The sequence below is a fragment of the Lonchura striata genome, chromosome W (genome assembly GCF_050655825.1).
Source record: "Lonchura striata isolate lonStrDom1 chromosome W, ASM5065582v1, whole genome shotgun sequence".
In the NCBI taxonomy this organism is placed as follows: domain Eukaryota; kingdom Metazoa; phylum Chordata; class Aves; order Passeriformes; family Estrildidae; genus Lonchura; species Lonchura striata.
Genome location: NC_140743.1, coordinates 19520227 through 19664405, shown reverse-complemented (window position 1 = coordinate 19664405; position 144179 = coordinate 19520227). Strand labels below are relative to the sequence as shown.

General features: G+C 45.4%; 1 protein-coding gene, 1 long non-coding RNA gene and 3 pseudogenes across 2 annotated transcripts; 4 read left to right on the top strand and 1 right to left on the bottom strand.

Annotated features, from left to right (window-relative positions):
• Window positions 1-6908: 6908 nt before the first annotated feature.
• Window positions 6909-10105, top strand: LOC146763144 (uncharacterized; annotated as a pseudogene).
• A 9532-nt stretch (window positions 10106-19637) lies between these two features.
• LOC146763143 (uncharacterized) lies at window positions 19638-23870 on the top strand (annotated as a pseudogene).
• A 35609-nt stretch (window positions 23871-59479) lies between these two features.
• On the top strand, window positions 59480-119461 carry LOC146763140 (sorting nexin-18-like). The gene is made up of 2 exons (XM_085571256.1): window positions 59480-61034; window positions 119208-119461. The coding sequence occupies exons 1-2, from the start codon at window positions 59480-59482 to the stop codon at window positions 119459-119461; spliced, it is 1809 nt and encodes a 602-aa protein (XP_085427382.1).
• Window positions 100169-101455, bottom strand: LOC146763142 (uncharacterized). Its single transcript, XR_014952655.1, has 2 exons — window positions 101241-101455; window positions 100169-100955 (listed from the first exon to the last, which is right to left on the bottom strand). It is a non-coding gene; the product is annotated as an uncharacterized LOC146763142 (long non-coding RNA).
• On the top strand, window positions 101974-113757 carry LOC146763141 (uncharacterized; annotated as a pseudogene).
• Window positions 119462-144179: the final 24718 nt, after the last annotated feature.

The following is a 144179-nucleotide window of genomic DNA, read 5'->3' as shown; positions in this document are numbered from 1 at the left end:
CCATTCCCAGTTGCATCTACAAGTGTCCCCCCAACAAGCTGATGACTACTCCAGGAACCAGCAAGACATCTCCTATCCCTATTCCGGTCTCCCCCCTAATTACTATATCTTCAATGAGAGGGATTTTAAACCTTTCTTCTTCTGCCCCTGTCACTTCCACTGTGTCACCACCCATATCACATCTCCCTGGAATCTCCACCCCACACGTTCTCTCTGTCCCAGAATCAGGTACAAATTCCAATACTTCCTCTTGGGGGGCCTACTTCCAAAGTTATCAAAGGCTCCAGACGGCATTCATCCCACAGTAAACAAGGTCCATGTCCTTCCCACTCCCTCACTGGGCACATCCCCTGAAACACCTTCACTCCCTGCTCTAGGTGAGAGCACCCCCCCCCTCTGCAGCAGAAACAGGCATCCTTAGTCCTCTCCTGGGACCCTGACCCCACTGGGGCTCTGTCTCCCTCTTGAACCCCTCCTATAGATACAGCAGGAGCTGGAATTGCCAAGGGAACAGAGGGCAAGGGCAGGTGTCAGCAGTGAAGCTGGAACCTATGAGGGGACAGAGGTAGGAGCAGAAGTCAGCAGTAAATCCAAAATCAACAAAGAGACAGAGGTAGGAGCAGGAGCAGTTGGCTCAAGAGGAGTCACTGTGGGGACGGGACTGGTCATGCCCGGTACGGGCAAGGAGGGCTGAAGCTCCCATCACAGGCAGAAAAGCTGGTACAGGTAGGGAGACTGGAGCTCCTGGCATGAGCAGAGAAACTGGAGACAGGGAAAGGCAACATTTCCAGGGGGTCCCAACCTGTGGGAACTCAAAATGTCTCTCAGACATTTTTAGAGGTTCCAGGCCTTGGTCAGAAGCATTTTAGACCCTGGCAGACAGCTGAAAAACAGCTGTGATTTTGAGTTTGAGCCATGGAATGAATTACCAACTTTGGAGGTGGAACTAGCAGTCACAAAAGGTTAGATAGTATAGTAAAAGTAGTTACAAAGTAGAGGGGAAATTTTTTTAGTATTGTACAGGGGGGTTTTAACACATGTACAGGGGGGTTTTCACTTTGTACATGGGGGTCAGAAGTTTTAAGATGGAGGAAAGTGGGCTGATCCTGTTCTTCCTCCTTCTTTTTCCTTACCACCATGTTCTTGGTGATGTTGGCACTCACAGATTGGTTTAGAGTAGAAAAACACTTGGCAACGTAGGTAGTAGGTATTGGGGAATAATTGTAAACATGTTATACGTAATATATCATATAAAAGATAGCAGCAGCCCTGGGCGGGGAGAGAGATGAAGAAGACAGCAGATAGAGAAGATGTCAGGGTGTGTGTGTGCCTCTACCCAGGCCGCTGATCAAATAGCCACAGTCCAAGAACATAATCTGTTAGATAACTAGCAATAAACTGCCTTGAGACCGAACAGCTAAAGCCTGCGGAGTTTTTATTTAGAAGCACGGGTTGGAGGAGGAATTTCACCACCACATGAGATCCCAGAGCAAGGCCGGGGTTCTCACACCAACCCTTTTCTCTGGTTCCTTGCCCCATTTACTCAGGACCCTACCTCCTCATTCCTGGCGTCTGTGTCCCCGCTCCAATCCCTTCCCTTGACAGTTCAAACACTACCCACTCCTCACAGTACAAAAAATCCTTCCTCTCCAATAATACAATATAATCCACCTTCCTCCAGAAAATAAAGTTAACATTTAAATGAGCAGTCTATATTACATATACATTCATTCACACTCACTCACTTTTATTTCTTTAATATGTCTTGTGGAAGGGGCTAACAGCGGGCCTGTTAGCTAAAGAAGCTGAGAAGAAGCTGAGAAGCAAGAAGAAGCTGAGAAGCAGCTTTCTCCAAGGCTGTCACCAAGGATACCAAGAGAAGAGAGGAATTGAAGAAAGATAAGGAGAAAACTTTGCAGCTGAAGTATTTTTAGAAAGTTAGCTGAAGTCACTGTTACGTTTCACCAATGGTGTTATGTTGAATTATTGTAGCCAATAGTTAAGGCAGAAGAAGGATAAACAATTAGAAAGTGTATAAAAGGTCAGCCATCTTCGAGAATAAACAGTTGCCATCTGAAACTGCTTACTGTCTATACTTTGTGTCGCGACCACCTCAACAGCGACATCTGGTGAACCCCGACTGCTATTGCACCCTACCCTGAGGAACAGGGTTTGGTGATCACCAAGTGGAACATACTCGGTTTGGACACGTACGGGGTCCCAGCGACTGGCAACCGTGACTAACTAGGAGAGAGTGGGGGAGGAGGCGTTGGTGTACCTGAGAGTGGTGTGTGGAAGCCACAGGGAGGTCCGGACCTGAATTTCTCCTGTCAAGACACCTGGAAACATGTGAGCCACCAACCAGTAATAATGGGAAATAATTTATCTAAAGAGGAAGAGACTGTTTTGGCTACATGGAAAGTTTTGTTAAGAAATGAGGGAATTACTATTCAAGACTAAGCCCTTTGTAGTATGTTGCTGTGGGCTAAATCACAAGATTTTGGCACCAATCCTGGCACGGCATTTAGTGTTAAAGCATGGAAAAAAGTCAGGAATAGACTGTGGGAAGTCACCTGTGCGGGTGATAAAACTGTTGTTGATTTAGCTGTTACTTGGGGATCGCTTTTTGAGTCATTAAAGGCATGGAAAACAGAGCAAGAACAAGCAGAGCATGGCGCAGACAAAAATTCGGGCTTGATAACAGAGACTGACGGGGAGGATGAGTTAGATGGGGCCTCTGATGGAGAACTTGTTGAATCCATCTTTGAAGAAGGTGCAGGTGCCATGGAAGTTACCAGGCAGGCTACCAAAGCTTCCGGGAAAGCTGCCAGGGCTTCTAGGCCGACTGCCAAAGCTTCTGGGTTGTATGCCGAAGCTTCTGGGAAAGTTGCCAAGGCTTCTGGGAAAGCTGCCAAGGCTTCTGAGAAAGCTGCCAAAGCTTCTAGGTCGACTGCCAAAGTCTCTCCTTATCAGACTCCTAAACCTCTTTATCTCACACCTGCACAGCAGCTCGCTATGGTGCCTGTGTACACTACACCGCTGTGGCAGTTAGCTGAAATGTCTATAGCAGAAAGAGAAACCCAGCCATCTGCCCCCCCGTTTCCATCTTGCCTAGCCCATCTGTCTGCACCCCCGCTCCCCTCTGAACTTCATGAGCAATCTGCAAGGTCGTATCCTCCGTTGCCTGACACTGATAGTGAATCTAGTGAAGAGTCACCTGTGGTAATACCTGAGCTGGGGCAAAAAACTATTGACGTTCCATCTTCTGATATATCTAGCTCTACTGCCCCATTGACTTTGCCTCTATGTCAAGTAAGTGTGCTTCCTCGACAGCCTCAGCAGTTTTGGGACTTTGTTAGGAAGAAGGTGGCTGAAGAAAAGAATTGGGACATAATAGAAAGATTAGGTGCCCCGAAACTACCTCAGGAGCAGAGTGCTAATGCAAATGTTACTTCTGATAACCCTATGGCTTTTCCAGCCTTTAAAGCAGTTCCTGGAACAGGGCAGAATGATAGTCATCATGTCTTTGCCTGGAAGGTTGTGCAAGATCTTCAATCAAAAGTGGCTCAGTTTGGTATTAATTCCTCTGAGGTAATGCAACTGATATGTGTAATTAATGCAGACATGCTTGCACCTTATGATCTCATGCATCTTGCCACAATTTTATTCCAACCTGTGCAGTATGGTGTGTTTCAAGAAACCTGGAGACAAGGGGCTGAACGTACAGCTTTAACAAATATGCAGCTGCCTCAACAGGATCCTCGTCATGCTGTGGGTGTTGATGCCTTATTGGGTATTGGGCCTTTTGCCAACCCAGATTTACAGGCAAGGTGGGATCCTTCAATTTTGACACAGGCTCAGCAGATAGGCATGGCTGCTTTAATTAAGACCATGGAAATGGCAGCTCCAAAGCAGAGATACATTACAACAAGGATGAGAGAACCATTTTTGCAATTTGTGGAAAAGCTTGCTGCAGCTCTTGAAAAACAGGTAGAGGATGAATCTTTGCGACATAGATTGTGTATACAATTGGCCAAAGAAAATGCAAACTCAGATTGCAGAAAGATTATTGATACCTTACCTGGGGAACCCACATTGCCTGAAATGGTTACTGCTTGCTCAAAGGTTGGTTCAGTAGAGCATAAAATGGCAGCTCTTGCTGAAGTTCTAAGGCCTCCATCAAAATGCTATAATTGTGGGCGGCAAGGGCATGTACGGGCACAGTGCAATGCCCAGGAAATAACATCTAAGCCAAATGCAAGCAGCAATGTTACATGCAATCATTGTTCAAAAGTTGGCCACTATGCTAAACAATGTAGGAGTAAATATCATGCTAATGGTCAGCTGTTGCAGGGAAATGGGAAGAAGAATGCGAAGGGGCACATGGGGACACAAATACCCGGACAACAACAACAACGACAATTGAGGGCCTTCCCGGCACTGCAAAGCTACCCATTTGCGAACAGTACTCAGCAGCAACAAGTGGGTCCGCAGGGATTGATATACCCATCGCGGACACAGTAACTATTCTGACAAAAGAAATATGCAAAGTGCCCCTTGATGCTTATGGCCCAATAGGACAGGGATTGAGTGCATTTTTGATGGGGAGATCAAGTACTACACTTAAAGGTATTCATGTGCATTTAGGACTTATTGACGCTGATTATTTAGGACAGATTCATGCTATGGTATCAATTGATGACCCCCCTGTCACTATTCAGAAAGGAACTTGTATTGCTCAACTCATACCTTTTGTGAGTTCTGTTCTCAATACAGTGGACCGAAGTCGAGGTACAGGAAGTTTTGGATCAACAGGACTACCTCAAGTGTTCTGGACTGAGAAAGTGATGGAAAACCATCCAGAAAAAACATGCATCCTCACAGCCAGTGGATACCACCCAGGAACCATATCGGTAACAGGTTTGATTGACACCGGAGCAGATGTTACAATACTTTCGCAACTTTGTTGGCCTCAGTCGTGGCCTCTCACTCATGCAAGTTTTGGATTCATGGGGTTGGGTGGTGCTACAAGTGGCTTGTCAGCCATTGTAATTAATGTGAAGCATTCTGATGGCCAACAAGCTAACATCAGACCATATGTTGCCGAGGCTCCTCACAATTTGTGGGGATGAGATTGTTTATCTCAATGGGGTGTCAGGATTACGACGGATTTTTAATAGGACCCACTGTGATGCAGAGAGAATGTCCAGTCATAGCCTTGACATGGTTGACAGATAGACCTGTCTGAGTTGATCAATGGTCCCTTACTATTGAAAAGCTCACTGCCCTGCAAGAATTAGTCATGGAACAATTGCAAGCGAGACATATTGAAGAATCTTTTAGCCCCTGGAATACCCCTGTTTTTGTAATAAAAAAGAAATCGGGGAAATGGAGACTTCTACATGATTTATGACAGATAAATGCTGTAATGGCAACAATGGGAGCTTTACAACCAGGCCTCCCTACACCTGCAATGATTCCACAGGATTGGCAAATAGTTGTCATTGATCTGAAAGATTGTTTCTTTACTATTCCATTGGCTGAGCAAGATAAAGAAAATTTTGCATTTACTGTGCCTTCCACGAATCATGTTCAACCCAATAAAAGATATCAGTGGAAAGTACTCCCCCAAGCCATGAAAAACTCATCAACTATTTGTCAATGGTTCGTGGCACAGGCCTTGTCAAAAGTGGGGGAGCAATTGAATAACTGTTACTCTTATCACTATATGCATGATATCTTGTTGGCATCTAACAACAAACAACAGCTATCAGCTCTTAAAGAATGTGCTGTGACATATTTGAAAGCCTTTGGTCTGATTATTGCCCCAGAGAAAGTGCAGGAGCACATGCCTTGGAAATATCTAGGTATGTTAGTGACTAAAACTCAAGTTATGCCTCAACCTGTAAAATTGGATATTGATGTTAAAACTGTTACTGATGTACAGAAATTGGTTGGTGCAATAGGTTGGATTCGATCATATTTAGGCATAACTAATTATCAGATGCAGCCATTGTTTGATTTGCTATCAGGGATCACTTCCTCTACTGATGAGAGGCAATTGACTCCGGCAGCAAAGAGGACTTTAGAAGAAATTGAATTAGCTTTGGCACACAAATTTGTTAACATAATAGATACATCTGTTAATGTCCAAATGTTTATTTTGAAGGACCATGAAATACCATGTGGAATACTGTGTCAATGGAGTGATAATTGCGAAGACCAACTGCATATTTTGGAATGGATATTTTTATCTTTCAGATCTCGGAAAACAGCTCCAGGACTTGTTGGGGGATTGGTGGGGGCTATTACTCTTCAGGCCACCTATAGACGATTTCCCTGAAACAAAGAGTCAAGATTAGTCTGTCCTTGGCATGAGAGCTAGATGGTAAACAGAGTCTTAAAGGATATGCTTCCTGGTAAACAGAGTCATAATGGATATGCTTCCTGGTTAAGAACAAAGGCTATGGACATCTGGCTATGAGGTTATCAGATAAGGAAGGAAACTATATGGTATATTTAGCTTTAAGGTATGTAACCAATCACTGCATGCTTATGATGTAACTGCAAGGCAAGAAACCAATGAAAACAATGCTTATCACTTGGAGCTAAAAGTAGAAACTGTATAAAAGTAGAAGCTGAAAATGAATAAAGTGAGCTCTGGTTCCTATTCATAATGCATAATTGTCCGAGTCTCCATTCTTTTCCAGAATTCAGGCAGCAGCATTTTGATGAGCCCGACATGATCTCTGAGTGCGTTACGGAGAAGAGGACAAAGATATTCCCACGGCGGTTGCGACTGGGCATTCGAGAGTAACGCGTGTGTGGCGCCACAGATTGACCATTGAGTCGGCAGTTTGAAAAGCTGGACTTTGCACTTAAAGCTGGACTTTGTGCTTAGACGCGGGATGGGGAACACTGCATCAGCCGTGGAGAAGGCTACAATCTATGCGCTCCTTCGCTTGGTGCAAAGGGCGGGGGAGTCACTTAACCGCTCCTTGTTAACAGACTTATTATTCTGGGCAAAACGCCGTGGCTTATTGACTGAGCCTGCTCATGTCTTCCATGAAGACACCTGGAAGAAGGTGGGGGAAGAGTTGTGGGAAGCGGTTCAATCCGAGAGTAAGGAAGCAAAATCATTGGCTCCTATCTATTGACAAGTACAAATGTTAATAGAAAGGATGGGAGCTGAATCTGAGATAGAAGCAGTGTTACGGTCCATAATTGCTGCCACCGATGAACGTATTGTGGCATCAGGGGTAGTTTCTGCACCTGTAGAAAGAGGCCCTTATGATGATCTGTTTCCCCCATGGGACGGGAAAGAAGTGAAAGCCAGCTGATGCTGCACCCTCAGCTCCTCCTATGGAGGTTGACCCGGCTTCTGTACCCCTACCCGAAGATCAGCCAGGAGACCAGCTACATACTTTACTTAGGCAACAGGCTGAGATGATGACTGAACTATTGCAAGAAATGAAACTATTAGATAAAGATTCCAAAGCGGCTGATGTTAAGGATGCATACAAAAAAGCACATTCAGCTATAGTTGATGGGCTGCAGAATATCGAGCAACAACTGGCTTCTATCAAAACACCCACACTAACTCCTCAGTCACAAGCAAGGAAAGGAAAGAGACTGGGTGATAAATATGGTAAAGGAAGGACAATGGTAGATTGAAAGAGCTAACCAATTTCTTCAGTCTGAATTCAGTCCTGAAGGGCACTTGTCGCCTCAGCAATTAATGGATATTGCTGAATTTTGCCACAAAAATCATAGTGCTAAAGGATACCAAGAAGCTCAGGTTGAAGGACTGGCAGAGAGATTCAGTAAGTGGTTGAAGGGAGAGCAAGGACAGCAGGAAAGTAAAAACCATGAAGAAAAGAGAGATGATATACCTCGGGATCCAAGCTTTAACATGAATAAAAGATGGAAAGGAGTTATAACAAATGCTGAAATGACAGGGGACTTTACTGCGGCACCAGTTGTTAGAGACATAAATGGGGACTATTGGCAACCATTGGACTGGGCTTTTGTGGCTAGAATTCAGAAGGCTGCTATGGACTACGGAATCGATAATCATTTAGTAAGAAGACAGGTGGAAGCTGTGATAAAACATCAGGAACTGGTACCAGCTGACATTAAGACCTTATTTGAACTTCTTCTGGGACCAACCAGTTACATGTTGTTTCTGAATAAGTGGTAAGAATGCCTGGAAGCAAAGCAGATGGACAATATGCATTTGCCACAAGGTGATCCATTATGGTTTGCCACTATAGATCAGCTCATGGGACGAGGCCAGTATGTAGACCCTCAGCGACAAGCCGCTCTTGGGTCACGATTGCTTGCTCAGAGGAAAGCTGCAGCTTTAGAAGCTTTCGCTTTGTTACCTCAGGTTGGATGACCTAAACAACCATACTTGCAAATTCGTTAGAAGGATGATGAACCTTTTCTTGCTTTTGTTGATCACATAAAAGAGGGGGTTGAAGAAGCTCCGGATATACCATTCAATACGAAAGATATTTTAGTTAAGGAGAAAGCGGTCCAAAATGCCAATGCTAACTGTAGATGACTGTCATGGTTTGACACTGGCACAATGCCAGTGCCCCCATGAAAATGTAATCTCTCAGTTGAATGCTGTGAAACGCAATCGAGAACAGAGCAAAGCAGGCCCAAGCTTAATAACAGAAAAAAACTTTATTAAGCTACTACTGTAAAAGAAAGAAAGGAAGGGGAAAAAAACCACACACACAGATCAAAATGAAAACCTTGCAAAGCATTCCTCTTCCCACCACCCAACTCCAGCATACCACAGTGAGACACAATCTGGAGCCCAATCAGGTTCCCACCCCCCAGACAATCGATACTCAGCCCATCGAGGGAACAGGAGTCTCTCCTGTGACACAGACCCCCAAAGAAACACAGCTGCCACATCCTGTGTTTTCATGTCACGCATGGCACCGCCCAGAAAAAAAAGTTTGCCATGGTGACCCTTCTCCTTTCCATGCAAAGTGCTCTCACCACAAGTGCATGGATGGACAGACTGCTTTTAGGATTTTTCCTTTCAAGGATGCCCTGCCAAGAGGGGAGAAAACAACAGTTCAGTTTTTCATTCTTTTGGGACCACAGTCCCCCCCATTTTCCCGTTTTCCCCTGGGGCCGAGGGTCCAAGAACAGAGATCTTCTCTTCTCCTTCTTTGAGGACAGGGAGCACCACCACAAACCCCCTAACTTTTTCTCTGTTCGCTCCACTTCTGTTTTTTCCCAGCTGAAGCAGGTCTCTTAACTCACTGGCATCCTCCTAAAATACAGTCTCTCTCTTGGAGGAGAGGATTGGTTTAGTTTGTGGCCAACATGGAAATGTCCAGCCAAAAGCCACTCCTTTACCCCCTCCCATCTAGAATTTCTCCTTCTAACATCCCAGGGTCCAAGGTGTCCCTCTTCCTCTCTTTCAAACCGAGGAGGGGAAAAAAATTCACAAAGCTTTCATTTCTCAAGGAAGGGTTAAAAGTCCGAACTCCCAGGATGGCTCGATGCCCAGACTCCTGAGACTCCCAAGCAACTGGGCACCTTGCAGCTCCCCCCGCTCTTCTCCTTTCCCGTGGTGAACTGCTGACAGAACTTCAAATGTCTCTTTCTCTCTCCCTCTTGGGAGAGAAACTCTGGGGGGGGGGGGGGGGGAACGGAGACATCCTAGATTTCCTCCACCCTTCCATTTGCAGGGGCCAGCCCGTTTCCAGACCCTCCACCCTTCGGCCTACCTTAGTCAGGCCATGGGCCTTCCCCTCCCCCACCCAGCTTCTTGCCGGGCAGGGGAGAGTCCATACATGCCTCTTCATTAGCAGTAGCTCTCACTCAGGCACAAAAACAAGGAAAAGGGGATAAAGAAGGCCAGTGCTTTAATTGTGGGCAACCGGGACACATCCGAAAAAACTGTCCGGTAAAGGGACAAAAGACTCAAACATCACCTTTAGGTACAGTCAGTCCCTTTGCAGGAACTTGCCGAAAATGTGACAAGTTTGGACATAGAGCCAATGGATGTCGATCCAGATTCAAAAAGGATGGTACCCCTCTCGAAAGTTTTACTATGCAGGGAAATGGCAGGATCTGAGTGGGGAGCGCGGCGACAATAAACAACTCCCCAATGACCGTGGCTGCCTTGACGACCTTCAACCAGCCACTCGAGGAAGCGCAGGACTTGATTTGGTAACCACGGAAACAATAAAAATAGATGGCACAGGTGTCACCTTGGTGCCCTCAAGAACAAAACGGATGCCAGCGGGAAGACACATAAATATAGGTATGCTGTCTGGACAGGAACTGATTGGGATACTCAGATTTTTACAGAAGAAAGAGGTTCTGTCCATGTGTTAGAGCTGAAAGCAGTAGTAGTAGTTTTTGAATGCTTCTCTTCAATACCTCTGAATATTGTCACTGATTCAATGTATGCTGCATCCATCTTGCAGAGGATTGAAGATGCCTTTCTGGGAAAAACAACAAATATGACTATAAATTGTTTGATCATGAGGTTGTTGAACTGTATAAACCTCCGACAGTTTCCTTATTTTTCAACCCATATACATAGTCATTCTGATTCCCCAGGATTCCTAGCTACCGGGAATAGCATTATCGATTCTGCTGTTTCTGCCTCTGGCCTTACGCTGAACACCTGGGATCAGGCTGTTCGTTCTCATTCATTTTTCCATCAGTCCGCCCTCAGTCTACAAAAGGAATTTGATATCTCAAGAACAGAAGCTCGACAGATCATTGCTGCTTGCCCAGACTGTGTGTGATTGAATTCCTTACAAACTGTTGGGGCTAACCCTAGAGGTTTAGGGCCCCAGACTTTGTACCAGTCAGATGTTACTGTCGTTCCAGAATTTGGACATTTGAAACATGTCCACGTTACGACGGATACCTCAAGCAAGGCCATATGGGCCACTGCTCTGAGCAATTCCTCATCAAAAGCTATGTGCCGTCACTGGGTTGAAGCTTTCGCTGTTTTAGGGTTGCCTAAAAGAATAAAAACTGACAATGGGTCAAACTACACTAGCAACTATAGCCAGAAGTTCCTCCGTCATTGGGGCATAGAGCATGTGACTGGGGTGGCTTACAATAGCACTGGACAGGCTATTGTTGAACAAAAACACCAAGATCTTAAACATTTTATTTGACTTTTGAAAAAAGATGGGGAGATATCCCTCACACCTACTGAAGTTTTACATAAGGCACTATATGTTTTAAATTGGAAACTGTATGTACAAGCACCAGATACTGGACAATATGTGAGACCAAAAGACTTACACTTCAGCTCATCAAAGCCTCTATTAGAAGCGGAGGTCCTGGTACCAGCATGGAACCCTCAGCAGTCCACATGGGAGGGTCCAAAATGATTGTTAACATGGGGTCAGGGATATGCTTGTATCATTACAGACTCAAGAACGGTGTGGGTCCCAGCGAAGTGGGTGCGGCCTTGGCTCAAACATCCTGGTGCAGGCAATGTCACCACAGAGCAGACAAGAGACGAGGTGGCTGACGTGTCTTCGATAGATTAAAGCACTACTGGAACACTCGCTACAGCAGGATCTACCAGACATCCCCAGGCCTCACGCGATCCAGACAATAATCAATAGACTTTTAGACACAAAGATTAAGCAGACTTTGAATCCTGGGTGCGGGTGTCGCAACTGGGTTCTGGGTGAAATTCGATGCGGGGGTTGCGGGGGTATTTTTCAAAGTACATTTATAGGTAATTGTTTCTCAGGTTGCTCTGATTGCAGTGCTTTTTATAGATCAGGCTATTTATACATATTATGGAATTGGTCGCATAACCCAGACTTAACTTGAAATCAAGCATTACAGTTATTTGAATCCATAGACGAACGATGATTGGCCCAGCGAGTAGTTGATTTAACCAGATTAGAGCATTTGGCATATTTAGTTAAAAATAGTACAGCAACAAGAACAATTTATTTGAATCCTTGTAATCAGCATGGACAAGGCTCTGATTTTTAGCTTATCCCTTTTGTTGTATTTGGGGGCATGGGGAGAGGATGAGAATTTTTTGATTAATTGGGCAAAGAAAACAGGCAACCAAGCCTTTTGTCTTCATGCCTCCGCTGCCACTGACCCTTTTTGTACATGCCTTATAGGAGTCCCTGGGTTTGAGGAGAACCAGTTTCATGATTTCACCACGCAGAATTGTACCAAAGCAACCAACGGCAGTCACTGTATGGATCTATTAATAAATTCCATAAACAAGACCTTGCAGTGGGACCCTCAGGAGCTTAATCTCCTTGGCAGTAGACAAGCCAACAAAACAGGATGCATAAATTTTGGGCATTGGAATATATCTAATGAGAAACAAGTGTGGCTAACCCCTAAAAGAAGTCCCTTTTGGAATGCAACTTTTCAGTGTGGTGAGCAGCCATATGGGTGGCAGTCAGGTCAGAGCCCTATTAAGATAAAGAAACCATTGGCTTTACCTCAGAGTATTTACTTAATTTGTGGTGATCGTGCTTGGCAAGGGATCCCTCACAGTGTTTATGGTGGACCCTGCTATTTAGGTTCCTTTACCTTACTTACTCCAAACATAACTTTCCTTCAATCTCTGAATCATTTCCATCGCGAAAAGAGAAGCATTGATAACCTAAACCCTGACTGTCAGGACGAGGTAGAATTTTGGAGTGTCACTGCCCGATTTTTTGGATCCCTGATACCTGCCATTGGAACTGCAGAATCTCTAAAAGAAATACAACTATTAGCGTGTTGGACTGCCAAACAAGCTAATGTGACTACCATGATAATTAGTCAAATGGCCCAAGATATGAACAGTCTTAGATAGGCCGTCCTTCAAAATAGAGCCACCACTGATTTCCTTTTGCTAGCCCAAGGAAAGGGCTGTGAGGATTTCAATGGAATGTGTTGTTTTAATTTGTCAGATTACAGCGATTCTATTCATAAACAATTGCAATGGTTACAAGATCATACAAAAAATATTACCGTCAGACACAATCCTTTTGATGATTGGCTTATGTCTTGGGGCATTTCTGCATGGGTAAAAGAAATTATAAAAACGTGCTTGGTAGTTGTTTTAATAATCATAGTTGTATTGGTTATGGGACCATGTATCCTACAATGTTTGTCAGGACAGATACATAAAATGACAGATTCTGTCTTTGAAATAAGAGGGGGAGATGTTGGGGGATTGGTGGGGGCTATTACTCTTCAGGCCACCTATAGACGATTTCCCTGAAACAAAGAGTCAAGATTATTCTGTCCTTGGCATGAGAGCTAGATGGTAAACAGAGTCTTAAAGGATATGCTTCCTGGTAAACAGAGTCATAAAGGATATGCTTCCTGGTTAAGAACAAAGGCTATGGACATCTGGCTATGAGGTTATCAGATAAGGAAGGAAACTATATGGTATATTTAGCTTTAAGGTATGTAACCAATCACTGCATGCTTATGATGTAACCGCAAGGCAAGAAACCAATGAAAACAATGCTTATCGCTTGGAGCTAAGGGTAGAAACTGTATAAAAGTAGAAGCTGAAAATGAATAAAGTGAGCTCTGGTTCCTATTCATAATGAATAGTTGTCCGAGTCTCCATTCTTTTCCAGCATTCGGGCAGCGGCAAGGACTTTATGAGCTTTTTGCAGATATTATCATCAAAGGTCGCAGACGTTGTCATGAGATTCTGGGATACGACCCTGTGACCATTGTGATACCTGTAAAACAGTGGTATTTTGAATGGTGCTTTCAAAATAATCATGAGTTGCAATTTGCCTTATCTGGTTTTACAGGCCAAATAAAATACCATTTGCCTTCTCATCCTGTTTTAAAACTGACCAAGGAGATTCCTTTTGAAAGGAAGCAAATTTGTTCTCCTGTTCCAGTGGATGTATAACAGTTTTTACAGATGGATCAGGGAGAACTGGAAAAGCAGCTGTGGCCTGAAAAAAGGATGATCACTGGGAATATGAGACAATGATTCAACAAGGATCTCCTCAATTGGTTGAACTTTATGCTGTTCTATTGGCTTTTTCTTTATTTTCTGATTCTGTAAATGTAGTTACTGATTCCATTTATGTTGTTTAGTTAAACATCTAGTTCAAGCAGTGTTGTACAATGTTCAAGAGAAACCCTTATTTACCATGTTAGTGAAGTTATGGACAGTTATTTGGGCTCGAAAACATCCTTATTTTATTATACATATTTGTAGCCACACATCATTACCTGTTTTTTTTGTTGAAGGTAATACTTATGTAGATTCCCTAGTAGCTGCTGCTGCAATCAAAACTGTACCTAATATGTTGCAGCAGGCAGTTTTGTCTCATCAATTTTTTCATCAGAGTGCTCAAGCTTTACAGCAGCAATTTGTCTCCTGGTGAAACAAAATCAATCCTTTCTTCTTGCCCCGACTGTCACATGACTCATGTTTCTCAGTATTATGGTACCAACTGTAAGGGTTTATCTGCTTTAGAGGAATGGCAAACAGATGTGACAAAAATGCTGGAATTTGGTCGCTTTAAGCATGTTCATGTTACAGTAGATACCTTTTCTCATGTCATGGTTGCTTCAGCACTCACAGGAGAAAAATCTCGCAATGCTATTCGTAATTTTTATCATGCCTTTTCTATCCTAGGTTTTCCATGTAATATAAAAACAGATAATGGCCCAGCATATGCTTCGCAGAAAACGCAAGCATTCTTTCGTGCTTGGGGCATTGAGCATTCAACAGGTATTCCACATGTTCCCACGGGCCAAGCGATCATTGAAAGGGCTCATGTGTTACAGTGAGCTCATGGGCACTCTATTTCCCCTTCACCGGGACCCTGTGACTCTGATCAAGATATCCCCAGACCCCTCCTTCCTGCTGCAATGGGGTTGGCGGAGAGCCAGAGAAGCCCACCCTGTCCATAGTCTATATAGAACCTTGACATTTCCTGTTCGTTCTCTTTTTGCCCCGCTCTCCACTTCGACACCACAGAATAAAGATATCCGAACCAACATATACTGGGGTAAGAGCCTCTTTTGGAAATCTTTGCCATCTCCTGATATCCCTCCCCTTCACAGACTGCTTACCTCTGAGCTAGCCTAGGATATTTTGAGGGGCTGTGCAGGGTGGGGGGAACATCAGTTGGCGCCCAACGTGTGCTGCCTTAAGCCCACGAAGAAGCTGGAGGTACTATTTCATAGGACCTCGGTAGCTTTTTGGGACAGTCAACTGCCCTATTACTCTAGCTGCCTTTAAAGGCTTTGAGTGACAGGGAAAGGTCGGGGACCTCGCCTGCATACCCCAGGGAGGCCAGCCGGAGAGGGACCCCAGACGAGTTCACAGACAAACCCCCACAGTTCACAGGCGTGGTAAGTCCTCCGATCGCGACACTCAGGATCGCGTCTGGCTGGGAGGAGTTATCATAGGGACTGCGGGGAGCTGCATGCGGGGGTGAGCCAGGAACCCTTCGCAGGCCAGCGTGGAACCGGTGGGCTAGACCCACGTTCCCCCAGGGGTGCAGTGACAAGAGGGAGTCAGCAGCTCAGCACAGCGGCGGGAGAAACCCCCCCTGTCCGAGAGCAGAAGCTGCTCCAGCTGCGGCGGGACAAGCGCCCATCCCCCCGCCCCCCCCCTCCATTTGGAACCGGTGCTACGGCAGAAATTCAAACAATTCGTACTGTGCTACAAAGTCTGGTGGAGAAGAGACCAGCGATACAATTAAAATAATGGGTGCAAAAGTATCGATGGAAAAAAAGAGCACACTAAAACATCTTAGTAATTGTTATAAATTGAGGCGAATAATTTGATTCAGCCTTTTAAGATCAATTAATAATTTTATTAATTACAGCAAGCGATAGCAAGCAAACAGCGCTGGGTGCAGCTGGGGAGTCTGGCTCCGCCAAAAGCTGACAACCTTCCTTCTCTTCAGTCCCTTTTTATCCAGCAACAATTGGTTTCACAAGTGGGGGTGATGGCTCTCCTTCCGCTGCAGTTATCATTTCCAGCCAGCCCTGCAAGATCTTTCACAATCTTTGTTTGCGGTTACCAGCCTTGCCCAAGCCTGCAAATTCCATGCCCCGACCCCCCCCCCCCACCCTTTTATCCTAATTTCATACTTTTGATGAACAAACAAGTCAATGCAGTTTTTCACATTTGCCCATTTTCTCTTTTATCATTTTGTTCATCAAATCGTTTTTCTTCTTGGTGGGCTAGAATCAAAGTCTCTCCTATTTCAGGATTTCTAGGGAGAGTTTCATATTTGGCTTTGATCAGCATCAGGTGTGCTGCCTTCAATTTTCTTTTTACTATTCTAATTTTATCTCCTGCTGTTTGCCAGTCTGAGGCTATTGTTTTACACTCTCAGTACTTACAGAAATATTCCCTAGGGTAATTGCAATACCCTTTCCCTTGGTTTGATGCTGGACACATATAAAATCTTACGTTATTAAAACAGGGCTCTACAGGGGCTAGTTTGCATAACCGTGGGTAAAACTAGGGGGTCTGGATGTTATCTGACTCTGAATTACTCTACTATTTACTCCAGTTATTGTCTACTTAAAGGGTTGGTGCAAAGCTGGGGAACCCTCTCTTTGGTATACATTACAAAGCATTAACATATTAATAATTTGCCAATAAGGGTGGGGTCCTGACCTTGTTTTTATTGCATGATATCTTTTTTTCCCCTCTTGGGTTTGTTGCCTTTCTGGTGTTTCAGAGGCAATCAGACCGGTCGTCTGGGGGAGCCTAGTACTCAGTTGGCAATAGTTGGAGCATTTCAGGATTATTCTATCTGGGGGGGGGGGGGGGGGGGGGGGTGTGTGTGTGAACCTGGCTTTTTCCCCTCTGCCTCGCTCGCCAACTCCGGTGCTTCGAGCCGTGAGGTAAATTATCTTCTTGGCAGCAGCGGTACTTGCCTAGGCGTCCTTTCCCCTGCTCCCGCCTAGCTTCGTACTGTTCCCTATTTTTATCTTTGACCGGGGGTGGGTCGTACGGGACCCCCTTTAGTTCCCTCTGACAACACCTTTTTAGAATTTGGGCAATAAATGGAGTGGGTTTGTTAATATGGAAACGAAAGTTTCCTGATGCACTCCTTTGGTGTATATTTTTTTATTAGTCTTCAGACTCCAAACAAATCTACTGATTTTTCAATTTTCTTGATTTTAACACAATTTCTGTTCAGACCCCAGTTGGCGGCTTCCCCCCTTGGCAATGGACCTGCCACCGTTCTTGGCAAATTTTACATGTAAAGCACTTAAAAGGACAACAATCACAATCTACCTTATTACAAATTATCAAATAATCATTAAAATAATTACTAACACATACAAAAGGATAATAATTATAATCTACCTTATTATAAACTACTAAATAATTACTAATAAGTAGGTAATTATATCCCTTTTTGTTCTTTTGCGATCGACTTAAATGATGCACACAGAGTTCATAGATTTTTCTTAATGGTAACCTTCAAATTCCTAGGCTGCCTGTCTACTTTTTACTGGTCATCCGTGGTGGCCGGACTTTTAACTCGACTGGCATATGTCCACTCTTTCTCGGCTGTCTGTATCGCAGTTCTTGTGGTCTTCTTTCTTCTCAGATTTTACTAAAAGTATGAACTACTTTATAGGCATATTTAGAATTAGTAAAAATAGTCCCACTTTTTCCTTTCAATAAATTTAGAGCTTTAAGCACAGCATATAATTTGCATGCTTGGGCTGACCAGCTGGGGCTAAGGGGACTAGATTCTACTGTCTTAAATGTTTTCTCATCTATTATAGCATACCCTGCTTTTCTTTCTCTCTCTTTTTTTTTTTTTTTTTTTTCAGAACTTGAGAGAACTTATCTACATATAATTGAGCCCCTTCTTTTAGTTTTTCTTTCTCAAGATCTGGCCTTATTTTTGTTTGTTCCTCTATCTGTTAGAGGTAATCGTGTTAGTTCTGTAATTGGTTCTTTATATTAAAAAAAAAAAAAAACTGGGCTGGGTTTTTCAGGCCCATTGTTTTTTAACTTGGGAGAGGAGACTAGGATGCCTTCATACTTTAGGAATCTGGCATCCGTTATCTATTTGTCGGCCTTCTGTTGCAAAACTCCATGAATGTTATAGGGAGATAAGATTTTTAGCTCACTTCTAAAGGTTATCTTCCCAGCTTCCTCTACCAGGAGACCAGCACCCACTATCGCCTGTAAGCTTGTTTTGTTTTTTTTTTTTGTTTGTTTGTTTGTTTGTTTTTCCATCCCAATTCCGAGCTAATACACTATATGCTACTCCTTCATTTACATTAATAAATAAGTAAAATGATCTCGTCAAATCTGGAATGCTAAGGACTGGAGCATTGACTAGTTCAGTTTTTAATGCCTCTAATTGATCTTCATCATTGGTGCTCCATTTCAATAACCCATCATTAGTTAATTTTTCATATAAAAATTTAACTTTTCTACTAAAATTTTCGATCCATTGTAAAATGGGGGTATTAAAAGGGGACATACATAGTTCTAAAAGTCTTTTTTTTTTTTTTTTTTTTTTTTAAAGCCTTTCTATTTCTGGTTTCAGTCCTTGACTCCCCTCCTTAGATATAGGATATTGCCTAATTCTGACAGGTATCTCCGGGTTCCTAATAGTTACTTCAAAGGGTTCAATATTCAACTTTCCTACACTATCAGGGGTGTACCAAACCTCTGGATTAATCTTTTTCTCAACTTCAGCCCGGAGAAGACACAATTTTACTGTCAGTTCTCCCTTATTAATCTCTATCCCTATTCCCAATTCAATCATCAAATCCCTTCCCAGTAAATTATAATCTGCTTCTGAAACTAATAAAAACTACCCAATTCCTAATTTGGTGTTACTTTTTAAGAGTACATCCTTGATTATAGGTACTCCAAAGGGTTCCCCTTTGGCTCTAATCACCTGTATTATTTCAGATGAAATCTTACACCCTTGGGGAAGGGTCTGGACGGTTGATCTTTCCGCCCCTGAGTCCACAAGGAACTCATATTCTTGCTGCTGGGGACTTATTTTTAATTTTACCAGGGGCTCTGTTCTTTCTCTTGTCCCCAGCAGATAGAGCCCCTGACACCCCTAATCTTCTTTAAACTGCTCTTCATCAGCCATCCTTTGTCGGCATTCCCGCTTCATATGTCCCTTTTTCCCACAGTAAAAGCAAACAATCCTATCTCCTCCACCTTGTCTTCCTTCATGCACCTGTCGACCAGCTCCCCTCAAACCTCCTGGGTGACCACCACCCCTTCTTTGCGGAGATTGCCTCTGTCCTTCCCTTACAGCTGCTAACATAATCTTAGATTGCTTCTTCTAGTTCTCATCCTCCCTCCTAACATAAATCTTCTGAGCCTCCCGCAGTAACTCATCCAGCCCCCTTGCTTGCCACCCTTCTAACTTTTCCAACTTCTTTCAAATATCCACCCACGAGTTTACCACAAAATGAACTTTCAACAGTGTCTCTCCTTCAGGAGTGTTAGGGTCCACTCCTGAATATAACTGAAAGGCTTTTCTCAGCCTCTCCAACCACTCAGTTGGATCTTCATCCTTCTTTTGTTGTTACTTGAATGCCTTTTGTACATTCTGTCCACGAGGGACAGCCTTCCTTATTCCCTGTATTATTATATTTCGCAAATCGCCCATATGGGTACGGTGTAACGGGTCTGGATTATTCCACTGGGGATTCTATAGGGGCCATTTAGTATCTGCTAATGGTCCCTGTTGATGTTCATCATCCCAGATTCTCATGCCCGTTTTCCTAATTGTCTTGATTTGACAAGACAGGAGTCTGTGAAGGAGGTCAAAAAGCCTCCTGTGCAATGGAGAAGGTAAACCCCCTCCCTCCGAATTACTAGGATTTTTAAATTAAAAGGCTGTCAGGCAAAGATATGGGAATGGGAGTAACAATTCTTTACTAGGAGAAAACTAGATAACAATTTAAAAAGGCAAATGCAATCAGTACAAACAAAACTAGTGATAAAGTCCACAACCTGAGGATTCGGGGTGTTGGTAGCAGTCCGGTTGAAATGATAGCTGCTCCTCTTGCAGTGGCTGATGAATTGCAGCTGAAGTGGTGATCTTTAGAAGGGTATAGTTTTTCTCTGAAGATCTGGTGGCAGTGGGGCCGGTCTTCCTCTGCACCGGGGTTGCCTCCGAGCTCCGCTGACGCCACCTCACCGCGCTCCAGCCGCTTCTCTGGGAATCCCGCCGAAGGAGCTGCTTCTCTGGGAAATCCCGCAAAGAGAGAGCTGCTCTGTCCCCCAAAAGGTACCCCTTTTATCCAATAAAAGAGTGCTTGGCTTCCCCCTCTGGGTGGAGCATCTCACAATGGGATGGTGTTACCTTACCAGCCCTGCAGTGAGTCAGTCAATGGCCCATTAACAAACCATTACCTCTTTGGAGCAAACCATTGTTCTTGGGAGAGATAACAAACCTGCCCAACCTCCAACAGATGGCAAATAGAATACAAGCTTATCTTACAACCCAGGACACTAATCATTCTTCTTTCTTCTGCAGAAAACAAAATCCCTAACATGGATTGCATCTCCTCTTATTTGTTTCCCCCCAAAAACTTCCATGCAGTAATGAGCCATTTTTACTTTATCTTTTCCCTTCCTAGAAGGAAAGGCATTCCAATATTTAATCATTAAGTCTAATGGACTATCCTCTGAAATATGGGGAAGTTTTACAGGGATTCCCCCACCCATGGGTTCAGCAGGCTTGCTTTTCCTCTGACCCATCTTCTGGAGTGCCTTCTAACACACACACACTTGCTTCCCTCAATTCGTGGCCCAGTCCGTCGCCAGATATGGGAACCGCACTACTATGAGGTCCGCACTTGCTTGGGGAGTCTGAGCTGCTGGCTCCCCTCTCATACACCACACTCGTCACAGTCCAGGATCCCCACCCCCGACCAGACGGTCCCGTTCTCCCAGAACAGGCCTCCTCCGCACACCAGGTCCTTCGCAAAATACTTACACCATCCGGTGTGTTCGCCCGGGGCTTCGTGCACAAAGATTAAGGGCGTCGCCGGCAGTTCTTTGCTTGCTATCAGATTTTAGGTTCATCGGTTGGAGTCCGGGGAGGAGTGTCCCCGTAAAGCCACTGTTAAAGCAAAGGCAGTGAGGCGCCTCCTTAGCGAGGCCCCGTCTCCAGGTGTTCCGATCCGAGTCACGGCACCAAATTTGTTATAAATTGAGGCAAATAATTTGATTCAGCCTTTTAAGATCAATTAATAATTTTATTAATTACAGCAAGCGATAGCAAGCAAACAGCGCTGGGTGCAGCTGGGGAGTTTGGCTCCACCAAAAGCTGACAACCTTCCTTCTCTTCAGTCCCTTTTTATCCAGCAACAATTGGTTTCACAAGTGGGGGTGATGGCTCTCCTTCCGCTGCGGTTATCAGTTCCAGCCAGTCCTGCAAGATCTTTCACAATCTTTGTTTGCGGTTACCAGCCTTGCCCAAGCCTGCAAATTCCATGCCCAGACCCCCCCCCCCACCCTTTTATCCTAATTTCATACTTTTGATGAACAAACAAGTCAATGCAGTTTTTCACAGTGTTATGTGTAATAAATATAATTCGCGCCATTCCTCGTATGAAATATGTAATATTGGATATTTGTTAAATCATGCCCATCGTATTAGTTCCCCCCCCCCCCCCCTTTACAGGCAAGACTGGATGTATATTAGAAACTGATTTACAAGCAAAAGGATGTGGCTTGGCCAGGAGATGGGCCATGTCTGGGCTCCAGGTGTTAATCATCACGATCATCAGTGCTGATCGTCCAAGATGGATATCATGGAAATCCTCAGACAGATCCATGTGAATGCAGCCTTCCCGTAAACTCTCATCAAGAATTCAACTACTCCGGACATTGAATTATTTCTCCTCATCACCAAAAAGAAATCTTTATTAACATATGGACTCCGAATAGAAGAAAGGACTGATTGCTAAAACCTTGGCCTCAGGCAGAATTTTCCCTATAAAAACCGCCTGTGCCAGGATGGAGTTGTGGGCATAGGAGAAAACCTCTGCTGAGGCTGACTCCTTGTTGCACACCCAGGGTCGACCCCGGGCTCGGCTCTGTCCTTTCCGTGTGGCTAACTAGATAGACTCTGACTACAAATAAAATGATTTTTATTTTTTAATCTGGCTGAATAAATTCTCATTTATAACAACAGTAATATTTTAAACAATGTGTCGATTTCAGATAAGCTCCTCCAGCATTTTGCATGCTAGCTGCTAGCAGAAATACCAAATGTTACTGTACAAGAACTGAATTCGCTTCCTTTTTGGGGCAAAATTGGACAGATATTAACTTTAAAAGTCGAAAATGGTGAACATAAAGATTCTCGATTTATTCCGATATTTTTACAAGCCCGAAAAAAGATTTTAGAAGCAGAAAAGAGCATACAGACACAGGATCACAGTCCGAATAATCCCCTTTCCCCCACCTACCCACCCCCTCAGTATCCCAGCCCCAGTACCCCTTCTGCCACCCTGTATCTTCCTCTAACACGTGGTTCTTCTGAGAAATATAGTCCGGACTTCTCCGAAAGCGATGATTTCTCCCCACAGCACCCTGCAATGCCTCTGAAACACACGCGGCAATGTAGCCATGTGCTCCAATCCCAACCCCCACCCCTCCCCCTTCCCCTCACAATCCTTTCCTGCCCCCACCCACCCGCTCTTCCTCCAACCCATTCTGATCTCCCACAGCCCCCCCACACCCTCCTTATCAGAGCCAGCCCCCGCATTGCCCTGGGAACGGGGGCGGTGCCGGCCCTTGCACTGCTCCCAGCCCCGGCACTGAGCACAGCGAGGCAGGGGGAAGTCAGAGCATCTCAGCAGCTCACAGCATGGGCGGGGCCGGGATTTCCACCACAGCGCTGGCACCCCGAGAAAAGGGGAGCGGGTTGCCTCTCACCGGGAACCAGGAAGTGGCGAGCGGACAGAACCCTGCCTGTGCCGAGGACCCTATACCATCTACAGCACCGGTTGTTTATTTAGGAAGGAGAAACGGTACCAGAACATACCAACCATTACCATATAGGGACAAAACAGAGATCTGTAAAATACAGAGAGAGTTTGGAAGGTCCAGTGAGATTTTTAAAGGGATGATAAGGGCAACATTCAATTCAAATGAAATGGTACCTAAAGATACAACTGATTTATTTAAATGTTTACTAACACCTTCTGAATATGAGATATGGGAAAGTAAGTGGAAGTTAGCTTTGACAGTAGTTTTACAAGAAATTCAACAGACACCCACTGAGGCCATAGACAGTGATAAGAATCCTATTACAATGCATCATTTATGTGGTACAGGACACATACAATGCCCAGAAAAACAAACCAGACTGTTATCTAGATCGGTTTTGGAAAAAATCTGTAATGCTGCAGAAAAGACATTGTACCAGTTACCAATAACTGAGTCAAAGTGCAGCTATATTAACATTAAACAGCTTCCTTCTGAGAGTTTTTTACAGTTTGTCGATCGTTTAAGATCCCAGGTGGAAAGACAGGTGCAAGACACTAGAGTACAAGCAGAGCTGATTAAAGAAATGGCTCAGAGGAATGCAAACGAGATCTGTCGCAGAATTCTTCTCAGTCTTCCTCTCAACCCAGCACCTAGTCTTGCTCAGATGATTGATGCCTGCACCAGCAGAGCAGAGCTGCTCCATACCCCTGACAGCCATACAACACCTGCAGAGCTACAGCCTGTTGCCACTGCCACTCCACGTCCAAGGAGACAGCCCATGTCATCACAACAGCTGCAGCACATCATCTGCCTGTGCTACAAGAAACCAGGACACTTTGCCCAAAACTGTCCTCAAAACCAGCAGCAGAGACAGATCAACAAACAAAAAAACTGATTTCCCAGCGCGGACCTCCTGCTAAACCAACAACGCGCAAAGACATAAATATAGCGGGACCCACACGGGAAAATCCTTCTCTCTTAACAAATAAGGGGGAGGGTGGGACTTATGGTGAGGGGGAAGAGAAAAATAAAAATGTAAAATGTACAACTAACAAAGTTTGGCAGCCATTAGGCCGACCTCGCCTAGTGACTACCAAAGGATTTCATTTCAGATCCACTGATTGGAAAGTTATTATAGTGGACCTGTCACACAGCCCACAAGACCGGCAGGTGTACGATATGGAACTGGACAGTGAATATTTTGTTACTGGGGACACAGCATACACACCTCCAGAGATTGAAATAGTTCCCATGACCACTAAAGGAAAAATATCCTGTCTTATGCTGTTGGCACGATGTGCACACCCTCTGTTTTATTTAGAAAAGGGGCAAATTCTGGCACAAGCCATCCCCATCCCAGTAGAAATAACAGTAGAAGGAAAATCACCAGAAGTCTACCGGGCAGAGGTAGCAGGAGAGGATAGACCCTCGATGGCATGCAACCTAGCACATGGGTCAGAACACCTTCAGGTGGAAGGGGTTCTGGACACAGGTGCAGACATCACGGTAATACCTAAAACCATGTGGCCACCCCACTGGGAATTGCAACCTGTGGCAGGAAAACTTCAGGGTATAGGAGGAACCACATTGGCAAAAATTTCAAAAAATGTTGTGCAAATTGAGGGACCTGATGGAAAATTGGCAAGTGTTCGCCCATTTGTGGCAGACTACAAGGCTCCTCTGTGGGGGAGAGACACCATGTCCCATTGGGGAGTCCAGCTGGTCATTCCTAAGACACCCCAGGATTTTTGGAAGTAGCCACTGTGGGGCGCACTACCCACAAGCTAAAGTGGTTGGATAACACCCCAAAGTGGGTAGCACAGTGGCCTTTGAGTAGTGAGAAACTCGAGGGGCTTGAAAAACTTGTGAAGGACCAGTTAGCTCAAGGGCACCTGCAAGAGACAGACAGTGCCTGGAATTTCCCAGTCTTTGTAATAAAGAAGCCTGGGAAAGACAAGTGGAGATTGCTCCACGATCTCAGAGAAATAAACAAAATTGTAGAGGACATGGGACCTCTCCAACCAGGCATGCCTAGTCCAGCCATCCTCCCTTGAGATTGGAAATTAGCTGTATTAAATATAAAGGCCTGTTTCTTCCAAATTCCATTGCACCCTGAAGATGCCCCAAGGTTTGCATTCTCATTTCCCACCATCAATCGGGAAGCCCCAATGAAACGCTATCACTGGAGAGTTTTGCCGAAGGCTTAAAATCCAGTCCTTTCATATGCCAACAGTATGTAGCAGCATTACTGTCTCCAGTACGTGCAGAGAGAAAGGATGCCATCATCCTTCACTACATGGATGATGTGCTTGTGTGTGCTCCCAATGACTCTATACTCCAATACACGCTTGACCTAGTGGTTGAAGTTTTAACCTCTGTTGGATTCCAATTGCAGAAAAACAAAGTTCAAAGACTGCCACCTTGGAGATACCTGGGCCTGGAAATCTCTGCAAGGACCATTGTCCCATAAAAATTGGAGATCAATTGCAACTCCAGAACACTAGCAGACCTCCACTCGCTGTGTGGATCTTTGAATTGGGTAAGACCCTGGCTAGGCCTCACAAATGAAGACCTAGAACCTCTCTTCAAATTATTGAAGGGGGAGAGGGAGCTGCCCTCCCCCAGGGAACTGACCCCAGAGGCAAAGACAGCAATCGAAAAGGTACAGAAGGCCTTGTCAGAAAGGCAGGCACATCGGTGTGACACAAGCGTGCCTTTCCAGTTCATTGTTCTAGGAAAGCTGCCACACCTGCATGGGTTGATTTTCCAATGGATCGAGGGGCAGAAAGATCCACTCTTAATCATAGAATGGGTTTTCCTATCGCTCCAAAGATCCAAAACCATCACTAGGCCACAAGAGCTGATAGCAAAGCTGATTCAGAAGGCCAGGGTGAGGTTGTGTGAATTAGCAGGGTGTGACTTTGCATGTATTCACCTCCCAGTCAGGCTTTCTGAGGAGGGAAGGAACTCTCCTGAGAGATTGACTAAAGGGATGTTTGAGCATTTGCTCCAGAACAATGCCAGTCTCCAGTTATCTCTGGACAACTACAGGGGACAAATATCAGTCCATGCCCCATCTCACAAGTTGTTCAATGAGAAATTCCACCTTATTCCTCAAGAGAAAAGGAGCCGGAGGGCACTCAAGTCTCTCTCAGTGTTCACGGATGCATCTGGGGCTTCCCACAAGTCGGTGATGACTTGGAGAAATCCACAGACTCAGCATTGATAAGCTGATGTTGAGCTTGTGGAGGGATCCCCCCAGGTGGCTGAACTGGCTGCAGTGGTGAGAGCTTTTGAGAAGTTTTCTGAGCCAATCAACTTGGTGACAGACTCTGCCTATGTGGCAGGAGTAGTGTCCAGGGCAGAGCAGGCTGTGCTCAAAGAAATAGAAAATGAACATCTCTTCAGGTTGCTTTCAAGGCTGATTTATTTAATCTCTCACCGAGAGCATCCATTCTTTGTGATGCATGTGAGGTCACACACTGATTTACCAGGTGAGATTGCAGAAGGTAATCGCAAAGCAGACTCCCTTGCTGCACCAGTCGAAAAAGCACGCCTCCCCAATGTTTTCCAACAGGCAAAGCTGAGTCACCAGCACTACTATCAGAATGTGCCAGGTTTGATTCAACAGTTCCAGATAACACGGAGTGAGGCTCAAGCCATTGTGACCAACTGTCCTAATTGCCAGCTCCAAGCCGTGCCATCGTTGGGCATGGGAGTAAACCCCAGAGGCCTCAGTAGCTGTGAGGTATGTCAGACAGACATCACACACATGCAAAGTTTTGGTCGCCTTGAATGCGTTCATGTAAGCGTGGACACATTCTCAGGTGCAGTGTATGCCTCTGCTCATATAAGACAAAGGGCTACACATGTCAAACAACACCTAGTGCAAGCATTTTGAGTATTGGGGGTTCCAAAAACGATAAAAACAGACAATGGCCCAGCGTATTATCCAAGGAATTTCTGGATTTTCTCCAGCAGTGGGGAGTGGAACATAAAACTGGCATTGCTCACTCCCCCATAGCTCAAGCTGTAGTCAAGCGTGCACACCAGTCGCTCAAACAGGTACTGAAAAAACAAAACAGCTCAGCTCTGTGGATGTCTCCACAAGAGAGGCTCTGTAAAGCCATGTTTAGCATCAATTTTCTGAACTGCTCATTTGAAAACAGGTCCACCTGTTGTACGTCACTTTAACAGTGGCAAGCAGTTCAAATTGTCTCAGCATCCCCCAGTCTTTATTAGGGACCCAGAAACTTGGGAAACCAAGGGTCCCTATGAGCTCGTGACCTGGGGTTGTGGCTATGCGTGTGTAGCTACTCCCTCAGGCCCTTGGTGGATTCCCCAGAAGTGGGTGAAACCTTTTGTCCCCAAAAATCCAAGTCAGACAAAAGGGGACAGGAAGCAAGTAGTGGATGCTGCAAAGAGAAGACGCCGCCAGATAGAAGAAGAAGAATGTTCCCAAGTGTGACTTCCTTCTGTCAGAAACAGAAATTTTAATATGTTCTTAAAATGTTTGTTTTTCTCTTTTAGAGAAAACCTACCTCCCACTCAACCCTGTGATGAACCTCATCCAAGTTGTCATCCTGCTAATGCTGAACAATCAGGCAGCTGCATGGATCGTCCCTCAGCCACGTCAAAATGTCTGGGTGACCCTGGCACAGACACTACAGCAGGAAAACATTTGCTTGTCCACTGCAGCAGCAAAAGACCCTATGTCCACCTGTCTGGTAGGAATTACATGGCAGGCTGGAGAATTTACAGCAGGCCTGAACAAACATAGGTCCAATGAAATCCCAGAGTCAGACACCCCTCGACAACACAAAGATCAGAAGCAAGCTGGGGTGATCCTGAAATCCTTAGAGGAGTAGTTGCGGGGTTTGCCCAGGTGTCCTGGGTTGTAAGATAAGCTTGTATTCTATTTGCCATCTGTTGAAGGCAAACCTGTTGGGCAGGTTTTGTTATCTCTCCCAAAGACAATGGTTTGCCCCGTAGAGGCAATGGTTTGTTTATACACTATTGACTGACTCACTGCCGGGCTGGTAAGTGTAACACCGTGAGGGGTCCCACCCAGAGGGGGAAGCCAAGCACTCTATTATTGTTTAAAGGGGTAGCTTTTTGGGGAGACGAGGCAGCTCTCTGGGCGGGACTCCGAGAAAAGCAGCTCTCTCTCTATCTTCGCGGGATGTCGCAGCGAAACAGCCGGGGAGGCGGCGGCGGCGGAGCTCGGAGGCAACCCCGGCGCAGAGGAAGACCGCCCCCACTGCCACCAGATCTTCAGAGGAAAACTATACCCTTCAAAAGATCACCACTGCAGCTGCAGCTCATCAACCACTGCACAGGAGGCTTTAGCCCTCCTTCGCAGATTCCTGTCTTGTCGAACCTAGACACCGGGATAGCTCAGGAACCCCAAGAGTTAGAGCTATTGGGTTCCTCTCCTGCAGCTTACTGTGTACACTTTGCTGTGCTCCCAGAACCTTCTAACACTGATGAATACCATGTTGTAAAACAACACTGTGGGGAGTTCACTGCAAGGAGGTGGTGTCAGAACACGAGTCATATCAGGGCAGACAACCCATCTCACTCAAGTCCCAGAGGTGTCCCTAAGGGATTGTTTTTAATTTGTGGGGATAGACCATGGGCAGGAATTCCATCCCGGCTTTTAGGAGGACCATGTACAATCGGGAGGCTGTCTGTATTGACACACAACAAAACTCTGATTGGTGAATGGACGCACAAAAACAAATCGTCAAACAAAATTCAAAAGAGGAGAGCAGACAATCTGGACACAAATTGTAACTCAGAAATTTTTCATTGGGCCAAGTCAAAAAGAGTTGCTGTGTCCCTGTTTCTTCCATGGGTTGCAGCAGCCAAAGCTCTAGGTGAATTGGGTCACCTAGTGTGCTGGGTAGTCAAACAGGCAAACTTAACGTCTGCTGCCATCAACTCCCTCCTAGAAGATGAGGAAATTACCAGACAGGCCACGCTGCAAAATCGTGCTGCAATAGATTTCCTTTTGTTACTGCATGGAAATGAATGCAAGGAATTTGAAGGACTTTGTTGCATGGACCTGACTTCAAAGGTTCCAAAAATCCATGCTGCCCTTCGAAGCATGAACAGCCTGATTAGACAAGTGAAGCAAGAATCTGAAGATTGGTTTACAGAACTGTTTAAGGGCTGGGGATTCACGGGGTGGTGGACATCTATAGTTAGATCAATTTTGTTACTCCTTGTTATTTTGTTCCTTGTAACCTTGGCGTTCGGGATCCTGCGTCACTTGATTTTCAAGGCTGTCAAGGGTCTCATACCTTCTGCCTTAGAAGTCAACCACATAGAGCTGGCTAACCTGAGAAGGCCTGACTACACCACCAACTGTAGGTGGTGGGAAAGCCATACTCAGGGTTGAATCGAGTCCAGTGAATTCCTGTAACCTTGTTTAACAAATAAGGGGGAGGTGTTACAGTGAGCTCATGGGCACTCTATTTCCCCTTCCCCGGGACCCTGTGACTCTGATCAAGATATCCCCAGACCCCTCCTTTCTGCCGCAATGGGGTTGGCGAAGAGCCAGAGAAGCCCACCCTGTCCATAGTCTATATAGACCCCTGACATTTCCTGTTTGTTCTCTTTTTGCCCCACTTTCCACTTGGACACCACAGAATAAAGAGAGCTGAACCAACATATATTGGGGTAAGAGCCTCTTTTGTAAATCTTTGCCATCTCCTGATATCCCTCCCCTTCACAGACTGCTTACCTCTGAGCTAGCCTAGGATATTTTGAAGGGCTGTGCAGGGTGGGGGGAACATCACTCATGGTCTTCTTAAACGTCAGGTTCAAAAACAAAAAGGGGAATGCAACAGAAGGCACCTCAAGTGAGATTAGATAAAGCTCTTTATGTGTTAAATTTTTTGCATCCCCTACCTGACTCACAGTTATCTCCAATTTTTTTACCATTTTTCCTCTTTGAATTCTAAGCAACCAGATTTTCGTAGAAATGTTAAGGTATGGGTTAAGGTTCTAATTACTGGTATGTGGTTTGGTCCAGTGGAACTAATAACCTGGGGGAGAGGTTATGGTTGTGCTTTGACAGATAATGGTCCTCGATGGGTTCCTGCTCACTGTATTAAACCTTATCTGGAACGTGCAGGACGGAATAGAATGGATGGTTCCACAGCCGAAACAGAACATACGGATGACACTGGTTAAGGCCATATATCAGGACATGTATCTTTTCAGCCTTTGTGTGTTTTCATAGTAACTAGAGGATGTGGGTTTGGTTTGCACTTTTTAGGATAACTCTTTAGATGGTTATAGTTTAGAGATATAATTTTATAGAGTAGAGTAGTTAAACTTAAAAGCACTTAGAGATAGATGAAGGACAGGAATGATTGTGTAAAGAATAGGAATGCTAATTTTGTTGAATGTTGTAATTGTTGTTTGTGTTTCCCCTGTCTGCATGAATTTTTGCAAAAGGCCCTGCAAAACTCCATAGCAGATGTATTTACAGGACAAAAACAAAAAGGGGGAATTGTGGAAGGGGCTAACAGCGGGCCTGTTAGCTAAAGAAGCTGAGAAGAAGCTGAGAAGCAAGAAGAAGCTGATAAGCAGCTTTCTCCAAGGCTGTCACCAAGGATACCAAGAGAAGAGAGGAATTGAGGAAAGATAATGAGAGAACTTTGCAGCTGGATTGCACAACACAACACTGGATGAAGTATTTTTAGAAAGTTAGCTGAAGTCACTGTTACTTTTCACCAATGGTGTTATGTTGAATTATTGTGGCCAATAGTTAAGGTAGAAGGATAAACAATTAGAAAGTGTATAAAAGGTCAGCCATCTTCGAGACTAAACAGTTGCCATCTGAAACTGATTACTGGCTATACTTTGTGTCGCAACCGCCTCAACAGCGATGATGTCTCTCTCACTCATTCTCACAACAAAACAACAAGGTACCTTTACTTTCAATTCACTTGTTAATATCCACCCATGGGTATTGTAAAATCTCAAATGTTGTTGGCCAACCCCAGATTCTCTTGGGTATCCCTCAATCTGGCAACTTTGTGAGGCCCCCACTTTTGTCCCATTTTTTAGTGGATTGTGCTATTAAACTCTTGTCTCCCTTTCTCCAAGGCGTCCAACCCCTTCCCTGAGACCCAGTCCCAGTCACCCCCGGGTATCTTTCACTTCTTTTATTTCTTGTTTAGTTTCCTCACTGGCTGGGTTTCTCCCGAAAACTCAGAACTGCAGCCCTCAGAAACTCCTCACTCATTTTGCAGGTCTGAAGTAACCAGCCTGTGTCTCATTCACACACTATTCATCCCCCATTTCCGCCCCCCCTCAGCCACGCCCCCCCCCCCCCAAAAAAAAGACTTATAATCCTTTGTTCTTCTTCAGGTATTTGTGCAAAAGAATTGTGGGGCAAGCTACCACGATTCTTAGGGACCCTTTTTCCTTTCCTTTATGTGTCTCCTTTTGTCCACGGGGTGGCAGCCTGCAACTGACAATTACACCAGAAGAAACAGCGAGGCTGCCAAACTCAGAAAGGTGCACCTTCCCCTCTCAGGATATCCCGGTGGTCTTGGAAGCAAGGTGTTACATCCCAGATGAGTCCCCACAGTATGAAAAACAAGGTTCACTCTCCTGATAAAATTTAAAAGTTTAATAAAAACAATAGGAAACAAAGAAAATAAAGCAAAGGTTTATGGCTGGGTGCCTCTTGGCATTCTGCCAAGAGCACACCTGCTATTTTGGAAACACCCTTTATATACCATTTCTATTGTATTAAACTCTTGCATATTCATTAAAAAATTATGCATATTTAAACTTTTCCCCAAACTAGTTTACATGTTCCAAGGACTGTTTAGCATGGCCCCTCCCTGGGTCCAACTTTTTAGAGCATGCACATTTCTTGGTTGTAGTTTTAGTCCATTCTTACTATCGCCTCCAGGTTTTGGGCTTTGGTGCATATTTATGTTATGTGTAGTAATATAATTCACTCCATTCCTTGTATGAAATATGTAATATTGGATACTTGTTAGATTATGCCCATTTGTATAAGTTCCCGCCCCCCCCCCCCCCTTACAGGCGAGACTGGATGTATATTGGAAACTGATTTACAAGTAAAAGGATGTGGCTCGGACAGGAGATGGGCCATGTCTGAACTCCAGGTGCTAACCATCAGGACTACAGGTGTTGATCATTGGGTGCTGATCATCGCATAAAAGGCCCAAGATGGATATCATGGAAATCATCAAACAAATACATGTGAATGCAGCCTTCTCATAAAATCTCATCAGGAATTCACCTACTCCGGACACTGAATTATTCCTCCTCATCACCAAAAAGGAAAATCTTATTAACCTATGGACTCTGAATAGAAGAAAAGACTGATTGCTGAAATCTTGGCCTCAGGCGGAATTTTCCCTATAAAAACGGCTTGGACCAGGATGGAGGTGAGTGGGCATAGGGGAAAACCTCTCCTGAGGCTGACTCCTTGTGGCATACCCAGGGTCGATTCCTGGGCTTGGCACTGTCTTTTTCCATGGCTGGCTAGATAGAATTTGACCGCTAATTAAATTATTATTTTTTTTATATATTCTGGCTGAATAAATTCTCATTTATAACAATATTGGTGACCCCGACGTGATCTGGTTTGGGGGTATCCAGGGAGTTCCCTATCCATGATCCGGGCGGCACCCTGCTGATTTCAGCAGCCAGACTGGACTGAGGGACTCCACTGAAACAACCAGATTCTGAAAACAGCCAAAAACCCATGTTATGGAAAGGATATAAATGGGCCCAGAGCTCTCAGAACTCAGAGCTAAATCTCCGAGGCTGCAACAGCAAACTTTCACTCGTAAAATCAACGTGCACTGTTGAGTTGTGTTTTCAATGTATATCCCCTCATATTGGTTTATCCCTCCATATCCCCTCTTTGTACCTGTGTAATCTACCCCAGTTTTCCCTTCCTTTGCCCCCCAAGAGCCACTCCCATGTCCTTCCCCCATTGGCTGTTCGGTTTTCCCCACCCTCCCTATATCTGGCTGCTCTGGGTGGGGCTCCCTCTCTTTCTCGGGAGGTCCTTCAAAGCTACATGTGGCCTGGGAACTATCTAGGCTCTCATTAAACTTTGGAACTAATCCTGAGGGAGAGCGCCTCTTTCCTTTGCTTGTGGGACCAGCTCGTCTTTGGACTCACGAGGGAGCTTCTCCAAGCCCCCCGGGATCCAAGGAGAAGTTCCTTCCCTCTGCCCGCCTCGCCCCACTGCCCAGCTGGCCGGGCTCCACAGGGGTTTTATCCCCGTGGATTCGAGGGCGAGACGCAGCAGGCTTGGCGCCCATTGTGGATGTCTTGATTTGACAAGACAGGAGTCTGTGAAGGAGGGCAAAAGCCTCCTGTGCAATGGAGAAGGTAAACCCCCTCCCTCCGAATTACTAGGATTTTTAAATTAAAAGGCTGTCAGGCAAAGATATGGGAATGGGAGTAACAATTCTTTACTAGGAGAAAACTAGATAATTTAAAAAAAGGCAAATACAATCGGTACAAACAAAACTAGTGATAAAGTCCACAACCTGAGGATTTGGGGTGTTGGTAGCAGTCCGGTTGAAATGACAGCTGCTCCTCTTGCAGTGACTGATGAATTGCAGCTGAAGTGGTGATCTTTAGAAGGGTATCGTTTTTCTCTGAAGATCTGGTGGCAGTGGGGCCGGTCTTCCTCTGCGCCGGGGTTGCCTCCAAGCTCCGCCGCCGCCGCCTCACCGCGCTCCAGCCGCTTCTCTGGGAATCCCGCCGAAGGAGCTGCTTCTCTGGGAAATCCCGCAAAGAGAGAGCTGCTCTGTCCCCCAAAAGGTACCCCTTTATCCAATAAAAAAGTGCTTGGCTTCTCCCTCTGGGTGGAGCATCTCACAATGGGATGGTGTCACGTTACCAGCCCCGCATTGAGTCAGTCAATGGCCCATTAACAAACCATTACCTCTTCGGAGCAAACTATTGTTCCTGGAAGAGATAACAAACCTGCCTAACCTCCAACAGATGGCAAATAGAATACAAGCTTATCTTACAACCCAGGACAGTGGACTCAGAAAAGACTTTCTCTGGCCCGCGAGTGAAGATTCCTGAGGTCCGAGGGACCGTGTACTTAATCTCTGGTCGTCAAGTTGCCTTCGGAGAGAGCACGTTCTGTTCTAGGAGCTGCACTCACGGAGGACAGATCTGGTAGCTCCTAAATTCACCCTAGGAGTCAGGTCTTCCCACAAGTCCATACCACCGAGGGGTTTTTTTTCTGCTCCTTCCTTTCCTTTGACAACTTAAGGGTAAGTAGTCTTAAGGGGTTTTTTCTTCTGTCCCTTTTTGTTAGTTTTCCTTTTCCCTAAGGGTAGGGGAAGGTTTTCCTTGGGGTGGGTTTCCTTTTCCCTGAAGGGAGGGAAAGTTTTCTCTTTTTTTGGTGGGATTTCTTGTTCCCAATTTGGGGGGAAAAGAGTCCCAAATTTTGTGGGCTCCCCTTCCCGGGTTTCACAGGGGTTCTCGGGACAGCTTGTTTAAAACCAGCAGTGACAGACTGTGAATTTTTTTTCTCGTTTTCTCGGTGGATGGGCTTTATCTGCAGTACATTTTAACATCTTTTAGCATGGGTGCAAAGCTAACAGTACCGCAGAAGAGGCTTTATAAGCAGGTTCTTGGGATTCTCGTAGGGGGAAATAAAAGGTTTAGAAAGGAGGATGTTAAAAGGCTTGCTCAGTGGCTATTGCAGTGTTTCCCAGAAATTTCGGCTCCACAAATGTTTCAGGTCTCGTTTTGGGATCAAGTTAGCAGGGAAATTTTACAACAGCAAGATCCTTCCCTTGCAAAATGTACTTATTTAACCTTCCAAATTTGTGATATTATTAAAAATAATAATGAAGCTCTGCCACAGCCACTGCTAGATCACGAAAACCCCAGCTTGGACCCCAGTTCTGCATATCCTATCCCTCTTTTCTCTCCCTCTACTCCAAAACCGGGAATTCTTAGAAAAGCATCCCGATTAAATTCGCAGAAATTGCCTGGCTTCTCTAATAATTCCCGGGGTCCCTGTCAGGACAGTGCAGGCCACACTGCCCTGAATCCTTCCCTTACCCCTACTCTCCCACCCTATTCCACCCCATCCAAATTACTTTTATTCTCCCAGACCCTGTTTCTCCAAAAATTCCTTTCCCCTGTGATTTTTAAGATGGCGGCCGCCACGTGGCCCCTGCCATGTGCTCTCCTTCTCCCCATGTTCCCGCCACTCGGGCTTCTCCTTCCCATAATGCCCTCCTCACCTCCTCCCTGTTATAAATTTACGCCACAACGGATCATAATCCAATTAGAATTTTATTAATTACAGCAAGTAGGATATGAGCAAAGACAGCGCTGGGCGGTGGAGGGGCTTCTGCTCCCTCTTTGCCGTGGCGATTTGTCTAAACGGTCCTCTTTTTATCTCATTTCTTTCTATGAATTCCCAAGGGGTCTCCTTTGTTTAAGCTTGCAGTTTCCTTTTGTTTACATAAGCAGTCTGTGAGTAATGGGGGTTATCTTTATCTTGTATCGTCAGTCCCCAGGTGTGTTTGGTTTCCTTATCTTGCAAATGTTGTGTCCGCAGGCTATTTGCGTATCCTTGTTTCCTAAACAATACCTTAGTCTGTAAGCAGTCTGTATTTTCTCACGCTTGGTTTCCTATCCTCAGTCTGTGATTTCTCACAAATCCGTTTCCTAACTTTTATATATATCTTAATAAACAATACCTCAGTCTGCGGTTTCCCACAAATACCCCCATTTTCTTGTTTTAACCCATTATTGTTTATTAGACGCTGCTTTCACTCTCGCTATTGCAAATAAACCTTTTTCCACAATCTAAACATTTATCATAGCACTCACAAGGTAATACTTCACAATTACAATAGGCGTAGCCCCCACGTGGCACAACACATTCACAACAATCTTCATTCACATCAATAGATGCACTTTTATATTTTGCCCCCGACCTCGTAGTTAAAATAAGTAGTTTAGCTATGTCAAATCGTTTTTTAACATTGTGTAAAATACAGCATAATATACAAGGCCCAAATATAAGTCCCAGAATCAATATAATCAGTGGTCCTGCTAAGGCAGACAACAAAGTGGTTAGCCAAGGTGAAACATTAAACCAATTTTCATACCATGACCTGCCCGCCTCACTATCTTTTCTACGTTGATTTAACCTTTTCCGGAGTTCAGACATAGTATCCTGGACTACTCCTGTATGGTCAGCAAAAGAACAACATTCTTCATTGAGAGCTATACATAATCCTCCTTCTTTTAGGAATAACAGATCTAATCCCCTTCTATTTTGCAGTTCTACTTCTGATAAAGACTTTACTGAAGTGGCTAAATTTTGGATAGATTGTTCTATTTTCGCTAAATCTTCATCTACAGCCATCTGTAAACTTTTTAATTCCTGACTTTTTACTAGAGAGGCTATGCCTGTACCTGTTCCAACTCCACCCGCTATCAGCAGTGTAGCTAAGGTTACCACTGTAATTGGTTCTCGTTTTTGTATATTCAGGTCTCTTTCAAAGTGGCATAACACCTCCTCAGAGGTGTGATAGATTAGACGAGGAACAATAATCACCTGTATGCAAAACTGAGATTGATCAAACACTTTTAGGGATAGGCAAGGCGTTACTCTGGTGTCTGAACAAACCCATTTAGCTCCTGGTGTCGGGATAGCCCATTTGTCATTTCTATTCTTGTGTCTCTTTATAGTTTTTGTAGTGATTATTGTTGTTTGGTTACATAGAGGCTGATAATCTTTGGGCACTGTACCGATACATTTTCCTTGACCTCTTACTAATTGAATAGTAATTCCTTGCATATGGTTTTTTTGGTCATTCCATGGGCATTCTCGTGGGTTTGAACCACTAGACCATTGAATCTTATCTGGTTTTCCAATTGCCTCAAAATATGGTGGTCTAACATTATAACATAACCAGCACTCCTTAGTTAAATTTGGTTTCCTTTCATTAAGGGCATGATTAGAGGCTTGCATTAAATCCCATAAAGGGTCTTTGGATTTTGACACTCCTGAATCCCTAACTGTCACCATGTCATTAGTTATTCGATCTGTTACTGATAGGGAGTTTGGACGAGTGGTTATAACACTTGCGGGGATAGTCTTTTTTGTAGGGAAAGTGGGTGAATTCAATACTTTATTTGGCCCAACAGGGAGTGAATCATGTGGTATTTTAACTTTTCTTATGAGAAAGTGCCCTCCCACGTCTTTAGGAATTCCTCCATAGACACGTATTTCCCATGTTCGTCCCACTAACCACTTGTCTTCTAGGGGATGTAATACTTGAAATTTGATGCGGGTACAGACTTCCTTGTCACGTGAAGCTACATAATCTACGTTACGCAGACCTGTAAGATCTACACCTGTTTGTTCAGGTACACATTCGTTAGGAGTCCAGGTTGCTTTTATATATTTATCAGGAGCCTTTACCGACCAGCCCAAGGCTATTGTTTCACATCCCCAATAACCACAATAATAATGTCCGGGATAATTACAGTAAGACGGTCCAGAGGTGGGGCATATATAAAATGGAGGTCCTTTTGTACAATGTATTGGTACTAAATCACAAAGTTTTACTATGAATTCAGGTGGACCTGGGTTGCTAAAAGTGGCTATTGTTCTCGTTCCTTCCCAAGATATTAGTTCCCATTTAAATGGTTCATGTGGATTTCCCCCTTCTGCCTGGGTTATTATCAATATCAAGACTAACGGTATACCAGGAAAAAGGGTGTCTGTCAATTTTGCCAATTTAAGTATATTTTTACCAATCCTGGGGAAGTTCGGCCGTTGCTGTCTTTGCGTCCCATTGTTCTGGTTCTTTTCTCCACAGTTTGTTCCTCTTCTGCCTCGCCCGTCGACTCGGTTGCGTCGAGTCATGGGGGGTATCATCTTCTCGGCAGCAAGGGAATTCTTCAGGAGAACAGCTGTTTCGGGATTTCTGCCTGTTTATATAGGCTTCCCACTTTGCAGCTTGAAATAATGGGGCAAAGCAAGACACAGTTAGTACTTCCCCTCTACACTTTATAGCCAAGATTTCAACCACAAAGGGGGACTGGTTCGTTGGAATGGTAACAATAATATTGAAGGTATCCACCTTCACAGTGTGTCCACCATTTATCCTGGTATTCCTTATACCTAAAACAAGCAAATGGATAACAATTATAGTTTATATCATTACCACAAATTCGTATATTTAGAGTACATATATATTATTTACATCAGCATACCTTCTATATTCACTATGGTGTGGCTACATATGTCTAGCAATTTCCTTCAACACACTTTGTACGCTTCCATATATAATAGATAAAAAAAAGAAATAATTACAGCATATATAAACAGCAATACACACTTTATACCAAAAGGTAATGCAGCAAAAAAATCAAATAATGTCTTTATCATTATGTTATCTTTTCAGGGTTATCTTGGTGTCACCTGGGGTACTGATTACTCTCCAGTGGGGTCTCGTTACTGGGCCTTTAAGGTGGCTGGCATGAGTCCATCCACGCTCAGCAGTCCGGACAACTGTTTCTGTTGTCAACAAAACAAGATAAGGTCCCTCCCAATTGGGCTTTAGGGTTTCTTCCTTCCACACTTTAATCAATATCCAATCCCCAGGTTTAACGTTGTGTATTTTTAAGTCCAATGGGGGTCGTTGCACAATCAGTCCATGTTCCCAAAGCTGGTTACGATGTTTTGCTAATTGTGAAACATATTCATTAATCACACGGTCTCTAATTAAAACATTTGTTTGTGGGTTATCAATTCTGTAGGACATTCCATACACCATTTCAAATGCTGATATTCCTACATCTGCTCGGGGTCTGGTTCTGAGAATTAATAGTGCCATGGTAGGCATTTAATCCATGATAATTTGGTTTCTATAATTAATTTAGTCAAAATAGTTTTAATTTCTCCATTCATCCTTTCAACTTTTCCTGAACTTTGTGGATGCCATGGTGTATGGTATTCCCACTTTATACCCAAGTTTTCTGTCAGATCTCTAACAATTTTTGACACAAAATGTGTTCCTCTGTCTGAGTCAATTACCTCAGGTACTCCATATCGAGGTATAACGTGTTCAAGTAACACTTTAGTGACTTGGTTAGCGGTTGCCCTGGAGGTAGGAAAAGCCTCAACATAATGTGTTAAGTGATCCACCATTACTAATAAATATTTGTAACACCCCACCCTAGGTAGTTCAGTAAAATCTATTTGTATATGTGAGAAAGGTCTGTATGCGGGGGAACGTCCTCCAAGAGGTCTTTGTTTTATGTTGTTTCGATTAACCTTTTGACAGGTCTCGCAGGCTGCCGTGACTGTCTTTGCTATATTATATACGCCTATACAGGCAAACTGTTGATTAAAATGATCGACTAACACCTGAGTTCCCCAGTGTGTTTTACTGTGTATTTTTGAAAATATTTCAAGTGCTATGCCCTTTGGCAAGACTTCTCTCCCATCTGGCAATATGTATTTCCCATCCCGTTCCTTAGCTCCCATTTGTTCTAGTTTTTCTTTTTCCGCAGACTCAAAACTCAAATTTTTACTAATAGGTACTTGTTGCATAGTCAAAATTATATTATAATTGCCTGCCACTCGTTTTGGCTCTATATCACCTGCATTATTTCCCCTAACTTGATAACTTGTACCTCGCTGGTGTCCTTTTATATGTACAACTGCTATTTTATTTGGCATTTTCAATGCCCCCAGAACTCGCCGAATTAATTCCGGGTGTATCAGTTCTTTTCCCTGGGAGTTAACAAATCCCCTTTCCTCCCATATTTTCCCAAAGGTGTGTACTACTCTGAACGCATAACGTGAGTCTCTATATATAGTCCCATCCTTTCCCTTCAGTAACACTAATGCTTTCCACAATGCATATAGCTCACAGGCTTGAGCCGACCATCTGGCACTCAGGGGACCTGATTCTTTTGTCTTAAATTCCCCTTTTTCCCATTTAACGATGGCATATCCGGACAATCGTTTACCTTCTACTATTCGTGATGACCCATCTATGAATAATACTTCTCCTCATTGTAGTTCTTCTTCTTCTAAGTCTGACCTAATGTGTGTTTGTTGTTCAATTGTTTGAAAACAATTGTGCAATGGTTCATTACCTTCTCCTGAGTACAAAAATTCAGCGGGGTTAACTGCTCCAGTAGTTTTTAAAGATAATTTAGGGGATTCTATAAGTATTCCCTCATACTTTAATAATCGGCTATCTGTAAGCCATTTTTCTGCTTTTTGTTGTAACACTCCCCTGATGTTATGAGGCGCATATAGGACAACTTCTCCATTAAAAGTAATGTGATTTGTTTCCTCAAGCAATAGGGCAGCAGCAACAATGATCTGTAAACAACTCGGCCAACCCCTGCTCACAGGGTCTAACAGCTTTGATAAATATGCCACCGGTTTCTTTTGTCTGGCCCATTCCTGAGTTAATACTCCGAATGCTGTTCCTTCATGTATGTTAACAAATAAATGGAATGGCCGTTTTAAATCCGGGAGACTTAAAACTGGTGCTTGACTTAGCTCCCTTTTGAGACTGGCAAACTGCTCTTGATCCTGAAGAGTCCACTTGGGTATTTTGTCTTTAAGCAGTTGTTCATATAGGAATTTAACTTTAAAGCTGTAGTTCTCTATCCATTGCCTACAATACCCAAATAGCCCTAATGCCTGCCGAATTTGCCTCTTAGTGACAGGCATAGGTAATTCCAGAATTCCTTTAATACGCTCTGGATCTAATATCTTCTGGCCGTTAAACAGATAATGTCCCAGATATTTTACTTTTTCCTCCGCAAATTGTAACTTTTCCTGTGATACCTGTAGTCCCTTTTGTGCAAGAAAGTTTAGGAGTCGAATGGCTTCTTTTCTTACATTCTCCTTATTATTCCCCGCTATGAGCAGATCATCTACATATTGTAACAGCACATTCCCCGTTTGTACCTGATATTTTATTAAGAGCTCTTCTAGGGCCTGTCCAAACAGATTAGGGGATTCAGTGAACCCTTGAGGGACCACGGTCCATCTTAATTGCTGTCTCCGGCCCGTCTCTATGTCTTCCCATTCAAAGGCAAAATAATTACGGCATTCTTCTGCCAGTGGACAGACCCAAAAAGCATCCTTTAAATCAATCACACTATACCAGGAATTATGGGGTCCTAGTTTGCTTAGCAATGTGTATGGGTTTGCTACCACAGGGAACCGAGTAATAGTTCTTGTGTTTATTTCCCTTAGATCATGTACGAGCCGATATTTCCCATTAGGTTTCTTTACAGGCAAAATGGGGGTGTTAAAGGGTGACATACAAGGCTCTAAGATTCCTTGTGCCAACAATCGATCAATTTCTGGCTTCAATCCTCTCCGTCCTTCTAAGGATATGGGATATTGCCTTACCTTCACAGGTATGTGGGGTTCGGAAATTTGGATTTTAATCGGTGGCATTTCCAGTCTACTAATTGTGTCCGGAGAGTACCAGACATTGGGGTTAATTTGTTTTTGATCATCCACGGTCAAAGGATAAGCAGACACTGCCAACTCTTGATTTTTCACTTTAATTTCTAATTGCAATTCAACAATTAAATCTCGTCCTAACAGGTTAAATTCTGCTTCAGGGACGAGCAACAGTTCACCCATTCCAAATTTATTTTCAGTTTCGAATACCACATTTTTGATTTTACTTATTTTAAAGGGTTCCCCTTTTGCCCCAATTACTTGTACTTTTTCAGGGGAAACTTTACATCCCTCAGGTATCTGCTTAATAGTTGATTTCTCGGCCCCAGTGTCTACTAAAAAGGTGAACTCTTGTTTATGGGGACCTATTTTTAATTTTATCAAGGGCTCATGATGACTCCAGTCCCCTAAGATATAGAGCCCCTGACTCCCCTATTCTGTTTTCAATATTCCCTCATCCCTGATCCTTTCTCTGCAATTCCTCCTTATATGTCCCTTCTTTCCACAGTAAAAACAATACCTCTGTTCCTTTTCTATTACTACGTCCCCTTGTTTCATCCTAGCAGATCTGTGTTCACCAGTTCGCCCTTTGCGATCCTCTCTGACTGCTGCTACTATCATTCTTACTTGTCGCTTGCTGCTCTCTTCTTCCCACCTTACGTAGACTTTCTGAGCTTCCCTCAATAATTCATCTAACCCTCTATTCTGCCAGTTCTCTAACTTTTCAATCTTCTTCCTGATATCTTCCCATGATTTTGCCACAAACTGAGTTTTGAGGAGCACTTGCCCTAAAGGGTCGTTTGGATTTACCCCAGAGTACAGCTGAAGAGCTTTCTTTAGTCGTTCCAGCCACTCAGTAGGGCTTTCATCTTTCTTTTGCATTTCATTAAATGCTTTATTGATATTTTGTCCACGGGGTACTGCTTCTCTAATTCCCTGAATTACTATAGTTCTCAGGTCCTGCATATGAGTTCTATGCGCCGGATCCTGATTATTCCAATTAGGTCTTTGGAGTGGCCATTTAATATCTGCTTGAGGTCCCTGAGCATGTTGAGCATCCCACAGTCTCATTCCTGCTCGTCTAATCATATATCGTTCCTCGGTATTAAATAATTGACCAAGGATAGATTGCATCTCATCCCAAGTATAAAGGCTTGGTCCCAAAAATTGATCTAGTCTTTCTGCTACTCCAAGTGGGTCCTCAATTAAGCTTCCCATCTCGGTTCTTTTAAAATCTCGTAGGTCAGCCGAGTTTAAGGGTACGGAAATATATCCGATCACAGGTTGAGGTCCCCCCATGGGTATTTCCCTTAGGGGCTACATCTGAGTTTCCCCTCTTTGACTTCTAGTTACGCGTCTAGGAGGGGGGGGAGCCCCTTGTTCTGACTCTGGTGGGGGAGTGGGTGCTCTGGGGACCTCTGGAGGGGCTGCGGGAACAGGAGGAGGAATGTAAGGAGGGAGGGTTAGAAGGATTTCGTCTAACTCTTCCTTCTTTTTCTTATGTTTAGTTTTTATTTCATTCAGCGGATAAAGTCCAGCTCCCGGTCTTTCCAGCCACACTTCCGCATATTGTCTCTCCTCCGGGTTAAGGAGTTTTTTATTATTTACCCAGAGGTTTAATTGCTGTTTTACCCAATCTTTTTCTGACCCATAGACTGGCCAAAAGATATTGTTAGAAATCTTCTTCCCTCCCCATATCTTAGTACAATATTCTATCATTTTTTGCTTATCTTTCCCTAGGGTTCCAGGGAAATATCTCCAATTATCTAAGATATATGCCAGAGGGGTATTCTTAGGTACAGTGAATACCCTTCCCATGGGAGTCGAAGGCTTGCTGCCCTTTGCCCCCATCTTCTGGAATATCCACACACACACACGCACTCGCTCCTCTTGTTCCTGGCCAAGTCCCTCGCGGGAGATGGAAAATGCAGTACTTAAGAGTCCACACTTGCTTGGTTCAGTATATCGAACCTCTCATTCGTTATATTCCAGGAAACCCAATCCCGCCCTAACGGAAAACCCGTGAACAATTTCGCTCTGCGAATAATTTCACTACTTATGCGTACTGTATCTTCGTCCGGACTCCCGTGCACAGAATTTTTATGGGATTTTACCAGTCTCTCCTTTGCTCATTATCCTAGACTTTAGGTTCGTCGGTAAGGTTAGGGTAAGCTGTTGGTCGCGGGGCCGCGAAATGTCGCGGGGCGCCTCCCCGGAGGACCAAAGCCCACCGTTCCTTATCCGAGTCACGGCACCAGAAATTGTTATAAATTTACGCCACAACAGATCATAATCCAATTAGAATTTTATTAATTACAGCAAGTAGGATATGAGCAAAGACAGCGCTGGACGGCCAGAGAGTCTCCGCTCCACCTCTGCCGCGCCGATTCGTTCAAACAGCCTTCTTTTTATTCCATCCTTTCCATGAAGTTCTGGGGGCCTCCTTTTGTTTTCCTGGAATTTGCAAGCTAATTCCTGGATCCTCTTGCAGTTTCCTTCTGTTTACGTAAGCAGTCTGTAAGTAATTGCGGTTATCTTTATCTTGTATCGTCAGTCCCCAGGTGTAAGTGATTGTGGTTCTCTTATCTTGCAAATGTTGTGCCCGCAGGCTATTTGCATATCTTCCATTTCCTAAACAATACCTCAGTCTGTCATTTCTCACACTCCGTTTCCTAACCTTTACATATATGTTAATAAACAATACCCTAGTCTGTAGTTTCTCACAGAAAAGAAAGACCCCCTTACCCCTCTCCTCCTGCAGCACGTTATCCATTACCCCAAAGAATGTAGCCACACCTAACCCAGTAGTTTTCCACTCCTGACTAACCCTAGAGACCCTACCAAACCCCCCTGACGTAGCAAAGTCCCCCAAGACTATTTAAACCAATGAGATAAGATAATAAAGGCTTTCAACCGTCCACCACACTGGTGCCTGCGCGTGTCGTTAGCCCGAGTAGCCCGGACTAGGCTGGGCTGCCGTGCTGTTCCTTGCAACCAGGTCGCCGTTGCCTCCCATGAAGGCAACATATCTGGTGCCGAAGCCCGGGAAAAATTCGCTCGGGTAGCGGGTGTCGCCTGGACAAGAACAGCGGCCAGACCGGTGAAACCGTGTTCTCGGCGAGGGAGACGTTCCAGGACCCGCGATCATCATGGACGCCATCGCCAGGGTCGTAAGTGCGATTCATAGGTGGTGGGGTATTGAGTGCAAGCTCAAAGACTTTTATCTTGCTATAGCAAGGCTCTTGGAGCTTGGGGCAATTGACCGCCCCGTGGATGTTTTGCATACGGATATATGGGAGAAATGCACAGCTACGCTGGCCGAGGACACGAAATCCTCAGGCAGTGGCAGAAGCCTTAAGGTACGGGGCAAAGTAGAAAAAGCCCTACGCAGAGCAATAGAAGAGTAGGAGGCATGGAGCGTGGTGCGTAAGAGTTTATTAGTTACACCCAAGCTAGGGGTAGGAGCTGCAATGCAAACCGCCCCTGAGGGCGATCCGCCCTGGAGCGGGGATCCAGGGGGGCCCAGCGCGTCACCCCCTCCCCGGACCAGAGCCCAAAACACCTCATGGAACCTTCCCAAAAATCCGCGGCTTCCCCATCTGTCCTGCCGCCGCCGATCGGTGACCCGTTGCCGGAGGTGCAGCAGCGCGCAGAGTTCTTTTGGCAGGGACTGGCGAGGGAAGCCAGAGACGCAGAAACCGCGGCTCGGGAAAAAATCCTAACCGCGCCGCCACCCTACTACGTTGAAATGGCGCTGGCAGCCAAGGTGAGGGACGGGGCACGGGTGGTCTCAGCGCGAAAAGCCTTGAGGCGCGTGGTTTTACTAATGCGCGTATGCGGGAGAAAGAGGAGGAGAGCAGCAGAGGGCACAGAGCCAATCGGCAGCCGTGCCTAACGCTGCTACGATGTAAGGGAGAAACCCCCCCTGCAGGAGGCAGGGAAAGCCTGGGGGGCAGGAGCGGTGTCAACCCCGGGCGGAAGGGCGAGGTTAGAGCCGGACAAAAAGGCACCGAGCCCCGGAAGTGTGATGGCATTCGACTTCCAACTCGGAGTCCAACAGCAGCTCCAGCAGCTCGGAAGAGCTGACGGAAGCCAGCTGGGACTCTGAAACGGAGGAAATGGAGCCAACGCGATTTAAAACAAAACCGAGTAAAGCTTTAAGCCGCACTGAAAAGCAGCCACAATACGAACCAGCCCAGTTTACTGACTGGGGAGATATAAAAATAGCCTGTGCTGAATGGTCCCCAGCGGCTGCCATACAAACCTTCCTGCCGCGGCTAGGTGAAGGGAGCACACACTGACACGATGTAGGTTCTTTAGTAAGCTCTGTTTATTAGCTGCTATATACGTTTATTTATATAGTATTTTACTTCCTTACATGCGATCATACCGTGATCATGCATAATATGATTGGATGGCCTGCTTTGTGCATGAGGCATGCATGTGGCTTTAACTAACTTCTAATTGGTGCATTATTTTGGCATTGCAAAGCATTCTGTGGGTTTTATACATCCTGTCTTTGTCTCAACATATAGCTAGCTTCCTTTTTTCATGTTCCGCATCTCAGGGTTAAGGGTAGGTTGCTCTTCATAGTTTATTATAAACTTGTCCCATAGCCTAGGCGCGGCTCCCAACATCTCCCCTCTTCTTTCAATTAAGGCATCTGTTATTTGTTGCAAGCGTTGCATAATGCATTGTAGTAAACATGGTCTACAAAATAAGCAAAGCAAAATTTTAAGCACTGGTCTTGCAAACATTATTATAAGGCTTTGTAGCTAAGGACCTATCCCTAAACTTTTTAGCCATCTTGCTAAGCCTAAACTATCCTTTTTGGTTAGCTGTGAAGTTAACTGACTCAACGTCTTTAGTTGTTTGTGTATTGATACTGAATGGTTAGAAAGATTTATGCAGCACATTCCTTTAAATTTTTTGCATCCATGTCTTTGAGCTAATAATAAAAAGTTAATTGCAGCTCTGTTTTGTAATGTGGCGTGCCTTACTGAATCAACATTAATTAATAAGTTAGAAATAGCCCTGGAGGTTGTATTAGTTTGTTTAGCTAGCTAATATCTTAATCTGTTTAGTTGAGCGAGTGCCCCAGCAGTAGCAACGCTAGGGGCAATGAAAGAGGCTGCAATCATGGCCTCTGGTGACTAAAATTTAACCTTTGACTTGCAATCTTGAGTAAATGCATGCGCAAAGCATTTGGCACAAATTTGAGAATATTGCCTGTTCATATTTAAGATCATGGATGTATTGGGTGTCAGCAAAGTTAGCCTTCTTAATGAACAGGGCCTTCCCTTACTTTTTGATGGAATACTTGACTAGGCTCGATCTCCGCATATAAAAAACATACCCCTTGGTAACATCAATGGGGTGTTAGAGGAGATAGACTTATTTGCGGTTGTATACTGGTACCAAAAGTTATTATTTCGATAAACAGGAAGACTAGAGTTTATGGTAACTGTGGACCCATTTGTTCTTTGTTGTGTGCTGGTCTAATTAAATATCACACATGCATCTATTTTTACGGACCCTAATAATTCTAATTCTTGTGGTTTAGCGGGGGCTAATGGCAAGTGTGATACCCACTGATCCCAATTATTTACTGTGTGATTGGGGTTGGTCTCATTGCATGTAGGAATAGCAGATGGACAAGGCCACACATCTACAGGTATCCCCACCAAGTAGGTGGAAAACGGGTTCCCTGGAGAGGATAAGGCTAGGCAAATAGAATCTTGGCCTGTGATGTTGGCTAGGGTTACCCATAAGTTGGTCTTTGGCTGTGGTGGCACATAGGTATTAATTAATAATGCTGTATTGAGTATGATAGCTAAGATAGCAATCATTGACATTTCTCAGTTGCTAACGCTTTTTTCTTCCCCCTATGGTTAACTTTTTGAACGCCCCGCTACACTTAGCTATCACTTGATTGGGATTCCGTCCCTGGGCAATAGGTACTTCTTCTAGTCGTGACAAGGAAATGCCTTGGCCACACTTGCTTTTTAATATACAAGATCGTGCTTGCTTTAGCACACGCTGTGCTTGTTGATTATACTTCTATCTATAATATGCACAGATCTTTTGTTCTGGAGACTCGAACAACTGTAAGCCTTGCAGGGTTGGTAAACCAGTGCAGGCGCGAAGTTCTGTCATCTAGGATTTTCCCCGCCACTTAAATGAACATCTATTGCACCATAGTGCAACTAGTGTCGTTTGATGAACTTATTTGGTTTGTAAGCACCCCCCGCAATACAAAAGCACCCAAGCAGCACAATTACGATTCTGACAATCAAGAAAAGCTAAGCTTTTTGGCCCCTTAAAGCTAAGGTCTTGAAGCGTTGTAAGTTTAACAAACTGCTCAAAGATTGACAGTGATCGATCACCCAATCAATGCCAAAACTTAACTGTCCTTTAAGTTCATTAAGTATTGGTTGTAAGGTGATTAACAGCTTCTTTTCGACTCTAATGAGGTCGTGTTCACTTAGCTGGCTCAGGTGTCGCCGCTCTTGAGCCATGCATCATAATATCACAGTCCACAGTCTTTGGTTTGGGATGCTGTTCCTCTAAGTCTTTGTGGCTAGTTTTTAGATAGGGGCGGACCCACTTCGCAGGTACCCATCGAGGTCTGTCTTCCGTTCCTGTGGAAATACAAGCATATCCCCGCCCCCAAGTCAACAAGGTAAATATTTGCTGATCCCATTTACCAGTTTTGGGGTCCTATACCTTTACCGGCACCCCAAGAGGAGCCTGTTTGTTAGAAAAATGTCTGATTATAGGGAGTTCTGTGTCCTTTTCATTAATAAAAATAGGATTTTTCCAGTTTAGCACAAAACATGCTTTAGCAACTAACTCGTGTGGGGTAAGGAGGACCTCCCCATCTTTTTTTAAAGCTTGGAGTAACTGTTTGATGTCTTGATGACCCTGCTCTACGATGCTTCGTCTTGTGCTATTGTAGGGCACACTGGTAACATGCTTAATGTTTCATTGCTTTAAAAATTCTTTACTATACTTCCCCACATAGGTGGGCCTATTATAAGTTTTTATTTCACGAGGAACACTTAGAACAGCAAAAGTTTGCAGCTAGTGTACTTTTACTGCGCGAAAAGTTGTCGTTGTCATTGTGGTTGCCCATACAGCGTGGCTGTAAGTGTTTATAGATACATGTATATACTTTAGTTGGCTAAAAGGTGGATACTTAGTAACATCTGGCTGCTAAATTGTCCTAGGTTCGATGCTACGAGGGTTAATTTCTTGAGACTGTAAGGGAATGACTCATGCACAATTTAGACAAGAGGCCACAATGTTTTGTGCTTTTGACTTGGAGATTCTATAGTTTTTTTGCAGGCCACGCAACGACTGGTGAAAAAACTCATGAGCGTGTGTGCTGGTTTGTAAGATAAGCTTGTATTCTATTTGCCATCAGTTGGAGGTTGGGCAGGTTTGTATCTCTCCCAAGAACAATGGTTTGCTCCGAAGAGGTAATGGTTTGTTAATGGGCCATTGACTGACTCAATGCAGGGCTGGTAACGTAACACCATCCCATTGTGAGATGCTCCACCCAGAGGGGGAAGCCAAGCACTCTTTTATTGGATAAAGAGGTACCTTTTGGGGGATTTCCCAGAGAAGCAGCTCCTTCGGCGAGATTCCCAGAGAAGGGGCTGGAGCACGGTGAGGCGGTGGCGGCGGAGCTCGGAGGCAGCCCCGGCGCAGAGGAAGACCGACCCGACTTCCACCAGATCTTCAGAGAAAACGATACCTTTCTAAAGATCACCACTTCAGCTGCAATTCATCAGTCACTGCAGGAGGAGCAGCTATCATTTCAACCGGACTCCTACCAATACCCCGAATCCTTAGATTGTGGACTTTATCACTAGTTTTGTTTGTACCAATTGCATTTGCCTTTTTTAATTGTTATCTAGTTTTTTCCTAGTAAAGAATTGTTACTCCCATTCCCAAATCTTTGCCTGAGAGCCTTTTAATTAAAAATCCTGGTAATTTGGAGGGAGGGGGTTTACCTTCTCCATTGCGCAGAAGGCTTTTGCCCTCCTTCACAGACTCCTGTCTTGTCAAACCAAGACAGAATTTGGCGCACCAATGTGGGGCTCGAGGGCATTGAGAGGGAAAAGGGATTAATAGTTCTTAAGTAATTTGTTTTTTGTTGTGTGTAGAAACATCTTAAGCATCACCATGTGGTCTAGTTTACCTTGGTTTGGGTGGCATGTGATCGTAGCTATACTCTTCCCATTTGCAGACCCTTATCTAAAAATGGGTCCAATAACTAAGGCTACGGTGTCTGTTATCAAGTTTGGCTTCTGGGTTAATTGGGTGAGGAATTCATGGATCTTTAATTTCCTCTGGAAGGCAGGTACATGGATTCATAGCTATCACACATTAACTGTATGTTTTTGGGGTTACTTTAATAACGGTACCTACTGCGAGGAAATAGCACCTGGGCAGACTTTCTCCCAACCTTTTAACCATCTTTTTGGGTCTGCTCAACCAGTTCTCAAAGGGTTAAGATCCTCTCTAAGTGCTAATGATATCATACAATGGGCGGTGTTGCTGATAGGCCTGTTATATTTAGAACTCAGAGATAAGGGAAGATTAACCTGGGTAACTACCCTCACACCTACACCAGAGGCTAGGGATGCTCCTGCAGAACCTGACACTGCCCCAGAGACTCGAGATGCTGCTGCTCCAGAGCATGACCCTGCCCCACAGCCCACCTCAGAAATGAACCGCCCAGATTGGGTGAGGGTTCTGGTTAATGAGATACGAGAGATGCTGAAGGAGTGCATTTCCCCAGCTGGTGAGAAACCGGCCCTTTGCCTTGAGGAGAGACAGTCTAATAGTACAGCTGTGGAACCCACAGATGTTACAACTGTCCAGGTTCCAGCTGAACCACAAAGGCAGTCACAGCCAGCAGCAGTTGCCCCAGTAGAAACAAGGAAGTCTAAGGTGAAAGCAGAGCACCCTGCAGATAGGGACAGGAATGGAGGAACCTCACAACCCACAGGGGAGCCAGAGATTGCTATCATCACCGAGTCCCTGACGTACGAAAGTCTTCGTAATCGGCATAAAGACATTGAGCGACGAGGGCGTGAGGCTTATGCTCCCTGGCTACTCCGGGTTTGGGATCTTATGGGTACAGGCATGCAGCTGGACGGTGGTGAGGCAAGGAACTTGGGACCCTTGACCCAGGACTCGGGTATAAATCAGATTTTTCTAAGGGAACCAGGGTCCCTTTCTCTCTGGGAGCGGCTCTTAATGAGTGTCAGGGAGAGGTTTGTCCACAGGGAGAGAATGGAAGAGCACCATCACAGAATGCGCTGGAAGACCCTCGAGGAAGGGATCCAACAGCTGAGGGAAGTGGCAGTATTGGAGGTACTCTTTGGGAGGGATGGACGACACAATAATGACCCTGACAAGGTCAGGTGTACAGGTCAAATGCTGTGGAGTCTAGCAAATCTTGGGCCATCTCAATACACCACCTTCATTGCAACAATCAATGCTGATGCTCACCGGGAGACGGTGGGCTCTGTTGCCAACAAACTTAGGAATTATGAGAGTATGATTAATGGCCCAATGCAGGCTCATATCTCAGCTGTAATTAAGGAGTTTAAAGAGGAGATGAGGGAGGAGATGAGGAAGGTTAATGCAGCACCCATGAGAGTCACAGGCCCCAGAATCAGCGCCCAACAATCCCCAGCTAGAGAGAGAGGGTACACCCCAAGGGCTAATCTGTGGTTCTTCCTGCGTGACCATGGGGAAGTCATGGGGAGGTGGGATGGGAAACCCACTTCTGTCCTGGCAGCACGGGTCCGTCAACTTAAGGAAGGAAACTCTAACCGGGGGAATTCCACCAAAGTGAAGGTAGCCTCAACCTCCCGTGACCAAGCTTGTGGGTACGATCAGTCAGACCCTCTTGAAGGGACCTCTAGTATGTATGCCCAGAAAAGGAATGATAACCAGTGTTAGAGGGGCCCTGTCTCTAGCCAGGGAGAGGCACGGGAAAACCGGATCTTCTGGACAGTGTGGATCCGATGGCCTGGCACATCAGAGCCACAAAAATATGATGCTTTCGTTGATACTGGTGCACAGTGTACTCTGATACCATCGGGACATGTGGGGGCAGAGCCTGTTTCCATTGCTGGTGTGACAGGGGGATCACAACAATTGACTCTGGTGGAAGCCAAGGTGAGCCTGACTGGGAAGGAGTGGAAGAAACATCCTATAGTGACTGGCCCAGATGCTCCGTGTATCCTAGGCATAGACTTCCTCCGGAACGGCTATTACAAAGACCCAAAGGGACTCAGGTGGGCTTTTGGAATAGCCGCTGTAGAGGCAGAAGACATTAAGCAATTGAACACCTTGCCTGGACTGTCAGAAAACCCCTCTGCAGTAGGACTCCTAAGGGTGGAAGAGCAACGAGTGCCAATTGCGACCTCGACAGTGCACCGCCGGCAGTATCGGACGGATCGAGATGCCGTGATCCCCATCCACAAAATGATTCGGGAGCTGGAGAGCCAAGGGGTGGTCAGCAAAACCCACTCACCCTTCAACAGCCCCATCGGGCCTGTGCGCAAATCTGACAAAGAATGGAGATTGACTGTGGACTATCGTGGCTTAAATGAAGTGACTCCACCGCTGAGCGCTGCTGTACCGGATATGCTGGAACTCCAGTACGAGCTGGAGTCCAAGGCAGCAAAGTGGTATGCCACCATTGATATTGCTAATGCGTTTTTCTCCATTCCTCTGGCAGCAGAATGCACGCCTCAGTTTGCTTTCACCTGGAGGGGCGTGCAGTACACCTGGAACCGACTGCCCCAGGGGTGGAAACACAGCCCCACCATCTGCCATGGGCTGATCCAGACTGCACTCGAAAAGGGTGAGGCTCCAGAACACCTGCAATACATTGATGACATCATTGTGTGGGGGAGCACAGCGGCAGAAGTGTTTGAGAAAGGTGAGAGGATCATCCAGATACTACTAGAAGCTGGCTTCGCCATCAAGAAGAGCAAAGTCAAGGGACCTGCCCGAGAAATCCAGTTCCTGGGAGTGAAATGGCAAGACGGACAGCGCCAGATTCCCACTGAGGTCATCAACAAGATCACAGCTATGTCCCCACCAACCAGCAAAAAGGAAACACAAGCTTTTCTAGGTGCCATAGGTTTCTGGAGAATGCACATTCCCGAGTATAGCCAGATTGTGAGCCCTCTTTATCTGGTTACCCGAAAGAAGAATGATTTCCACTGGGGCCCTGAGCAGCAACAAGCCTTCACCCAGATCAAGCAGGAGATCGCTCATGCTGTAGCCCTTGGACCGGTCAGGACGGGACCAGAGGTCAAGAATGTGCTCTACTCTGCAGCCGGGAACCATGGGTTGTCCTGGAGCCTTTGGCAGAAAGTGCCTGGGGAGACTCGAGGCCGACCACTGGGATTCTGGAGCCGAAGTTACAGAGGGTCTGAAGCCAACTACACTCCCACAGAGAAGGAAATCTTGGCTGCCTTTGAAGGAGTTCAAGCCGCCTTGGAGGTAATTGGCACAAAAGCACAACTCCTCCTGGCACACCGACTACTGGTGCTGGGGTGCATGTTTAAAGGAAAGGTTCCCTCTACCCACCATGCCACTGATGCCACATGGAGCAAATGGATTGCCCTCATCACTCAACGCGCCCGTACTGGAAACCTGAATCGCCCTGGGATTTTGGAGATAATTACGAACTGGCCAGAAGGTGAAAACTTTGGTCTCACTGATGATGAGGAGCAGGTACAAGTGGCAAGGGCTGAAGAAGCTCCACCATACAACCAACTACCAGCAGAGGAGACCTGCTACGCTCTTTTCACTGACGGCTCCTGTCGCATTGTAGGGATGAACCGGAAGTGGAAAGCAGCCGTATGGAGCCCCACACGCCAAGTTGCACAAGCTACCGAAGGAGAAGGTGGATCAAGCCAACTCGCTGAACTCAAGGCCGTTCAGCTGGCTCTGGACATTGCTGAAAGGGAGAAGTGGCCAAAGCTCTACCTTTATACTGATTCATGGATGGTAGCCAATGCTCTGTGGGGCTGGCTGGGAAGGTGGAGGAAGGCCAACTGGCAATGTAGAGGAAAGCCAATCTGGGCTGCTGATATATGGAAAGACATTGCCTCTCGGGTGGAAAAGCTAACGGTGAAAGTCCATCATGTAGATGCCCATGTCCCCAAAAGTCGGGCTAATGAGGAGCACCGAAACAACGAGCAGGTAGATCAGGCAGCAAAAATAGAGGTGTCAAAGATAGACTTAGATTGGCACCATAAGGGGGAGTTGTTCCTGGCTCGATGGGCTCATGATGCCTCAGGTCATCAGGGCAGAGATGCCACCTACAAGTGGGAACGAGACCGAGGTGTGGATCTAACCATGGACAGCGTTTCCCAGGTTATCCATGACTGTGAGACGTGTGCTGCCATCAAACAGGCCAAGAGAGTGAAGCCCCTATGGTATGGTGGGCGGTGGTCCAAGTACAAGTATGGGGAGGCCTGGCAGATTGACTATATCACACTGCCCCAGACACGCCAAGGCAAGCGCTTCGTGCTGACCATGGTGGAAGCCACCACTGGATGGCTGGAGACTTTCCCTGTACCTCATGCCACTGCCCGGAACACCATCTTAAGCTTGGAAAAGCAAGTCCTGTGGAGACACGGCACCCCTGAGAGAATTGAGTCTGACAACGGCACCCATTTCAAGAACAGCCTTATCAACACCTGGGCCAGAGAACATGGTATTGAATGGATATATCATATTCCCTATCATGCTCCAGCTGCCGGCAAAGTTGAACGGTGCAACGGACTCCTTAAGACTACCCTGAAGGCACTTGGTGGGGGAACATTTAGAAACTGGGAAATTAACCTGGCAAAAGCAACCTGGATGGTCAACACCCGAGGGTCTGTCAATCGAGCTGGCCCTGCCCAGTCAGAACCCTTACACACAGTAGATGGAGATAAGGTCCCTGTAGTACATATGAAAGGTATTTTAGGGAAAACTGTTTGGATTAATCCCACCTCAGGCAAAGACCAACCCATTCGTGGGATTGTCTTTGCTCAAGGACCTGGTTACACTTGGTGGGTAATGCAGAAAGATGGGGAGACCCGCTGTGTACCACAGGGAAACTTGGTCTTAAGTGAGAAGTGGGTGTAAGATTTCATGGTGTGCAGATGGAAATAGAATAAGGGGTGGATAATGTCCTGGGTTGTAAGATAAGCTTGTATTCTATTTGCCATCTGTCGAAGGTTGGGCAGGTTTGTTATCTCTCCCAAAGACAATGGTTTGCCCGGTAGAGGTAATGGTTTGTTTATGCACCATTGACTGACTCAATGCAGGGCTGGTAAATATAACAGCATCCCATTGTGAGATGTCCCACCCAGACGGGGAAGACAAGCACTCTTTTATTGGATAAAGGGGTAGCTCTTTGGGGAGAAGCAGCTCGCTCTCTCTCTTTGGGGGGATTGCCAGAGAAGCAGCTCCTTCGACAGGACTCCCGAGAAAAGCGGCCGGAGCGCGGTGAGGCCGTGGCGGCGGAGCTCGGAGGCATCCCCGGCGCAGAGGAAGACCAACCCGACTGCCACCAGATCTTCAGAGAAAACTATACCTTTCTAAAGATCACTACTGCAGCTGCAATTCATCAGCCACTGCAAGAGGAGCAGCTATCATTTCCACCGATTACCAACACCCCAACTCCTCAGGTTGTGGACATTATCACTAGTTTTTGTTTGTACCAATTGCATTTGCCTTTTTAAATTGTTATCTAGTTTTCTCCTAGTAAAGAATTGTTACTCCCATTCCCATATCTTTGCCTGAGAGCCTTTTAATTTAAAAATCCTAGTAATTCGGAGGGAGGGGGTTTACCTTCTCCATTGCAAAGGAGGCTTTTGCCCTCCTTCACAGACTCCTGTCTTATCAAACCAAGGTTCTTTACTAGGAGAAAACTAGATAACAATTTAAAAAAAGGCAAATGCAATCAGTACAAACAAAACTAGTGATAAAGTCCACAACCTGAGGATTCGGGGTGTTGGTAGCAGTCCGGTTGAAATGATAGCTGCTCCTCTTGCAGTGACGGATGAATTGCAGCTGAAGTGGTAATCTTTAGAAGGGTATAGTTTTCTCTGAAGATCTGGTGGCAGTTGGGCCGGTCTTCCTCTGCGCCGGGGTTGCCTCCGAGCTCCGCCGCTGCCGCCTCACCGCGCTCTAGCCGCTTCCCTGGGAATCCTGCCGAAGGAGCTGCTTCTCTGGGAAATCCCGCAAAGAGAGTGCTGCTCTGTCCCCCAAAAGGTACCCATTTTATCCAATAAAAGAGTGCTTTGCTTCCCCCTCTGGGTGGAGCATCTCACAATGGGATGGTGTTACCTTACCAGCCCTGCAGTGAGTCAGTCAATGGCCCATTAACAAACCATTACCTCTTCGGAGCAAACCATTGTTCTTGGAAAAAATAACAAACCTGCCCAACCTCCAACAGATGGCAAATAGAATACAAGCTTATCTTACAAACCAGGACAGGGGGGGAAACAGATATTGAACAAAAATCAAATTAAAGACACACCACCGCAGATAGCCCTTAATTACTTACTAGCTGGAGAAAGAGGTGTATGTGAAAAATGTAACGAATCTCAGTGCTGTGTGGAAATAGATGATTATGGGGAAACCATTAGAAATCTAGCCACAAAAGTTTAACGGGTAGCCCATGTTCCAGTAAAAAGGTGGAACTCACTTCTCCAGGCATCGTGGAGGAATCATTTATTTGATGGGGATTGGTAGAAGAAAATAATTTTCGTCATTTTATGTTCAGTAGCAAGAGTCTTTTTCCTACCCTGTCTCATCCCCTGTTTTATAAGACTCATCCATTCGGTGGTACAGGGGATGCAAATAGCATCTTTACCCACAGACTTAGAAGCTGCCCTTAGAAAAACAAATCAGGTACCAAAAATAATGACACTGGGAGAAGGAATTCCTCACAGCAGGGCATCTGAAGCTCTAGCAAAATTTGAAAGACAAATAAAAGGAAAAGAACAAAACTACAAAATTTACCAAGAAATTCCAGATGTAGACTAAAAGCCAGTCTCAAGGTAGTGAATACACTACCTTGAGAGTGAATAGAGGTAGAAATTAAGGCGTGAATTAATGAGTTAATATAGAAGGTGGGGGATTGTTATGTGTAGTAAATATAATTCGTGCCATTCCTCGTATGAAATATGTAATATTGGATACTTGTTAGATTATGCCCATTTGTATTAGTTCCCCCCCTTGCAGGTGAGACTGGATGTATATTGGAAACTAATTTACAAGTAAAAGGAGGTGGCTCACCAGGAGATGGGCCGTCTCAGGTCTCCAGGTGCTGACGATTGGGACTCCAAGTGTTGATCATCGGGTGCTGATCATCGCATAAAAGGCCCAAGATGGATATCATGGAAATCATCAAACAAATACATGTGAATGCAACCTTCCCGTAAAATCTCATCAGGAATTCACCTACTCTGGACACTGAATTATTTCTCCTCATCACCAAAAAAGAAAATCTTATTAACCTATAGGCTCTGAATAGAAGAAAAGACTGATTGCTGAAATCTTGGCCTCAGGCGGAATTTTCCCTATAAAAACGGCTTGGGTCAGGATGGAGGTGTGTGGGCATAGGGGAAAACCTCTCCTGTGGCTGACTCCTTGTGGAACACCCAGGGCTGATTCCCAGGCTCGGCACTGTCTTTTTCTGTGGCTAGCTAGATAGAATTTGACCGCTAATACATTTTTTTTTCCTTATTTTTAATCTGGCTGAATAAATTCTCATTTATAACATAAGTAATAATTAAGTGTGGCATGGGTGCAAAAGTAAAATTTTAGGATTCTAGATAAGGGGTTCAAAGGGGACAAGATGGAGGAAATTGGATGTGTCTTGTTCTTTTTTTTCTTCTTCATGCCCTCCATGTTTCACTGTAGTGTTGGCATTTTTCTATTGGTTTAGCCTGGGGACACACTGTTCAACATAGGTTGTTGTGGCGCGGCATGCGCTCCTCTCGCCGTGGCACTCCGAGCCATGCCGGGCCGGACGGTGAGGGAAGAGAACGGGCGGCCGCTTCCCCCTGCAAGCTCTGCAGTTCAGTTCGTGGCGCACGGGGACAGACGAAGGCGACACGGGACTTGGGGGGTGAACGGGATGGTTTTATTCAGTGAGCCCCAAGACCCCCTCGGGGGCGGGAGCAGAGGTTTTATACAGAACTCAGGAGGAGGGGTGTAGGAACAGTAACCACTAAGGGAATAGCAGGGGAGGAGTTTAGGGCAGAACTAACATATCACAAACCTATCAGGGGAAACAGGGGGGTGGAATAGTACAAATGGATCAATAGAGTGTTGAGCCTCACTAAATAGACAGGGAATGTTCCAGGGAAAGGGGCAGGGAAAGGGAGGATTGACCACTTGGAGATGAGGGGGTTGGGGGAGAGCTAGGGAAGACTGACACTGGGGAGAGGAGGAGATTGGGGGGTTGGGGGGGTAAACAGATATTAAACAAATATTAAATGAAAGAAAAACACACCACCGCAATAGGTGATAGATATTGGCACATTATTGTAAATATAGCACACGTAGTTTCTGGTATATAATGTTTGTAACATCCCACTGAGGGGCAGAGCCCCACACACTGCCTTGCAGGACAGACCTGCGGCAGGGCAGCAGAACATATTATAGATAAGCAAGAATAAACAGCCTTTAAAAACAGCACAGACAAATTACGACTTCTTCTTTGGCTGCAGGGCTCGGAGACAGTCTTGGAATCATCAATACCACAGATTCCGACAGGCAACGATGCTGGTGGTGAGGGGTTTGGAATACAAGCCCTATGAAGAACAGCTGAGGGAGCAGGGGTTGTTTAGCCTGGAAAAAAGGAGACTCAGAGGAGACCTTATCACTCTGTATAACTACCTGAAAGGTGGTTGTAGTCAAGTGAGGGTTGGTCTCTTCTCCCAGGCAACCACTAACACAATGAGAGGACATACTCTTAAGCTGCACCAGGGCAAGTTTAGGTTAGACGTTAGAAAAAAATTCTTCACTGAAAGAGTGATTGGGCAATGGAATTGTCTGCCCAGGGAGGTGGTAGAGTCACCATGCCTGGATGTGTTTAAAAAAAGACTGGACAAGGCACTCAGTGCCATGGTTTAGTTGATGAGGAGGTGTTAGGTTAGGCCATAGGTTGGACTTGATGATCTCAAAGGTCTTTTCCAACATTGTTCATTCTGTGATTCTGTGATTCTGTAATATACTTACTGACAAAAAGTTCAGGAAGGGACAGCATAAATTCTTATCACAACATGGAAACCCTGAAAAGAAAACAAAGCATCTGAGAAGACCCACAAAGTTCTTTTCCAAATTTGGAGAAGTGCTGAAACATCTTTGAGGAGTGTTGGAAGTAATCATCATTCATTCAAGTAATGAAAATCTTGTAGACATTAAATTTTAATCAACAAATTTAAAGAAGCTGAACTTGCAATATTCCAACCTTCCAAACTTGGTAAAATCCACTCAAAACATTACCAGATTATAACCGTGTTGTTGTTATGGCTGTGAGAATGGGGTGCCTTTCTCGTGTAAGGGCAGAAGTCGCGGAAGGGAGGGCGAGCGCGAGCACGATCGGAGTTTGGCGCTCACTCCTCGGCCAGTCGGACGTCAAGGTCCGGGCGGGGAAGGGGCGGGCCAGACCGTGCCCATCGATGGGGGCGGCCTCTCTGTTCTCGGCTCCTCTGTCCTGCCTCTCGGCTCTGTATTAGCGAAACTGGCGACGTGAGATATCCGCCGACTCGGCCTCTGCACCTGCCTCGCCCGCCGAGGTGAAGCCGGGTCTGGGAGCTGGCCGCCGCAGCGTCCCCGCGGGCCAGACGCAGAGGGCCGCGGCGCTCTCCTGCACAGCTACGCCGGCGTGGTGAGGTGAGGGGCGGCGGCGGGAAGCTCCCAGCGGGCGGTTGGGCGGTGGGGCCATGGCGCTGCAGGCTCGGGCGCTGTACGACTTCAGATCGGAAAACCCGGGGGAAATCTCGCTGCGGGAGCACGAGGTGCTGAGCCTCTGCAGTGAGCAGGACATCGAGGGTTGGCTGGAGGGTATCAACAGCCACGGTGACCGCGGTCTCTTCCCGGCCTCCTACGTGCGGGTGATCCGCGCCGCCGAGACGCCGCCACCCGCCCTCTATGCCAACCTGCCTGCCGGTGGTTTAGAGCCGCTGCTGCCCCCCGCCGCCTTCAAGCCGGCGACACTAGAGGCCCCGGCGGCGGCGGCGCCTGAACCCTTCTTCCTGTCCCCCTCTGCCGCCGGGTATCCTTTCCTGCCGTCGCCCTACGGCGGCTCCTACCAGCTCAGCCAGGGCAGCGATGACGACTGGGACGATGACTGGGACGAAAGCTCCACGGTGGCCGATGCGCCAGTCTCCCTGAGCAGCTCCTACCCCGTCTACGAGATGGCGGGCAGACGGGCCTCTGGCCACTACCGCGTGTCCATGCAATCTGAGATATCCCTTAGCTCCCGCAGTGGCCACCTGGCAGGCCACCTGCACCTGCCCAGCAGCAGTACCAAGAGTTTGGCCACAGTAAGCCGCAACCTCAACCGCTTCTCAACCTTCGTCAAGTCTGGTGGGGAGGCCTTCGTGCTGGGTGAGGTATCAGGCTTTGTGAAGGACGGGGACAAGTTGTGCGTGGTGCTGGGCCCCCGGGGCCCTGAGTGGCAGGAGAACCCCTACCCTTTCCAGTGCTCCATCGAGGACCCCACCAAACAGACTAAATTCAAGGGCATGAAGAGTTACATCGCCTACAAGCTGGTGTCCAGCCACACTGGGCAGCAGGTGCACCGCCGCTACAAGCACTTTGACTGGCTCTATGGGCGCCTGGCTGAGAAGTTCCCTGTCATCTCTGTGCCCCACTTGCCAGAGAAACAGGCCACTGGCCGCTTTGAGGAGGACTTTATCTCCAAACGTCGCAAAGGCCTGGCCTGGTGGATGGACCACATGTGCAGCCACCCCGTGCTGGCTCAGTGCGATGCCTTACAGCACTTCCTCACCTGTCCCAGCACAGATGAAAAGACCTGGAAACAAGGCAAGCGCAAGGCTGAGAAGGATGAGATGGTGGGTGCCAACTTTTTCCTGACCATCAGTGTCCCTACTGGCTCTGGGGCTGGCCTGGACTTGCATGAAGTAGAAAGTCAGGTGGATGGCTTCAAAGCCTTCATGAAGAAGATGGATGAAAGTGCCCTGCAGCTTAATCACACAGCCAATGAATTTGCTCGCAAACAATTCACTGGTTTCAAGAAGGAATACCAGAAGGTAGGACACTCCTTTAAGTGTCTCAGTGAGGCATTTGAGCTGGACCAGCAGGCCTTTTCGGCTGGCCTCAACCAAGCCATAGCCTTCACTGCAGAAGCCTATGATGCCATTGGGGACCTCTTTGCAGATCAGCCCCGGCAGGACCTCGATGTTCTGATGGATTTGTTAGCACTGTATCAGGGGCATTTGGCCAACTTTCCAGATATCATCCACGTCCAGAAAGGTAACATCCTTACATGTTTTCTGAAACAATTAAGTTTTATGTTTCAGTGGTATGCACACAGATATGGAGACAAAGGGCTAAATTTGCTCTGCATCTGGCTTGCTGACCTTGAGTTAAATCTTTCAGTGTTTATTCAGGTAAGCTGTTGCTAAAAATACAAAATACCACATCAGTGGCAATTTGCATTCTGTGCCAAAGGTCTATACATTGTTGGGAATTTTATTGGTCAGAGATTACTGTGTTTGTGTATCTGAAAGAAACCACATATGCCTATACTGTTGATACATTAAAGATTAATGGGCTTGTTTACAAAGCCTGAAGACAAAGTGGTATGAAAATATCTGTTACTCTTTGATGTATGTTAGTTATCTTAAATCTCTGATCTAGTAGATAAATATGAAGTAAATGGAAGATGGAAATAGTCTGATTGACTAGTTTGTTTGAGGTGCACATGGTGGTGTGTGCATTTTTCAGTGTCAGATATTCAGATGAGATGTTTAAAGCTTCTGGGGTTTGTCAATTCAGCCATACATGAAACTCTCTTGCTACCTTTGTAAGGATGATGGTCTGCCATGATGTTCTTAGTTGGAGTTGTTTATCCTTTGACCTTATTATCACAAAATGATGTTGCTCACCTGTCATCCTTTTATCATCTTTCCAGCTGAAACATGCTTCTGAGGTTCAGGTTGCTGTTTGTATGATGCTTTGTGATCCACTGGAGAAAAAGGAACTCCAAATATAAAAATATCATCTGCTATATAACTAGTGACACTTGTTCAGACAAATCTAAGCTTATAGCATATGTGTAGATGATTTCCCAGCTATGAAGTTAATACTAATCATATATTCATCATTATGAAAAGACTAGCCCATCATTCATTCTTTTTGCTGTTATATATGATCAGGGATGTGTGGGGATAAGAGCTGTGAAAGAGACCAAGAAAACATTACATATTCAGTACAGAAATGAGTATGTGTAACAGTTATTTGATAAAATGTGCAAGTTTCTTTATTGAAAATTATTTTGGAGCTTAGTAGGCCATGTTGTACTCCACAAGAGGCAGAGCTTGAATTGTCATCCATGGTGAATCAATCTTTTTTACCCTTATGTGTCATTTCCAAAATTTTTACATCTGGAACAGTACCTTGAGTTTTATGGTAAAAAAGTAGGAAGAGTTTTTCAATAGATCAAAAAGGCAGGCTTCCAGGAGGTGTGCATTATTGCTGGGAAAAACTGAGGAGGCAAAGTTGGTATAAAGTGAACAAATTGTTATTTTAAAAAAGTAAGCTTTTCATTAAAATTACATGTATCAAAGTCAGATTTCCATTCTTCTGTCAAATCTTGAAAATTATGAGTGGAAACTTAAACAATATTGTTTTGAATAGAAAAGGGAAGTGTGTAATCTAATCTTAAAGGAGTTGTTCTGTTGCTATGTCATTGTGTTCTGATAACAACTTTAAAGTATTTTAAATTTGGAAAGAAGGATGACCTCCATAATGCCTCATGTTTGAGAGCAAAGAATTTTGGAATGAGTTGTCAAATAAAAATAGGATTATTTGTAAACTTCTGGAAAAATCAGAGGGAAAGATTTTTAATTAGGTGGAATAAGACAGCAGATGATATGTACTATTTAGATACTGTATCCTCAAGATTTAAGACTATATAAAGTTCTTCAATGTAATATTCTGGAGACTTTACTCTGAGGACTGTGAATAATAAGTAATGTGCTTAACCCATATTTCCTTCAGTTTGCATAGGTCTGTTTCCCTTATAGTTCTGTTTAAATCTGCACTTATTGTTTAGGTTTACCATGTTGAACCAGAGAAAGATAATCTAACTGAGCTTCCACTAGAGCAGTGCATGAGCATGATGTGTGAAGAGCTGATTTTGTGCCAGAGCACTGTCTTGGAACTGGTTGGAGAAATGTATAGTCAGTCTGTGTGCAGGTGTTGATGCTCCAGGACCTCTTGTCTAAAACTGCCTTTAACACTATTATCCCTGGTACATATTTGCCTTTAGAAAATGGCATGCTGTGTTGATTTTGCATGGCCTGGTTTTTGGTAGCAGGGAGGCCACAGAGGTGGCTTCTGTGAGAAGCTGCTAGAAGCTTCTACCATGTCTGGCAGAGCCAATCCCTGATGGCTCTGAAGATGGACAATGATGCTGGTTAAAGCTGGGCCAATTAAAGATTATGGTAGTGCCTCTGTGATAACATATTTAAGAAGAAAATAAAAACAAAGTGGGGGCAGTTTTAGTTCCAGACAGAGAAGAAGAGGAGATGAGAACATGTGAGGGAAACAACATGGAGACACTAAGGTCAGTGGAGGAGGGGGAGGAGGTGGTCCAGGTGCCAGAGCCAAGATTCCTCTGCAGGCTATGGTGAAGACCATGGGGAAGCAGGCTGTCCTCCTTCAGCCTATGGAGGTCCATGGGGAATGCAGAGATCCACCCACAGCCCATGGGGGAGGTGCCCATGCCTGAGCAGGTGGATGCCTGGAAGAGGCTGTGATCCAGTGAGAGACCTGGTGGAGAGAGGGAGCCCCTGCTTCCAGGCTGAAGCAGTCTGTCTTTGGAAGACTGCACCCTGTGGAAGAGTGACGTACACCACAGCAGTTTTGGGAGGACTGTTTGCCTGTGGGAGGGACTTATGTTGCAGCAGTTGTGGGAGGACTTTTGCTTGCAAGATTGGAACCACACTGGAGAAGTTGGTGGAGAGCTCTCCCCCATGGGAAGGGACCCCACGGTGTATCAGGGGAAGGACTCCTCTCCCTGAGCAATGGAAGAAAACCTCAGGTGATGAACTGACCAGAATCCCCACTCCCTGTCTCCATGCACTGTTGGTGGGAAGGAGGGAGGGTCTGGGGGAAAAAAGGTGTTTTTAAGGTCTTATTTTACTTATCATTTTTGTGCTGTGATCTTCTTAATAGTAAATGCACTTTATAGCTCTAAGTCAAGCTTGTTTTGCCCTTGGAGTGTTTTCTGTCCTCATTCTAGCTGTGTGAGGGGAGGGTGAATGAACAGCTGTCGTGGGTGCCTGGTGTTTGACCAGTGTCTAACCATGACACATGCGTTTGAGATATTGGTCTTTTGAGTGTCCATGTTAATCATAGGAATAGGGTTAGAGCCAGATTAAATGTTTGTTTTTATTGTTCCCTTTACAAAATAGGCAAACTGGAAGAAAACTGAGAGGAAGATGTTTTTTACTCCCAGTATATTGCTGTTTTACTACTTTGAAAAATTACTTTTAACAAGGTATAACTTTTTGGATCAGATGAAAATATGAGCTGTTTGGTGTTCTTGCAACATAAGAGCTTTCTTTTAAATTTACTGTGATAGTTGTCAGTATTTGAGAATTATTGTCTGTATAGACCAAGCAAAAATCTTTCAGTGTTTTCTAGTGTGCAACTTCTTTGTGTGTGTCCTTAGAAGTGGTAGAAACAACAAGCTGTTTGATATATTGCTTACATGGCCATGACTTTAAAAACATGAAGTCTGAAGTTAGGAATACTTTTCCATTTTTCTTCTACACCGTGCGAATGTATTATCCACTTGGGGCAAAACTTGAAGCATTTTCTAGACTCCATTTCTATATTGTCTTAGACCTAAGAAGGACCAAAAAATAAAGCCTGCTATGCTCAAAACATACCCATATCTGTGGGTAGAATATGACTCCCTTGTCCTGTTATAGGTTTGCTCTACTGCAGATAGTGGAGCAGGTACTTAGTGCGAGTTGGAAGTGTGTTTTGTGGTATGGACTGAGAAGTCTGCATGTCTGGGGTTTTTGCTTAATTTCTGCAATTCTTCTTCTGCAAAAAGAAAGCCAGAGGATCTCTGAGCAAGAGACAAAAAAAATCCCTCAATTTGGGCTTTATCTTTTCTCTTAGAATTATGAACCAAAACCATGTTAGCCTTACTATTGCTTTGTCTGTGTATCAGCAGGAAAATGTGTTAACTATTGTGATCTTTTATTGTTTTGGGGTCCAGGTCTTTCTGCCTCCCATGTTGAAGATACCATACATGATCTGAAGTGTGCCAAAAGAGGTTGTCATTTTGGTCACTTGTGTAAAATATGTAGACCACTGGACTGTGTGAATATTTTGAAGCTGTTTATTATCTTATTAATACTGTAAGTATTTTATAAAACTGCAATAACTTTAATAGGAGGTCTTAAAAGATTCCTCACCTTCATCTAGAGCACCCAGTGTTTAAGGAATGTTCTGTGAGAAAAGAAAAAGTTGAACTTCTTGCTCTGGAAGAGACAAAGGAAAGATTTGAATTCCCATATGCCAGTTGAGAACCAACTTCTATTTTAGTAGGCTTTGTCATAACCCACTGGTAGGGGATGTGATGTTCATTATAAGTTCTCATCAGGCAGAACAAAGACACCAAACCAAGGGTCAGAGAGCTCATATGTTTTATTCTACAATCATCTTAACTCTGGCAACTAGCCCACTGCTTAGACTCAAAAGCTGTTGGCTAACAAGTCCTTACATTTTACAATACACTTCTCAAAAGGTATTGGCTAACAAGCCCTTAATTTACAGTACACTTCAATAAGCTCTCAACTCCTGCAACAAAACTTCTCAAAGGTGCTGCATCACAAGCCACAACAAACTAACACAAGCTCCCCACTCCCACAACAGACTTTCGTATAGAGTACCGGGTAGAATACGATAGCTGTGCTTTGCCCAGGCAAAGCAAGGGAGAAGAGAAATAAAGGCAAAAAAGGGAGAGAAAAGAAAGATCACCAATCCTTAGAGCCCCCATAGGTACTGCTGCATGGATAGTCTGGAGCTGGTGAAGCAAGGAAAGCAAAAGAGGGAAAAGAGAAGAGGGAAAGCTATCAGTTTCCTTTTATAATTAATCTGGTGCATGCCTCATGTAAACTAGACTTTTCATGCTGTTCAGCCCTTTGAGCCCTCCCTCAGAACGGTGAGTTGGGGGGGAGGGAGAGTTGATGGGGGCACGAGTCAAGGCAGAGCAGCAAGTTGGCTCAGAACAGTGCTGCTCCACTTCTGCTGGACCCTCTCTTCCAATCACATCTTTCTTGTAACAGAATGTTTGAGACAAAATATGCTTACACCTGGTCCTCCACAGGCTTGAAAAATGAGTTGCACTTCTGTAATTTCTTTTGCAGAACTGGTGTATCTGTCAAGAAATGCTAATTTTAGTGACTCTAATTTTGAGAAGAAAAGCAGCCTCTCATCTTAATTTTAAATGGATAATGCCTTTTTGCATGTTTTTAAGATCTACTATGATGGGTTGACCCTGGCTGGAGGCCTCTCTGTCACTTGCTTCCTCAACTAGACAAGGAATCAAAAATATAACGAAAGGCTCATGGGGGAAGATAATGACAGGGAAAGATCACTCAGATTACTGTCATGGGCAAAACAGACTTGACTTGGGGAAAATTTAAACAGATTTGAGAAAGTAGCCTAAATGTTTTCTAAGATGTAAGCAGCAATTCCATATTGTTTGTAGGGCAAGATTTATAATAATTATTTTCAAAAATATCTGAATGACTCTTTTGCTTCTTGGTCACCATTTGTTAAAGTAAAATAAGGCAAATGGTCTTATTTACCTAAAACAAACTTAATTCAAAAAATGTCTACAGAATATTTGAACAATATACTGGGAGTATTTTTAGAATATCTCACAAAATTATAGTAAAAAAAATCATTCCATATGGGAATACATCAAAATTTCAAGCATAGAAAAACCCCAAGCAGCACTGAAACCTGGATTTTTATAAAGATTTTAAGGTTTTTTTGAGTGGGGGTATGTGTGTTCATAAGTAAATCAGACTGGACAAAATGCACACCTAAAATTTTATATCAATTTAAAAACAGTTCTCTTCTCTTGCTTGCTTTCTTGCCTCTTAAATTTGTTGCACAGACATGTTTTTTCTCTCCCTATTTTTCCTTTATCCACTTTTCCCCCCCTCCATCCCTCAGATATATAGAGTTTCCAGGGGGTGTTGCCGAAGAACAAAAGGACAAAACCTTGCAACAAGTGTTAAAATGGCAAGATAAAAAGCAGATCAGATCTTTAATGAAAGCTTTCAGGTGCACAAAACATGAGTATGTGCACAAGTGATAAAGAATTGCTACAATTTTTATAAGGTTAATTAATTAGTATATCTAGCCAATACATCCAATAGGAAATCGGTTACTCCAGTAACTCACCCTTGGGTCTGCCCCTTGGAATTGTTCCAGGGGCTTCTTTGCTCTATTTCTTGTTATATCTTTTCAGATTCTGGTTGAAAAACAAAATGTCCTTGTTAGAGGTTCTTTTCTTGAGAATAAGACTAAATAGAATTTCAGGAATGGTTGAAGGGTTAGCTTATTATTCTAAAATCTAAGAGAAAGGGTAAGAAAAATACTAGGAGCTATATAACCATGTATTAACAGTCTACAATGTTACAAATATATATAAAATGTATAAAAAGCAAAAATCTTTAGGCATCAGAAGTCTAACTTTATTGTCTGAGAGCTAAGCATGTAAACCTAGCTAGATGACCCTCATAACAGGAAAAGAGTTGGATAGTTACATATCATCTGTTTAAGGATTTTTATTAAAAAGGTTGGATTGCTCTAGGATGACTCTTATTTCTTGCCTGTTGCAGAGGATAGATAGATATGATTGTTATCTTAGCTAGCCGAATGTCACTTCTACCCTTGGATGAATCCTGGAGTGAAATGGACTGTTCCATCCCACCCTGCAAAAGATTGTGGTTCATCCCGCACCTCTATACCTGCCCCTGAAGCATCAGAGTCTGTAACCCCATTGGCCCATGCCTTGTCCCAGCCCACCTGGGAGCCCCTGAAAAGGGGGCTCCAAGCAGCCATGCGGCCTCTTGGACTTCCTCCCGCTCTTGGACTTCCTCCCTCTCTTGGCCCTCTCCTCCTCTCTTGGACTTCCTCCCTCTCTTGGATTTCCTCCCCTCTAGGACTCCCTCCCTGCCTGGGGCTTCCCCTCTCCTAAACCCTCCGTTTCTCTCTCCCCTCCCCCGTCCTCCTAAGCCCAGCCACGTGCTATGCCTGAGAGCACGAGGCTTGGGCATCCCTGAATTCTCCAATAAACCTCTTCCCCCAAGAGCAAGCTTCAGAGATCTCTGCCTCACTACACCCAAACCGTGCAGAGGAGCATAATCATCCCTCAACTGGCGCCCGACGTGAAAGAAAAAGGAATCCAAGAATCTCGACACCTCCATGCACGGTAATTACCTGTGATAGCCTCCTCTTCGCTCTGAGCACAGGCTGTCGTTGCTAAGCAACGTAGAAGCCTTATCTCTTTAAAGTTTGCCGAGGCAATTTACCCTCAAGCACCATCGCCCGTGCTTAGCGGGCTTTTGGAGCTCTTGGGACTGCCCGAGCAAGGAGCTGTGAGCTGGTGGCACGTGGCCACGTTAAGAGAGCGCACCGAGCACTGCCCAGCACTGCCTGCGCTGGAAGCCCCGAGGGGGGAGGTCTGAAGGTCCCGAGCACGGAAAAGCCGTCCGGAGAGACGTCCGGAGCTCTGAGGGGACCTGTGCAGAGTCCTGAGGAGAGGATCTCTGCTTTAGCGAACTCGAGGTGAGCTACACAGGTCTAAAATATGGGACAATCCCACTCTACCCAAGATAGAGATCTCTATAAACAATTGAACCATCTTTTACATAGTTATAACAGTACTTTGCCTAAGAAAGAGTTAAAATCCCTCTTGGAATGGGTCCTGCCCCACTTCCCTCATGCAGATCGATCAGCCGCATTTTCCAAAGAATTCTGGGACTCAGTAGGTGATAAGCTTTTTATTGAGATTTATAGGAGAGACGCCGTTGCTTGCGAGTTACTCCCAGCTTTTAGAGCTGTGGCCGAATTGTTCGTTCCGCGAAAGCCGGTCCCGGCCATGTGGCCGGCCCGCGCGGCTGCTGACGACCGCGCCGCGATCCCCTTCCGCCCCGCCCCTCCCCCTCCCGCCGCGGCCCCGGCCGCAACCGCCGCGGCCGCCCCCCTGAGTGACGCGATTCCCGCCGCCCCCGCCCCGGCCCCTGCAACCCCCCACCCAACCCCCGTGCCACGCCGCCGGGCGCCGGCCCCCGCGGCCGCTTCCACCCCTGCCGCTTCCGCCGCGACCGCGACCCCACCCCCAACCGCTGCGGCTGCTCCGGCCCCCGCGACCACCCCCCGCACCCCCCCTATCCCCGCGCCGCGCCGCCTGCCGCCGGGCTCGGCGGCCCCCGCCGCGGCCGCCCCCGCCCCCGCCGCCCCCGCCCCTCCCGCCCCCGCCGCGGCCGCTCCCGCCCCTCCCGCCTCCACCGTGACCCCACCCCCGGCCCCCGCAGCCGCCGCTCCTGTCCCGGCCCCTGCGGCCGCCCCACCCCCCCCACTGGCCGCGGGGCTCATGCCCGCCCCGGCTCCCCCCGAAAACCCTCTAATAGCAGCGGCTGTTGGTACTTTCGCTGGCTTCCTACAAAGCGGCTTCGCCACGTTTCTACAAACGCTCAATCCGGCACTCGCCGCCGCCGCTGCCTTGCCGCCGCTGCCCACGCCGGGAGGGCGCGTGGCCACGCCCCCAATCCCGGACGTGCGGCAGGAAGCACCGGGAAGCCCGGTGCACCCACCCCAGCCCGAGCCCCTGCCGTGGGGGAACACCCTGGAGCCCCGCGTCGCGACCTCGCCACCCCCCGCCCCCCGGCAACCCCCCCGCGGTGCAGGCCCGACCCCAGAGAGCTCCGGCGGGGCGGCAGACGCGGCCGCCATGTTGGCTCGGCCGGCGGACCACGTGACGCCCCCCGCGCATGCGCAGTTCGCGGTGCCCCCGGTCCGGCCGGTCCCCGTCGCCTCTGCCGCGCCGCCGATGGAGCTTGCAGCTCCCCACACGCCCCGTGCCGCGGTCTGCGATCAACCAGAACCCGTGAGCTCAGCGGCGGCGCCGGCAGGACCCCTGGAGCCGCCTGAAGGAGTTCCACCGCCGCTGCCGCGGCCGGGGAATTTCGAGTCACTTCCGGGTTTGCCGCTAAATCCCTCCGCGCCAGATACCCGCCCGGAACTCTTTCCAGCCGCGCAACAAATAGTTCCCCTCACACCACCGCCCCCGCCGCCCCTGGACGCCTCTACCCTAGGGCCACCAGCAGCTTCTCTGAAACCACAGCCTACAAACCCCACAAACTCCCCAGCCAGTCTGCCGGCAGGAGATGATGATTCTGCAGCCTCAGCTTGGAGAGATCCCTCCGCATCCTCAGTTTTTTCCCATGAACCTTTGCTGACAGTCTCCACTCCTGCTCCACTGCCTCAGTTACCAGCAGCTGCATCTGAATCACAGCTTAGCATGCAGCCAGGGAAAGAGGAACAGCACCTAGCAGCTGCTTTGACGAGTACAGGATCCACAGAGAACTGTGCTACCCCTACCAATAGCACCCCTGCTGCCTCAGTTTCCCAGGATGCTCAGGGGATCATTGATAGCCTCCAACTGATGGACAGGCATATATCCAAGCCTCATGGCCCCAGAGAGTGGACAGCTGTCCCATCTCTGGACGAGAGAGAATTCCTAGTAGCGGCAGGAGATAGTAGCTTCCCTTTCTCCTATGGTTACCAGCTGTTGGGGGGTACCATAGAAAAGACATCTGAGGCCCTAGAAAGCAGCTTATTAAAACAGAAGAGGGGAATATATAAGGCCACACCCCAAAATAGGTTCAGCAAAGCCCCATACACATACAATTTTTCAAATTGCTGTATAGGACAGCCTGACATCCCCATTTACAGACACTTTCTGAACAACAAAAAAGTAAAAATTAAAGTCTTAATCAAGACCTTAGTCACAGGACAAATAGAAAACCCATGCAACCTTGTAACATGGGAGAGAGGGTTTGCTTGTGTCTCTACAGGCGAAGGACTCGGATCCCGGCAAAGAATGTAAGGCCTTACCATACACCGAAATCTGGCAGTGCCCTCACCAGTGGCAATGACTTTGCAGGTGCAAACCAAGAAGCAAGCGCTCAGATTTGAACTGTACTAAGAAGAGATAAAAACTACCTGCCAGAAACAATTCAAGACTATGGACATTTGTTTTCACATGCATGTTACTTTTGTACCCTTGTTGTTACATTTGTTCTCTTATTTCAAATTTTTGTATTGAAGTTCCACCTATAGGTTAACCAAAGACAAATGCCTGGGTTACTCTGGCCAAGACTGCAAGCTCTGATACCATATCTCTAACTGATACAAAGCTCTAATAGACTTTTTCAACCTAGTCAATTATAGAACCTTCCCCAAAAGGTTTTAATAACACTACCTCAGTTAAATTCTTCCATTAGACTAAAGTATTCAAAAGGTTAAAATGCTCAATCAGTAAAGAAATAAACACCACCTCGATTACAATTAATAATCTAGCTAAACAGTTTATCTGAAGGTTTGAGCTCTGCATCTTGGCTGAAGGAACTTTGTAAAGTAAGCTTGATTGTTTTAAGAATAATAAGTGTAGTTTCATTAGCAATATGTTATGTACCCCAAGTTGTGCAAAAATAGTAATTAAGTCTGTATTTACCTTTTAAAAAGTTTAACGAAAAGGGGCAATTGTTGCAGAGGATAGATAGATATGATTGTTATCTTAGCTAGCCGAATGTCACTTCTACCCTTGGATGAATCCTGGAGTGAAATGGACTGTTCCATCCCACCCCGCAAGAGATTGTGGTTCATCCCGCACCTCTGTACCTGCCCCTGAAGCATCAGAGTCTGTAACCCCATTGGCCCATGCCTTGTCCCAGCCCACCTGGGAGCCCCTGAAAAGGGGGCTCCAAGCAGCCATGCGGCCTCTTGGACTTCCTCCCGCTCTTGGACTTCCTCCCTCTCTTGGCCCTCTCCTCCTCTCTTGGACTTCCTCCCTCTCTTGGATTTCCTCCCCTCTAGGACTCCCTCCCTGCCTGGGGCTTCCCCTCTCCTAAACCCTCCGTTTCTCTCTCCCCTCCCCCGTCCTCCTAAGCCCAGCCACGTGCTACGCCTGAGAGCACGAGGCTTGGGCATCCCTGAATTCTCCAATAAACCTCTTCCCCCAAGAGCAAGCTTCAGAGATCTCTGCCTCCCTACACCCCCACCGTGCAAAGGAGAATACTCTTCCCACACTTGCCCTCTCAGTTTCCCCATTTTTATTACAGCAATGATGTAGTGTTGTCTGCTTGCTGCTAAATCACCTAGTATTACCTCCCAGTAACCTGAAGGAAACTTAGACTTTTGCATGTCTAAAATATGAAAGAATCTAGAAACCATATAAAATTCTAGGTTCCTTGGTGTTTGTAAATCACACAGAAGACAATAATGAGAAGGACTAAAACTGAGCAATGGCTTTATTTGAAGAAGATTAAACAGGGGAAAAAATTGAATTAATGTCCTGTCTCCCAAAAATATGCATAGGTAAATATGCTTGTCTTTTCTATTTTCCTATCTCTCCTCCAATCTCTTCTTACCTTATCTTACCTTACCTTGCCTTACCTTACCTTACCTTTCTAAAAGAGCAAGATTCACTTAGTCAGTCATGATGTGTTTCTCAATTCAGGTAATCCGTTTAGAACCTATTAACATGATATATAGATTAGATGACTGATAGATGTTTCATAGCTGATAAAACTCCAGTGATTTTTTTTTTAACAGGCTGGTAGCCAGTAGCTTCTTGTATAACTGTTCCTCCCATGGCAGACTACATGTATTGCTGCACATCAGAAAGTCTATCCAGATTGCCTGTTTAGTTCCAACAGAGTGGAGAAGTTTTGATTAGAGCTCACACACATAGATTTGACCAAAGACAGTGCATCGTCAGCTCTCGTGTTCTTACAGGTTCTTGTTCACCGCAGGCAGTAAGATCCTGTCTACTCGGAAAACCTTGTGAACACTTAGAGAGTAGCAGGACAGTGTGGATATTGGAAAAGTAAAAATTGTTTTGGAGAAAGAGGAAGTACTTTTATTTTAAAGACTATTTAATACCTTTTCAGCTTGAAGCTTATGAAGAATCTAGATAGTCAGATGGTTCTCTCTTGCAGCTGAAAGAAATCCAGGTCTTGCTAAAAGGATTTCCATCCAAACAGGGAAGACAAGAATTGGTAGACTAAAACCAGAAAGTAGCTCTCAGAGCTTTTCCAAGTCTTTGTAAGCATGTACTTAAAAATAAATGTCCTGTCCAATTTTGCAAGTCACCTTTGAAACAAAGTGTTCTGGTTTTGGCTGGGGTAGAATTAATTGTCTTCACAGTGGCCTGTATGGGGCTGTGTTTTCGATTTGTGCTGAATGAGATAAGTGGAAGATCATTTGTTCACTGTGGTATGCTCGCTTACCTTGGTTTGCATAAGAATGTACTGGTGTGTCTTTGAAATGCTTATTTGCTTACAAGGTGATAAGGAGGTTGAGATTAGAGTCCTGGGTGTGTGTATCTGGTCTGCTTGCTGTATCTCAAAAGAAGAGACTTAGAAGCTATCACAACGACCAGACTCAGACTACATCTGGAGAGTCACGCCTGCAAGGAGAAGGGGGGGGATAAAAGGAAGGTTGGGACAGAACATTTTGGCGCGCCGTTGGTGGAGCAGGAGACTCCCCGGCCGCCCAGCGCTGTGCTTTGCCTGCCTTACTCGCTTGCTATTTTAAATAAAATTGCTTTATTGAATTAAGACACTTCAAATTGTCGTGTCACAATTTATAACACTGAACACAGGGTTGATAATACAGAAATGTTTTTGTTATTGATTGTCTTGGTTCGACAAGACAGGAGTCTGTGAAAGAGGGCAAAGCCTCCTGTGCAATGGAGAACGGCAAACCCCCCTCCCTCTGAATTACCAGGATCTTTAAATTAAAAGGCTCTCAGGCAAAGATATGGGAATGGGAGTAACAATTCTTTACTAGGAGAAAACTAGACAACAATTTAAAAAGGCAAATGCAATCGGTACAAACAAAACCAGTGAAAAAAGTCCAGAACTTGAGGATTCGGGGTGCCAGTAGCAGTCCTGCTGGGACGATTGCTCCCCTTGCAGTGGTTGATGAACTGCAGCTGCAGTGGTGATCTTTTGAAGGGTATAGTTTTCCTCTGAAGATCTGGCGGCAGTGGGGCCGGTCTTCCTCTGCACCGGGGTTGCCTCCGAGCTCCGCCGCCGTCGCCTCAGCGCGCTCCGGCTGCTTCGCTGCGAGTGCCGCCGAAGAGAGCTGCTTCTCTGGGAATCCCGCGAAGAGAGAGAGCCAGCTGCCTCTCTCCCCAAAAAGCTACCGCTTTATACAATAATAGAGTGCTTGGCTTCCCCCTCTGGGTGGGACCCCTCACAATAGGATGGTGTTACATTTACCAGCCTGGCAGTGAGTCAGTCAATAGTGTATAAACAAACCATTGCCTCTACGGGGCAAAACATTGTCTTTGGGAGAGATAACAAAACCTGCCCAACAGGTTTGCCTTCAACAGATGGCAAATAGAATACAAGCTTATCTTACAACCCAGGACATTGATGATCAGGGCTTGCACAGAGCCAAAGCCTTTACTGCTTTTCCTACTGCTGTGCTGGCAAGGTGATTGGCGGTGGTTCATGGGAGGTTGGGAGGAGACAACCGGGACAGGTAACCGCAACTGACCAAAGGGATATTCCAGACCATATGATATGCTCAGTATAGAAAGTGGAAGGAAGGAGGAAAGCAGAGGACATTTTTAGTGATGGTATTTGTCTACCCAAGTAACTGTTACATGTGATGGGGCCCTGCTTTCTCTATTAAACTGTCTTTATCTCAACCCATGAGTTTTCTAGCTTTTACCCTCCCAATTCTCTCCCTGATTCTACTGGTGCGGGAAGTGAGTGAGAGGCTGCATGGTACTTGGGTGCCAGCTGGGGTAAAACCACAACACAAGGACATGTCTCAACCTTTCCAGCCTCTTTCCACAACTTCATTTGTACACTTTATTTGGACAGTTAAAATGCCAAGTTAATGTGTGCAGACTGTATAAGCTCATCTAGCTGATACTTTATTTTAAATTGCCTGGTTCAAATAACTGGAAATTTGAATAAAAAATGAAATCACATTTGGCTTAGCCTCCAAAACATTTGTTTTATTGGCAGACTAGAGCAAACAAATGGCAAATGCTTTCTACACAACCTTGTTTATCTCTTTCACTAAGACCATGAGAATTTAAATTAAATTTTTTTTAAAAAGTGAAAAGTGCAATTTGGAGTGGTTGTCTCATGAAACTGGTAACAGAATAGATACCTTTAAAAATCTGTTTAGGTCTTGTCAGTGATTTTCAAGGGAAAACCATGGTTTGTTGCCGCGCTCCCGCCCCAAATCCCTTTTCTCTCAGCCCCGGCTAGCTCTTGTGGGGCGAGGGCGGGCGATGGAGGCACCCTCTGCCGCTCCCAGCTGGGGTTTGGAGAGTGCCTTTGTGGGTTCCGGGCAGTGCTAGCAAGCCTCGCGGTGGTAAATGAAGAGCGGATCCTGCTGGGGGCTAAGTCTGAGTTTATTGTAGCCTAACGGGGCCAAATATCCTAGAACGGCGCCAGCCAACAGGAACAAGCACAAGGTGCTTGCACTGGCTTATAAACTGTAAGGGAGGGGTATCCAACGACCAATGGGGATAGGGATAGGGGGTGGCTCCGGGATGGGGGGATATGATGGAGTCTAATGGGGGAAAGATATGGGGGGAGCCCCAGGTCCTTGCCCAATCACCCGGTGCCCTGAGTAGAAGCTTCTGGATGGATGGGAAGGGGCACTGAGTGATAGACAAGGCACCCGGGGGGGGTAAAATGCCTCTTTCAGGGTGATGGATAGATACTGGGAAGGCGGGAAGGGAGGACAAGGCGGGAAAACTGGGGATAAACCAAGTTGCACACGGGGGTACAAAGGAATAAACTAATACATAATATAGGGATAATAAAACATACAAATAACGCAACTCCACAGTTTGTTGCTTGCATAGCAGTGTGGTGTAACGACCCAGTGAAACATTCACACTGGAATGTCAATGGAATAATTTAATAATTTTCCAGAAGCATGAGCATTTTGAAGACACTCAACATGCACAGGTATGATTACAGTCCTTGTAGATCTGGATAAATAAATTGTCCATGTATGCTCTTCCTATGTCTGTGTACACCAATTTGCAGATGTATGAGTGATGAGTCTAATCAGATTTTAAATATGGCATTATTAAAAAAATAAACATTTATCATGTCCATTAACACTGGTAGCTTTTTTTAACTGAGTGACATGTGACACTGCATTCTAACACCATCATGAATTGTGTATATATTAATTAAATCAATATAAATTTTGAAAGCACCTGTTACGATCTGCTAATTATAGAGAAGCAAAGTGAGCTCTCTGTGGATTGCAGATAGAAACGTTAGGTTTGCATATTCCCCAAAACAAGATTAAAACCAAATGAGGTTAAGTGTTAATACAAAAAAAAAAAATATATTTTATTTAACAGTAAATGAGAAAGAAAACGAAAGAAATAGAAAAAGAGGAGGGGAGGGACAGGAAGAGTGACAGAGACAGATTAAGTAGAAATATATCACCCTCCATGGGTTACGACAACATCTTGTTGCTACCCTCCATCTGGTCTTCTTGGTGGTGAGGGATCCCCACTGAAAGGCATAGAATTCAATGGATTCATATACATTTGGGCCAGATAGGAACGCCCAGGCACCTCCCCCGCAGGAGGGCAAGTTTGACACTTTGTTTCAAGACTGGATTGGTTGCATCATTTTGCATCATGTGCAGTGCTTTGGTGCAAGGCTTCAGGAATAAGTGTGAGGAGCACTTCGGGGGTCTTTGATAGGTTATGACACTTATTCAGCTGCCCCTCACATGAATGTCCTGTGGATGCAGTTTTCCCAGAGTAGGGGAGAGGTTTTTTACAACTGAGCCAGTTTGTGTAAGGGAGGATGGGTATTCACTGCCTCTGACCAGCGGTTGCGCCACACACCCAAAAACCTCCTTATCTTCCCCCCCCTTGTTTGGGGAGGAGGAGTCTGTGCAAACCTGGCAGCAAGAGATAAGCTTGAGGGCTATGGCCTCCCACAGCCTGAAGCCAGCAAGGGATGATTTTCATGACAGCTACTGGGCTTGGCCCTCCCATGACTGCTCTCCCAGCCTTATCTGTTTCTTCCCAAACCTGAGATGATTGAACAAAGGTGTCACTTTATCTTATCTCAGTTTGTCTTAGGTGCTCACAGTTCAGGGTTTCAGTCAGGAGGCCCATTCAGGGTGAGGTGGGCTTTGTTGGTGCAGCTTCATTTTACCAAAATGGGCAAAAGTCTTTTATGGCAATGTTTAAGCCATAAATTATAACATTTGTGTCTGTGACACCACCAGATGAAAATTAATCAAGTTTCCAAAATCTCTAGGAAATACTTCTATTTTTGTGTGATCTCTGAATTGTGTAGATTAGAATATTATTTAATTGTGAACTGAAGAATATAGAGTAGCATAAATTATAAGCCTAGATTTATAGGATACTAGTATTTTATTATGGAGTTGGTTTTGTGTTTTTGGGTTTTTTTTTTTTGACCAATAGTCAATGAAATAAAAAATAAACTTCATTGGATTTCACTGTTGTTAGGTTACAGTTTCTAAAAGCATTAGAGCCATTTTTACATATCTATACACACACCCCCAATAGTAAAGAAATTAAATTTTGATATGCTTTATTTTTATATTTCTTTCATTATGGAAAATAGCACTTTGTTAAAATAATTTTCCACCATCAAGAAGCACATAATCTTTGAATTAGCTTTTTTTTTGAAAACTCTTGTCATTTCAGGCAATCCCCAAATGGACAATAATTAGCATTGACTCTATGATTCACAGAAAGCTGATCAATCTATTATTATATCATTATTAAGAAACTCATTGCTTTTATAGACAGTTATGATACACCTGGACCTAATTGGTCCTCCAATCCAAACACCATTGTTATAAACGAGCACAATAGGCTGTCAAATCCAATTAAAAGGATTTATTAATAGCAGAAAGCGAAAGCAAACCAGCGCGCGCTGGGCGGCAGTCGTTTCAACTACCGCGCCTAGCTCTCCGTTTCCCCCCCACTTATTGGGTTGTCTCTTCCGGGTGTGTGACGCTCTGGTGACGCTCCAGTGTCTCTTCTGCGCAGGCGCACCCTGTTGTTAGGTGGTTGTTCTCTGCCTCTTGATGGCGCCAGTGGTCTTCTTTAAGGTTGTCTCTGCGACCTGGAAATTCCCTCAAAAACAAGAAATGTTATCTCGAGGCACGTTTACATGTTTTGCCAAGTCTGTAACGGAACTATCCTTGAAACATATCTATTTGCTTAGGTGTTTGGGTGCCTAGCAGCAGCTTTTTCAAAACAGTTCTAACTCCCTAAAAAGTTCGTAACGAAGTCGACCTTGAGAGATAGTCACTGGAATGCATGAGATAGACACTGGAATGCCTGACAAGATGAGAACATGTTCAGACAAGTAAAAGCTCTAATTAAAACTCTATTCTGTGAATATGAGAGACTCTATATGAACAAAAAGGCCTTATTTTCCTAACAATATCCCCCCTTTTTATTTTAACCTCCTTTTTGTTCATTAAAGCGTTCTAATTCTCTCTTGCTCAACTCTAAATACTCTTCAGTCTCTACTTCGCTAAGTGGCTCATACTTTGGCTTTACTATCATTAAATGTGCAGCTTCTAACCTATTTTTCACTAGTGTAATAAGTTTGCTAAGAATACATGGTCCAAAAGTAAGTATTAGAATTAGTAAAATTACTGGTCCTGCAAGGGTGGATAATAGAGTGGTCAGCCAGGGAGAATATGTAAACCAGGATTCATACCAACTTTGCTGGGATTCTCTTTCTCTTTTTCGTTGTTCTATTTGTTTGCGTAACTCAGCCATCGTGTCTTTTACAATACCTGTGTGATCTACATAAGCGCAACATTCTTCTTGTAAAGCAACACATAGTCCCCCTTGCTGTAAGAACAACAAATCTAATCCCCTTCGGTTTTGGAGGACTACCTCAGAAAGGGATTTTACTGATTTAACTAGTTCACTTATGGCTTTATCTATTCTACTTAGATCTTCATCTACAGATGTGCGCAGAGCTTTCATACCTTGGGTTTGACTTACTAGGGAAGCGACCCCTGTTCCGACTCCCGCTCCTCCTATGCTGAGTAAGATTGCTACCGTTAGTGCTGTAAGTGGTTCTCTCTTAACCAAGTAGTGTTCAGGGGTTTGTTGATGTTCTAACACGTATTCTTTTGGGTGGTATACGATTCTGGGGATTATTAGAACTTGAATGCAGAAGTCTGAATTATTAAAGGCTTTTACCGATAGGCAGGGTGTAACTCCAAGTTGTTGACATACCCATTTAGTATTGACTGCTGGCATAAGCCAATCAAAAGGCTTGTCTGTTCTGCTAATGCTCATTGTTGTGTTGCAGAGGTGTCGCATATCTGCAGGAACTTTTCCTACGCATCTTCCTTGCCCACTAACTTGGGACAAGGTAATGCCTGGAACATTATCTCCTTCTTTTTTCCAGAGACACTCTTTTGGATTTGTACCATTTATTTCCCTTGCTTCGGATGTAATCCCAATAGCTTCATAAAAGGGTGGATTTATCATATAGCAAAGCCAACATCCTTTAGTTAGGTTAGGATGGGTATGATTCAGAACCCCAAAAGTAGCTTGCATGATTTTCCATAAAGTTGTATACTTCTGCACTAATAACTGAGGTTCTTGATTACCTTTGTCTATAACATTATCTCTGGCTTTATTACTTTCTTTTAAGTCATTGCTTATTACTGGGTTTGGGCCTATAGGGCTAGGGTCGTGCGGCGCTACTTCTTTTTTTATTTGAATCAGATTTCCCGGATCATGTCCTTCTATCCAATGCCTAACTCCCCATGTTTTGCCTATTAACCACCCAGAATCGCTTGGTTGAGTGACATTTAGGTAAAGAAAGGTGCAGTTCCCAAGTAAGTTTTTCCCAGTCCAAGGCCACTCTCGTGGTCGTTTACATCCTACTGGTCCATGTCCTACCTTTAAATATTTGTCTAATCCCCCACCCGGAGCCCACGCTGATGCTATTGTTTCACAGCCCCAATAGGCACAGTAATAATGTTTGGGGTAATTACAGTATTGCTTCCCTGGGTTTGAAGCGGGGCACATATAGAAGCTTGTTAAGTTTAACAGTCGCCCGCATTTTAAATTCCGAGTTAAATCACAGATTCCAACTTTGAAGCTCGGTGCTCCAGGTCCCGTTATTGTTTGTAAAATATGACGGGTATCGTGATCCTCCCATCTGCTTAAGGTCCATTTAAAGGGTTCATGTGAATTAACTGTAGCACTCTGAAGGGGAAACCATACAAACATAAAAACCCATAGGATTGAGTGATACGCACTGCAGGGGAGGATGTTACTTATCATACTCAGTTTTACATTCCCATTTTCCCCCATTCCGTTGTCACCATTCTCATACTCATGATGATTTACGTTCTCTTTCAAGGTTTGGGAGGGCCCCTCATCCCCACTATCTACCTCTCTGTCTCGCCTGTCAACTTGGTTGCTACAAGTTACAGGGCAAGCCATCTTCCCGACAGCAGAGATATTCTTCAGGGGTGGGATCGTTCCCTCTCTCCCACTTTGATCTCCGGGAGATCCAATTTTTTGTATTCAACTGTGGAGTGTCGCACCTGAGTTTTTTAACTAATTTGCGACACTTAACCTGGACTATATCCGTGAGAAACGGACCCAGGGGCTCGTTGGAATGGTAACAGTGGAATTCAGGGTTTATTCCCTTTACGAAAACCTCCCACCACTCAGGGGATCCTTTAGTCAATTCCCGAGTGGCAACCTTGTAATTTAGTACTTCAGATGTCAATTTGCGCTGCTCCAGCCAGCAGCGTTGACATACACTTTTTGGAGCTCTCCCCTTTCTGCAGTGAGCCCACCACAATCCTTTACAGATTTTGCAGGAAAAACAGGCAAAAGGGTAACAACGACAATCTAACCAACTACACCTTACTCTAATACTTTGATGTTCAGCGTGGCCCTCCCCTTCCCAAGGTCTCTGTTCTTTTTCAAGTCGGATGAACCGATAGAAGGGCTGCTGGGCTGAATCCTCTAGACGTTTACAGTATCCTGGAGGTTTTGTTTCTCCAACTAGTTGTACTTGCAGTTCCCAGTTATCTCCAACCCAAATGTCTTTAGAGCTGATAGAGCTCATGAAAATTATTTGTAAGTTCTCTTTACTGTTAGCTTTAAATCCCCCGGCTTCCCGTCAATTTTCCAGCTCGCTTCTTTGGAAGCTGTATGAAATCGAGTTGGATCCACTGGCCCCTTTATTCTGCTAGCATGAGTCCATCCCTTCTCTGCTGTGCGGACTGCGGAGTCAGTGGTGATTAAAACCAGGTATGGTCCGTCCCACTTTGGGGTGATCGAATCTTCCTTCCAGCTCCGGATGAGGACCCAGTCGCCGGGTTGTACCTGGTGTAACACAAGATCTAGGGGTGGTCTTTGGGCCCACATCCCTTTTTCCCATAACTGTTTTTTATATTTCATTAAAATGGTTAAGTATTTATTAATACTTTGATCAGTAATATTAGGATTGGTTTGAACTTTTTCTAGGGAATAGGGCATCCCATATAGCATTTCAAATGGGGATAGTCCTATATCAGCTCGTGGCTGAGTTCGAACATTTAATAATGCCAACGGCAAACATTTTATCCAGGATAATTTAGTTTCTAGTGTTAATTTGGTGAGTTGTTTCTTAATTTCCCCATTCATTCTTTCTACCCTTCCCGAACTCTGTGGATGCCAGGGAGTATGTTGTTCCCATTTTGTGCCCAGAGCTTCTGCTAGCATCTGTGTTATTTTTGAAGTGAAATGGGGGCCTTTATCAGAGTCTATCGTTTCTGGGACCCCATATCTAGGTATTATTTCTTCCAGCAAGGCTTTTGTTACTGTCCGAGCTGTTTCTCTGGCAGTGGGGATTGCTTCTACATAATGTGTTAAATGGTCCACTATAACCAGAAGATATTTTAGTCTCCCTATCTTGGGGAGCTCAGTAAAGTCTACTTGTAAATTTGAAAAGGGCCTCTTTGCCACTGGCCTCCCACCCAGGGGTAGCTTCCTTAGGTTTCTTCTGTTTACTCGTAGACAGGTTGGACAGCTTCTAGTAATCCCTTTCGCTAAGTCATGTAGGCCCACTGTCATATAATGGGTGGCAAAGTGATCCACCAGTCCTTGAGCGCCCCAGTGTGTTCTCTGGTGTAATTTACTGAGCATCCGCTGGGCTATGGCTCTAGGTAAAACCTCCCTCCCATCCTTTAACAGCCATTTCCCTGATTCCTCTTTTATTCCCAATTTTGCAAGCTTCTCCTGTTCTTCTATTGTAAATATAAGCTTATCCTGGGTAGTAGACCCAGGGTTCTTTGGGGTATCTACAAGGTCCTTCCTAATTCCCTCACTTAAGGTTAATGTCTTGATAATTGCAGCTTTCTTTGCCTCATAGTCTGCCGCATTGTTACCCCTACTCCGGTAATCCATTCCCCGTTGATGCCCTTTTAAATGGACCACTGCTATCCTAGTAGGGCCTCTCAAGTCCCTCAGGAGGGCTATTATTAGTTTCTGATGGATTAAGTCCTTTCCCTGTGAATTTACGAGGCCTCTCTCTTCCCATAATTTCCCAAAAGTGTGCACCACCCCGTATCCATATTTAGAATCTGTATAGATGGTCCCCTCTTTTCCTTTTAATAGTTCCAAGGCTCTTAGGATAGCGTATATCTCGCAGGCTTGGGCTGACCATGTTTTGTCTAGGGGTCCAGATTCGATTACCTTTAAATCAGCCCCCCCCACTATGGCATATCCTGATCTCCTTTGCCCCTCAACTACTCTGGATGATCCATCAACAAACAATTTTTCCCCAGTCTCTAATTCTTCTTCCTCCAGGTCAGGTCTAATTTTGGTTTGTTCTTCTATAGTAATTACACAGTCATGTATCAGTGATTCAGTTTCGGGCTCTCCGAAGAGGAAGGAGGCTGGATTTTGTAATGAGGTGGTTTCTAAAGTGAAATTAGGGGTTTCTAATAGAATCCCCTCATATTTTAGGAGCCTGGCGTCGGAGATCCATTTGTCTGCTTTTTGTTGCATTACACTCCATATGTTATGTGGAGTTAATACCTTCAGAGTGGCATTAAAGGTGATCTTCCTTGCTTCTTCTACTAACTCCGCACAGCCTGCAATTATTTGTAAACAGCCCGGCCATCCCCTGCTTACAGGGTCTAAGATTTTAGACAGATATGCAATAGGTTTCTTTTTCCCCGCCCAGTCCTGGGTAAGTACTCCATAAGTTACTCCATCTGTGATATTAACAAATAAAAAGAAGGGCCTCTTTAAATCTGGGAGGCTTAGGACTGGAGCATGGACCAGAGTTTCTTTTAATTCTTGGAATTTAGATTTTTCCTCCTCTGTCCACTTGAGGTGCCCGTCTTGGGTAAGTTTTTGATACAGAAATCTTGCCTTCCCACTATAGTTCTCAATCCACTGCCTACAATATCCTGTAAGTCCTAATACCTGACGAATTTGCCGTTTACTTTGCGGTAGGGGCAGAGATAGGATTGCTTGTACTCTATCTGGATCAATTCTCTTTTCTCCCTTTTTCAAATAATGTCCCAGGTACCTAACTTCTTCTTCCACAAATTGTAGTTTTGCTTTAGAGACTTTTAATCCTTTTAGTCCCAGGAAATTCAATAGTTTAATACTTTCCTTCCGGACTTTGTCTTCTTCTTTACCTGCTATTAACAAATCATCCACATACTGAACTAGCTTTACCTCTGGGTCTGTTTTATAGTCTTGCAAAATTTGTTCCAGGGCTTGCCCGAATAAATTAGGTGATTCCGTAAAGCCTTGTGGAAGTACCGCCCACCTGAGTTGCTGTCGCCTCCCCGTGTCAGGATCTTCCCATTCAAAGGCAAAATAATCTCGACTGGATTCGTCCAGAGGGCAGGCCCAAAAGGCATCCTTCAGGTCTATTACACTATACCACTCATTTTCAGGTCCCAGTTTGCTTAAAAGAGTATAGGGATTTGCCACTACTGGGAATCGGGCTACAGTTCGCTTATTAATTTCCCTAAGGTCGTGCACCAGTCGATAGGATCCGTCTGCCTTTTTTACCGGGAGTATAGGGGTGTTAAAAGGCGACATACAAGGCTCTAGCAGTCCTTGGTTTAACAGCCTTTCAACCTCAGGTTTTAACCCTCTCCTCCCTTCTAGTGAAATTGGATACTGTTTTATTCTTACCGGGATTTCAGGATTTCTGATTTTCACTGTAAATGGGGTTATATTTAATTTGCCCACAGTCCCTGGATTATACCACACTTCGGGGTTTATTTTCTCTTCATCTTCTAAACGGAGGGAACAAAGTCTGATCTTTAATTCCTTCTCTACCACCTCAATTTGAACTCCCAATTCAACAATCAAGTCTCTCCCTAACAAATTGTAATCCGCTTCAGGAACTAATAGGAAGTCACCCAACCCCACTTTAGTTCCCGATTCCACCACCACCCCTTTAATAATTTGTACTTCAAAAGGTTCCCCCTTAGCCCCTATTACCGTGGCTGTCTGTTTTGACAAATTACAGCCCTGAGGCAGAAATTGAATAGTAGATCTTTCTGCCCCTGTATCGACCAGGAAATCTATTTCCTGGCCCTGGGGACCCACCTTCAATTTTATCAAGGGCTCTTTCTGATGTTTCCTGGTCCCCATAAAATAGAGCCCCTGACTCCCCTATTCGATTTTGAACTCCTCCTCGTCCCTTAGCCTCTTCCTGCACTCCCTCTTGAAATGTCCCTTCTTACCGCAATAATAGCATACCCTTTCTCCTACTTTTCCCTTGTCACCCCCCCCCTTCCGAGTAACTCTCTTTTGTTCTTCCTCTACCCGCCTGCTTTCCCTCACTGCAGCAACCATCATTTTCACCTGTCTCTTCTGACTTTCATCCTCTCTGCGGACATAAACCTTCTGCGCCTCTCGCAATAATTCTGCTAAATCCCTATCCTGCCAATCATCCATTTTCTGTATCTTCCTCCTGATATCATCCCAAGATTTAGAGACAAACTGGACTTTGAGAATTGCCTGTCCCATTGGGTTATTCGGGTCTAATCCCGAGTACAACTGGAAACTTTTCCTTAACCTCTCTAACCATTCAGTGGGGGTTTCATCCTTCTTTTGTCGGTCGTTAAATGCTTTATTTATATTCTGGCCCCTAGGAACGGACTCTCTTATGCCATCAATTAATATGGTCCGAAAGTCCCGCATGTTAGCTCTATGGGCCTCATCCTGGTTATTCCAATTAGGATTCTGGAGAGGCCATTTGGTATCGGCCGGCTGCTGGGCATGCGCGGGTAGGGCATCCCAGGCTCGCATTCCAGCAACTCTTATCATGTTCTTTTCCTCGGCCGTGAATAAAATGTTAAGTATAGCTTGTAATTCCTCCCAAGTGTATATATTAGGACCTAGAAATTGATCCACCCGCTCTGCCACGCCCAAGGGGTCTTCTAGCAAATTTCCCATCTCCTTCTTAAAGTCTCTAACATCCCCCGAACTTAAAGGCACCGAAATAAATCCAATCCCCGGCTGTGGTCCCCCCATCGGCATTTCCCTTAAGGGAAATAGTTTGCCTTGCGTCTTACTTCGGGTAAGAGGACCACGCGAGCCTGAGGGTTGATCAGAGTCTGAGTCTGATTCTTCCTCATCCAATTGTGGAGGAGGAGGGGGTGCATTTGGTGCAGGGGGAATGTAGGGCGGGGGTGCAATGATTACTTCTTCCGCTCGCCCCTTCTTTTTCTTTCCCCCTGAAACCTCCGAGCGTTTAAACACGAGCACCTCCGGCTTTTCTATCCAGACTTGGGCATAGGCACTCTCCTCAAGGTTAGAAGGTTGTTTAGCGTGTACCCAACCATTCAACAGTTGCTTTACCCAGTCCTCTGAGGACCCAAAGATGGGCCAAAACACTCCTTTAGAAATCTCTTGTCCTCCCCATACTTCTATGCAATAGTGTATCATCTTTGCCTTATCCTTCCCAGGTGCCCCTGGAAAGTGCTCCCAATTTGTTAGCATAAACCCTAAGGGACTCTCCTTAGGAATTGGGGGAAGTTTTACCCCCACCGGGGAGGGGGATTTATCCTTGCTTCTCCCCTGCCCCATGTCCTCCGGAGTACCTTCAGTCACTCACGACAGCACAATCGCTTCCCCTGGTTCGTGGCCCAGGCCCTCGCGGGCTCTGGAAAACGCACTACTGAGGGTCCACACTCGCTTGGAGAATCCGGCTGCCAGTCCTCCTCTCACACACACACACACTCGCCGTACTCCGGGATCCCGAACCCCGCCCGAACGGATCCCCTTTATACTCACGCGTCCTGCGCCTTCGTCCGGACTTTTGTGCACAAAAATTACGGGGTACCCTGGGCCCGCTTCCCTTTCTTTGCTTTCGCTCTCTAGGCTTTTAGGTTCGTCGGTCGGGATGAGGGTAAAAACCCCGGTCTGAGTCCGCTCAAGGGAGCGGAATCGTGGCGCCCCTCTCAGAGAGAGGTTCCCCAGATCCCGATCCGAGTCACGGCACCAAATTGTTATAAACGAGCACAATAGGCTGTCAAATCCAATTAAAAGGATTTATTAATAGCAGAAAGCGAAAGCAAACCAGCGCGCGCTGGGCGGCAGTCGTTTCAACTACCGCGCCTAGCTCTCCGTTTCCCCCCCACTTATTGGGTTGTCTCTTCCGGGTGTGTGACGCTCTGGTGACGCTCCAGTGTCTCTTCTGCGCAGGCGCACCCTGTTGTTAGGTGGTTGTTCTCTGCCTCTTGATGGCGCCAGTGGTCTTCTTTAAGGTTGTCTCTGCGACCTGGAAATTCCCTCAAAAACAAGAAATGTTATCTCGAGGCACGTTTACATGTTTTGCCAAGTCTGTAACGGAACTATCCTTGAAACATATCTATTTGCTTAGGTGTTTGGGTGCCTAGCAGCAGCTTTTTCAAAACAGTTCTAACTCCCTAAAAAGTTCGTAACGAAGTCGACCTTGAGAGATAGTCACTGGAATGCATGAGATAGACACTGGAATGCCTGACAAGATGAGAACATGTTCAGACAAGTAAAAGCTCTAATTAAAACTCTATTCTGTGAATATGAGAGACTCTATATGAACAAAAAGGCCTTATTTTCCTAACACCATCACCATTGGCTAATTAAGAAATCACTCTTTGGTAAACAAATTTCTATAACACATTCCACATGTTCACAACAACAGGTGCAGCAAGTGAAGATAAGAATTGCTTCTCATTCTTTTCTCTGATCCTCTCATGGACTTTTCCCCAGGACAATGCCTGGGAAAATTGTTTCTCTCTGTGAAAGCTGCTGCCACAGCCTATTGTGTTGGCACTTACGGAAAAAGAAAAAATTACTTCATCATTTTGCTTTTGATGCTAAAGGTGACTTGCTTTTTCCTGTTTAAAAATGTAAAACCAGATTTTAAAGCAGCAAGTCATTCCTACATTAGTTACCATAATGCTACTTTTCCCTTGTGACATTTATTTTATATAGTTAAAATTTTTCCTGGAAAATTCTGTTTTTAATGTCAAGCAAATTCCCATTCTAAATCATGGTCAGAAAATAGAAAGAATTTTCAAAATCTTTCGGTAGTGTCTTAGGTTGACATGCAAGATGTAACCAAAAAGTATGTATTCTATTACCATCCATTAAAACTGGGTGGAGCAGTGCTCTTTATCTCTTCCATGACCCATCCTCCCTCCAGGGGGATATGTTCCGTTAATGGGCCATTGAGTCTCACTGCATGACTGATAAAATTACATCATCCCATTGTGAGATGCTCTGCCCAGGGGGAGGAACCAAGCATTCCTACCTGGATATAATATGAGCTGTAGAACACCACAAGCAGACCTTTTTCCACTGGATTTGCAGAGGAATGCCAGACCCATCTACACCACCACTGGACCTTCAGAGGAAAACTACACCCTTCTACAGGATCGCTGCTTCAACAGAACCACGTCTGTTACTCCAGGTGGACTGCAGCCACCATTTAATTGAACTGCTACCAACATCCCAACTGACAGTGTGTCAAGTTGTATTCTGACTCTGTCAGTGTTCTTGTACTACTGCATTTTATTTTTTAATTTGCCTATTAAGTTGTAGGGGTTTTTTTAATTTATACATATTAGTAAAGAACTGTTATTCCTGTTCTCATATCTTTGCCTGAGAGCCCCTTAATTTCAAAATTATAATAATTCAGAGGAAGAGGGTTTACATTTTCCATTTCAGGGGAGGCTCCTGTCTTGTTAGCAGACACCTGTCTTTCAAACCAAGACATGTAGACTTCTTTTGGTAATCTGTGTTCAAAGCATTATTAAGCAAATAATCTGTCAGTGTAGTAAAATCTTTATTCTTCATACAATTTCAACATTTCACTTTGAGTCGAGGGACGGAAGTTTGGGGGCTTTTTTCAGAGTAGGATTTCATGCTGTATGTAATCTCATTTAGTGCTTCTGCATCTTCCCCCCTGTTGGAGTTAATGTTTTGATTGTGTAGCTTTGAGCTAAGTTGGATCAAATACCTAAGCCATTGATAAAACGAAGCCACCATCTCCATTCCCTCCAGGCTAAATCCTTTTTAAAAATTGGAGTAGTCATTTGAGTCATCCTATAATATCTTTACTAGATCTCTTCTAAGTGGGACGGCCATGTAGACAGGATTGTTCTGGCATCAGTCTGCTGGATTAGAGATAATGTTGTTTCTTTCACAGTTGTTTCTTTTAGAAGGAAGGCAAATAAAAAAATGTGCTATATGCACATGGGCTACCCAGGGCTTGCCTTTTCAGATTTAGGCAAAGAGCTGTAGATAAATAAATTCATGATTAGGTTATTTGGTAAGGACAAAGTAAAATTATTTAATTTTCTGCTTTTGCATCCTTTTATGAAAGCCACTAAAAGCAAAATTATGAATATATTGTTTTCTCCCTTTTTAGAGATCGTGTGTCATATTAGAGACAGTGTCTTGTAATAAAAGTAAAGCAAACGGAGTTGTTAGACTCATTAAAAGCTCAGCCTTCAATAGCGAGTAGTCTGCTTTGAAGGACACATCATGTCTACCATTTAATAGGATGGGCAGCTGAATGGTGTGGAGATGCAAGTTGTTTTACTTTCTAGTAAATAATGTACCAAGTTTTATTGTTTAGCTTGCTGACAGCGGAAAGATTAAAAGTTGTTTATTGCACAGGTCATTTTATTTGCACAAGATTTCTCAGGTACAACTGCTGAAAGATTTTCTTTGTCATACTTGGGGTTTCTTGTAGGAGCACAATGTTTTCTCACCATAGCTGTCTTTCCCCATGAGGCAGCCATCTCTCAGAGAGCCTTTGGACTTTGACACAGTGTCTTGGGGGAGGCTGTTGCACCAAAGCTTGTTGGCCAGGGGACTTCTCAAAGGTAGCAATCAGGAATCTGTCACTCTTTGGTTTTCCACAGTTACCACTGATCTCAACACTGGAATGATCACTCTCCTCAGGTTTTTTTCCATTCTGCCATTTTGATGGCTGTGGGTTTTTCAGTGTCATTTACAGCAGGGTTTACAAATAGTATTAGTATTGATTTGTGCTTAAGCAGCTGGTAGCCATCTGTGATGTTTCCATCCCTCAGAATGGTTACTGCTTCTCACTGGCAGCATGACTAGCAGTCCTGGCAATGTACTAGCCCATGCTTGTCCCCCTCCCAGAAGTGTTGAAGCCAGCTGGGGAAATGCAAAGAGCTGTCATGTGAGGAGCTGCACATATTGTTGGGCTAGCACTTAGCTTACTGCTTAACTCTCCTTCCTTACCCCAGCTCCATTAGAAATATATTTCAGAAAATAATGTTCATTGTAATATATGAAGGAGAGTCACAAGACTAACTTTTTTTATTTTTTGTGTCTTCTTGCATTCCCTTTGGAGTTGTTTTGCAATAATTTGCAATAATTCTTTAACTCAAGCTTTAGAGTAACAATGCCATTGTTTAACCCCAGCCAGCAGCCAAGCCCCACTCAGCTGCTCGCTCACTCTCCCACCAGTGGGATCAGGTAGAGAATTGGAAGAGTAAAAGCCAGAAAAATTAATGGTTGAGTTTAATAGAGAAAGAAAAAGCCCCACATACAAGCAAAGCAAAACAAGGAATTAAGTCACCACTTCCCATGGGCAGGCAGGTGTTCAACTATCTCTAGGAGAGCAGGGCGCCGTCATGTATAATGGTTATTTGGAAAGACAAACACCATTGCTACATCATTCCTTCTTCCTTCTATTTTCTATACTGAGCATGATGTTATATGGTCTGGAATATCCCTTTGGTCAGTTGCGGTTACCTGTCGCGGTTGTGTCTCCTCCCAACCTCCCATGTACCAGCACAGCAGTAGGAAAAGCAGTAAAGGCTTTGGCTCTGTGCAAGCCCTGCTCATCAATAACAAAAACATTTCTGTATTATCAACCCTGTGTTCAGCACAAATCGAAAACACAGCCCCATACTGGCCACTGTGAAGACAATTAATTCTACCCCAGCCAAAACCGGCACAAATGAGAACATGGGTACACTAATAGTGGAAAGAGTGTTGTATTAATAATAACTGACATACATGTAGAATGTTCTCTCACTACTAGTGAAAGAAATATATTTTCTCTGGTTTAGCATAATTAATCACTAAATTAAAAAATATTTGAATATCTGCAGTGATAAAGGCATTGCAATTATGTAGCATCGAAAAAATTAACCTGTTGGCACCTACACCTGGGTGGGATTTTAAGTTCAGTCTTTTGGACTGAGATACTGAAGACGTTGATATATTAGTGACTTAATGGATGATGCATGTTCCTGAGAGTGACTGAATTACAGACCTCCCTGACTTCAATAGACACTCAGTGCTATATTCTAGCAATGTTGAGCCAATGATTCTGTTTCATCCCAGATGCAATATTACTGTATGAGGTTAAATTATTGTTGCTGCAACAGTTTCTTAGATGTATTTCAGTAAAGTGATACAGTTGTGAAGTGTATTGTTAATTACTGCTTGTGTTTTTTTAAGAATTGAGCAAGCCCATCCATAGAACAGATGTCTACTGTACTAAGTACTCTGCAAATAAAAAGAAAAAAAAGGAATCCTGCCCTAAAGAATTCCCTTTCTCTAGACTTGTCTTTATTTGGACTAGTAACTAAAAACACAGCTGAAGTTTTGCTCCTGACTCCTGTATGCAACACTGGAAAGCTGAGATTCAGGTACTTTGGGCAGGTAGTGCTCTTCTTCAGCTTTTGATTGCCCATGCTGGCAGATACAGGACAGACCTAGCTTCAAGTGAGACAAAGGGGTTGTGAGAAATTACCCTCACTTTAAAAAAATTTAAAGGTTTATTAAACCTTAACAAAATACAACAAAGGACTGAATACGGAAAAAATAACAGCACACTCTAAGTTTGTGACAAGCTGCCGTGAGCTCATTCACAAAATGGCAGCCCTGTCTTTTATACCCCTGGCATTGCATCAGGCAACCCTGGCCCCTCCCAAAGTCTTTCAGTCAACTTCCTCTTCGTTGTTCATTGGTGGAGACTACTTTCTTGCAACTTGATTGGAGGTCAGCCTTCCCTAACAGCCAAGGTTGTCTGATGGCAACAATACTGGGTGGGGGGGCAGGGAACAGAGGATGTCCAAACAACAAACAATAACATCAATAAAACTTATCATACACAAAATATTAATCTCTTAATTGTGAGATCCAATCAACATATTACCCATCTATAACAGAGTGAAGAGCAGTCTTGATTGCATTCTGGATCAGCTGAGCCCTGAAACTTTTCCCTTCTGGTTACATTGCAGGCAGCAACTTGGGCTTATATCAGGTACACTAAACATGAAGAACCAGTGTAGAGCTAGCTGTTGGTAGGTTGATCATACCATGCAGTTGGAGAGCTTGGAGACACATATGTATCAGCATGGGTTTATATGTGTATATGCATCTGGGGGGGGGGGGGAAGAAAATACAAGCTCAAGTGCTCAAGTACATATTCAAACCTATCCTTAGTAGACTGTTCACACAATCTCAATGTATTTGTGTTTTCCCGACACATTGAAACCTTTTATTTGTATGTCCGTCTTACTAACTCAATGCACTTCTTTTTTTTTTGTTTGTTTGTTTTTTTTTTGTTTTACTTGATAACTCCTCAGCACCTCTTTAAGTTGCTTTTTGTATTGTGTGCTGCACAACTTGGAAGTACTTATTTCTATCAGGAATTTTGAATGCTCTGTCTTCTCAGCTGCTCGCATTTCAGGAAGAATTTCTTCACTGAAAGGGTGGTTAAGAATTGGAACAGGCTGCCCAGGGAAGTGGTGGAGTCACCATTCCTGGAGTTGTTTAAAAAACAAGTAAATGTGGCAGTTTGTGATATGGTTTAGTGGCCATGGTGGTACTCAGTCAAAGGTTGGACTTGATAATCTTGGAGGTTGCTCTGGTTACAGGAGTAGGGTGCCAGTTTAGCACTATGTGGGTGTATTCTACTCCCTGAGGATCATCTCTGCTAATGGGCCATAACAGACTCAATGGCACTAGTAGAATAGGCATCTGCAATGACTATCAAAGACTTCCAAAATATCCCATGACTCACAGTATTCATCCATTGTGAAACTCCCTGCCCTGGAGAAAATACTGAGCATGCCCCACCCCGAACCTGAGCATATATAATTTTTGGGGTTGGGGACTTGCGGTCCACCACTTGATAGATCTGGAGGAGAACCAGAATTTCCAACAGGACAGCAACCATCACTGACCAACAGAATGCCAGGTTTGTAGGTTAAAACCAGTTTTCTGTGTATCATTGTATTTACTGAAATCTCTAAAGTAAATTGTAAATACAACCTGTAATCTTTCTCAAGGTAGTTGAATGGGGTTCATTTCTCCCACTGGTTTACTTTTAAACCAACACCTCTTTTGGTGCCCAATGTAGGGCATGAGACAAGTAAGAATTACAATTTTGTTCTAAGCATTTGTATATTGAAGTAGAGAAACTCCCTGATCATCATGTTGCTCAGTGTATTTACGTGGATGTTGTACCTAACCCTGTATATATTTCTGCATATGGAGAACTATTTGCCCATCATGATGCTCTTTTTAAGATCAGGGAGAGGAATCAAAACTTCTTTGTTGATATACTGTGTTTATGGCATGATAATATCAGAGACAATGAGTTTCATTTGTAATGTATATTCAGTTTTGTTCGCCTGTCCTGGTCTGGGCTGCTACCTCTGAGGCCTCATTAATAATCCCACCCAGCTGTTGATATATGAATGCGAGACTCACAAGAGCAAAATGAACCTGTCTATTGCAGAGTTAAGACAGTACTTATAACCCTTAGTGTGAGAAACTTTGTTCAGTCCTTTGCACGCAAGCTGGTTGCAGGCCTGTAATAAATCCGTCGGCCTGACAGTCTGTTAGTTTACTCAAGGTTTTCAGGACGCCTGTCCTGTTTTCAGATTGTGTGTAATCTACTTTCTCCCATGCTTCCCAGGAATTTTCAGGGCTGCTATTTCCTTACACCCAGCCTGCGGGGGACAGAGGAGAGAATTGTTTTCTCCAGCCCTTTGCCTCATCCTCCCTTGTTCAGGCCTGCTACAACAGTTTTTGAGAATGCTGAGTTTCCTCCAGATGTTAAGGACAACATAATTCTGTTGCTAGTTCTGCTGTTTCCTCTGTATCGCTTGTACTGTCTACATCATGCTTAGAGTCAGGACAGAGGTTTCTAGGGAAGTTGCCTGGAGCCCTGCCTTGGGAATGGATAATACTGAGTGGCACAGGATATGGAAGGAGATGGGCCAGTATTTGGAAAATTTCCCTTCTCCAATGATCTGGAAGTTCACCCCTGAACAACTATAGGACCCTGTTAAAGTAATAGGATATGTGAAGGGAAAATGCTCTGACATCTCCAGAGATGGGCAACTTACTGCAACATGCTGGGCCCTGGTCACTGCCTACCAGACACTGCTTGGAATGGTACAGCACCTTCAGAAGGAAGGGAAAGGAAACAAATCAACAGGCACTGTGTCCACTGTATTGGTTTTGCACAGCTTGGTTTTTTAATAGCAGGGGGGCCACAGAAGTGGCTTCTGTAAAAAGCTGTTAGAAGCTTCCAGCATGTCCAGCAGAGCCAATCCCTAACAGCTCTGAGAATGGGTGTGTGTCTTGGGGTGATTTATGATGATAATCTATTCCCTGATACTCTTCTTTATGCCCAAAAATGGTTGCTGTATCTTTAAGGTGGGTCCAGGGGAGGGGGGAGCATTGGGCCCTTTGGTGGGCTTTTTCAAAGCATCACTCCTTGGGTGTCCAGGGGTGCTATGTGGTCTGGATTTTTTTGCTTGGCTAGCTTGGATTTTTGTTAGCCCAGGCAAGAAGATTTTTCCCTTCCCTGGCCTTGGAGAAAGCTGCAGCAACAATTCTTTGGCAACTTTTCAAGGTGAACTGGACAGTTTGTTTAGTCCAAGACCAGAGAAAACAGAACCTGCAGGACAGGGGTCACTCAGGATCCGTGGCCTCAAACCCTGGGAAAGCCAAACTGGGGAGAGAAAGCACACCAAGCCTAGCTGCTTCATCTGATGGTGGAGAGGATGTCGACACCAGAGAGTCACCAGATTTTTCATCAGTTGCCCGAACTGCTGTGTGAAGCTCTTGTTTGGGTTTTTTTTGTCCCTGAGACTGAAGCCATCTTCTACTGTGTGGTGTCAGCCAGTATTTTTTCCCTGGCATTTTGGGGTTTTGTTCTGGTTTGTGTGTGGTGGGGTAAGGTCTGACAGCTTAATATCTAGCATTTATTTAATTTTTTTCCCATGCCTTGTGGACATTGTCTTTGTTAATAAACTGTTGGATTATTTCTTCACTTTCATCCACTCTAGTATTCATTTCCTATTGGTGGAAAGGGATTGTTGGAGCCCTTTTTAGAGGAGATGACTCATTCCAGAGTGTTTTCTCCTAAGTTTGTCTCTAAACTGAGACAACATGCCAGTAGCCAAGACTGGGCCAATTAGAAATGGTGTTAACATCTCTGTGATGACATATTTAAGAAGAAAATCAAAACAATGGTTGGTGGAACAATTTTAATTCTAAAAGCCAGAGAAGAGGTGGAGGTGAGAACATGTGAGAGAAACAATATGCAGACACCAAGGTCAGTGAAGAAGGAGGGGGAGGAGGTACTTTAGGTGCCAGAGTCAAGATTCCTCTGCAGGCCATGATGATGACCATGGTGAAGCAGGCTGTCCCCCTGCAGCCCATGGAGGTCCACGGGGAATGCAGAGATCCACCCGCAGCCCGTGGGGGAGGTGCCCATGCCAGAACGGGTAGATGCCTGGAGGAGGCTGTGATCCAGTGGGTGACCTGGTAGAGAGAGGGGCCCCTGCTCCCAGGCTGGAGCCGCATGTCCTCGGAGGAGTGCATCCCATGGAAGAGTGACTGACCCATGCCGTAGCAGTTTTGGGAGGACTGTTTGCCTGTGGGAGGAAATCATGTTGTAGTAGTTTGGGGAGGACTGCTGCTCGTGAGATAAGACCCACACTGGAGAAGTTCAAGTAGAACTGACTGCTGTGGGAAGAGACCCCACAGTGTAACAGGGGAATGACTTCTTTCTCTGAGCAGCATAAGAAAACCTTGGATTAGTGTGGTGAGTTCAGTATTGGCTAATTACCAGTGCACTCACTAGAATATACTTACTAATTTTTTTGCTGTGAGATAGGATTAGGAGAAAGGCAAAGTAGGCTGAAAACTTTAAAAGTATTTAAAAGAAAATTTATCAATAGTAATTAAGAGTAATAAGAATCAGAATAAAACTTTGAGAATACTTCTCGTCCCCCCACAACTTTTTCTTTCTTACAACATACAGAAATAATTTAGTTAGGACTTCAAAAATATTCTTTTTTTAAGTTAGAGAGAGAAGTCCCTCTTGTTAATGTTATGGAGACTTCTCCACAAGAAAACAGTTCTTTCATGGCTTTTAATTTTTCATGAATAGCAGCTGCCTGAGGAAATCTGCAATAGTGAAATCTCTCCTATTTTTTCATAGTTTTTCTCACAACTGTGTCTATGGGCTATATCAACTTATGGGGTACTAGTTTAAAGATGAGCTGTTCAAGAGCAAAGGTTATCTTAATCTATCTTTGAAATTGTCTTTATCTCTGGGAATAGAAGTCTTTTTTCTCTGAGGGCATAGAGTTTTCATCACTCTTCTTTCTTTTTCTGTTCAAACTTCTCATGGATCAGCTACTTCAAGATATGCTTACTTTAGCATGGAGGCCTTTGTTCAATATCTACAATTTGAACACTTTCATCTCCTACTTTCATGTGTTATAGGGAAAAAAAAGTCATGTATCAACTACATCCTTCTCCATAGCTTTACAAGAGTATTTCAGCCTAAAACTAAAGGCATCTCCTCATCCCTCTTATCTGGGACTTGACTTCTTCACTAGGTTGGTGAGGGTCTTGGAACACAAGTCCTATGAGAAATGACTCAGGGAGCTGGGGTCGTTTAGCCTGGAGAAAAGGAGACTCAGAGGCGACCTTATCACTCTCTACAACTTCCTGAAAGGTGGTTGTAGTCAAGTGAGGGTTGGTCTCTTTCACCAGGCAGCAACTGACAGAACAAGAGTACACAGTTTAAGCAGCATCAAGGGAAATATAGGTTGGATATTAGGAAAAAGTTTTTTACAGAAAGGGTGATAAAGTTCTGGAATGGTCTGCCCAGGGAGGTGGTGGAGTCACCATCCTTGGATGTGTTTAAAAAAAGACTGGATGTGGCACTCGATGCCATGGTTTAGTTGAGGTGTTAGGGCATGAGTTGGACTCAATGGTCTTTAAGGTCTCTTCCAACCTAGTCATTCTGTGAATTCTGTGAATTCTTCTTCATTGACTTCGGTGTTTTCATGTTGTTTCTTTACATGTCTGCACTTTTGTCCTGTTCTTTCACTCGAGGGAGGATTGAAGCACTGAAATAATTAATTTCTCGCCCAGGGCCTGCAGATGGTCACGTGACCCCAGCCGGGCTTAGTAGCTTGTGGTGGGAAATGCGGCTGGGCTAGGGGGAGCAGCTAGGATTTCAGCAGCCATCACACCAGGGTTGATGGCTTCTCCTCTCCCCTGCCAGGTGGTTGTGGGCGAATCTAACGGTGGTAGAATCTTGGCCGAGCGGGCTCTGGCCCGGGGCTGCTCCTGGGGCCCGGCGGACCCAGCTCGGCCCCGGACTGGCAGTGGGGAGCAGGGTTTAGTAGCAGCAAAGTGTTAGCAATTAGCCACAACCCAGCCCAGCCTCAGCCCCACAGTCTTCCTTCCCTCTGCCCGACAGCCGATGGGGGGGGGGGGGGGGGGGGCGGCCCAGCAGGCGCTCTGTGGCAGGGGCCACCTGGCCCGGCCTCTATTCCCTCTTTGCTGACCAAAAAAGAAAGAGAAAATTCCCATGATTTTTCGTTTTTTACATGACAATTTACAGAAGCATATCAGTTTTCTCAATTGTTTAACAAATTGTCAATTCTCAAAATTAATTATTGATTAGTATTTTTTGTCAGACACAGAAGAAACTGCTTGCAGCTTCTCTTTGCATCACTTCCATGAGTACCTCCCATACAAAACCACCACAGTGACCAACTGACCAAAACCCCCACCCTCTCTCTCACTTCACTGTTGGTGGGAAGGAGGGAGGGGTTTGGGATAAAAAGGTGCTTTTAAGGGCTTTTTTTTTCTCATTGTAGTCCTGTGATCTTGTTAGTAATAAATGAACTTTCTATCTCTAAGTCGAGGCAGTTTTGCCCTTGGAGTGTTTTTTCATGGTCCTTAACTCACAAACCCTTTGTTAAATTTTCTCTCCTCTGATCAGCTGTAGCAGAAGAGGATGAGTGAGCAGCTTTCATGGGTGCCTGGTGTTTGACCAATGTCAAACCATGACATCCACACAAACCAGAGCTGAGCCAAGACAGCTGAAGTTGATAGCAGTTGTGTCTGTTCAAAAAAGAAAATCCAAGACTAAATCAGTTTGCATAGTGAATGGTGAGGAAGAGGCAGGACCTTTATATCTAGCAAAAGAGGCAGGTTTTTTCCACCTTAATGATTTTGTGATTCAGTTGCTATAAATGACCCTTTAAAAATGTGTTATATAATCTTTTGTTGTCTAATTTCATATTTCAAAACCTGCAAGTTTCTCTTAAGCCTGTAGTAGCATTCAGTGAGTACCGCTGCCTGTTAATCATCAGTCCTTGGGCAATGAAAAGCAGTATCACATCTGCTTTTTACCACCTTTAAGAACAGAAATAGTTGTAGCACAGCTTTTTGCAGTGTCTTTGATCTAGGCCCTCTTCACTGCTTGAAAGCTAGTCCTGATCACTGGAACATGATCTCCTGACAGAAGGTCTTTTCATCAGACCAGAAACTTTAAATGCATGGGCAAGTCTTTACAGAATCTTAGAGCTGTAGATTTAAAAAAAAAAAAAAAATTATTCCAGATTTGTATCCAGCTAATACCAGCTAATATGCATAAGGAGGTGACTCCTGTTTCTTTTTCTTAAAGTGTGTGCTAGCCTTTTCTAGGGCTGTCATAGTTCTGCTTTTGTTTTGAGATATATCTTGCTCCTTGGATTGTCCAAACAAATGCTCAGTGTTCACATCTTTAAATTCAGAAACCAGGTTATGTTTCTGCAGGTATACTTAGGGCAGAGGGGGTTTGCTCAGTCTCAACAATCTGCAAGGGCAGCAGTGGGAGCTGGGAGGTGCTAAGGATGATGTATAGATTAGTGAGGATGAAACAGGGGGAAATGTTCATAGTGTACAACCTGGAGTGAGACCAGTTAGGAGTTGTGGGCTAGGAGGCATTAGGGGTTAGAAAAGGTCCTGTCCTCCACTCAGGCATCTCTGAGCATGACCCTTGTTTTCAAGCAGGGGTGCACATAAGGAGCTGCTCTCTTCTCCCTTGTTCCTTCATGCTGTCCTCCTCCTCCCTTTCACCATTAGAAACCTGTATGAATTGACATGTCCTTGGCAGCAATGAATGTCTGCTCAGCATTTTGCTCATGTAGATTCAAATACAAGGACTCTAAGCTATGGAGAAGTGTTTTAAGAAAATTTGAGATGAAATGTGGTATGTTATTGTTAGTAATGCTGTTTGCAACGTTGTTTAAACAACTTTTTTTTCCTAGAAATCACTGAACTAAGTCTTGCCAACTTCAGTAGATACTGTACTAATTAAAATGACATTTTAGAACCAATTATCATTGTTTTTAAAATAAAACACATTGGCTTTTTTATGTGTGCTTTGGCAAGGTTCTTTGACAGGCTTAAAATAAGCTAAATTTTTCCTTCTATTAAGCTATTTTAAGGTTAATTGTTTCACTAATAATTCAACACTTCATTTAAGGAACTTCAAAAACAAGCAAATTTGTGCTTAAGCATATGTATAAGCTCTTGTCATACATTGCTGACTTCCAGTTGTAGTCTGTCTAGGTTTTAAAGGAAATTCAAGTTTAAGATCAGTATATGCATTGAGAGCAGTATTATTGGTTTCAAGCTTCCCCCTTGAATTCATTTCAGTAATTATAAAATTTTCTATTTATCTTTTAATAACAAAAAATGCACAATGCATTTGGTGGTTAATGGTTTAGTGTTTGTATTGAGTCTGACTGAAATGGAGTTCATTTTCCCTTAGCAGCCATCACAGTGCTGTGCTTTGTATTGGTAGCTGGAAGGGTACTGATTACACACCAGTGTGTTCTGGCTACTGATGAGCAGTGTTGGCACAGCATTAGCACTGTCTCTCTAAGATTTCCCCCCCCCCCCCCATCAAGGGGCTGGGAATGGGCAAGATCCTAGGAGGAGACACAACTAGACCAGCTGACCCAAATTAACCAAAGGGATATTCCAAACCATATGATGTCTCAGCTCAGATGTAAAACCTAAGGGAGGGAGGAGGAACAGCAGGGCATTTGTTATTTTATAATGTTTGCCTTCTGGAGCAACTGCTACACATGCTGAAGCCCTGTGTCATGGTTTGACACTGGCACAATGCCAGTGCCCCCATGAAAATGTGATCCCTACCTTGAATGCTGTGAAGTGGAATCTAGAATAGAGCAAAGCAGGCCCAAGCTTAATAACAGGAAAAAAACTTTATTAAACTACCACTACAAAAGAAAAGAGAAAACTAAAGAAGGGAAAAAAAAACCACACAAAGATCCAAATGAAAACCTTGCAAAACATTCCTCCCCCCCACCACCCAACTCCAACAAACCACAGTGAGACACAATCTGGACCCCAATCAGGTTTCCACCCTTCAAACAACCGATACTCAGTCCATCGAGGGAACAGAGTCTCTCCTGTGCCACAGACCCCCCAAGAAACACAGCTTCACATCCTGTGTTTCCATGTCACACATGGCACCGCCCGGAGAAAAAGTTTGCCATGGTGACCTTTCTCCTTTCCATGCACAGTGCTCTCACCACCAATGCATGGATGGTCAGACTGCCTTTAGGATTTTTCCTTTCAAGGATGCCCTGCCAAGAGGGGAGAAAACAACAGTTCAGTTTTTCATTGTTTGGGACCACAGTCCCCCCCCATTTTCCCCTGGGGCCGAGGGCTCAAGAACAGAGATCTTCTTCTCTTCTCTTTTCCTTTCCAGGGCAAGGGGGTGCCACCACAAACCCCCTAACCTTTTCTCTGTTCACTCCACTTTTGTCTTTTTCCCAGCTGAAGCAGGTCTCTTGACTCACTGGCATCCTCCCAAAACACAGTCCCTCTTGAAGGAGAAGATTGGTTCAGGTTGTGGCTAACACGGAAAAGTCCAGCCAAAAGCCACTCCTTGTCCCCCTCCCATCCAGAATTCCTCCTTCCAACATCCCATCCCAGGGTCCAAGGTGTCCCTCTTCCTCTCTTTCAAACTGAGGAGGGGAAAAGAAAATTCACAAAGCTTTCATTTCTCGAGGAAAGGGTTAAAAGTCCGAACTCCCAGGATGGCTCGATGCCCGGACATCCAGCAACTCCCACACAACTGGGCACCTTGCAGCAGCTCCCCCCGCTCCTCCTTCCTTGCGGCTTTCTCTCTCTCTTTTGGGAGAGGAACTCTGGGGGGGGAAATGGAGACATCCCAGATTTCTTCCACCCTTCCATCTGCAGGGGCCAGCCCGATTCCAGTCCTTTCACCACCCTTGGGGCTTTCGGACTACCTTTCTCAGGCCATGGGGCTTCCCCTCCCCCACCCAGCTCGTGGCTGGGCGGGGGAAGGTCTGCACTGCACGCTGACCGGAACCAAAAAGAGCGAGTTCCCCTGGGAATTCTGCTTTCAACCCCTCTGTGTTCTCAGAGGCATGTCTACTTTCAATTGGTCAATATCTAAATTGACCTCTTCCTTCCGGAAAAAATTATCTTTCCGTGTCAAACCACGACACCCTGCTTCCCAGGAAGTGTCTGAATATCGCTCACTGATGGGAAGTAGAGATTTAATTTTTTCCCTCTGCTTATGCATGTGCAAACTTTCACTTTTCCTTTTTTTCTTTAATAAACTGTCTTATTTCAGCCTACTAGTTGTTTTCCATCTTTTTGCTCCCCTGTCCCACTGGGAAAGGAAGTGATAAAGCAGCTTGGTGGGGACCTGGCACCCAGCCAAAATCTACCCACTAGTCTTTTTTGGTGCCCAGGATGGGGGGAGATAAAGGCATTTTTATACATACATACATATATATATATATATATATATATATATATATATATATATAGCATGCTATAGTAAATGCTACTTATCAAGTAGCAAGCTCCTGTGTGGGACACAGAGTTTGTCAACTGCACTGCCTATCGCTTTATTTTGTTGAGTTTGGGAACATGTTAACACATACAATGGCTCTGTGCTTTGCCCTTACATTGGCAGCCTTGTTATGCTGGGGGAGCTATCCACTGTGGATGATGAGGGAATACACCTCCTTCTCCCTGCCCAAAATTGATGTGAATGCTTTTATAATGCAATCTCCCATGGTCTTTGCTCATCCTTATGTAAGCTGTTTAATATTGTTAATAATATTACCTAATACTGTTGATACACTATGGAATTCATGGAAACTGGTGTCATCCTGGTGTAAGAGAAAACAAACTTTAGGTGAGAAGATATTGAAATCTACCCTGAGGTGTCAAATTCCTGGGTGGCAGGGTGTGTGGAAGGATTTGGGCAGGTTTTTAGGGTAGTTATCACCTCCCATGACCTGGGACTACACCTGAACTGGTAATCAACCCTGACAAACTGACCCATCAACTGATAAAAGGGTGCCTTGCCTACCCCAATGAAAATTGGCAGCTTTTTGCCCTTTGCTGGGGCCTGGCTTGTGTCTACTGAGCCACTGTTCAGTACTCTCAGAGGACTGTAGTTGAGGCAGGAACCCAAACTGCTTTTGATGACACTATGGCTGAGACAGGGACTCAAACCACAACAACTACAGTAATTGCCACAGTAGTGAAAACAAACAAAATGGACAAGGTGAGTTACAGGCCCATACCATTAATGAGTAAGGGAGGAAGAAGAAATAGGAGAGGAGGGGGGAGAGGAGGGGTTAGATCAAGAAGCAGGTCCTTCAACAAAGAAATCAAAAGGATTGAGGCAAATCAAATAGGAAACTAAAGTTACTCGGTCCCTGACCTCATTAGAACTTCATGACTTGCAAAAATATTACAGCTGCCACCCAGGCGAGCTAATTTCTGCCTGGCTGCTTCAATCCTGGGATAACAGGGCCGACAGTCAACCAGTTAGAAGGTCATTAAGCCAAACAGCTGGGATTCCTTGCTAGAGATTGGGAAATTGTAAAATAAGTAGCAATTTGCAGTGCCTGGAGATGGCTCCATTTAAGGAAGACCTTGTGAACTCCCCAGGAAAGTGGACCACTGCAGATGAAGGCATCCAGTACTTGAGAGAATTAGCAGTGCTTGGAATTGCCTATAGTGATCTAAAGAATGACTCTCTGAAAATCCAGAGGATGTCCCTTGCACAATGGCCATGTGGAGGAAGGTGGTTCAAAGCACCCCTGCATCATATTCCAGCAGCTTGGTATCATTGTATTACCCACAAATGGATTCACTAACTGTAGAGATTGCATCCTCCTGGCTCTAAAATGTAGAAGAAAGTCTGGGTACTTCCTCATCCCTACAAGCCAACACCCCAGCTTTTAGGGGCAGCCCAAGAGATGGCTTGTCTCCTACCCTGGTCAGAGGGAAGACCCAAGCACAGGCCATGTGGGAAACTCTGGTTCTTTCTGTGTGAGCAGGGAGAGGACATGAGGAATTGGGATGGTGAACCCACCTTTAAGCTGGAAGCCTGTGTCCATAAGCTGAGACGAAAGAAAAGCCAGGGAGCCTCAGGAAAACTGGAAGCTGGACAAGCCAAACACAGATCTGAACCAATGTGGTTAATCAAACGTTCTCCCTTTTTTCAAGATAAGATGGTAGTTTATATAAGCTTCTACATAGTTTACAAAAACAAAGACACTCTGATTGGCAAACTAACATTATTTACCTTTTCCTTAAGGTGGTCAGACTTTTCACACTGCAGCTCTACTCTAATTCATGCTTGGATAGCTCATTACTTTGTAGTTACCTTAACATAATTTCTATCTGCGCCACAACTGAATTCTCACTGCATCAAAGGCTTTGAGGCCCCATCAAGGCCGCTTATCAGGCCTAGTCTGACTGGGTAGCTCAAACCTCATTCCAAACATAAATCATGACCTCTGTCTCTCAGAAATTCTGTAACACGAAAGAGAGCTGATAAGAAGGGGCCACCCAAGAAGACTCTCAGTATAGTTGCCAGAGAGATACAAGAAGGCAATCAGTGATCTCCCAGACATAAAAGAACTTAATCACTTCTGTTAACCCTGGTGAGGGGACTTCTGGTCTGGCATTGCAAAGGTCAGACAGTGAATACTCTGACCAGAAGCAGGAATAGAGGGTCCCTGCCTTTGGCCAGGAGGAGGAAAAGGATGACCAGGTATACTGGTCTGTGTGGCCTGGCACATCAGATCCTCAGAAGTATAAAGCTTTAGTAGATACCACTGCACGGTGCACAGTGCACACTGATGCCATCAAGGCACAGGAGTGAAGAACCCATCTGGATCTCTGGAGTGACAGGGGGATGCCAGGAGTTGTCTGTATTAGAGGCTGAAGTGAATTTAATAGGGGACAAGTGGGAAAAGCACCCCATTGTGACTGACCCTGAGACCCCTTGTATCTTTGGTATCAACTACCTCAGGAGAGGATACTTCAAGGATCCAAAGGGGTGTTGATGGGCTTTTGGTGTAGCTACAGTGAATACAGAGAAAATCAAACAGTTATCCACCCTGCCTGGCCTCTCAGAAGATCCTTTCATTATGGGATTGCTGCAAGTTGAAGGCCAGCAAGTGCCAATTGCCACTAGGACAGTGCACCGGTGGCAATATTGCACCAACCAAGACTCTGTAACTCCCATCCATTAACTAATTAATCTGTTAGGAAAATAGGGCCTTTTTGTTCATAATATAGAGTTTTCTCACATTCATAGAATAGAGTTTTTACTTAGAGTTTTCACTTGTCCGAATATGTTTTGCCAGACATTCCAGTAAGTATCTCTCAAGGACAATTCCGTTACAAACTTTTTAGGGAGTTGAAACTGTTTTAGGGAGTTGATGTTGCTAGGCACCTAAACACCTAAGCGAGTATCTTTCAAGGACAGTTCCGTTACGGGCTTAGCAAAACATGTACTCTTGTGAAATGCAAGTAAACGTGCCTAGAGATAACATTTCTTATTTTGAGAAAATTCTCAGGTCACAGGGACAACCTTGAGGAAGACTACTGGCACCACCTAGGGGCAGAAAACGACCACCTAGCAACAGAGTGCGCCTGCGCAGACAAGACACCAGGACGCCACACATCCGGAAGAGAAGACCCAATAAGTGGGGGGGAACGGGAGACAAAGGCGCGGTAGTTGGAATGACTGCCGCCCAGCGCAGCGCTGATTTGCTTTCGCTTTCTACCATTAATAAATCTTTTTAATTGGATTAGAAAGCCTATTGTGCTCGTTCATAACAAATCTACTGGAGAGCCAAAGAGTGATCAGCAGGACTGGCTCACCCTTTAACAGCCCTATATAGGCCAGTGTGAAAGTCTAATGGGGAATGGAAGCTGATAGTAGACTACCATGGCCTGAATGAAGTCACGCCTCTTCTGAGTGCGGCTGTACCAGCCATGTTGGAATTTCAATACAAACTGGAGTCAAAGGCAGCCCCCTCTGGCAGCAAAGTGCTAGCCACAATTTGCTTTCACTTGGAGAGTGTCTAGTATACCTGGAACTGAGTGCCCCAGGGGGAGAAACATAGCCACACTATTTGCCATGGACTGATCCAGACTGTGAGTGACTGAGACACGGACTCAGACTGGCAGGGAATTTGAATCATTTATTCAAAGAAATGAGCTGATTTTATACACTTTTCAAGGCACAGTATTTCCTTACATGGTAATTCTCACTACATGACCTATCCCACATTGCCAAGTCAGCAACAGACTTTCTTAATGTCCATCTATGGGGTGATCATGCACTGTTCACCCATCTGTCAGCTTCCAGCAGGCTTCTCTCCCATAGGGGTCTCCTGCTTGGCCCCTCCTCCCCTCAAGGTCAGGTGGAGACAAGCCTGTCTGCTGCCATGTGCTTCTCTGTGCTGCCATGTGCTTCTTTGTGCTGCCATGTGCTTCTGTAGGTGTGTCCCACAGTCTGCAGCTCAACTCCATCCCATCTCTTCCCACACCAGACTGCACTAGAACAGGGTGCAGCTCCAGAACACCTACAATATATTGATTATATTATTTTCTGGGGCAATACAGCAGAAGTTTTTTGAGAAAGAGAAGAAAATAATCCAAATTCTACTGAAAGCTGGTCTTGCTTTAAAACAAAGTACAGTAAAGGGACCTGCACAGGAGATCCAGTTCTTGGGAATAAAATGGCAGGATGGCTGCCATCATGTGCCTATGGGGTGGTTAAAAAAATTGCAACTATGGCTCCACCAGCTAACAAGAAGGAAACACAAGTTTTTGTAGGCCTTGCGGGGTTCTCAAGAATGCATATTTCAGGTTACAGTCAGTTTCTGAGTCCCCTCTATTGAGCGACCTTGAAGGAGAACCATTTTGAGTGGGGCCTTCAGCAACAACCGACCTTTGAGCAGATCAAACAGGAAATAGCTTGTGCGGTAGCTCTTGGGCCTGTTCAGACAGGACCAGCGTCAGGGTTTGATGCTGGCGCAATGTCAGTGCCCCCATAAAAATACACCTTCCCCAAATGAGTGCTGTGAGATACGATCAGGAACAGAGCAGAGCAGGCTTGAGCTTAGAAATGAAGGAAAAAACTTTATTAACCTACCACTATAATAAAAGACACACAGAATCCAGAATGAAAACCTTCCCAAAACATTCCTCCTTCCCCCACCCAATTTCCAACAAAGCACATTAAGACAAAACCAGGATTCCCAATCAATTTACCACCCCTCAGATAATCAATACTCAGTCCATCAGGGGAGAGAGGAGTCTCTCTTGAACCATAGACCCCCCAGGAAACACAGTTGCGACCTCTTGTGTTTCCATGTCACACATGGCACCGCCCGGAGAAAATCTGCCAGTGTGGCATCCTCCTTCCATGTACACTGCTCTCACCACTGTGCATGGACCAAGACTGCTCATAGGGTTCCTCCTTTAAGGATGCTCTGCCAAGGACCAAAGAACAACAGTTTCTCATTTTGGGACCACAGTCCCCCCCCACTTTCTCTTCCCCTGGGGCCGAGGGTATCGAGAACAGAGATCTTCCTGAAGAGAGAGGGCACCACCACACCCTCCTTATCCTTCTCTGTTCACTCCTGTCACTCTTGGCGTCACTGCAGCAGGTCACTGTCTTGGCTCCAACCATTGTATCCCCCTAAAAATGCAGTCTCTGTTGCAGGAGAAATTGGTTCAGTCTATGGCTATACAAGAAAAGTCTAGCCAAAAGCCACTCCATCATCTCATCCCACCTAGGATTCCTTCCCCATCTTCTGACATCTCAGGCCCCAGTCCGTCTCTCTTCTCTTTCAGATCAAGGAGGATTAATGTTTCACAAAGCTTTCATTGTCCAAGAAGGGGTTAAAAGTCTTGCAATCTTGGCTCCCAGGACTCCAACTCCCATGGCCGGGCACCATACCCCTCCCCGCTTCACTTTCTCTTCTGCCAGTGTACTACTGGCACAGTCTCTGTCTCTCTCACTCTCTCTCCCTCTGGGGGTGGGGGGAACAAAGACATCTCAGTCTCTTTCCACCCTTCTGTCTGCAGGGGCTGACCCAGTTCCAGTCTCTTCATACCCTGGGCCTACCTCTCCTAGGCTGCATAGCTTCCCCTCCCCCACCCAGCCCGTGGCTGGGCAGGGGAGGTCTGCACTCTTCCGCTGACCAGAACCAAAAAGATAGTTCCCCTGGGAGTTCTCTGCTTTTAACCCCCTGTGTTCTCAGAGGCGTGTCCAATGCCTTCAGTGGTCACTCCAAGCGTCAATATCCAAATCTGTCCACTGATAGGTTTGACCCCAACTTCCTGAGAAAACTCACTTCCTTGTCAAACCATGATAACCAGCCATGCAAAATATACTCTACACTGCAGCTGGGGATCAGGATCTCACCTGGAGCCTCTGTCAAAGGACATCAGGATAAAACTTAAATTGACTATTAGGGTTTTGGAGCTGGGGTTATTGAAGATCAGAAGCCAAATACAACTGAAAAAGAGCTATTAGCAGACTATGAGGGGGTTTGAGCCACCTCAGAAATTTCTGGGACAGCAGCATGTCTCTTCTTGGCACTGCGATTGCCTGTGCTACACTGGATGTTCAAAGGAAACATCCCCTCAACACATCACACAACCAGCGCTACCTGGAGTAAGTGGGTAGCATTGATTACACAACGAGTCCAAATGGGAAAACCCTATTTCCAAGGAATCCTAGATGCAATTATGGGCTGGCCAGAAGGCAGAGATTTTGGAGCATTGCCTGAGAAGGTGACTTGTGACAAAGAAGCACCACCATATAACTAGTTACTGGAAAATGAGAGGCTATGGTCTATTTACTGATGGATCCTGCTGTGTGATAGGAAACCATCGGAGGTGGAAAGCTGCTGTGTGTAGTCCCACATGATGAGTTGCTGTGGCTACTGAAGGAGAAGGCAAGTCAAGCCAATTTGCAGAAGTGAAAGCCATCCAACTAGCCCATGAGGTTGCTGAATGAGAAAAGTGGCCTGTACTGTGTCTCTATACTGACTCCTGGATGGTGGCTAATGCTATAAGGAGGTGTCTGCAGCAATGGAAGAGCAACAGTTGGCAGTGCAGGGATAAACCCATCTGGGCTGCTACTATGTGGCAGGACATAGCTGCACAGGTAGAAAACATTACTCTGAAGGTATGTCATGTAGATGCTCGCATGCCCAAAAGTTGTGCCACTGAAGAACATCAGAACAATGATCAGGTAGGTAAGGTTGCCAAGATTGGAATAGCTCAGATAGACTTAGACTGGGAGCAAAAGGGTGAGCTATTTATAGCCCAATGGGCCCATGAAACATCCAGGTATCTAGGAAGGGATGCAATATACAGATGGGCCTGTGATTGAGAGGTGCACCTTACCATGGAAGCCATTACACAGGTTATTCACGAATGTGAAACATGTGCTGCCATCAAGTGAGCCATGAGAGTGAAATGTCTTTGAAATAGAAGATGGTGGCTGGGTTTCCAGTATGGTGAAGCCTGGCAAAATTACTACATTGGACCACTGCCACAAACACAAGGCAAGAGCTACATACTATGGTAGAGGCAACAACTAGCTGTCTGGAAACATACCTAGTAAACCATGCCACTGCTTGAAACACTATCTTAGGCCTTGAGAGACACATTTTGTGGTGACATGGTACCCCAGAGAGAATTGACACAGACAATGGGACTCATTTTAGAAATAACCTCATAAACTCTTGGTTAAAGAAACATGGCATTGAGTGTATATATCACATCCCTTATCACCCACAAGCCTCTGGAAAGACTGAGAATTGTAATGGACTACTGAAGACTATGTCATTAAGTAATGAGACATAGAAGTATTGGGATGCAAATTTAGCAGAAGCCACTTGTCTGGTTAATACTAGGGGATCTGCTAACTGCCCTGGTCCTGCCCAAACAAAACCCCTACACACTGCGGGAGGACATAAGGTCCCTGCACTACACATAGAGTGATATTTCCCCCCCTCTCAGCCCCCTAAATTATCAGGCTAGCCCAGAGATCCGAGGCTTTGATGGGAGGAATATCAGGAGATGGCAAAGATTTCCAAAAGAGTCTCTTACCCCGATATATGTCGGTGCAGCTCTCTTTATTCTGTGATGTCCATGGGGAGAGCGGGGCAAAAGAGGACGAACAGGAAATGTCAGGGGTTTATCTAGACTTTGGACAGGGAGGGCTTCTCTGGCTCTCCGCCAACCCTGTCAGGGCAGGAAGGAGGGGTCCAGGGTTATCTTGATCAGAGTCACAGGGTCCCGGGGAAGGGGGAACAGAATGCCCATGAGCACAATGTAACATTACATCACATAGTTTCTATTTTAACATTATGTTGTAACCTAAAACTATATTTAACACACTACTTAAAAAGGATTAATACAGTATTACAAAATAACCCTCCATAATACATATAGTATTTAATTTAATATTTGCCAAGAGCCAATAATGAAATACGCATTTTTCACATGGACAACCACTATACATGCTGAAACCCTGCTTTCCAGGAAGTGTCTGAACATCACTCACTGATGGGACATAGAGATGAACTTTTCCCTTATGCTCACACAAACTTTCCCATTTCTTTTTTCATTTTGGTAAACTGTCTTATCACAACCTACTATTTGTTTTGCATCTTATTTTCTCTCCCTGTTCCACTGGGAAAGGGGAATGATAAAGTGCCATAGTCAACCCACTACAGTGAAGGTTTGGACTATATAATGGTAATTAATGGCTTTTATTGATACAAAATAATTTGGAGGATATACATGCTCCAGAACTTAGTTATGCTTTCATGATAATTTCCAATTCTGTCATTCTAGAAAGAACATCTAAAGCTCTTTCTCACATGGCAACTGAAGAATTGTCATGTTTATTTAAACAGCTCCATCTGGCTTCCAGTAAGTTCCAAATTTAGGTTTTCCACAGCCTTGCATGGATTTCTGCTCTCACAGGAGAACACAGAGAAAATTTTCTTAAGCTTGGATTTTTTTGTTGAAAGAAGTGATCTTTTTGCAGAAGAGGGGATTTAATATTTTTCAAATTGTGCCCTACCTCAGAGATTCCTCACTCCTTGAAAGAGAAAATATTGATCACCTGGCACGATTCTGCTGCTGGCACCGCTGCATGTGAAAAATATTTTTGTTTGTTGTTTTTTGGGCCAGGCTAGAGATGATGAGGTCAATCAGCTGTAGCAGCTTGTGCCAAGCTTTTAGCCTTCATGCTGGTGGGCCATGGGGACCAGGAAGGTGTGAAGCCAGGCCCTACCACCACCTCACAGTCCCAGGGGAGAGTCACTGCTCTTGACCTCCCAGCAACTCTTTGGCACACCAGCTTCAGAGTATGGCCTCTGCCACTCAAATACCAGCATCCTTGGTCATTCAGTCTTCAGTGTGCACTTAACCTTGTTAATAATTTCCCTACCACAGTTTAAAAATAAAAAAGGAAAATCTTCTCTACTGTCTTTTTGCAAGTGCGTCACACCAGAGGGGAATTTCTTATGCTCACAACTGAGAGTTTGTACCAGGGCTGCAGACAGGGCATGCCATGAAGAGAGCAGTCTAAATGCAAATTAAGAAGAAAAACATTATTTGAAGAGTTGACAAATACTGAGAACAAAGAAAATATTTTCTGCATATTTGCTATTTAAAACACCCCCCAGCCAAGTTAACAAGTTGTTGTTAGAAGCTGTACAGAGAAAAATCACACATGCTTCTCTGAATTTTAGAAATTACAGATTTTATTTATAATGCAAGTCACAACCCCCATTTCAAAAATGTAAAAAAGCTCTTTCTCTTTAAGTCTGCCAAATCCTATGGTATTTTAATTTCCTGGTGGTTTAACTCCAGCGAGCAAAACTGCACACAGCCACTCGCTCACTCCCCCACCGTGGGATCGGGGAGAGAATTGGAGGGGCAAAAGCTAGAAAACTCATAGGTTGAGATAAAGACAGTTTAATAAGGAAAGCGAAAGCCACACACACAGCAAAAGCAAAGCAAGGAATTAATTCCCTGCTTCCTATGGGAAGGCAGGTGTTCAGCTATGTGCAGGAGAGATGACTTGGATAGACAAACACTGCAACTCTGAATATCCCACTCTTCCTTTTTTTTTCATTCAGCTTTATATACTGAGCATGATGAAGCCTGGAATATTCCTTTAGTCAGTTTGGGTCACCTGTCCAGGCTGTGTGTCTTCCCAAATTCCCATTGAAAAGGAGTTATATTTTATTTAGCTAGCAGTCTTGTGGTCCTCTGAATTTTGCAAGGAGCTGTGTTTTAGTTAAATAAGGAATTTATGGATTTTTGGACTTTATTATCTTAACTGTTTTCAGTTTAAATCCCTGTTTCAGTAGAACAAGATAGAAACCCTGGGAAAATTAAGGAGAAGCCTAACTGCACCTGCAGGAAATTGCTCCATAGATCTATACACCCCAGAAAACGAAATCAATAGAGAATTGTTTAGTTAGAGGAGCAAATTCAATAAGTTATTGTTTAGCTAAGAGGAGGTTTGGGTTATCTTTTAACTAAAGAGAAATGCACTGTCGTAGTGGTAATTAAAAGAATAAGAAAACTGGGAATCAGCAGAAGTGAAATGTGCATGTGTGGGTGTCTTGGTTTGGAAAGACAGGTGTCTGGTAAGGAAGGCAGGAGCCTCCCCTGAAATGGAAAAAAAAAAAGTAGACCCCATCTAATGTTTTGTTTATTTGAGCCAGGTCTTATAAGCTCTCATAGACAAACATTATACCCTTGATAGCTCAGCTACCTCAGGTGGCATAAAAGAAGCAGGATGGCTCCTGTGACAATGTTGGAAACAAAAAAGTTTTAATAAAAGGCAAAATAAAAAAGCTCTTTACAGAGAAAAACCGAGCCAGGGCAAAAGGTTCTTGCTCCTGCTAAAACACTTCACAAAAGTGATTTACTTATTTTGTTCTCTTTTTTTCTAGTGAATTGCTTAGGCAGGACTTTTTGGCTTCTGTCCAATTGACTATCCTTAAGTTTGAGGTGAAGTCTCCAAGGTCCTGTGAGGTGTCTTTTAACCAAATTGAGGAGAGAAACTTCTGGGATTTTGTCCTTTTTAAGGAGACAAAGGGTAACTTGCTTACTCCGTCAACAGAGGGCACATTCCTACACCCCTCCCTCCGAATTGTTATAAATTTGAAATTAAGGGGGACTCTCAGGCAAAAATATGGGAGCAGGAATAGCAGTTCTTTATTAGGGAAGAAAATAAAAAGATAAAATAAAACAGGGCAGTGAACCAAAAGAACTCTGACAGGCAATACAACCTGACACCCTGTTAGTCAGGGTGTTGGCAGCAGTCCAATTCGGATTTATGGTTGCACATCCTCCTGAGGTGTCAGGTGTGGTTCTGTTGGAGCAGTGATCCTATAGAAAAGGGTGTAGTCTTCCTCTGAAGATGCAGTGGAAGAAGAAGATGTTCCTCTGGGAAATCCAGTGCAGAAAAAGCCATGCTGGCGTTCCAGAAACTCAAGATTATATCTAGGTAGAAAGTGACGTTCAGTAGGCCATTAACAGCAGATGTCTCCCTGGCGGGGAGGATTGTTTTGTGGAAGACATAAAGAAAATTTCCCAATTAAGAGAAGATAACTGCCACACCTCTAACAGATGGCAATTGAATACATCTTGCCTTGCAATCCAGAACAGTGGGAAGTTGCCTACCTGAAAGTTCATCTAAAGGATTGTCCTAGGGTGACATTGTGATGCTTGTATCCCCAGTCATCTGTTCTGTTTATGCTGGATATTATGTTCTGTGCCTTCAAGACTGGCTCTGAAAAGCAAAGTTTTGTTTTATTATCAGCCTGCTCACTCCCCCACAGTCTGCTGGACATAGACAGCAGTACATAGTGCGGCTTTTCCTTTTTGCTTTTGCTTATGCATTTGCTCTTGCTCCTGCTTGTGCTTGCTTTTGCTTTTTGCTTGTTAGTTTGTTTAGCTAGGCAGTCCGAATTTTCCCTGGACTGTCTTTCTTTCCCTTTTCTTGGAACCATTCGGACCTGCTCCAGACTGGGACCTGGGAAAACACCGAGAGTTTTGCACTTTGTGGCCTGCAGCAGCCATTCCCTGTGCCGGAGGGACCGATAACAGAGCGACCATTCCCAGGAGAGACTTTCTGAATTTGTCATCTCTTCAGAGCGGTGAAAGAGTTTTGTCATCTGGTGTTGTTCATTTTTTGTGCTGGGGAGTGCTTTGCCTGTTAAATAAACAGGGTTTTTTCCACTTCTCTCCAAGGAAATTCTTCCCAAACCAGGTGGGGGGAGGGACTGTGGGGATTTGCTTTTTGGGGGCTCCTTCTGCAGGTTTTCTCACAAATTTGCCCTAAACAAGGACAAGGATAAAGTGGTGAAGACGATAGCTGAAGAAGACCTGACACCCCCTGAAATTATATCTGGAAAAGGACAGTAGATGGCAGTCTTGCTCCACAAAAGAGCAGCAAGGTGACATTTGAGAGGGCATCTATGATGCAAGAAGATAGGCAGACTCTGGGAGGGCTTGAATGATACCGTGTATTTAAACCTCTGGAAACAGTTGTTTTGTTGGACATGTCTATAGAAAATAAATTCCCAATATGTCCCCAGATTGGCCATAGCTGCAATAAAGGAATGTTTTGTCTAACAGAACTTTTCTGTTGGATCTAAGTTCTTTATTTTATCATGCACCCCCAGCCTCCTTGCCAGCATGGCAGCATGAGAAGGAGAAACAGCTCTGTGCAAGCCCTGCTCAGCAATAACAAAAAACATCTCTATATTATCAACCCTGTGTTCAGCACAAATCCAAAACACAGCCCCATACCAGCCACTGGGAAAAAAGTTAACTCTATACCAGCCCAAACTAGCACACTGTAGTAAGAGCATACCTTGGCCTTCCATTCTACCTCACTGCCTGGTGAGGGACTGGAGATGGGCAGGTGGTGAGCCACAGCAGGCAGGGGAATAAGAGAAGTGGGAGCAAAAGACACAGAGCAGCAGCTGTGCTGCCCGATTGCCTCCCAAATCACTGCCCATAGAGAAAACTCAGTGCACAATCTCATATTCCAAATCTGAATTGAAGATGTGTCAGGGCACTGGGGGAAGACTTATAAGAACTGGCTTGTTAAATGGACATGCAAATGAAAGGAAGATAACATCACTAGTAATAAACTGCATTTTTACTGTTTAATGGTGTTTACTACATGTGTGGATTCCAGATGACAAGAAGACAAACCTGCTTCTGCAGCAGATAGCATGGAGATTGTCCTCCTGAAAGATTGGCAGAGAACTTTCTTTGTTAGCTTGCTGGCTAGTCACTGTAGAGATCATAGGAAAACATTTCTTGAAGTCAATATATAGGGAGTCCTGTCTGTGAACTGTAGTCATAGTATGGTGTATTGGGTTTGCGCAGACAGGTTTTGGTAGCGGGGTGGGGGGGTGGGCAGGGCAGCTACAAGGGGGGTTTCTGTGAAGAACCTAGAAGCTTTCCCTCATGTCTCGCAGAGCTGACACCAGCCAGCTCCAGGACAGACTTGCCACTGGCCAAGGCTGAGACAATCAGTGACAGTGGTAGTGTCCCTGGGATAACATATTTAAGAAGGGGGAAAAGAAAAATTGTGGCAAGAACCTGTATCTGGAGAGAAGAGTGAAAATATGTGAGAAAAGCAACCCTGAAGACACCAAGGTCAGGGAAGGAGAGAAGGAAGCACTCCAGGTGCCAGAGCAGAGATTCCCCTGCAGCCCATGGAGGACTCCATGCTGGAGCAGGTGGATGCCTGAAGGAGGATGTGACCCTGTGGGAAGCCTGTGCTGGAAGCAGTCTCCTGGCTGGACCTGTGACCCTGTGGAGAGAAGCTCACATTGGAGCAGATTTGTTGTCAGGACTCATGACCTCATGGGGGACCCCCTGCTGGAGCAGTTCTTGAATAAGTTCCATGGGTTATATACCTCAGGTCCAGGTGGGAATGCCCAGGTACCTCCCCTGAGGTGGGGAGTTTCACACTGAATGATGTAATGCTGTAGATCATGGGACACTTTTTGAGTCTTTGATGGTTTATGGCATCTCTGAATATGCCACAGCTGTCTCTCAGGTCAGCATAGTTGAGTCAATTATGGCACATCAGAAGGGGTGATTACTTTTGGGCTACATGTGAATGTCCTGGTGATTCCCAGAGGAGAGTTTTCACAGCTGAACCTGCTTGTGTAAGGACTTTGGCATGATAAAAAGCATTATGCCACCTCAAAGGATTTGCCTCTTATCAGCCTCTTCCCTTATCTTGTTCAACACCCAGCTGTAGCCTGAGGTGTGCTCACCCTCTGCACCTGGGCAGTTATTTTGCACATCCTCAGCTTGAACCCTGATTGAGCCATTAACATTCCAGTCCTTCACAAGGAAAGGCAGGGGTGTTTTAAGTTTTGGGTTTATAGCTCATCCTGTTCTGATTTTTCTTGGTAATAAATTCAATAATTTCCCCAAGTCAAGTCTGTTTTGCCCACGACAGTAATCCATGGGTGATCTCTCCCTGTCTTTATGTCCACCCAGAAGCCTTTTGTTATAGTTTTTTCCCCTGTACAGCCAAGGAGGGGAGTGATAGGGCAGCTTTGGTGGGCATTTGGCATTCAGCCAGGGTCAACCATCCATGTATGTTAAAAAACGTAATGTGAAAGGAGAAAATTAGTTAAGACATTACAAATAGTTCAAGGAACGAGTAATTTAAGTGTGATCACAAAGGTTGTGAAAAATGCCATATTACTAACATCTTGTGAGAAGGTAAAAGCTTTATTGGTCTGATGAGTTTCAGTTATATGAATAAAATATGTATAAAATATTTAAGGCAAAGAAGTTGCTCTTATGGGAAATTGCGACAAATAAATGTCTAAGGCTCATCTTGGTATTATGTGTCTTTAGACGAGTCTGCTTTACTGATTTAGGCAAATCTAATTTGGGTGATATTTTGGTTTTGTAAGATGTGTATGCTTTAATTAGCTATTTGGACAAGGAAGACTATCAGTTCTGTTATAAATGAAAATTTGTTCAGCCAAATTAAAATGAAAAAATAAAACATTTATTTTGCAATCAAATTCTATTTAGCCAGCCACAAGGAAAGAACAGTGCTGAGCCCAGGGTCGGCACAGGGTGCGCAACAAAGAAGTCAGCCTCAGCAGAGGTTTTCCTCTATGCCCACACACCTCCATCCTGGCACAAGCGGTTTTTATAGGAAAAATTCCGCCTGAGGCCAAGATTTTGGCAGTCAGTCTTTTCTTCCATTCAGAGTCCATAGGTTAATAGGATATTCTGACGCGTCTCGTCCCCACTTTGCAAGAGCAGATCTCTTGCCATCCCCAGCTAGATCTCCATGGGGCAATACAGCAGCGAGAGGCACTCTCTGCTGAACCCAGCAGGGCTTTAGAGAGTGCCTTCGTGGGTCCAAGGACGTTGCTGATCCCACCGGCAAGGAAGGAATCGACACTCTTCTGGGGATAGGTCCAAGATTTATTGTGACTACAAGGAGAGCCCCGGAGTCCAACTGCACTTGAAGAAATCCAGCAGAAGAGAGTGAGCTCGGGGGTCTCAAACAGCCCCTGATATAGGGAGGGCAGGGAAACCCGATCAGCCAATGGGAGAAGACATGGGTGTGGCCCTCCGAGGGAAGGACAACCGGGGTATCCACTTAAGTGTGAGAAGAGGAGGGACCCCAGGCCATTATCCAGTCACCCAGCAACCCCGGCAGAAGCCTCCAGACAAAGGGGAAGGGTGGACAAGTCACCCAGGAGGGGTCAGGGGCATGGGTCAGGGCTTTTGGGATTGATAGACACACAGGAAAACCTGGGATGAACCAAAAGGGCACAGGGGGGTACAGAGAGACAAACCATTTTGAACATACATACAGTGGAACCTAAAAACACAACTCCACAAATTTCTTTTTTTGGTGATGAGGAAGAACAATTCAGTATCCGGAGTTGTTGAATACCTTGATGAAATTTATGGGAACGCTGCATTCACATATTTCCATGATATCCATCTCAGGTCGTTCACGCCGTGATCAGCGCCTGGGCGTCCTATCTCTCCAGACATGGCCCATCTCCTGGCTGAGCCACATCCTTTTACATGCAAATCCGGTTTCAACATACACTAGGTCTTGCCTGCAAGGTTGGAGGGGACTCCTAATACAAATGTGTATACTCCAACAAATATTCAATATCACATATATCATACTAGAAATGGTGTGAATTATATCTACTACACATAACAGTTCTTATGCTCTGTGTTTCTTCTAGCTCTTACAAGCTTGTGTTAGCTCTACCTGTATCTCTACAACTTTGAAATAAACTTTTAGATTATCTAGTAATAAATAATTAATTTTGGAATATCTGCAGTATAAAAGCAAAATGGTGTATTAGCAAGATTTTGTGTATTCAGATCTACTTTTTATATTTCACAAAAATTGTGAAATGTGATGTTCCACAAAGTCCAGGTTTTGAATGAGGCTGTTTTTCTGGTGTTTATGTAGGCTTAAATTGATCTGACTAGCTCTCGAGTGCTTTCATGTTTTTTCCACTTCTGGTATACTGTACTGGGTTTGCATGGCCTGGTTTTTGGTAGAGGGGGGGCACAGAGGTAGCTTCTGTGAGAAGTTGCTAGAAGCTTCCACCATATCTGGCAGAGCCAATTCCTGATGACTCTGAAGATGGATGTGCTGCTGGCCAAGGCTGGGCCAATTAAAAATTATGGTAAGGCCTCTGCAATAACATATTTAAGAAGAAATCAAAACAAAGGTTGTGGGGCAATTTTACTTTTCAACCAGAGAAGAGCAGAATGAGAATATGTGAGACAAACAACTATGCAGACACCAAGGTCAGTGAAGAAGGAGGGGGAGGAGGTAATCCAGGCACCAGAGCCAAGATGCCTCTGCAGGCTGTGGTGAGGACCATGGTGAAGCAAGCTGTCCCCCTGCAGCCTGTGGAGATCCATGGGGAATGCAGAGATCCACTTGCAGCCTGTAGTGGAGGTTCCCATTCCAGATGGATTCCCAGGTGGATGCCTTGGAGAAGGCTGCCATCTTGTGGGAGCCCCATGGAAAGAGGGGCCCTGCTCCTAGGCTGGAACAGACTCTCCTTGAAGGATTATATCCTGTGGAAGTGACCAGCACCACAGCAGTTTTGGGAGGACTGTTTGCCCGTGGGAAGGACCACACAGTACAGTAGAGGAATGACTCCTCTCCCTGAGCAGCAGAAGAAAATCTTGGGTGATTAACTGACCATAACCCTCATTCCCTGGCTCCATGCGCTTCTTGGGGTAGGCAGTAGAGTGGGGAAGGAGGGGAGGGGTGGGGGGAAGGTGTTTTTAAGGCCTTATTTTGCTTCTCATTATTCTGCTCTGATTTTGTTAGTAATAAATTCACTTTATATCTCTAAGTGGAGCATGTTTTGGCCATTATGGTATTTGATGAATGATCTCTCTCCCAGTCCTTATCTCAACTCATGAACCCTTATTTAAATTTTCTTTTCTCTGTCCAGTTGCAGAGGGAATGTGAGTGAGTGTCTTTTGTGGGTGCCTGGCATCTGACCAGCATCAACCCATGGCATACATTTATCAGATATTCTCTGAAGTATACCATCAGGTTTTTAAGATTGTGAAATAGGCCATTTTTGCAAGCTAACACCTTAAAGTTTTGTGTTTTTTAAACAAGATTCACCGTTCTGTGATTTTTGATCTGAAAAAGCTTTAATTTTATTCCTTTTCATTTCTATATATATATGCATACATAAATATATTTAGAATGAGCCTTCTATTAATCCTTGTTGTTATTAAATAATTTGTTAAATACAGGAGTTGAATCAACGTTGTCCTCACAGTTCAACTATTTTGTTTTGTTCTTTACACAGGAGCCCTTAACAAAGTAAAGGAGAGCAAGCTACATGTGGAAGAGGGGAAGATGGAACTCCCAAAAGCTGAGGGCATTCAAGAACGTTGTAACGTTATTTCTTTTGCAACCCTAGCAGAAATTAATCATTTCCACAAAATTCGTGTGAGGGACTTTAAATTACAAATGCAGCATTTCTTGCAGCAGCAAATACTCTTTTTTCAAAAAGTGACACACAAGCTAGAAGAAGCTCTTCACAAGTATGACAGTATTTAATCTCTGAACTTTGATTTGTGGACTTTCCTCAGTATGAATGTGACTCAACAAGCAGAGCAAACATTGCTGCTGCTGAAAAACTATTGCCAGTGATAGATTGTGTTACAAGGGTGGTTTTGTGTTCACCTGGAATCTTCATGTAATCTCTGATTATGTAGAAAGGAAACAGTTATAGGGCTATGTAGTAGAAACAGTACCACATATTGTAACCAAGTTATACTGTGTATGCCTATACTACCATAGTAACTTTTTAAAAATAATGAGGATACTATTTGCCTTATTGCTTTTTGAAATATGGTATCTTAGTGCATACTTTGTAGACCTCAAAACCGTTTGAATCTTTAAGGAAGTTGACTAGCTAAAAGGTGTCTTCAAATGCCTTTTTACTTTCTTAGATTTGGATTTCTTATATTAAAGTGATTATTTGTTTACAGATTCCTAGTAGAGCAGCTACATGATTCTGTGCCTTTAGACTCTATTTTTCCTTTTCTAATAAGCTACATTTTTATGGTTGAATGAATGAAGGATTGATGCCCATAACAGGAACTGATTATGAAACAAATTATTGACTGGAAAAAAATCAGCTCCCATCCAGTTTGAACAGCAAGGACTGTCTTATGACAAATGTTATCTCAAAAAGGAGAACTTAAATGTATTCACACTTCCCCTGAAAATAACAACTACTTGTTACATGGACTACTATTGTCCTAAAACAGGTTCTATCACCTGGTGTGTGAGAAATCAATCCACACACAGTTGAGGTATTTGATTTATTCACAGTTCTGCACAGAAAGGGGCACTGGATGGCAAATCCACAAAGCCAGCAGCATGAGTATCAAAATTTTTCACTTTTATTCATTTTAACATACAAAGGCACCATTGTTCATTGGCAACAAGTTACATAGTTTTCTCATTAATTTGTATTCTACTTTCTATTTGTTAAATTATTGTCTTACTTCTTATGCTAATTATTCTGTATGTTCAGTCTTCTTTTGAGTTGGTGGGTTTCTTGGGTTGGTGGCGGTGAGTCAGTGGTCATGATCTCCCCCTGCCAGAATTACCTTCTACCCAAATTAGCAATTTATATTGATGATTGACCTTGTTTGTTCCTTCTTCTAGCTTTGGCTGTTTCACCAACTGTCCTTGGTTACTGATTTCAGCATTCTGTTATGTCTGATTTCACTTGATACATTACTTTAAGTATCTTTTTTTCTATTCTTTGTCTATAGCTGCAGTTACTGAAGCTTATTAAAGCTGAAATTACTGAGATGTTAACCATAATTTAACTATTTGGAAGCCTAGTGGTATATCACTAGGAAGTTAAGCACATATACAAATATACACCACTAAATCCCCTTTCCAAAGTGAATATTACAGTGAGGTTGGTTTGGGGGGGGGGGGGGGGTTGTATAAAACATTACTGTGAGTGCAAATTTAAAGAGCTAACGTAATAAAAATGAAATTTAAATTTATTAAGATGATATGAGTACAAGTGGTATGGCTAGAACATTTTTTTTTTTTTAACTGATCTGGTTCTTGTTGATTGCTGATTTAGTTTTTCAGACTTCCATCTCCATTTCCAGTTGTCTGATTTGAGACTCCACTGTGATTCATTAGTTTACTAGTTACAAATTTTCAGGGATGTTCAGTAGTATAAATGATCTGAAATAAGTTTTGGCTGAATTGACTTGGAAAACAGGTTACGTTTTTATATTTATAATACTTGGGAATTAACAGTTGTCTTAATTTTTGTATAAATATTTTTGATAAGCAGGGTGCATTTATATATATATATATGTAAATATCTTTTAAAGAGTTTTCTGGATTATTTCCCTTGAATGAAGTCTGAAGTCTGTGTTTATAACCTATTGGTTTTCTTCATATAGTTGAGTATGAAAGAGGGTTTTTATTTATCCTAGCTTTTTTCTCCTAAACAAAAATAACAAAACATTCCAAGGAAGTAAAATGTTAACTTTTTTTTTTCTTTAATTAAATTAATCAGAGTTAAACAAGTGAAAGCCTGGAAAAGGAAGATAAGCAATAGTTGCATTCAAGTGCAAACCATTCCTCACCTATGCAGCAGAAATGTACTGTTCTTTTGCTCAATCGTGAGTTTCTGTAGCTTAACCTCACATCTCTGTTTTAGAGGAATAAATGTGGTAATGTAGTTTTGGTTTTGATTCATCCCCAGAAGATTGGAGATTGCCATTTTGATCATGTTTAATTGGCAGTGCTGCTATTATGTACTCAAAGAATTCAGATACAGAATAACGGAGAGGAAAAAAAACAGTATGTGTAAAAGAAAGGACAATCAGTGAGGAAAGACTCCATTTCCAAATTATTAAGAGTGCTGCAAACAAGGTTGACAATATAAGGACCACAGTCATAGGGCTAACTTGCTCTTTATCATCCTCATGGTGTTTTGTTCTACATTCAAAACTTGCCACTTCCCATAATGCCACTTCCCAGCAATACTCCAACTTCCATTAAGGTGTTCAATTACATGAGATAGTGATGAGCTGGGTTTGAGCTGAGTTCCATGGCTTGTATATGCTTAAGCCAGATATTGCCTTATTAAATGTCTTTGCAATAATCAGATCAAACAATCAAATTAATTCTACATGGAGGTATTAAGATCTGTTCAAAAATTGTTCTTGTTCCACTTTAAGTATTCTAGGAAGTTAGTATTAATTACATATACATGTCCAGGGAAAAATTAAGCTGCGATATGCATACATGCAACATTATCATATATAGTTTTCCCAAATGAACTCTCATGGCCTTCACTTTACCTTCTCATTTGTGAGCCTGTGGGGTGGGGGCGTGTCTTAGGTTGGAAATGCAAGATATGGCTGGGTGTGTGTATTCTATTGCCATCTGTTAGACTTGGGCAATTATGTTCTGTTAATTGGGCCACCTGTTCAAACCAGGTGGGGCACTTTATCTCTTCTACAACCAATCCTCCCTGCAGAAAATATTTTCTGTTAATGGGCCATTGAGTCTCACTGCATGACTGATAAAATTGCATCATCCCATGGTGAGATGGTCTGTCCAGCATTCCTACCTGGATATAACCTGAGATTTAGAACAACAGAGACAGCCTATTCCACTGGATTCCCAGAGGAGCAGCTTTCTTTTCCACTGGATTCTCAGTGGTAGACCAGGACCATCTACACCACCACTGGACCTTCAGAGGAAAACTACACCCTTCTGCAAGATCACTGTTTCAACAGAACCACATCTGTCACTCCAGGAAAACTGCAGCCACCATTTAATCGGACTGCTACAAAACCAACAGGGTGTCAGGTCGTATTCTGACTCTGTCAGTGTTGTTTTCTATTACTGCATTATTTATTTTATTTTTTAAAATTTTCTTCCCTAACAAAGAACTGTTATTCTTACTCCCATATCTTTGCCTGAGAGCCCTGAAGCATGCACAGATGACTCTTCAACTAATTAAAGTTGAAAAGAAGGGTATTTATTACAGTGCCAGACGCATGTAGAATTGTTTCCAAAGACATGCATGAGGAGTATACAGAAAAGGCTTTACATATTCACGCGGTTTCTAAGAACACATAATACATAATAATTTCCTGCCTGCTTCGTATTATAATCAGCTGAATATCCATTGCGGCTGTGCAATTGTCCTCTTTAATTGGGTTGGTGGGCTTCTGAGGAGAAAGTAAGATATCTTCCTCATAGTAAACTCTTCACCCATGTCAAGTTGGCAGGGCTCCTTGACTTGCTGGTCACAGTCTAAACCTCCTCTTATTCTTAGAAGTCAGTAGTATTTATGGCTCCTGCACTCTTACAATACTCCATATATCACCTGTCATTCCCAACCCTGTTTCAGTTTTCTCCACCTGGTATTCACTGATTTTCTTGTTAAGCTCTAATCACAGTATGTCATCTTTGCTAGATATATTTCTAACTTAACCCCTTGACTCAGCCCCTTAATTTCAAAATCATAGTAATTCAGAGGGAGGGGGTTTACATTCTCTATTTCAAGGGAGGCTCCTGCCTTCCTTAGCAGACATCTATCTTTTCAAACCAAGACAGGGGGAAAGTGTGGGTGCTAATTGGTTAAACTTGATGTACAAAAACCCCTTGACTTGAATCCTGTATCTGAATTGTTGCAGACTTCAGAAAGCTTCAAATCTGCATCCATATTAGCATCTTCCTTTTTTCCTCACTCATTATAGACTTGAACTGACATAGGGAGCCTAAATTCCATTAATCCTCCCTACACTGTGCAAGAATGCTATGGTTTCGGAAGGGTCTTCCTAAATTTAGTGTTGTCACTGAAACATTCCAAACCACACTCTGCCTGCTCACTGCCCCATCCCCCTGCCCCTTCGGCGGGCTGGTGAGGAAAACTGGAAGCAAAAAAAGGTAAAGATCACCAGTTGAGATAAGAAAAACTTACTGGAAACAGCAACGAGATAAGAAAACAAACAGTAACAACAACAATACTAATAGCAAAGTGTACAAGATAGGCAAACTGTGGAGTTGCGTTATTTGTATGTTTTATTATCACTGTATCGTGTATTGGTTTATTCCTTTGTACCCCCATGGTCAATTTGGTTTTATCCCCAGTTTTCCCGCCCTGCCTCATGTGTCAATCCTCCCTACTACTGCCGAGCCATTCCCTTGCCCCCTCCCAGGCACCTTGTCCGTCACCAGGCGGCCCTTCCCATCCATCTAGAAGCTTCTACTCAGGGCACCGGGTGATTTGGCGAGGGCCTGGGGCCCCTCCCGTATCCTTCTCCCATTAGTCCACATGTGCATCACCCCATCCAAGAGCCACTCCCTACCTCTATCCCTATTGGTTACCGGTCTTCCCCTCCCTTACAGTTTATAAGCCGGTGCAAGCACCTTGTGCTCGTTCCTGTTGGCTGGCACCGTTCCGGAATATTTGGCCCCGTTGGGCTGCAATAAACTTGGACTTCGCCCCCAACAGGATCCTCTCTTCATTCTCCACCGCGAGGCTTGCTAGCGCTGCCCGGAACCCACAAAGGCACTCTCCAAAGCCCAGCTGAGATCAGTGGAGGGTGCCTCAATCGCCCCTCTCGCCCCAGGAGGAGAGCTAGCCGGGGCTGAGATCAGGGATCTGGGGTGGGAGCGCGGCAGCTGGCACCCAATGTGGGGCCTTTCCTCTGCGTTAGACCCCTCGTCGGAGGACTTTCAGGGTCTCGCAGACCCGAAGCGACGTCCTCTTGGCCGTCAGCTACCCCGGTGGGAGCAGACCCACGTTTTAGTGGGTGGCGCTCCCGGGGACAGGACCGGCAGCTCCGGAAGGCACCGCCGGAGTCGGCTCCTCTCGTGGTGAGGTTCTACGATTGGGCTTTTCGTTTCCACCCTACCCGGTTGGTAATTATAGGGGTCCCTGGCGCTTTCCCTGTCCTTTTTGGTTGAGGGTTTGTCCCTTTTTTGGTGGGTTTCTTTTTCCCGGGGGTTTGGGGAAAAGACCCCTTTGGTTTCGGTGCTTCCCTTCCCGAGCGGGAAGCTAAAAGGACTGAGGTAAAGTGGGTGGGGCGGTCTTCTGTTTTTCGTTTTCGTTTCCCCGATCATAGACCTTGCGGCACCTCTTAACATCAGGCAGCATGGGTGCAAAGCTGTCCGTGCCGCAGAAGAGGGTTTACTCCCAGGTTGCGGGTATCCTTTTAGTGGGGGGAATAAAGGTTAAAAAATCTGAAGTTAAGAAGTTTGTCCGGTGGTTGTCGCAGACTTTCCCGGATATTTCGGCCGCTAAATTATACCAAGTCCCCTTTTGGGACCAGGTAGGGAGGGAGATCCTGTGGCAGTTGGATCTCTCTCTCCAAATTCACCCATTTGGCTCTCCAAATTCGGGATATTATTAAAAATCATTACGAAGGTCTGCCACAGCCATCAGCAGACAAACCGATCCCCGGTTCTAACGGTAGTTCGAAAAACCCTACTCCACTTCCCTCTCCCTCTCTCCCGAAGTCAGGTATTCTCAGACGGGCATCCCGGCGTAGTCCGCAGGCAGATTCTGGCCCCTCTGGGAATATCCTTGACTCCCCACAGGACAGTGCAGGCACTGTCCCTGGCTCTATCCGTACCCCTTCTTCCCCGTGCTGTACAGCCCCGTCCCGTAGGAACTCTGTTCGTTTTCGGTTATCCCAGACCCCCGAAGATCCCTCATCCCCCATCCACCATCCCCAAACCCCACAAAATGGCTTCCCTTCTCCCCCCTTCCGAAGGACACGAGATGGCGGAGACCGCATGGCTTTTCCCGCCACTTGTGCTCCTTCTTCCCATGATCCCTCTCCTCCCCCCTCCCATAACCCCTTCCAGCCAACCAACCCTTTCCGGTCCCACAACTTCTTCGCCCATCTCCCTCCTACACCCTCTGCAGACTCCTCCTCCCATGAATTATTTAACATCCCACCCCTCAGCTCCTCCCCCGGGGAGGGGAGTCCCCAACACACCACTCCCCCTGCTCCAGACCACGCCTCTTCCGCCTCGTCCCCTGGTTCCCACGACCCCACTTCCAGTTCCCACGCTTTCGGTTCCGGGGGGGAGCAGCGTGGGAACCCCGATCCGCCCCAATCCCTGCCTACCTTCTCGGCCGCACCAGTCACCTATACCCCGCGACGGGGGGGGTAGGCCCCTTGCACAGTGGTCCCCCATCCCTCAACAAACCATCAAGGAGCTCTGCAAGGCCCAGAAAGAATTCGGCAGGGAGAGCGAATATTTTAGAGGCTTGCTAAAGGCAGCCCTCTCCTCCACCGAGTACGTCCCCGCGGACATTCAGGCCCTATTCTCCTGTCTCATCACCCACGAAGAATTTCTAATTTGGGAGTCCGAATGGAAGCGGGAGATAAGGGAGGGGTTGCCTGACCTCTGGGCCGATGCAGGTAGCTCCAGGGATGAGGATGGGGCAGTAATATCTTTAGACCACTTGTGCGGGGAGGGGGATTGGCAACTGGGGACTAAGCAGGCGGAGAAAATTCCCCAAGAGGCGCTGCAGGTCAGCACCAGAGCAGCGGAGAAGGCGTTCTTTAAGTTAAGGCCTAGCGGAACGGCAATTAACTTCTTATCCACTAAGCAGGAACCCTTTGAAGCTTTTGTCACCTTTGTTGACCGTCTACATCATGCTATGGAGGCTCAGGTCCCGGACGAGAAACTGAGAGAGGGGATGCTTGCTACGGTAGCAAGACAGAACGCTAACGACGCTTGCCGGCAAGCAATCCTCAGCCTACCCCTGGACCCTGAGCCTACCCTTCAGAGCATGTTACAGGTCTGCGCAAGGAAGGTGATGGTTCCTGCTCAGGACACATTAAGGACTCCTAAAACACCAGCCAGGAGAGTAGCATTTGCCGAAGCCGCGACGCCCCCAACCACCCCTTCTTCAGACTGCCGCCCCATAGGAGCACCCCCGAGGGGAAACCAACACCACCAGCCCTGCAATTTGTGCAGGCAGAAGGGACATTGGGCTTCCCAATGCCCACTGAGGGAGGAATTTTTTAAGTATAAGCAACAGCGACAGGGGAGGAGTGCCTCCAACCCTGGAGGGAAACAAAAAAACTGAGTGACCAGCGCAGTCCCTCCCTGCACGACAACATAAATACGGTGGGACTCATACCAACTGAGGAGGGGAGGGACGATCACCTTCAATGCCCACCTGAGGACAATACACCAGACTGGACTATGGCTGACGAACCAACCTATATGAGGGAGGACGTGGACTTCATCTCCACCACCTGGCTGGGTCGAGACCCGGACCAGCCCAGGCCAATACTTAACATTGAATCTAATTTCTCCCCATATAGGTTGGCCCTGACCGAGGCTCACTATCTGAAGGACAGCGATTGGCATTTCGTCAAGTTTGACACCAAGGACCCGGGAACCTGCAGAAACATCCACAGTAGGTACATCGTTCTTGGGGACACAAAGTTCACGCCTCTCGACATCACAATTGCACCGTCCCTAACATCTAAAAACACTGAGCAATTAGTGGTGTGGCTGCACTGCTCCCATCCTCCGGTCTTCCTTCCCAGGGGCCAAGTCATCGCCCAGGCTATTCAAGTACCTGGGCCTTCGGCACACCCTGAGGATCTATGGAAAAAATCAGCAAAGAAGGATTATCAGGTGTGCCAGGCTCAGGTCATAGGGAAGGAAAGACCAAAACTTTCCTGTTACGTGTGGAAGGATGGGGAGCACAAACATCTAAGCGGACTTCTAGACACAGGGGCAGATGTGACGGTCATCCCCGCACGGGATTGGTCGTCACGCTGGGAATTGCAAAACGTGGCGGGAAAAATTCAAGGCGTAGGGGGTTCTCAATTGGCTAAACAATCTAAGAACATTGTAAAATTTGAGGGGCCGTGTCGCTGTGGCACACGTGAAAGCACAACGTGGACCACCTGCTGCTTGCAAGGTAAAAAAGGCACGTTTATTATCTGACTCTGTCTTTTATACCTTCCCAAGGGTGACATTGGATTGGAGAGTGAATGGGCCACCTCTCCAAAGACATTGGACAAACCACCAGTACATCAAGTGTTCTCCACCCCCATAAAAGAATGTAAACAATATGTTGTTTACAGAAATTGTGTGGGAAAGTTCTCCAAAGGAATGTAAACTCAGAAGGCTTTAGGAAGTCTTAAGAATCAGGGTGACATATCACCCTTTTTAGTTTAAAAAGAAAAGAAAGAAAAAAGAAAAAAAAAAAATAAATAAGGGTCGATGTGCATTCACGGAGGAATCGTCAGAGTGATCACCCGCCATCATCCTCAACTGAGTCATCACTCGACGATCCATCCATTAGATGCCTTTCAGTTTGGTCACGGTTTCCATGTTGCCCGTTGATCGGGTTCTGTCTCTGCGGTTGCAGATCAGGACGAACACACTTCGAAGGTACCCAGCGCACCCCAGTATCTGTGGACACACAAGCATACCCGCGCCCCGAAGCGATAAGGTCATAGGGACCTTCCCATTGTTTGGTGACTAAATTCCGCACTCGAACTTTTGCTCGAGGCTGATGTGCCTCGTCTGAAGCCTGCAACGAGAGATGATGATTTAAAATGACAGGGTTATTTGAATTCTGCTGCACCGTAAGATGATTGATGGTGTACAATGCTTTCTCCAATCGACTGTGTGGGGTCTCACCCTGCATTCCTGTTGTGGTTTGATATGGAAAAATAATTTTTTTTGGAAGGAAGAGGTTAATTTAGATATTGATTAATTGAAAGTAGATATGTTTTTGAGAATATAGAGGGGTTGAAAGTAGAATTTTTAGGGGAATTTGGTTTTTTTGGTTTTGGTTAGTGTGTAGTGTAGACTTTTCCCCGCCCAGCAATGAGCTGGGTGGGGGAGGGGAAGTTTATGGTTTGAGAAAGGTAGGTTGAAAGTTTTAAGGGTGGTGAAAGGATTGGAATTGGGTTGGCTTTTGTAGATGGAAGGGTGGAAGAAATTTGAGATGTTTTTATTTATTTTTTTTTAGAGTTTTTTTTTTTAAAGAGACAGAGAAAGTTGTAAGGAAGGAGGAGTGGGGGGAGTTGTTGTAAGGTGTTTAGTTGTGTGGGAGTTGTTGGATGTTTGGGTATTAAGTTATTTTGGAAGTTTGGACTTTTAACTTTTTTTTGAGAAATGAAAGCTTTGTGAATTTTTTTTTTTTTTTTAGTTTGAAAGAGAGGAAGAGGGATATTTTAGATTTTGGGATGGGATGTTGGAAGGAAGAATTTTGGATGGGAGGGGGATAAGGAGTGGCTTTTGGTTAGATTTTTTTGTATTAGTTATAACTTGAATTAATTTTTTTTGTTAAGAGGGACTGTGTTTTGGGAGGATGTTAGTAAGTTAAGAGACTTGTTTTAGTTGAGAAAAAGATAAAAGTGGAGTGAATAGAGAAAAGGTTAAGGGGTTTGTGGTAGTGGTTTTTTTGCTTTGGAAAAGAAAGAGAAGAGAAGAAGATTTTTGGTTTTGAGTTTTTAGTTTTAGGGGAAAATGGGGGGGGACTGTGGTTTTAAATAATAAAAAATTGAACTGTTGTTTTTTTTTTTTTGGCAGGGTATTTTTGAAAAGAAAAATTTTAAAGGTAGTTTGACTATTTATGTATTAGTGCTAAGAGCACTGTGCATGGAAAGGAAAAAAGTCACCATAGCAAACTTTTTCTCCGGGCGGTGCCATGTATGACATGGAAACACAGGATGTAACAGCTGTGTTTTCTTGGGGGGTCTGTGGCACAGGGGAGACTCTGTTCCCTCGATAGACTAAGTATCAGTTGTTTGGAGGGTGGAAACCTAATTGGGGTCCAGATTGTGTCTCACTGTAGTTTGTTGGAGTTAAGTGGTGGGGGGGGAGGAATGTTTTGCAAAGTTTTCATTTAAATCTTTATGTGGTTTTTTTTCCCTTCTTTAGTTTTCTCTTTTCTTTTATAGTGGTAGTTTAATAAAGTTTTTTTCCTGTTATCAAGCTTGGGCCTGCTTTGCTCTATTCTAGATTCCACTTCACAGCATTCCAGGTAGGGATCACATTTTCATAAGAGCACTGGCATTGTGCCAGTGTCAAACCATGACATTTGGTTCCCTGACCGGGAAAAGATAAGATCAGATAAGATAAGATAAGAAAAGATAAGATAAGATTGTGATAAGGTGAATGCTGTGAAATGGGATCAGGAGGAATAAGAGCAAAGCATGTGTTGGGTTTTGAGATGAATTGGGGTGGAGATTTAGTGTAAGTTGCTGTTTTATGTAGAATGTGTTGAATGTAATTTTGATAATAATTTTTTTTTGTAGTCTGTGTTCTTAGAGGCGAAGGGTGGAATGTCGTGGTTTGACACGGAAAAATAATTTTTTCCGGAAGGAAGAGGTCAATTTAGATATTGACCAATTGAAAGTAGACACGCCTCTGAGAACACAGAGGGGTTGAAAGCAGAATTCCCAGGGGAACTCGCTCTCTTTGGTTCCGGTCAGCGTGCAGTGCAGACCTTCCCCCGCCCAGCAACGAGCTGGGTGGGGGAGGGGAAGCCCATGGCCTGAGAAAGGTAGGCCGAAAGCCCCAAGGGTGGTGAAAGGACTGGAACTGGGCTGGCCCCTGCAGATGGAAGGGTGGAAGAAATCTGAGATGTCTCCATTTCCCCCCCCCAGAGTTCCTCTCCCAAAAGAGAGAGAGAAAGCCGCAAGGAAGGAGGAGCGGGGGGAGCTGCTGCAAGGTGCCCAGTTGTGTGGGAGTTGCTGGATGTCCGGGCATCAAGCCATCCTGGGAGTTCGGACTTTTAACCCTTCCTTGAGAAATGAAAGCTTTGTGAATTTTCTTTTCCCCTCCTCAGTTTGAAAGAGAGGAAGAGGGACACCTTGGACCCTGGGATGGGATGTTAGAAGGAGGAATTCTGGATGGGAGGGGGACAAGGAGTGGCTTTTGGCTAGACTTTTCCGTATTAGCCACAACCTGAACCAAATCTTCTCTGTCAAGAGGGACTGTGTTTTGGGAGGATGCCAGTGAGTCAAGAGACCTGCTTCAGCTGAGAAAAAGACAAAAGTGGAGTGAACAGAGAAAAGGTTAAGGGGTTTGTGGTAGCGCCCCCTTGCCCTGGAAAAGAAAGAGAAGAGAAGAAGATCTTTGTTCTTGAGCCCTCAGCCCCAGGGGAAAATGGGGGGGGACTGTGGTCCCAAACAATAAAAAACTGAACTGTTGTTTTCTCCCCTCTTGGCAGGGCATCCTTGAAAAGAAAAATCCTAAAGGCAGTCTGACCATCCATGCATTAGTGGTAAGAGCACTGTGCATGGAAAGGAAAAAAAAGTCACCATAGCAAACTTTTTCTCCGGGCGGTGCCATGTATGACATGGAAACACAGGATGTAACAGCTGTGTTTTCTTGGGGGGTCTGTGGCACAGGGGAGACTCTGTTCCCTCAATAAACTAAGTATCAGTTGTTTGGAGGGTGGAAACCTAATTAGAGTCCAGATTGTGTCTCACTGTAGTTTGTTGGAGTTAAGTGGTGGGGGGGGAGGAATGTTTTGCAAAGTTTTCATTTAAATCTTTATGTGGTTTTTTTTCCCTTCTTTAGTTTTCTCTTTTCTTTTATAGTGGTAATTTAATAAAGTTTTTTTCCTGTTATCAAGCTTGGGCCTGCTTTGCTCTATTCTAGATTCCACTTCACAGCATTCCAAATAAAGATCACATTTTCATAAGAGCACTGGCATTGTGCCAGTGTCAAACCATAACAATTCCCCGTTTTTGTTTTTGAAGAACCCGCTTTAGAGTACCATGAGCACGTTCTACAATAGCTTGGCCAGTTGGAGAGTGGGCGATACCAAACTTGTGTGACACCCCCCACAACTGCAGGAACTGCCGCACCTGCTGCGATGCGTAAGCAGGACCATTGTCGGTTTTCACAGCAGAAGATATGCCTAGAACGGCAAAGGCCTGCCTCTAGTGGGCAATGACATCGCGGGCCTTTTCTCCAGTGTGAGCGGAAGCCCACATTGCAGAGGAGAACGTGTCCACCGTGACATGCACATACTTGAGCCGGCCAAACTCAGCAATCTGGGTGACATCGGTCTGCCAAAGCTCCAGGGCCCTAAGGCCTCTAGGGTTTACCCCTGCTAGTAGAGGTGGAGCAAGTGCATGGCAGTCGTCACAGGACTCAACAATGCCACGAGCCTCTGTTGGTGTCAGCTGAAACTGCTTCTGCAGAGTATGTGCATTCTGATGGAAAAACCCATGCTATGCCTTGGCCTGCGCGAGTGTATCAGGCTGAGGTGCTACCCACGCTGGATTAGCCAACCTGTCAGCCCTCGCGTTACCTTCCGCCACAAACCCTGGTAAATTGGTGTGACTTCTCACATGCAGAACATAAAACGGATGAACCCGGGCCTGAATAGCATACCACAAGGTCTTCAGTAAATGAAACAAGGCAGGGTTACTGACCTCCTTCAAAACTGAATGACCCAACCGCTGTGCGATGTCAGCCACATAGGCAGAATCCGTGACCAAATTGAAAGGTTCCTGGGAAAATCTCTCAAATGCCATAACAGCAGCCCTCAACTCAACCAATTGGGCCGACCCCTCCTGATGAGCTTTCAGAACCTGCCACTCAGATCCGTCCTTCCAAGTAACAATGGCCTTTCCTGTTTTCCCTGAACCATCAGTAAAGACGGTGGGTCCTTGCATGGGTTCCTGACTATTTTTGGGCCGCAAAGAGATCTGCGTAGATTTCGCCACCTGCAGTAGCTTGTGGCTGGGCAAATGATAAGTGATTTGCCCTGAAAAATTTTCCAGAGCACATTGCATGGACACACAGTGTGCAAAGCTCCAGTCAAAGTCCTCCCGGGATATTGGGAGTACAATCTTTGCAGGATCCGCACCCATCAATTGCAAACACCGTTGCCGGCATTTGATTATTAACCGAGCAATCAACTCAGCCAATGTCGTTGCCGTCTTCTGCGGCTGATGGGGCAGGAAAACCCATTCCAAAATGTGCAAGGGATCAGACCATTTGTCACTCCATTGACCAATGATACCTGTGGGATGCGAATCTGGAGTGGTAACGAACACAGTGACATCAACGGAAAGATCAATGCGATAAACCTGACGGGCAGAAACAGCCTGCTGAACCTCCTCCAGCACCTGACGTGCCTCAGGGGTCAATGTGCGAGGTGATTTTAAATCAGGGTCTCCTTTCAACAGATCATACACAGGAGACAGTTGTGCGTCGGTTAGTCCCAAGTATGGACGTAACCAGGTGATGACACCCATCAGTTTTTGAACATCATTCAGTGTCTTCACCGAATGCACAAATTGCACCTCCTGGTGTTGGATTGTCCGTTCCAGAATTTTGACCCCCAAATACTTCCAAGGAGGTTGTTGCTGAACCTTTTCTGGAGCCACCTGCAACCCATGAGCATGCAAAGCATCGAGCAACCGAGGCTGAATCCTCAGCAGCTCCTCCTGAGTGGACGCAGCCACCAGGATGTCGTCCATATAATGATACAGACGTGCATCAGGGAACTGCTTGCGAACTCCAGACAAGGCACGAGCCACATACCATTGGCATATAACCGGGGAATTGCGCATCCCCTGTGGCAGAACTTTCCATTGATATCGCTGTGTGGGCTTATCATTGTCAACTGCTGGCACTGTGAAGGCAAATTTTGGTCTGTCATCGGGATGCAAAGGAATTGTAAAGAAGCAATCCTTCAAATCCACGATGAAGATCGGCCAGCCTGCAGGAAGCATGGTAGGTGATGGCATGCCCGCCTGTAATGTTCCCATGCCTTCCATGACAGCATTGACCTTCCGGAGGTCCTGTAACAACCTCCATTTCCCAGACTTCTTTTTGATGCAGAAAACAGGGGTGTTCCAGGGGCTCCTGGAAGGCTCCAGACGACCCTGGTCCAACTGTTCCTGCACTAAATTTTGAAGGGCGGTCAGTTTATCTTGAGGGAGGGGCCACTGGTTTTCCCAAACAGGTGTATCCACCAGCCACCGTATAAGAGGCGTAGGACACTCCTTGCCCTTCGCTGCAGTGGCCCCCATCAAAAACCCGTCCCGATGCGCACCCCCCATGCAGACAAAACATCCCTCCCCCAGAGGTTAGCAGGAGAAGAAGTAACATGAGGCCTGATCCAAGCCGTCTGTCCCTCTGGGTTTGTGACCAGCACGGGCCGCTGGCTCACATAACATCGCGCTGTTCCTCCCAGGCCCGCGACAGACGTCTCCGCTGGATCCAGGGGCCAGTCTGGAGGCCAGGCGGCAAGGGAGAGAACCGTGACATCAGCGCTGCTGTCAAGGAGCCCGCGCAGGCGGATCTCTGACGGCGTCGCACCAGGGATGGACAGGGTACACAGCATCTCGGGACGGTCTTTAGTCAGGACAGCGGTCCAGTGAACTTGAGGCGGTCCAGTGGATCCAAAACCGCCATCCCCTCGTGACTGGTCAGCTGTCCTGCGAACAGAAGACTTAAAAGGCACAAGTTGAGCAAGCCGTGTCGCTTTTGGGATTGTAACAGGGGGGGTGGGCGTGGAGATCATTGCACAGATCTGCCCTGTGAAGTCTGCATCTATAAGACCCAGATGCACAATGATGCCCTGAAGGGTGGCACTAGACCTCCCCATAAGGAAGGCACTCATGCCCTCACCCAAAGGACCAAAGGCGTCCAGGGGAACCTTGTGCACCTTGCAAGAGTCTAAAACAACTGTTGCTGCTGTGCAGACATCCACACCTGCTGACCCGCAGGTGCTGGCTACGAGCTGGCTGAGCAGACCTCCATGGGCTCCGGGGTCTGGAGAGGAACTTGTGTCTGAGCGCGCCCCCCTTTCGCGCTCCGCTTCCTGTTTCCCGAGCTCGGGATTGCCTGGCCACTTGCATGAACAGTCGCCTTGCAAACATCTGATAGATGGCCTGGCCTTCCGCACCGGCCACACACATACAAGGGAAATTTTCCCTTCTGTGTTTGTTTCCCTCGTTTAGTGCTCGTCTGAGCAGCCTCCTGCGGCTGCTTCCAGACTGGCTGCGCGGCAGCAGCCCAAGCATCCACATTCCGAACTGACGGGCCTATGTCTACACAGGCTGCTGCCATCTGTGAAATGGTAGCCCCTTCAGGAAGAGCCTGTATGACTCTTTTGCATTCTGCGTTACAATGGATCCTAGCAAATCTTGCAAGGACCATTCGCCTCAGCTCAGGTTCTACCACCTGCCCCTCTACAGAGGCAGTCAACCTCGATGCAAAGTCTATGAAAGGCTCATCAGCCCTTTGAACAACAGTCAGAAAGGGCTCCATTGGAGCAGCCATTTCTAGGGCCTGGATTATAGCTGCCAAGCCTAACGTCCGGCATTGATCAAGCACAAGAGGATCGTATCCAGCCTGCCCCCGAGGATCAACATAATTGCCTGTGCCCATCAACATGTCAGTGTTAACAACACGCCTGGGATCCTGCTGCCCCCGTGTAGCATTCTTCCGCACTGCACTGGCCACTAGACTAACCCATTTGTCCTCAAACAGGTCAAACTGCACAGGGTTAAAAAGAGCCTGTGCCACAGCACGAATATCAAAGGGCGTCAGCAGGTCAGTAACAAGTAGCCGAATCGTGTGCATAACCTCATCAGACCCAAGACCATATTGTGCCACAGTGTCTTGGATTTCCTTCAACACCTTAAACGAAAAGGGCTGATGAGTGTTGTGAGTAACACCCCTGAGCACAGAGAAAGCCTGAAGACCCCCTGGCAAGGCTGCATCGTCCACTGTTTCATGTCCCGTGGACTCTGGGACAGTGGCAGCTCCTGGGCTGCGAGGCGGTGCGACATCACTGGACACCACACCCCCTGCAGCATCAGCAGAGCCAGAGGAGCCTTCCCCGTGATCCGGCAGGCTCTGCGAGGGACCAAGGTCACACATCTCCTCAGCCTTATCGAGGACCTCCTGCCAGAACCGCCCATGGTTTCTCGGGCGCACGATCGCCTGGCAAGGGGGGAGGGTCCACAAGGACGACGGGGAGGATCCACGGCCACGGGGAGTCACCGCTCTCCCACCAGCCGCGTCAGCAGTCGTGCTAAAGGTGAAAACCCCAGCGCCCCGCTGGGCTGCAGTCCCGGCTCCCGCGGCCGGCGGGGAAGACGGAGCTGACCCAGCCGGCGTCCCAGCAGTGCCATTCGCACCATCAGCAGAGGACACTGCGGCGGATGCAGGCGGGGGCACGGACCGCAACCCCAGCTCAGCACTCCTGTCCCCCGGGGCGGGGGAAGGGCGGGATGTAGAGGGAGACGCGGAGCGAGGAGACATGTCACTGCGGGACGACACAACGGAGGCCAGCACGCCCCCAAGAAGCTTCGGACCCGCACCACGCAACCGCCCGGCGGGCACCGCCCCCATCAGGCGGGACCGGACGGGCTGCCCGCCTGCTGGGGTGGAGCCCGACGGAACAGAGACCAACGCCCCGTCCTTGGCGGCGCCCACCGCCTGCGCACGCCCAGCAGGTTCCGCAGGCTCAGGGATTGGAGCTGACTCATCCTCGGAAGATGAACCCGAAACCGATCCGGGCTAATCCGCCTGGGTCGTTTTCAGGGGAAACGTGACCCCACAATTCGGGCAATTCACCTTCACTGAGCCAGATGCAACCCGAGGCGAGGGCTGGTCAACAAGCCCCCGTTCGCCCCCGAGCGCCGGGAAGGCACAAAGAGGAAGTGCTTTCCCCTTCGTCCCACCACGCCGGCGGCGCGGGGCAGGGCGGGGTGGTCGGACCCGCTCCACCGACCGGACGCTCGGAGCCAGCGGGCTGGGAGCCCGGGGCTCCCCAGAGGAGAAGCCGTCCTCCGACTCACTCTCCTGGGCACAAGGGGCATCCGGGCCACGCCCCAGAGACTCGGCCTCCCCAACATCAGAGGTAGAAAAGTTTCTCAGAGAATCACGAGAGCCACCAGTGTCAGAACCCTGCCAGATGGCATCCAATCTCTTCCACAACATCATCAGCGGCCCAATGCCTTCAAAACGATTATCAAGCAGGGCATCCATGAGGCGTTCCCCTACCGGAGCCCAATTCTCCCAGGAAAGAGCCTCGGCAAGACTGGGAAAGAATCCCTGTTCCCTTGCCCATAAAAACAGCCTCTCAAAATCATCCCAATAAAAAGGAACGCGTTTCCGCTTCAACACCTCCCTCCAAACGCTCAAAGCCACTGACTCCTCCCTGATGCTCTCAAAACTCTCCATTACCAACAATAGCGACAGGCAGAGCGCTAGACAGAGAGAGAGAACACCTCACCCGCGTGCTTTCAGCCTAAGCTGCAATACACGTCGGAGTCACCAGATGTTGCTGTGGCACACGTGAAAGCACAACGCGGACCACCTGCTGCTTGCAAGGTAAAAAAGGGACGTTTATTATCTGACTCTGTCTTTTATACCTTCCCAAGGGTGACATTGGATTGGATAGTGAATGGGCCACCTCTCCAAAGACATTGGACAAACCACCAGTACATCAAGTGTTCTCCACCCCCATAAAAGAATGTAAACAATATGTTGTTTACAGAAATTGTGTGGGAAAGTTCTCCAAAGGAATGTAAACTCAGAAGGCTTTAGGAAGTCTTAAGAATCAGGGTGACAGGGCCGAACGGGCAATCGGCTTATTTACGCCCTTTCATTTTAGATTATACGGAACCCTTATGGGGGAGAGACCTGATGACCCAGTGGGGGGTCACAATTGACATCCCAACCCCCCAGGTTTTTCGGGCAGCGGTCACTGAGGAGCGTCCTACCCGGAAACTTAATTGGCTTACAGACACACCAGTGTGGGTAGAGCACTGGCCGCTCAATAAACAAAAATTGAAAGCGCTCCGGGAGCTCGTGGAGGAGCAACTCGCCAAAGGGAATATCCAGGAAACAACATCCCCCTGGAATTCCCCCGTCTTTGTCCTGAAAAAACCTGGCAAAGACGAGTGGCGCCTCCTCCACGACCTCCGTGCCATCAACAATGTAATAGAAGACATGGGTCCTCTCCAACCAGGGATGCCGTCCCCCACGATGTTACCCGAAAATTGGGAATTGGCCATAATTGACATCAAGAATTGTTTCTTTCGAATTCCCCTACACCCTGATGACGCGCCACGGTTCGCCTTCTCGGTTCCTTCCATCAACCGAGAAGCCCCAATGGAGAGATACCACTGGAAATGTCTCCCCCAAGGCATGAAAAACAGCCCAAGCATTTGCCAGTGGTACGTCTCTTCATTGCTGTCCCCTGTGCGTGCAGCCACCGAGGGTGTGATCATCCAGCACTATATGGATGATATTCTTATTTGTGCCCCCAACGGCGATTTACTTACACACGCGCTTGAACTCACAACCAGTGCGTTGGTTGCTGTAGGGTTCGAGTTGCGAGAAGATAAGATTCAGAGGATGCCACCCTGGAAGTACCTGGGTTTGGAAATAAACAAGCGGACCATTGTTCCGCAGAAATTGGCCATAAAAAATTCAATTCGGACTCTAGCCGATGTGCAGCAGCTGTGCGGGTCTTTAAACTGGGTGAGATCCTGGTTAGGTATCAACAACGAAGACCTAGCCCCTCTTTTCAATTTATTGAAAGGGGGGGAAGAGCCCAGTTCTCCCAGGGAACTCACTCCAGAGGCCAAAGCTGCTTTACAGAAGGTTCAGGAGGCAATGTCTGCCAGGCAGGCTCACAGGTACGATCCGGGCCTGCCCTTCAGATTTATCATATTGGGCAGACTGCCACACCTCCACGGCGTCATCTTTCAATGGACAGACACCCTAGGAAAGGGCAAGGATCAGGACAAAAGGGACCCACTCTCCATCATATAGTGGGTATTCCTGAGTCACTCTCGATCCAAAAGAATGACATTGCCACAAGAGCTGGTGGCAGAGCTAATCCGCAAGGCGAGAACGCGGATTCGGGAGCTGGTGGGGTGTGACTTTGCGTACATCCACATTCCTTTGAAATTGGAATCGGGCCAATTCACAAAGGCAATGTTGGAACACCTGCTGCAAGAAAACGAATCATTGCAGTTTGCACTGGACAGCTACACCGGAAAAATTTCCGTTTTGAGACCGGCCCACAAAATTTTTAATTCGGAAATCCAATTCACTCTGTCAACAAAACAGATTCAGAGTGAAAAACCCTTAAAGGCTCTAACAGTTTTTACGGACGCGTCCGGAGGGTCCCACAAGTCAGTAGTGACTTGGAAAGATCCTCAGACTCAGCGGTGGGAGGCAGATGTTGTTGAGGTGGAAGGATCCCCTCAAGTAGCTGAGTTGGCCGCAGTCGTTAGAGCTTTCGAGCGGTTCTCTGAACCTTTTAATTTGGTTACCGATTCGGCCTATGTAGTGGGTGTAGTGTCTAGAGCACAGGATGCAATCCTGCAAGGTGTCTCCAACGATGCCCTTAATAGGTTGCTCTCAAAGCTGATAAGGTTAGTCTCCCACCGAGAGCAACCATTTTATGTTATGCACATCAGGTCACACACCGACCTGCAGGGGTTCTTGGCCAAGGGCAACCGGCGTGCCGATTCCCTCGCTGCCGCCCCCGCACAGCTGGCGCCACTCCCAGATAAGTTTCAACAAGCAAAAATAAGCCACCAGCTCTACCATCAAAATGCGCCCGGCCTGGTGAGGTAATTCCATCTCACCCGTGACCAGGCCCGGGCCATTGTGGCCATATGCCCGTCCTGTAAGTCGCTCCCACTACCATCAGTGAGCGCAGGGGCTAACCCTAGGGGTCTAAAGTCTTGTGAGGTGTGGCAGATGGACGTTACTCATATCCCCTCCTTCGGGAGGATGAAGTACATCCATGTCTCCGTAGACACCTTCTCTGGAGCAGTTTTCGCCTCTGCCCACACAGGGGAGAGGGCCAAAGACGTTGAGAAACACCTAATACAAGCCTTCTCCATGCTGGGCGTCCCAAAATTGATCAAAACAGACAACGCCCCCGGGTACAAGTCCAAGGAATTCGCAGGCTTCCTTCAGCAATGGGGAATAGAACATAAAACTGGCATCGCCTATTCCCCATCAGGTCAAGCCGTGGTGGAACGGACTCATCAAAGCATTAAAAGAATGCTTAAACAACAACAATCGTCATCCAAAAATGAGTCCCCTCAGGTTCAGTTGGCACGGGCCCTTTTCACCCTAAATTTTCTAAACTGCTCCTTCGAGTGCCTTAACCCCCCCATCGCCAGGCACTTTAATTCATGTGAGCTGAGCAAGGTCAGGGAGAAGCCGCCAGTTCTCATTAAAGACCCTGAGACCTGGCGGCAGGAGGGACCATATGACTTGGTCACCTGGGGACGGGGGTACGCTTGCGTATCCACGCCCTCAGGCCTGAGATGGGTCCCTTCGAAGTTCGTCAGACCATATATTCCTAAGACCAAGAAAAGAGAGCCAGAAAGTCCTCAGGTTGGGCACGCCGCCCTCAGACGGCGGAGAAGGTCCCCCTCACCTGATCCCCCCTCTTCCCTCTCTGGCTCCTGGGATTCTCTGTTCCCCTTTGAGTTGGACCTCCCCTACCTCGAATATTAATTTATATTTCAGTTGTTTTCTAGACACGCACTCCACCCAGAAGCTACCCAGGATGCTGTCAACTATGAGCCTCATCCTCCTTGGCGTCACCATCGCCATAAGACCCCAGCATGCTTGGATTGTTCCTCAGCCCCCAGCAAACGTGTGGACCACCCTGGCCAAATCCCTCAACCAGGATCATTTATGTTTGTCTCCATTGATTTTCTTTTATTGCTCCACAATCATAAATGTGAGGAATTTGCCAGCCTTTGCTGCATGAACTTAAGTTCCAGGGCTGAGGACGTCCGCACTTCCATCGACAAAATGCAGGACATGATTCATCACTTTAAGAAAGAGTTTGCAGGATGGCTGGGGTCGCTGTTTGAAGGATGGGGACTCTCTGGGTGGGTTCAATCAATTTTAAAAACTGGGCTTTTGCTGCTGCTGGGTCTCATTGTGTTTATTATAGGCTTTAGCGTGGTGAAAAGTTTGATTTTAAAAGCAATTAACTCCACAATCAGCGTCAACCACGCCGCACTGACAGCACCTTACGAACTGGAACCCTTGAACAAGGAAGGGTTTCAAGAAGAATTTCCAGAAGAAGGAAACATCTGGTTTCAAGATGAGCCCAGAGACTGTGAAGCCCCTGTTTAAAGACTTATTTTACCCTCTTCCCCTCTCTTTCTTTTTAAACAAAAAAGGGGGAGATGTGGAGTTGCGTTATTTGTATGTTTTATTATCACTGTATCGTGTATTGGTTTATTCCTTTGTACCCCCATGGTCAATTTGGTTTTATCCCCAGTTTTCCCGCCCTGCCTCATGTGTCAATCCTCCCTACTACTGCCAAGCCATTCCCTTGCCCCCTCCCAGGCACCTTGTCCGTCACCAGGCGGCCCTTCCCATCCATCTAGAAGCTTCTACTCAGGGCACCGGGTGATTGGGCGAGGGCCTGGGGCCCCTCCCGTATCCTTCTCCCATTAGTCCACATGTGCATCACCCCATCCAAGAGCCACTCCCTACCTCTATCCCTATTGGTTACCGGTCTTCCCCTCCCTTACAGTTTATAAGCCGGTGCAAGCACCTTGTGCTCGTTCCTGTTGGCTGGCACCGTTCCGGAATATTTGGCCCTGTTGGGCTGCAATAAACTTGGACTTCGCCCCCAACAGGATCCTCTCTTCATTCTCCACCGCGAGGCTTGCTAGCGCTGCCCGGAACCCACAAAGGCACTCTCCAAAGCCCAGCTGAGATCAGCAGAGGGTGCTTCAATCGCCCCTCTCGCCCCAGGAGGAGAGCTAGCCGGGGCTGAGATCAGGGATCTGGGGCGGGAGCGCGGCAGCAAACAATTCAAGCACAAGTGCTCACCACATGGAAACCAGCAACACTCCCACTGCTCGCAACCACACTACCCAACTAGAAGGGACTGTTATGGATCAAGTGAGCACTTTAGACAAGCCCTGCCTTAGTCTCAGATTTTTGGCAGCATCTCTACTTAGGTAACCCGCACCTAAATAGTTCTGACTCGCAAGTTCTTAAGAATGGCCGAATAGGTCTATTATGAGTTATTTATTGAATAGACAGAAGGTAACAGACAAAAGGCCTTAAACAGAGTTACTTACTACACAGTATAAACCAAAAAAACTAGTAGATTACATAAAACAGTGCATGATATAAAGTTACCTATATTACAGTGTGAGAACCCCGGGCTTGGTCTGGGGTCTCGTGTGGTGGTAAAGTCTCTCCTCCAACCCGTGCTTCCAAAGAAAAACTCTGCAGCCTCTTGTTGTTCAGTCTCAAGGCAGTTTATTGCTAGTTATCTAAAAGATTGTCTTCGCAGTCTGCGGCTGTTTGGTCAGCGGCCCAGGCAGAGACACACACACTCCTGACACCCTCTCTGTCTGCTGTCTTCTCCCCTCCCACCCAGGGCTGCTGCTATATTTTATATGATATATTATGTGTTATATGTTTACAGTTTTTCCCCAATACCTACTACCTATGTTAGAAGGTGCTTTTCTACTCTAAACCAATCCATAAGTGCCAGCATCACCAAGAACATGGAGGCAAGGAAGAAGAAGGAGGAAGAACAGGATCAGCCCACTTTCCTCCATCTTAGAACTTCTGACCCCCATGTACAAAGTAAAACCCCCCTGTACAGGTGCTAAAACCCCCCTGTACAATACTAAAAAATTTTCCCCTCTGTTTTGTAACTACTTTTACTATACTATCTAACCCTTTGTGACTGGTTGTTTCACCTTCAAAGTTGGTAACTCATTCCATGGCTCAAACTCAAAATCACAGCTGTTTCCAGCTGCCTGCCAGGGTCTAAAATGCTTCTGACCAAGGCCTGGAACCTCTAAAAATGTCTGAGAGACATTTTGAGTTCCAACATTACAGCTAGCAAAGAAATAGTATAGATTAGGAGTCAATGTAACTTACCACCGGATTGATGACAGTGTACACAGATTCCTTTCACTTAATCCCCGGGAGAGTAACCATGAAAGTCGGCATCCCAACTTTGGGAAGAAAACTCCGCACATTTCCAGGGAATGTGCAGAAGATTTCTGCATTGCGAAAGTATGTTGTAGCTTTCATAATTTGTAAAGTGGCATGTCTGTCACTGAGAAATTCCAGCTTATCTTTCCACATCTCACTTCCACTGCAAGATGTTTATTGTCAGCTAGAAGTGTCACTTCTACAGTGCAGGCCATCTTTAGTGAGTTATTTCACCAAATAGAAAGCTTTTGTGAAGGGCGAGATGCCTTGCACCATCTGACAAACAACAGATAAGCTCTTGTGACGAGGAGGTGTCCTGCTACAGGGATCCCTTACCCCTGCCCCTTGCATATGGTGAGGTGGTATAGAATAACCTCTGGGTCCTGGTCATTACCCTCCCGTCTGCTGCAGAAATTAACCCTGTAATGGTGTAAGGCCCCAAAAACTGGCTCAATGAGGCTCTTAAAAGGGCTTACAGGATTTTTACGTACTCTGAGTTAGATGCACAGGAGAAATACAAACAAGATCGTCTCAAGGGGTCAAAACAACACAAAACTTTACTGGCAACTTCAGCAAATCAGAGAAACTTGGTAAAAGTTTAGAACAACATTCAATCAACATGAAACATTTCACAAAGCATTAACTCAGGCCATTCAACTTAGAAAGATCCAAGCGTATGTGATTTTAAGTTACTCAAAACTCTGAGGAGAGAGAATTAGAAGAAAGATAAGAAAGAGAAAGAGAAAATATATAGAAAAGAATTAATATAGCTACCACTCCTGGGTTCCAGTGGTATTTAGTTTATAGAAATTTTAAGAGAAGGTAGGGATAAGACGTGCTTGCCTCATGTCCTGGCTTAAGTGTCATTTGGCTTTCTTGGGCCCTTCCCTCAAGTGGGACTTCTGGTCATCTGGCCTCTCTGGGATTAGATTTGGGCTCCAGGGGTGGGATGTGGAACATTGCCAGTGATTGGTGGCCATTGTGGTGAAAGAGAGTATTTTGCAGGGTAAATTTAACAGGGTAGAAATCCATTTAGATTTAGGTGAAATGTGCCAATTTGAATTATTAGTAGCTTGCTAGCATAGGTAAAATATGCTGTTTAGTCTGCTAGTTCTGCTGCGCTTGTAAAAACTGCCTCAGCCAAGGAGAAAGAATGCAAATTTCCAAGGTGAACAGATAAGAGAGGCCCCTTGAACTTTGAAACTAAGAGAAAAAAATCTAAAGCTGAGTCTGCAAGAGATTAACAAAGTGACCAGAGAGTACTCTGTCCAAGGAC

Coding starts and splice junctions, on each gene's coding strand:
- LOC146763140 (XM_085571256.1), top strand. CDS start 59,480: ATGGCGCTGCAGGCTCGGGCGCTGTACGACTTCAGATCGGAAAACCCG. Junction 61,035..119,207: donor TATCATCCACGTCCAGAAAG/GTAACATCCTTA, acceptor TTCTTTACACAG/GAGCCCTTAACAAAGTAAAG.